This window comes from Sipha flava, unplaced genomic scaffold, assembly GCF_003268045.1.
Source record: "Sipha flava isolate LNK unplaced genomic scaffold, YSA_version1 228_pilon_pilon, whole genome shotgun sequence".
Lineage (NCBI taxonomy): Eukaryota > Metazoa > Arthropoda > Insecta > Hemiptera > Aphididae > Sipha > Sipha flava.
The window spans coordinates 144,971-289,149 of record NW_020272864.1 but is presented as its reverse complement, the minus strand read 5'-3'; the positions used below and the strand labels follow the sequence as shown (position 1 = coordinate 289,149).

The 144,179-nt window shown below is 29.0% G+C and overlaps 10 protein-coding genes and 1 pseudogene across 13 annotated transcripts; 2 read left to right on the top strand and 9 right to left on the bottom strand.

Annotated features, from left to right (window-relative positions):
- Nucleotides 1-14,986: 14,986 nt before the first annotated feature.
- LOC112683503 (S-adenosylmethionine synthase-like) lies at nt 14,987-23,621 on the top strand. 2 transcript variants are annotated; one of them, XM_025554554.1, is made up of 10 exons: nt 14,987-15,165; nt 15,364-15,601; nt 16,216-16,293; nt 16,810-16,932; nt 19,352-19,464; nt 20,775-20,918; nt 21,776-21,994; nt 22,054-22,236; nt 22,297-22,430; nt 23,156-23,621. In XM_025554554.1, the coding sequence occupies exons 2-10, from the start codon at nt 15,469-15,471 to the stop codon at nt 23,256-23,258; spliced, it is 1,230 nt and encodes a 409-aa protein (XP_025410339.1). In that variant the 5' UTR covers nt 14,987-15,165; nt 15,364-15,468; the 3' UTR covers nt 23,259-23,621. The 2 variants fall into 2 exon arrangements, with proteins under 2 accessions (XP_025410339.1, XP_025410338.1); XM_025554553.1 differs by lacking the exon at nt 19,352-19,464 and adding an exon at nt 18,043-18,155 and having other exon boundaries at nt 14,988-15,165.
- Nucleotides 23,622-29,368: 5,747 nt separating this feature from the next.
- On the bottom strand, nt 29,369-50,182 carry LOC112683508. Its single transcript, XM_025554562.1, has 22 exons — nt 49,767-50,182; nt 45,426-45,532; nt 44,573-44,663; nt 44,310-44,498; nt 43,698-43,767; nt 43,081-43,207; nt 42,934-43,003; nt 42,667-42,848; nt 42,443-42,611; nt 41,347-41,526; nt 41,125-41,278; nt 39,793-40,001; nt 37,396-37,502; nt 33,831-33,921; nt 33,557-33,748; nt 32,694-32,763; nt 32,267-32,393; nt 31,420-31,489; nt 31,130-31,311; nt 30,546-30,714; nt 29,671-29,853; nt 29,369-29,567 (listed from the first exon to the last, which is right to left on the bottom strand). Exons 1-22 carry the CDS (start codon nt 49,951-49,953, stop codon nt 29,407-29,409), a joined length of 3,087 nt encoding a protein of 1,028 aa, XP_025410347.1. The 5' UTR covers nt 49,954-50,182; the 3' UTR covers nt 29,369-29,406.
- A 7,578-nt stretch (nt 50,183-57,760) lies between these two features.
- Nucleotides 57,761-71,254, bottom strand: LOC112683496 (cytochrome P450 4V2-like). Its single transcript, XM_025554546.1, has 11 exons — nt 71,068-71,254; nt 63,857-63,963; nt 63,139-63,229; nt 62,876-63,064; nt 60,239-60,308; nt 59,670-59,796; nt 59,286-59,355; nt 59,016-59,197; nt 58,792-58,960; nt 58,201-58,380; nt 57,761-58,128 (listed from the first exon to the last, which is right to left on the bottom strand). The coding sequence occupies exons 1-11, from the start codon at nt 71,252-71,254 to the stop codon at nt 57,971-57,973; spliced, it is 1,530 nt and encodes a 509-aa protein (XP_025410331.1). The 3' UTR covers nt 57,761-57,970.
- Nucleotides 71,255-75,421: 4,167 nt separating this feature from the next.
- LOC112683497 (cytochrome P450 4C1-like) lies at nt 75,422-81,080 on the bottom strand. 2 transcript variants are annotated; one of them, XM_025554547.1, is made up of 11 exons: nt 80,603-81,080; nt 79,623-79,729; nt 79,236-79,326; nt 78,970-79,158; nt 78,786-78,855; nt 78,135-78,261; nt 77,173-77,242; nt 76,903-77,084; nt 76,679-76,847; nt 76,044-76,223; nt 75,422-75,754 (listed from the first exon to the last, which is right to left on the bottom strand). In XM_025554547.1, exons 1-11 carry the CDS (start codon nt 80,787-80,789, stop codon nt 75,597-75,599), a joined length of 1,530 nt encoding a protein of 509 aa, XP_025410332.1. In that variant the 5' UTR covers nt 80,790-81,080; the 3' UTR covers nt 75,422-75,596. The 2 variants fall into 2 exon arrangements, with proteins under 2 accessions (XP_025410332.1, XP_025410333.1); XM_025554548.1 differs by lacking the exon at nt 80,603-81,080 and having other exon boundaries at nt 79,236-79,312; nt 79,623-79,708.
- Nucleotides 81,081-83,706: 2,626 nt separating this feature from the next.
- On the bottom strand, nt 83,707-98,149 carry LOC112683495 (cytochrome P450 4C1-like). 2 transcript variants are annotated; one of them, XM_025554544.1, is made up of 11 exons: nt 97,963-98,149; nt 94,003-94,109; nt 92,895-92,985; nt 92,619-92,807; nt 91,912-91,981; nt 91,603-91,729; nt 86,522-86,594; nt 86,239-86,420; nt 86,015-86,183; nt 84,046-84,225; nt 83,707-83,888 (listed from the first exon to the last, which is right to left on the bottom strand). In XM_025554544.1, the coding sequence occupies exons 1-11, from the start codon at nt 98,147-98,149 to the stop codon at nt 83,731-83,733; spliced, it is 1,533 nt and encodes a 510-aa protein (XP_025410329.1). In that variant the 3' UTR covers nt 83,707-83,730. The 2 variants fall into 2 exon arrangements, with proteins under 2 accessions (XP_025410329.1, XP_025410330.1); XM_025554545.1 differs by lacking the exon at nt 97,963-98,149 and adding an exon at nt 96,101-96,246.
- A 7,608-nt stretch (nt 98,150-105,757) lies between these two features.
- LOC112683499 (cytochrome P450 4V2-like) lies at nt 105,758-111,908 on the bottom strand. Its single transcript, XM_025554549.1, has 11 exons — nt 111,601-111,908; nt 109,481-109,587; nt 109,137-109,227; nt 108,872-109,060; nt 108,597-108,666; nt 108,193-108,319; nt 107,538-107,598; nt 107,273-107,454; nt 107,048-107,216; nt 106,142-106,321; nt 105,758-106,011 (listed from the first exon to the last, which is right to left on the bottom strand). The coding sequence occupies exons 1-11, from the start codon at nt 111,785-111,787 to the stop codon at nt 105,854-105,856; spliced, it is 1,521 nt and encodes a 506-aa protein (XP_025410334.1). The 5' UTR covers nt 111,788-111,908; the 3' UTR covers nt 105,758-105,853.
- Nucleotides 111,909-113,791: 1,883 nt separating this feature from the next.
- On the bottom strand, nt 113,792-116,426 carry LOC112683507 (zinc finger MYM-type protein 1-like). The gene is made up of 4 exons (XM_025554561.1): nt 116,420-116,426; nt 114,744-116,268; nt 114,328-114,638; nt 113,792-113,796 (listed from the first exon to the last, which is right to left on the bottom strand). Exons 1-4 carry the CDS (start codon nt 116,424-116,426, stop codon nt 113,792-113,794), a joined length of 1,848 nt encoding a protein of 615 aa, XP_025410346.1.
- Nucleotides 116,427-116,817: 391 nt separating this feature from the next.
- LOC112683502 lies at nt 116,818-117,861 on the bottom strand. The gene is made up of 3 exons (XM_025554552.1): nt 117,285-117,861; nt 117,129-117,206; nt 116,818-117,043 (listed from the first exon to the last, which is right to left on the bottom strand). The coding sequence occupies exons 1-3, from the start codon at nt 117,544-117,546 to the stop codon at nt 116,868-116,870; spliced, it is 516 nt and encodes a 171-aa protein (XP_025410337.1). The 5' UTR covers nt 117,547-117,861; the 3' UTR covers nt 116,818-116,867.
- A 12-nt stretch (nt 117,862-117,873) lies between these two features.
- Nucleotides 117,874-125,059, bottom strand: LOC112683500 (annotated as a pseudogene).
- On the top strand, nt 123,617-124,749 carry LOC112683501. The gene has a single exon (XM_025554551.1). It carries the CDS (start codon nt 123,634-123,636, stop codon nt 124,249-124,251), a length of 618 nt encoding a protein of 205 aa, XP_025410336.1. The 5' UTR covers nt 123,617-123,633; the 3' UTR covers nt 124,252-124,749.
- Nucleotides 125,060-133,019: 7,960 nt separating the features above from the next.
- On the bottom strand, nt 133,020-139,521 carry LOC112683494 (cytochrome P450 4C1-like). Its single transcript, XM_025554543.1, has 11 exons — nt 138,979-139,521; nt 138,169-138,275; nt 137,956-138,046; nt 137,018-137,209; nt 136,538-136,607; nt 136,315-136,441; nt 136,186-136,246; nt 135,916-136,097; nt 135,255-135,423; nt 134,351-134,530; nt 133,020-134,252 (listed from the first exon to the last, which is right to left on the bottom strand). The coding sequence occupies exons 1-11, from the start codon at nt 139,196-139,198 to the stop codon at nt 134,071-134,073; spliced, it is 1,581 nt and encodes a 526-aa protein (XP_025410328.1). The 5' UTR covers nt 139,199-139,521; the 3' UTR covers nt 133,020-134,070.
- Between the last annotated feature and the right edge of the window lie 4,658 nt (nt 139,522-144,179).

The following is a 144,179-nucleotide window of genomic DNA, read 5'->3' as shown; positions in this document are numbered from 1 at the left end:
TACATCTGAACGGGATAAATCTAGTATAATATTTGAGTCCTAGGTACAAACGGGACATATACTAATTGAGTCCGGGGTCAGAAAACTAATAGTATACGAATTGAGTCGAGGATTATTTTGAGTAAAATATAAAGTCAACCGTTCAGATTCCGGGTACAGCGGAAATTACGCCGCGCGACATTAAAATATGTTATTGTCACACTTATGCTGCACAGCCGTGCTGCGCGTCAAAAATCCCGTCTAGGTGCACTTTAATATACGTATAGGTATGGGGACGTGATATCGTTCATATCATTTTTATGAATTTCGCTAGATAATATAGTAACATATTATATAGGTTGGTCATTTTAGATTTAATTTCTAACGTCGCAATATAAAAAATATTATTTTATCATTACCTATATTTATTTAACTACACACAAATTATTCATATTATATTATATCCCTACATTATTGGATTATAAAATATTAAAAAAAATAATAATATTTTTAACCACAACTGTAAAATTTTTTTGCTACAGGATAGTCAGTAAAAATAGAAAGGAAAATTTTGTTTTTATTTTTTAATTTGACGAAATCCAGTTAGTGTTCGAACGTCGACTCAATTAGTTATATACCTAACATTTCACGAGACTCAATTGGTATATACTCTAAAACAACCAGGGATTAAGTTTGTCATAAAAGGTTATATTGGGACTCAGTTCGTATGCAGCCTTACATACTGGAATTGATAATCCATCGTTTTTTCTTATTTACGCAGTGGTCTATATGAATCTCACAACCCTTGTTCCTTTATACGGCGGTCTAGCCTATTTTTATATTGTACGGGGCATGAACGGTATTTATAGGGTAAAAAAATGAAAAAATGTGTAGATATTTATCGTTAAAATTATAATTTATTTAGAAAATTTAAATAACTAATTTTTAAAAACTATAGACGAAAACTTATAAAGTGACTAAGTCACATAATAACATATGTATATTAACATAATTATGCAGTACGTTTGTAAATTTAACAACTAAAAAAATAGGCTTTCAATCAGATATAGATGCATGTTTTTAAATAATATATTTTTAATAAAAATTATCAAAAAAAAAAAAAAAAAAAGGAACTAATGATAATTATTGTATATCTTCATAAGACTTAGTTTAATTTTGAAATTCCGATTTAGAAAATTTGGACCTAAACTAATGAATAATATGTTTTTATGTTTTTCTTCTTCTATCTAACTAGTGTTAATCATTATTTTTTGACTCTAGTTCAACAAACTTTAAGCTAATTCATGAACGTGAAGTTTGATAAATCAATTGACAAAAAACCGATTACGAATTGATATAATAAAAATAATTGTAATAATGAACTAAATCAGTGCCGTATTTCTCAGTAAACACTACAAGCTAATGCTTGAGGCGGCAATTTCCCAAGGTCGGCAAATAATTTTTAATATTACATTTTTATTATATGTAACTAGAACTAAAATATATGCAACTAATTATAAAATGTTTTATTTTATTAAAGCCGATGGGTAATAGGCACCAACTATTTAATTTTTAATATAATTTAAAATGAACTATTCAAGTATTTTTTACTATCAGGTTTTTTTTTCATTATATTTTAAATCATATTTTTATAATTAAGTTTTTCATATAAATGTATGTATTAATTTTTATAACAGTTGTATATTTTTATTTTACATCATTACAATTTTAAGTAATAAAGAAAAAAACAATAATTGTATCCTTTAATAACTTATTTTAGACTATAAAAATATTTATATTAAAAAGCAGCGATTTGTTTAGTACTGGTTTAGTACTCGTTTAGTACGGCACAGTGATTAAATCCGGCACTGAATCAAATAATGTATCGTTGTATTTGGTAGATAAAAAAATAAATAAAACGTTAAAATATTAGTAAATTGTACATCAATGATTTACATGTGGGTACCACAAAATGTGTAGGTATTCTCGATCTTCTCTCGAAAATCACATTTCGATCCAAGGTCGTTATTCTGAAATTATTAGTGATACCTCTTATCGTGAACACACTGAAATTCTGTATAATGTTTTAACCATAATATTAAAAATTATTTAAATGTATTATTCACGTTGGCTTGAGTAAAAGTGGTTTTTATTTAAAATTTAAATAGTTTGAACGAATACATATATTTTTCGTTTGTAATTTTAATTCAAGTATTCCTTCAATGCGGATCCTTTATCATGTAGTAGATTGTACATTAGAACCACAAATCCACAGTAAAATAATAAAATAATATTATTTTATATGAGTAATACGATCATTATAATTAATAGCGCATTTACACTCAGCTTGCCCCGGAAATAAGAGTGCGCAGTTACTATAGAACTGGTCTATCCCCACCACGTTACATCGAATTGTAGTGGAGTTTCACAGATAGAAAAAAACTATGCATGGGGCATAAGTCTTATATTCTCTAACTCTCGGACCGATTGCCTACGTAGTTGCTTGCCATGGTCGTGCGCATCCTCAGATGAGTTAATGTTAAGCGCAAGTCAGCATAAAGGTACCTAAATAGGTATTTGTATTTTGCAATAAATTAAAAACTGGTTTCCTAAACTTAATGCAACAACAATTTTTAAAATTTGATTTAAATTATAACATGTTTAATAATTTAATTTTAACTTGACTAACATTTAAATGTGTATGTAAATAATGATTTAGGTGATTAATGTTATAATGATTAATACTACAGTTGACTTAAACTGTTTACCAACTAGATACAATCATAGTTTATCCCTTCGGTTCTTCCTAATAATACTTCTGTTCACAACTGAAATTCATTTTTGTCTAATGTAATTGTATACACTATATACACGGTTTACAAAATTATATCTATATTTCTTATATGTCTGTACGTTGTACAAAGTAAAATACACAACGGTGCATAAATGGCCGACTGCTAACAATCATCCTTTTTAAAAAATAACAGGTGTAGTATGTCCTCGTAAGCACGCTCAATTGACTAATGTAAAATAATGTTCGATTGAAACCCCCTTAATACTTGATATAAAACAAAAACAAGAATAAACCTCGGTCTCAAACATTCCGCTCCATTTCTGTACCTAAAATGACTTTTCTATCGATTCAGTAATTCATTATAAATTTAAAAATAATAATGTGATAATGACTATACTATGTACGTGATATAAATATTTTATATTAACAATGAAAAATTAAAAGATTTAAACTAGTCAAAGGGCTTTTACGAAATACAAAGTTTAATACTATAATGTATAATTGTCATTAGACAGGCGCGTTATGAAGGAGGGATTAGGGGTTCAAACCCCTCTCGAAATGCAGAAAAATTATTAAATATATGTTAAATATTTGAAAATGTCACGAAATTTAAAATTGTGAAATATTTCAGTATTATAATAAATTTTTTTTTTAAATAAGTTTTATTATTACGTTTATTTGTCATAACTTACATTCTCAATTTTATAATATTAGGAAAAACAATCACTAACTACTCATTAGTTATGGTTTTCTTTGGTATTATACATTTAAAATTATATTCAACATTTTTTTTTATTAATAAAAAACATAATAATTCAATATTATACATTTATACTGAATTATTACATTAATGTCCTGTAGTATTGTATATTAATATAGCATAATATACTTTTCAATTTATTATTTATTTATTTAAATATATAAATATAAATATAAATGTGATATGCCATATAGCCATATTTTAATAGGAATATAGTTTAGTCAGTTTAGTGTAATACATTTGCTTATAGGTTATATAGCCTGTAAGGAATTGATAAATTATATATAATTAATAAATAAATAATAAGAATAATAGTATAATATATTATATTTTATTTATTAAAAATAAATAAAATATAAATATTATACTTCTATTTCGTCATAATAATAGTACCATCATTTACATACGATAAATTGTCGATGTCATCGACTGTAAGCCATCCTGGGGAAAAAAACCAAGTTTCTCTATTATGATATAAATAGTTGAAAACAAGACCCAATATAATAATTATATGTCAACCCTGATACTCATTCCATCAATATCAATGATTATACCAAGCAAAACTTTTAGATTATGCAATTAATAATTGATAAATAATAATCATTAATATTTGTATTAAAAAAATTTTAACGTTTCATGTTTTTGTGAAATATTTTCTACTTCAAACTCTAAATATATTTTTATATAATTAATGTACAACCTAAAACCCCTCCCAAAATATTTTTTTTTGTGAACGTGCCTGTCACTAGAAGTTATATTGACATGGTGTGCTGTACTCGGATATATTTATAAACTACAGAAGTTGGTGAATATAACTTCAATATATACTATATCTTATTCACTGGAACAATCTGGGTTCTATAACTTTTTAAAAAAAAAAAATCTAATACTATTAAAAAATAATTACCAATTTTCTTAGATTGAAAGAAAAATAGTTTTCAAATTGTAATATATGTAGGTATTTGTTAATCATTTATGTACTCATTAATAAAATATTATTTTTTGTTATGTTACTTAACATAAGTAACTTATCGGATTTGTATGCAAATGCATTTTTTTCTACAATTAATTTAGAATAATTTTGATTACAAATGTCGACGTTTGGCAATGTATAGATTCTTATCGATAATTTGTATGTTTGCATATTTTGCATATTTGAATAATAATGACAATGAATTGTATATTTTTGTATTATTGCATAAAAAGTGCATATTTTATAAATAATAAATAAAAAAAATATTTCAATTGCGTTCTGATTCATATAATTAATTTTTTAAATATTTATATTTTTATTTTTAACAATCTATAAAATTTGCATCCATCATATTATCTCTGGTCTAACTATAATTAAAATTATTTCATGGACTATTTGTCTTTACTGAGGTCCATTGACAGATCTACGTTCAGATAACATGTTATTCGGTGGCGGTGCGGTGTGATTACATAGAACAATAAATTGTACGATGACTGTACTTTCATATTATTAGCGACAGTCATGTTGTACTGTAATATTTTATTCGTAATTTTTCCGTTCCTTATCAAATATGTAGTTTATTTGAAAAAGTAGGAATAAGTATAGAATTTTCTAAACTTAAATTGTCGTAAGTATTTTCCAAAAATTCAGGGTATTCTCAAATCAAAATAATTTGTAAAATATTAAGCAGATAAATAAGTGACGAAAATGAAGGCATTGTAGAGTTTTTACTTGAAGACATGCCTTGTTTTAATTATGTGCTAATATTGTCTTGTGAGAACATTAAAAGCTTTAATTTTAAAAATCTAAAATCATGTTTTGTAATTTCATGTAGGTATTATTTCCAAAATTTATATTTTTTATTGTTAATAATGAATTTAAATAATTTATTAATAAATATTTATTTCGTAATTTGTAAGTAATAGTAAAAACTGTAATAGTTTTTACGATGTAATATATTTGTAGTGATTTTTTTTTAATATTTTTTGTATATTTTTGAATTTTGGTGTGCATAAATATGTACATATTAAACAATTTTTTTTGCATACAAATCTGGGCTTTACACATTATTCTCATCCTTTGTTTCGTTTTGTTATCTAATGATTGAAATGTTTTATTTTGGTAATAAAAACGCAAGTACATTGTAGTTACTTTTTATGTTTTATTACTGAAATCTTAAATTTATAATATTTGACAGTTGGTTATTGAGAAAATATCATAAATTATACATAAGCGCCCTAAGGTAGCTAATCTTCCCCTAACTATCCAATAGTTTCACGAAATCGCATCATTATGTCGTAATTTAATAAGAATTTGTCACTTAAATTATCACATTTAAACCTATTATATAAATATTGTATAAATATTGATTTATAAAGAAAATTATTTGTTTATACTTTTTATTATTATATTTTGATGAGTGTTTTTATAATTACTAAAAAATGCATTATAAACATTACATGAATATATTCAAGATTTCTTTCTACTATACCGTCAACAACAACTTACCTTCAACACTTTCATCTTTGTTTTATTTTTTTGTTCTGAAACGTTGATTTAATATACATAAATATTATATTTATACGTGTCAACGCCCAAGATATTCTTTATATCTTAAGTATCTGGTATTTCTAAAGATTTTTTAAATTTAAAAAACATTTACTTTTCAATTAAATTAATAATATTTACAGATAAAAAATTGGTAATCAGCTTAAAGTTAATGTTTATTTTATTAATTTTTGATTTTTAACATTGTGGAAAGGTTGATTAATTAAATACGCAATACCTTATAGTATGTACTCATTAGTCATTACTACACGTTATCTGTTAAGTACAGTACTCAATTATTATCTGTGTAAGGATGGTAAGATTAATTTTTACCAACTTTTATTGTATCATTAATTAATAGTGAAATAATGATGAGTGAACATTTTAAGTAGGTACCAGCTACATATGTTTATTTTATAATTGCAGTATTTTAAATATTTTAATTAAATATTCAAAAGAAAAAGGTGTATGATGTAGTGTTCAAACCTGTTGATAATATGCTTAGTGCATAGAAGTTGTTGAATATTGTTGAATATAATAATAATAATTAATGAATTATTAATATTAATTTTATTACATAATCACAATCACAATTACGTATCATAATAATATATTTAATTATTGTCTGAGTTTGATAAGATACTGCGATAAAGCTAAGGCTATTTCTGTATTTACTCTAATTATCTCTATAGAGACCAGCTGTAAAATCTGTAAGTTAAATATTGGTAAATTAATGGTTAAACTGAAAAGATATTTTTTATATTTTGTTTTTCAATTACGTTTGATCTGTATTTCTAATTAAATATTTTATAATTTTACGCATTATTTTATATTTTTCGTTTCAATATAAACCTAATTAATAAAACTATTTTACGCTTACATTGAAGACATAAAAAGTAGATGCTTTTAAACAGTCTATAAATATTTCAGTACTTGTATAAATTATGTTTTAAATTCAGTACTACAGGCATTGTACTCGGTCGATCAATGAAATAACTAATAAAAAAATAAAGATTAATTCTTATCAATTTTTCATTATCGTCTACACTCAGCAGTACAATTTTCACAGACCCAAACATTAATGAATGTGCAATTATTTTACTGTGCTCACTCGATATACTTTTATAAACTATTATCAAAATTTAAATATATTTTCTTTAAAAAATATTATATACCGTCTTATTTTGGGGTATTGAACAATTTGGACACGTTGTCATATTTTATTATTAATTATGCATTCCATGTATTCGAAATACATAGTAATTTGTCATGCCTTCAACAACATATAATCATTACCTACTCATTTGTTAATATAATTGCCATTTTACCTCATTATTATTATTATATTTTAATGAGTTATTTGAGATAATGGAAATTTTATAAATATAACTAAAATGTAAGTATTTTTCCGCCAACAGAATTTTTAAAAGTTATTTATAAATTAAAATTAATTTTTTTGGTATATTTTTCATAAAGATATGAATATTAATTCTAAATTATTATCAGAAATAGCCGGATAGATCGTGGTAACAAACTTCAAATTATAAATATGCACACTATTTGAAATTTGCAATCCACTGATAACGTAGGTCCATATCAATTACATACCTAATACACGGCGTTGCCATATATATTATAAATCTTATATTTAGCTACGTAGTTACGACTTTAAAATTTGCATAATATATTCAAATACATAACTGCGTACGGTTTCAAAGTCAAAAGCCTAATCAAATTTTTGTTTTTAAATAAGTTGAATACATAGACGTAAACACATTCTTATCATCTAATACTAGATTATTAGAATAATTATACATTTATATTATGTTAAATAAAAAAATTTAGTAAAAAGTCTCACCTAATGGTGAAGTACTTCGTATAAATTATATACATCCTGCGGGTTATGGTCCGATGTATATAAACAATAAAATTAGAAAAGGTCGGTTTTGTATGAATTTTGTATTGTATGTTTATAATATTTGTATATATAACCAATGGTTTTATGTTAAAACTTATAAATTATAAATGGGTTATAATATAAATAGTATATCTAATGATTGTGCCTTATAATTGTAGGAACTGGACAATTCAAATGATTACAAATTATATAAATATAAACCTATCATTAAGTCAGACCACGAAAAAATTTTTTCTTTTAAATTTAAAATATTTGGATAGTTTATAAATTAAGAATCATTATAATACTTAATGATTTTTGGTTTTGAGCAAAACATACATATCAAATAAATATTGACCTAACATGTCAATTTGGAAAGATCTGTTTGTAATAATGGAGTGATTAATTCCCTCTATTAATTATATTTATATTCCATACCTACCAACTGTTTAAATGTCCATAGGAATGTATAATATTATCTCTACAAATTACCAATATTATTTATGATATTTACTATTTTCGATATTTAAACATTTCATCGACCATGATCCATGAAACCATATTAATATACCATATATGATACATTTGAATATGTGTATATTTTGACGTTTCAAGAACTCTGAATAAATAACTTTTATAGATAACAATTATTTCAGAAGATTACAATTTAATTTGGTTTGATATCAAGGCTTTTTTAAAGTTCATTCCTTTCTTGTATGTTGTAATAACCGATATAAACTTTTGATTTTCAACTGGTAACCTGCACATTTTCAGAGATTAATTGTTATGCTCAAAGTCTTGATATGAATTAATCTAACATCGGACCATTGGTTTATCGATTATCAGTATTAAATTATAATTATTGAAGTTCGAATAAGACTAAATAAGAATGGTACTTAATCTAAAAATAGATAAACATTTTTTACCCTTCTTTATTCCACTAAACATATCTTTTAACTTTAAAAATGATTTTCTATTATAATTAATAAACCAATTGTATGATATGATTTTTTTTCATATTGGATTCTATGTGTAATTGTTTAGATAGTAAGTATATATATATCTTATATCTAATACTAAAATTATCAATAATCATATATATTTATATCACATTTTTCACTTGATAATCTCTTTAAAAATATACATTAATTAAAACATATTTTAATGTATTAAGAAATCAAAAAATAGTATCGATAAACCTATAAGAGGGCAGAGTTAATAAAATTAAAACAGAATGAAGCTTCGTAGATTTTATGGTTAAGATACTTTAATTTTTTTTGTTAATAATAATATGTATAAAAAAATGCGAAAAGTAACTTCTAGGAAAACCTTTTCTAAACGTATCATATTGTGTTATGGATTAACAAAAACATCTTCCAAATGTCTTTGAATTAACATTCTTGGATATCAATTATTTTAAAACAAAAAAGTGATATTTAGCCAGAGACTAAAATATTTAATTTTTCGTACTGCACACTTCAGGATTTTGTCATACTGCCCTTTCAAACGTTAACAGTAATGAATAAAGCCCGGATTTATATACATTTGAATGTTTGTACTAAGTGTATGCACGTCTATGGAGTTTTAAAATGTCCACTGTTCATATCACACCGAATTTTATATTGCATATTTTGCATATTTCGAAAGTTATTGCATATTTGTTCATAAATGTAAATAACATGTATATTTAATGGGTTTTTAATAAATTAACTATTTTAATTTGCGGTGAATTTTGTAATCGCCTCGAATAGAGCACAAATAGATATGGTAGGTATTAATTTTCAAAAATAGTATTTTAAAAGATTTGTATTTTTTTTTTTTAGTTTTCTATTTAGACTGTGTTCCATAGTGCATGAACAATTTAACTCATTACTAATGAGTAACACTATTAAAATAGTTGGTATTTTAGATTTTGCTGATGATACATCTTGGAATTTTAAAAATATATAAAATAATTTAATAAAAAAATGTAAAATTAAAAACAAATACTATAATATAGAGCAGGGATGGGCAATTTAAAGTTACTAGAGGGCCAATTTATAGAAAATTAAAATTCAGCGGGCCAAAGCATAGGAAAAAAAAGTCATTCAAAATATGAATTTTAATTAGCATTTATATACACCGAAATAATAAATTTAACACACATGACAAATTTGACACGAAGAAACTGATTTAGTTAAATAGTTTGGGTACAAACAGCTATATTTAAAAGTTATACGTATACATAAAATGATATTTAGACATTTAACAATGTTTAATACCATATAACAATTTTTATATCGATAAGATAGCGTATAGTTGATACATTTTAAAATTGTATGATATAATTTGAAAATATAGAACGGGTCAAATAAAAAAAGCTTGAGGGCCGCCAATTGCCATTCCTGATATAGAGAATAGAACCCTAACACACTTTTTAATTTCGTTCTACACACTTAACATTTCGTATGACATACAGTGTGTCGTACTGCACACAATTTTAGTTCTTGTATTTAATAAACATATTATTTAATTTTTTAAAAAACCTTTTCATATTGTATTATTAAAATGGCAAAAAGTCAAATAAGGGTGAAAATCCTATGTCAGGCGAGAGTGCACAGTTGGATGAGATACATGGATGGGTGAATGGTATAGCTTTATTAGTCTTTTAAACTTAAAACAATGTATCTTTGCTCTAAGTGAAAGATATTGGGTAGATCAATTAATAATTTTAGAGATATAGTAGAAGTATCAAATATCTTAATTGAACAGATTGAACTTTTTGTGTTCTTTTACACTTTTTTAATTTTTACAAAAAAGGTATCCAAAGTTTGGGAAAATCGAAAAGTTTAAGTGCATATGTGTAGTACAAATTGAATTTAATAATTTTGAAATTATGAAATTTTTTAAACTAAATAACAAATTATTTTGTTTAATGGAAAGTTATTAAAATAGGTATCCGATTTCGTCAAAATTGCATTTCTTTACGGATATGACTCATTATTGCAATTTTCCAGAAAAATGTATTTTCTTTGAAAAATTCTATGAAAAATGTTGTAAACATTTCCAATCCTTCAGTAAAAAATTGATATTTTTACTAGAAAAATGTAAAAATGTAGTAAAAAGTTAAAAACTTACTCAGTATTTAATATTCAAACGCTGGTACACTTTTTTTTTAATATAAGCTTAATTATTTTCATTATCAGTAATAGTCATGTACGTGGGAGTTTGTTTTAAATTTTCTAATCATCAAGTAATCATTCAAAAAATCCTCTATGTTTTGAGTGAAAATGTTCTCACAAAAGATAATTTAAATAAGGAAAAATAACGTCATTGGGTTATTTAAATTTGACATGAAATTTATGTTTCAAAAAACGAATAGTATAGATTTTATGATTTAACATCTCATAGATTTGCCATGATGCTGTATAAATATTTAAATATTAATTTTTAATTGTTTTTATGTGATTTTATTAAGTCGTTCGAACAGATATTAACAATCCTATGAATAGCCTAATAACATTAATCTACTTTGGTTAATAACATCGCTTATTGTAATACACATCGTCAAGATCCATAAGACTCAATAATTACAATTTCATTGTTTATGAATCAGCTGAAGTACAGCCATATAGCTAAGTTATTATTATTGCAAATAATAAAAATTACCATATTGCTATAGAATATAGGCTATAGCTGCTGAGTTAGTGTATAAAGAGTAGATTTTTTTATTAACGTAAAGAAAAAAATCCACACTTAACTGTACTATAACTATAAGATTACGTTTTGTGTGTTTAGTGAATTTAATATATTGATGAATCTCAAAAATATTTTAGACTAAACACCGATACACTTTTCGTAGAAAACACAACGCTTTGTATTTTATTTTATTTTTTTTTTAAATTTTAATGTTAACGTGTTTTAATAATATAAAATGCAAATAAAAAAAAAAGTATACCTACCGCAGCAAGTTATAAATTGTAGCCATTTTTTTTTTTAATCTAAAAAGTATATATATATATATATACTAAATACATAAGTTTTATAAATAATCACTAATAACCATACGGTGTATTGAAATGAGCTGTATGATTTCCGGGTCAATTACCCAAAATATGATGATCTCTGTTAATTTTATATTTATTGTATTATCTTGATATGCAGATGTAAGCATTTGATAATTTAGGTAAAATAATAATATAAGATCTAAAAGCAAGAAAGATATGAGTACATAATGTTATAATGTAATAACCATAAATACTATTATTTGTAATTAATGCAGTAAATTAAAATCTTAAACAGTTTTATATATTATCATTGAATTCAATTTACGACTATGAAGTTCAAAATTACTAACAATATAGTAAGTTGTAAAAATATTTATTTTAATTGGACTGGACAGTTTTTCTTCTTTAAAGTTAAGGAAAACTCATGGAGGTCAGTCATAGTAGTCAATACCTATTCATTTCATAGTGACCTGAAAATGTTTACACTAATGTAGGTATTCTAAAAATATTTTTTATTTATGAAGCACACAACTGGTATAAAATGTAATATGGTCGAATATCCTGGAAATATTTTATCAAGAATTTTTAAATTCTAAAATTCTAAAAAAAATGGACCAGATAATTTAGTTAAAAGTACCCAAACTTTATGTTCGGACTCAAGTTCCTATTTTTCTTAAAATTTATTTTTTTTATTTATATTGGAACACATATTTTCATAACTTTTTATATAGTTTATTATATGAGTTTTTTTTAGGATTTTAAATAGAAAATGCATACACATAAAATAATTACCCAGAGCGTAAGACAATCTCATTCTTATTCATATCATCCTAAAGCTTATCTTGAAGAATATTTTATAATTTTAATATTATTCAAAATAATATACGCTTTGCGCTTAACTTTCAAATCTTCGAAATAAAAATCGCTTATTTTGTAAATTTATTATAAGTCTTTCAATTAATAATTACTTTTATTATAATATATATATTATTATTATATTATATTATTATATATATATAATATATTTTTAGAATTTTTTGTTTGTATATTAAAACCTAAAAAAAAAATCAAATATTTAAAAGAGATTGTTCCTGTAGTTTACAACAGTATATATTAAAAACACTTTTCAGTATTATGTCTGAATCTGAGTGTCTTGGTTTGCAACCGCGATGTAATAACGAAGAACAAGCTTTAAAGTTAACCATATTTTTTTCGTTTCACACTGATATAAGTACCCCTGTTAGGCTGTATATAAATTATTAGATTTTCATTTATTGCACATTTGCATCCAATTCATTGGGCTTTGTAAATTATAAATAATTTTGTATCAGTGAAATTGCTACAAAATAACAATAATTTTTATCATAAAAACCAGTAGGGTCTGAAATTAGTTAGAAAGTTAAGTATTACTTTTTAGTCTAGTCTATAAAATTAAATGCAACTTGATGCTTACATTGTTCGTGGATACTTAATTTTTTATCAATATTTGTTACTATAAGTGAAGGTACAAAATATAAGTGATAACTCATCGGATAACATACAAACATCAGTTATAGGTTCATAGTGTATTAATCAATATGTATGCTATAATCTATATCCATAAATTAATATTGAGATTATTTTTTACCGGAGTTAAATTCTAAACAAAGTGAATATCTTACAAACATCACAACATTAATGTTGAGTTTAGTTATTCGCAATATTCGTAAATTCTGCAACACAGATGAGACATTTTTGTAATTTTATACTTCACCTGAACTCGAATAGAGAGAACGGCTCAATTCATGTACTTTGAACACGTTCTTCGATTAAAAAGTTTGCAATTCAATATGGGATATCGATGCATAACCTAAACTGTCCGTAAATATCGGTATAATAACACGTTTTTATTTTTCACCCGATGAACCCAATAACAATAGTGATAATCGGATGTAGACGATAGGTTCTATCCGTAGAATAATATTCGTATACGTCACGATGATGTATAGGTATATCTTCAACCGTCAAATACGTAATCGTAAATCACTGAAAACGGAAAAATAGTTATAACATTAATAGTAATAATAACGGAAGTAATTTGTACGTGTGTGTGTGTATGAATAACGTATTCGGTTTCTGTGAACCGTGGCGTGAAATGGGTTTGGGCGTGTGTATTAGTATCAAGGGCGTGCCCAAGGGGGGAGGTTTCGGGTCCGGGCCCTCTACCATTGAAATTTCTACATACTCAACGATTTAATAGTAAATAGTATAATAATAGGTATTAATTGGTATATCGGTATATCGGTGTGTATTGCCAGGGCCGTATTCAGGGGGGAGGGCACTGGCTACAACTGCCCCGGGCGCCAGTTTTTTGAGGAGGCCAAAATTTAGTGGTCTGAAATTTTCTTACTTGTGAATTATTGAACTTTTGAAATTATTTTTATTTTTTTTTTTTTTTGTTTTTAATAACAGTATCATAAATTAATGTTAATGTATTTAATTTATTAATATATATTATCAATGTATTTATAGCAATATAGCTATCAGCGATCCAGAATATTATTTATAAACCTAATATTAGTTCCCGAATTCGTTGTGATAATGTCAATAAACATAAGTTGTTTATAATAATATGGCGTATTATGTGATCGCGTGCGGCGGCGTGCCTACTACACAAGAACGGCATTGATTTTAGAACATTAAAAAGGTTGATGAGGATCTATCACTTATACTTTCCGTGGGTAGGCCCCTTAGAGGGGCGTCAATTTTTTTTTCTCATTGCGCCGGGGCGCAAAATGTCTAAATAATGGCACTGTGTATCGCGGTGAATGAAAATAATTCGAAAAAGACGAGAAGCATATTACGCGCGTCACCAGCTCGGCGTCGAGTTGATGCAGTCGTCGGCACGTGTGGCATGCACCGCTACTGTCGGACACACGCGGTCGCGTTGGCGGGGGGCGGCGGCGGTCGTTATACGGTAGCACGTCGAACGGCGGTAACGGTAATTGCGCTCCCCTCTGTTGGCTACACTGTTTTCCGGCGCATTTTGTTCGGTTCCGTATCGGCCATCTCTGGTCGAATCGTTCTTTCCGCTCTTGGCAGCCGTACCAGCCGTTCGAATCCCGTCCGACTTCGGTGCCCGCGCCGTTTCAGCCAGCAGCAATCAGTTCGGCAGGGAAACGTTGCAGCAGCATCCCGGACGCTATCACCACCGCGAACCGTCAACACGCACGACACCCTCCGACGACGGTACGGTTTACGTGCTCCGATCACTAATATTATTATTATTATTATTATTATTATTATTAATAATATTATTGCCGCTGCAGTTCCGTACTGTTTACCAAATATTATCACTCGTTATTGTTGACCGTGCCATGTACACCCGATTTTTTTGTCATTGAAAAAACGTTTTACTTTATTTATCGTTCTGTGTCTCCTCCGTAGACCTTGAACTCGTCGCAGTACCAACGACCGACAGAATCACCGGCACGAGCGTCGGTTTCCCCTAGTTTATTCGCAACCAGCGCAATAGCTCCACCGGTAGAAATTATGCCTGAAGAGACGAAATACGCGTACACCAATGGGTTCGCGAACGGACATGCAAACGGCGGATTGCCGCCAGAAAGCCCGGACGGTGAAATGTTCCTGTTCACTTCCGAGTCCGTCGGCGAAGGACATCCAGATAAGAAAAAGCTTACCGGAGCTATTGCCTAGCATATTTATATTGTTTACCAGGAGACGTGTTATGAGTGTTGTGGTAAACGAAATGTGACGAGATCGATATTTATTTTTTTTTTATATTAACCGTGTTTTAACATTATCCGTCGGTCAATAGTTTTTAATTACTGTATGTGGTAGTAGACCGAGTTGAGAGTAAACACGTGTTTATTTGGCCGTATTCACGTTTCATCCTAATGTTTCTCTTGTAAACGCGACCAGTCTATTGCGTTGTTTGCGGTAAATCGTTTTTCCGTATTAACCCTTCAACGTCGGTTCTTCCATTGAATTTAACGTGTTAATGTAGTTTGGTCAATCCATTTTTTCACCGCTGTCGATTTATCGAATGATACATGTTCCTCTTTTCCGTGATAAGAGGAAAATGCTGAACTTGCTGGCCGCTGGCCAGTACCAGGCCGTCGTCGAAAATACCTGTATGAAATTAATCTGATATGCTGTGGTCACTACCTTGTTAGGAGAATAATATTTCTGAAAGGGTTTTGACTTCCAGAACAATGATCTCGATTTTTAATAAATATTCTTCTTATTATACTGACTTATTTTATTGTTTTCCACCAGATAAAATGTGCGATCAGATTAGTGATGCTATTTTGGATGCACATTTGCAACAAGATCCTGATGCTAAAGTTGCCTGTGGTGAGTTTTATTATTATAAATATTATTACTGATTTTGCTATTATTATTATCACATTTTTACCACATTAATTTTGTATCAATATCAAATATTTACATTGTTGGTCATAAATTTTATCATGATATATATTTTGTATGGTTATTCAGATATAAATGTTACTATAATCAGTTAACACAAATATGTATCCAATAATTAGAATTTTCACCAAGAATTGCTAATTTATCTCATGTTCAGACAAAATTATCAATTTTTTTGTACACAAAATAAATCTCTTAACCATTTATTTAATAAATTAAATTTTAAATTCTAATTCACAATATTTTTTCTTGTCCAAGATTATTTTATCTAATACTGTGATTATCAGTTTTGTTACTAAAATGCATTTTTATTGATTTTAATTTTTTTTTAGTTTTATACTCAAGTATTAAATAATAGTTTGCAATGGACTAATATTTAAATTTTATATCTATTGTAAATTCATAATTATTAAGTCATAATGATATTTTTTTATTTTAAAGAAACTGTAACCAAAACTGGAATGGTATTACTTTGTGGAGAAATAACATCCAAAGCTAATGTGGACTATCAGAAAGTAGTCAGAGACACAGTTAAACATATAGGATATGATGATTCGTCAAAAGGTAATATATTTATATAGTTAAGTATATTTAAAGAAGTTAGGGCATCCAATAATTTTAAAAAGTTTTAACTAAATATAATTTAATAGGAATAAGTATATATATTTTAATGGAACTGATAGGTGCCAAAATAGTATTATGTATCATTAAATGTGACTAATCAATTATAAAGTCAATAGGGCAGGATTACAAATTGTATGATAACTAAACAAGTTGAAGTAAAATTATCCAATTAAATGATAAATGTATTTAAATTTCAACGTAGATATGTGTTGTGATAAATGTTTTTTTTTTTTTTTGAGTAAGCTACTAATTAAATGTTTAACGTGATAAATATTTATGGGGAAATTTAACATGTAGTAATACTATTTTATAATAGTTATAAAATTTTGAATTTCTTAATTTTATTCAGTTATTTATCTATTGATAACATTAAAAATGCTCTATGGACCATTTTAAATATATGTGTATATCTCTTAAATGGCATCCTATATTTAATCACTTTGGAGAAATCAGTTAGAATTTATTAGAAAAATTGATGTACAAATTTTATGTATGTACTAAAACTATAGCTTTTCATTTTATTCTATATTGAACAAATAATCATTTTCATTTAAGCTTTCATTTTTGGATCTATTGTCATTTTACAGTTTGAATTTTGCTACCATTATTGTGTATACATTTTAGCTTGAAACTATTGTTATGTAGATTATAATTATTCCCAAGGACAAATTTATAACTTGACTTGCATCTTTATTTTTTGAAAAAAAAAAGTCCTGTTTATTCTTTTTAAAAAAGTAATGTTTATCCTTATATTGCGCATATAACTTAGCATATTGTTCATATTTATAATGATTCTCATTGTAATCTCTTATTTATTATTATTTTATCTGATTATTTCATAGACCAAATTTATCCATTGTAAATGTATGTATAATTTTTCCGGTTTTATTATCTTTTTCTACACTGTCATATTTTGAACAAGGTGGCTGTTTATCCTTTATATTAAGTATGAATAAATTAAATATCATTATGATGTTTTAAAATTAAATTCAGTTATTCTAAGTCATAAATATAGTCTAAATCATATATATATACATATACCACCAACAGGGTTTGACTACAAGACATGCAATGTTCTCGTCACAGTTGATGAACAGTCATCTAATATTGCGGATGGTGTACACTTAAACAGAATTGAAGATGCAATTGGGGCTGGGGATCAGGTAGGGTATATACAAAACATCGGTTTTGGGGGCTGACTGAGTGCCAAAGATCTTTTGTGATTGTCAAAATTAAAAACTTTAGCTTGTTGTATTCTTGGGATTTCACTGGGTTTTACTTACCTAAAATGATGAATTGAAGGCGTGTTAAGGTTTTCTATCACATTATTGCTTTTTTTATTTTTATTTATACGTGAGGTAAGTGATATATCATTTGTAATGTATTGTAAGTGCTTAGGTATCAACGAATTCATCATGTCATACATAATAAAAAATAATCATCTAATTCATTAAATAATTAAAATCTCATTAAACAGGTTAATATTAATGTGCTTATATTATTCTTATTATTATAAATATTGATATAATTATATCAAACTACTAAAATAAATGCATTTTGTTTTTAATCAATAAATGTTAATATATGTTTCCATATAATAATAGAATGAAAGTATGTTGTTAGTAGATATGAATGCAAAATATTACTTATCTTATAATTTTATTGGATTGCAAAAATTATTAATATAAACTAAATATGTAATCAGTCTTTAACAATATTACATTTATTATTCTTGCATGTTATAATTAAAGAATCAACAAAAAAAATAAAAGAATTATTCTGCTTATTGCATGAGAATAACTAATGTTTTATTTTCTAAATTTATTGATTTATTACCAATCAAAAGAGTTAAATAGTTTACCTATACATTTGTTGAAACAAAATTATATATATTAAGTTTCCACTTCACTATGTGAGTGTTCCGTAAAACCAATATTGTATTGTCAACAACATATAAGAGTGTGTATGTGTAAGGTTGTTGCTGACAAAAAATAAATGCCTATTATTATTTTATAATAGTTTTATAAACAGATTATTATCATATGTTAAATTCATGACAATAATCTGATATATTTAGGTTTATATAGAATTCCTGAACGAAAAAATTTGGTACAAGTAGTATACCAAGATGGTATAGTTATCTCTCGGTACATTTAATATACATTAATTATTTATGATTATTACAATCAGATTTTCTCTAATAGATTTGTAATTGGTATAAGTTTATTCATAAAAGTAAAGGTATTTTTTTTTTAAATTTCGGTAGATTATATACTATTAGATTGAAATATTTTTTAAATGCAATGAAGTTGCTGATTGTTGCTATGTGTTGTGTGTTGTCCCGCTGTTGGGTTGCCAGGTTTTGATTACAAGACATGTTCGGTGATGCTTGCTCTTGATGAACAATCACCAAATATTGCTGCTGGTGTGCATATCAACAGGCCTGCTGAGGAGGTTGGTGCTGGAGATCAGGTATGTTTTTTTAAAACGGAAAAAATGTAGATTTTTAGAAAAACATTTTAAATGTTTGTGTAATATTGTCATGTTTTCAATATACTACTGTACTGTATAGTCTTAGTATATTTGGTCAATTGACTAAAATTAAAAAAATTAAACTATTATTCTGAGGCTTCTGAGGCTAGTGAAAATAAATAATGTGTGTATAACTATATAATGTGTATAATACTTTTAAAGATGATCGTGTAATAAATTTATCTATTTAAAATTGGATAAGGGTTGATGATTTTTAATTTTATTGGTAACTTAATTATTAAGAAAGTAATATTTTAATAAAAATAGAAGAAATATTTTAAATGCATCAACAAAGGTTAAATATTAATTTAACCATTATACAATAGCAATTAATGAATCAAATAATATCTCATTGTTAAAATTTACTAAATTTAATTTTACTACTTTTCATTGCAGCAAATTTGCATGATATTTAATTATGAAGATAATAAATGCATGATAGAATATAATGTTTTGTTTTTAATACTATTTGAATAAACATATTGTTATTGCCATATGTGTTTGAAGAATGTTTATTGTCATACTAACTGATTTTACTATTGAAAAATAATTACTCGATTAACTTATAAATTGAAATAAAGCCTATAACATGTACTCTTTCATTTTAAACCCAAAATCAAGATAATTGGATGAGTAGTTTCTAAAAATGTGCTTAGCAAAGACTTAATTTGTTAACTTAATAAACTATTATATAGTTTGTAGGAATTTATTTAAATTATTACTGAGTTATTATACAACATATAACATGAGAATACTTAAAACGTTTTTTTTTTTTTGGATTCTATCGTATTACTCATTTTTATATTATACATAATAATGTATCCAATATAATTGCCAAAGTTAATTTGCTCTATAATAGAATTAATTTTTAAATAACAATAAATCTATTGTAATTTTTATTAAGTATGACATTTTTTTTTTTTTTACTATTATATTAACTTCATTCTATTTATTTATAATTATTGGTAAACATATTATTTTCATTTATTGTATAACCTTATTTTAAATTATATTAAAATGTTTATTTTTCTAATTTAATTTTAATTATTTCTGAGGAACACCATATTATTTAACTAAGAATTTAATTTCAACATTTTAATTAATTAGTATTTTAGTTTTAAATTAATTAACATAATGCCTGTCTGAGTTCCAAATTTTTGTTGAAAATGTCACGTATTGCATTTGCTTTCATTTTTAATATGTTTTAATCTTTTACTAAATAAATGAACAATATTTTGTGTATATTTTAGGGCCTTATGTTTGGCTATGCTACTGATGAAACTGAAGAATGTATGCCTTTAACTGTTGTATTAGCTCACAAGCTTAATGAGAAAGTAGCTGAACTCCGAAGAAATGGAGTACTTTGGTGGGCACGTCCTGATACAAAAACACAGGTGATTATAAAAATTAAAATAAATAAATTCTATATAATTCTCTAAATTATATAAATAAATTCTAGTTTGTTTGACAATTTTGTCTGTACTCTTAGAAAAATTATAGTTATTATATATAGTTATAGTTATAATTATTTTATTTATATAAATAATTTTAATTTATATGCTTCTAGATTATGCATTTTGATTTATGATATTAAGTTATTCCAAAAACAGATATTATTTTAAATTAATTGAGTTTAAAATTTGAATTTCTTCTATATATCTATCATGTTGAAGAATAATTAATGTATTATATAAATGTAATAGATAAGTGCCAAACATTTTATCTCATATGAAGTAGAATATTAAATTAATCATTAACTATTATTATTATTATTATTATTATTATTTTTTATTATTACTATTACTATTATTATTATTATTATCATTAACTATATTTTAATTAATGTTTCATATTTTATTGATCATTGATATTTGATTTTAAAGATTAAACTTTTTGATTCATTTCAAGCATTTTATATTGAAAATTTTTTTAGATTCGGAGTAAATTTATATTTATATAAATATACACATACATGTAATATTTTGATGTGCTTTATAGAATTTTTAAATCTTGTTTTATTTTGATCTTTGGACTGTAGTTAATACAACATACATTTATGGATACTTTAAAAACAATTTTTTTTGTAAAATGTATTAGATTTTACTAAAGTTAGTATGTGGTAGTTTCCTATCCATATTAATAAATATCTCTAAAAGATATTTGTATTTTCTAGTTATTATTTATATTAATTGATTAATGTATTTTGAAATTAATTAATTAATTATTAATATATAATATTATGTGTCTTAAGGTTACATGTGAATACTGCTTGGTTGGTGGTGCTTGCATTCCGCAAAGAGTTCATACTGTTGTAATATCTGTTCAACATTCTGAAAAAATAACCCTAGAAAACTTAAGACAAGAAGTTATGTCAAAAGTTGTTAAGACAGTGATACCATCCCAGTATCTTGATGAAAGAACAGTTTTCCACATTAATCCATGCGGTAATTTTGTTATGGGTGGTCCTCAAGTATGTATTTTTAACGCAATAATTTGAAAATCTTTATTATTTATAATGTTGTATTTTAGTGTGATGCGGGCTTGACTGGACGAAAAATTATTGTTGACACATATGGTGGCTGGGGAGCTCATGGAGGTGGTGCATTCTCGGGCAAAGATTTTACTAAAGTTGATCGATCAGCTGCATATGCTGCTCGTTGGGTTGCTAAATCTTTAGTTAAATCTGGTCTTTGCAAACGTTGCCTTGTACAAGTATGTTAACAGTATTTTATTTATTAATAGATAATTTAATTTAATTTATTTTGGAATTAGGTTTCTTATGCCATTGGAGTAGCTGAACCAATATCAATTACACTTTTCCATTATGGCACATCTACTAAATCTCAGAAGGAGTTGTTGAAAATCGTTAATAGTAATTTTGATTTAAGACCTGGAAAGATCGTCAGGTTAGTTAAAATATAAGTAGATCCTCTAGAGCAGGGATGGTCAAACCGCGGGCTGCATGCAACTCACCTTGGAAAGAGTGCGGCCTGCAATAGTTATTAAACATTTACAAAAGAAATTTATTTTTGTCCCAATAAGATATTCTGTAATACCTGCACAATGCGAAATTCTTATTATTAACAACGTTATCGCAACAAACTGTTTGATTTATCAACAAAATCTTTGTTCCCAAGTATTGTCGATGAACCATGTTATGCAAGTAGTCATAAAAACTGTGAATTACATTTGATCACATACGCTTCCGCACCAACAATTTAAAGAGTTAGAAAGAATTGGATTCAGAATACGGTGATAAAGTCAATAATAATTAATTCTGTTTATTTTAAATAATTAATACACCAAAACTTATTTTGTAATAATAAATTTATCCTGTTTAAAATGTTTACTCCAAATTTTTTTTGTATTGGGGCAAAATACTAATATTATTTTGTGGCCCGCGGGATTGTAATGTATTTCCAAATTGGCCCCCAAGACCATATGGGTTGGCCACCCCTGTTCTAGAGACTGAATTCTTAATTCTTGTTTTAGTTACTACTGTAGTTTTAATGAGACAATTTTTAGTTCTTTTAAGATATATAAATTATACATTTAAAATTTTTAAATTGTATATATAATGTTTTGAAGTATAAATAATCTTAATAATTAAAATTACTTTTCAATTTTACAGGGACTTGAACTTACGGAATCCAATTTACCAAAAGACAAGCACCTATGGACATTTTGGACGCGACATATTTCCATGGGAGAAACCCAAGATTTTGGTCGACTAATGAAGGCAGACTTCTTACACAGTGTGTATGATTTTAAAAAAAAGCATAGAGTTTAAATTTTTTTAACATTAACGAATCAAATGTTGCCACCTGTTTTGTCGTAGTGTAAGATACTCTATTAAGTATATTAGAATTTTCATAGGTTTCCCATTATTTTTAATCAATTTATAAATTTTTCTTAAAAAATTAGATTTCTTAAAAAAAATCGAAACTTATTGCATATTACTGCAAATATTATTGTAATTAATACGGTAAGTTATGCAATGTAATAAAGAAAACTATGTATCAGACTTAATTTACCTTAGGGTCTGTTAAAATTAAAAATTGAAAATTGAACATAGACACTTCACTTTAATTAATCACTCATTTTGTTAAGTGTAAATCAAAACATCTAATATACCATATTACATTATTATTGTCATCTTATTCCATGTAAACATGTATACATATTTATATGTATGTATGAATATTAAATATGTATTTTTCCTTTTTTTTTATTTAATTTTTTTTTTTTGTGATTTATTATTGTCTGCATCTTATTTTTTTATTGTTTAGTACAATCTTAGACCATTCATATAGTTTTAGCATACAGATTTTTAAACTATTCATGGTCTTGAATTTTTTTTATGTTATTTTTGTGTTCATGTCAATTTTTAATTTAGATATTATTTTTATCAAATCATTAGTTTTTTTTATATACTTTAATTTCTGAATTTTTATCAATATTTTGTGAATTAATTAATTTTGCCATACATTTATCTGCCTTATTTTCTTCTGTTACAATGTAATGATTATTGGCTCATAATAAAATGTGTTGCTGCCCTCCAATTGTTTTTTTTTCACTCTATTATAGTTCATTATTATTTACTTTGTTAAATTGACTTACTTGATTTACTTCAATATAAATAGAGCTGCTTAAAATAATTGCTTATAGAACTTAGAACCTTAGAACTGCTTTAAATAATTTATGATAATATAAATGGAAATCAATACTTCATTAATCATTTTTATTACTCATATTGAAACAAGTCCGCGTGTATTGAAATTGTTAATATCTCATACAAAACGGAATATTTTTTTTCATAAATTCTATTATATATGTGTATTATAGTTATATAGTTAAACTATTGTTGGCATAAAATGAATTATTTTTAATAACAATATTAAGTTAATTTTTCGGAATGGTTGCTGCTGATCACTTGTTCTGGTTTATCTAACATTTAATATTGCTATCCCTCTTTATAACATAACATAGACGGACGTGGCCTAATGAGTTGCGTACCGTGATACTTAGATAGCTCTTGAACCTTTAAGAAATAAAAATTCTGGGATACTGAAATATACATAAAAAATTTTTTCGTTTTATAGATTTTGAAGTGTTAAGATAGCTCTAATGGTAAGTATATTCCAAAATAGTTTGTATCACTCGTTAGTCATAAGCGAAGCATAACCCGTTTGACTTATTTGAAAGCATACTTAGCAACCGATTTTTGTGTGTGTAAATTGGTGTCATGGGATAGAAATTTGTTTCTAATCTGAAAATGAAAAAATCGCATTCCAGTTGTCCAAATCTCGTTGATAACCGCTACGAGAAGCCGTATTGGCTGTTTTCGGGGAGGGAAGAAGAGGATTTATGTGAAAAATATATTATGACAACGAACCTCGTGTGCGTGGATTCTGGAAGATATGCATACAAGGGTGGTTTTTTGGGGATGAATCCACCTTGGCTTTTTTTTTTTTTTAATTTATTTTATTTTCATGTTCTACTGATATTTGATAATGATCAAGCCTCATTATTTCTAACATTGTCAGATATTTTTTTAGAAATGTAGAGGTACCTATCTATGTGAGTTATAAATTTGTTTTGGAAAACTAAGAAGGTTAACACGAAATTGTATGCTGCATATTTTTGCATATTTCGAAGTTTGAGTGCTATTTTTGTATACCATAACCATGGGCGTAATTTGGGGGGAGCAGACTATGGTAAATGCCCCACTCCAAGACATTTTAAAAAGGCAGCAATTCTTTGTCCGATGATCAAATGCTAAAATCAGTAAATAGTAAACTTTTATTACTATTTTGTACTCAGAAATCAGATAATATTCTCTTTTAAATGCACGTTCACGGTTTATTAAAAGTTTGGAAACACTGGCTCCTCACCGGTTTATGACAATTGTTATTACGCAAACCTTATAAACTTTATTTTTGGTGTATTATGTATTTCTATATATGTGATCTTTATAAAACAGTTTTCGTGATATCGATACCATAAAACTTGAGCTCATAATCTATAAAAAAAACCGTTAAAATCGTTCCTATTCACCCCAAACTACGGTACATTATATTTGAGATACAATATTTTTGTTTTTATAAATAAGTTCTGTAAAGTATTAAATATACAAATAATAAAATAATTAGAATTTATATTATTATCCATTAAACCTATTAATAACTTATAGCCTATAGGATAAGTAAATTAATTAATGTTTTACTATCTTTAATGTTATTATTTAATTGAGTAAATTGAAACGTTTCATGTTCTTTATTTATTATCATGACATCATTATTAATTACTAATCCTTACATGTTTTGTTTCGAAAAAATATTTTATGATGGTGTATGGTCCATAAATATTAAATATTTAAATATATAGGTAACCATAATTTTATTATGAAGTCGGCAAATTTCGTTAGTCGCCCCATCCTTTCAAAAGTTGAAATAACGCCCCTGACCATAGCTTATTTTTCTTAACAACAAAAAGGATGTAATCTTATTTTGAATATCATGAAACTTTCGATATCGAGGGTAGATTTGTTGTTAATGTTATTGTTAGTAAACTTGAAGCAGATTTCCGAGTAAGCTGTATTTGGTAAATTCGAGACAACTGGAAAAATCTAATTATTCGATTATTTGCAAACTATTTGACAAATCTATTGTAATTATTGGTGTTGAACACGATGACGGTTTATTGTTCACATCCGATGCCATTTCTTATATGTTAAAAGCTGCTACTTCCTTGAAAGCATTTCGTTCTTAAATGATTCATATTACGTGTACTACTCATGGACTCCACCGAGTAGCAGAGAGGTAAGGGGGAAGTTTAGTAATGTCGACAGTTTTACGTCTAATGTCAGAAAAATATTCCGAAAAGCGCCTAGTCATATTAAATTATTTTAAAATAAAGCTCTTCGTTTAAATTTGCCGCCTGAACATATTACTACACGCTGGAGTACGTGGATCTAAGCTTTAAATTACTATTGTAAAAACATTGAAATCAGACCTAGAGTTATTGATAAATTATACGCTGTAAGTATAAAAAAGGCAAAAAATATACTTCAAAATTTGGTATTGAAAAATAATTGGCTTATATAAAGTCCATTTCTACAATTTTAACCGTTTTCAATTTCTAGTCTACAAAAACAAGGAATACCATTAGCCGAAGCTATACATTTATTTGGGAAAGTAGAAAAAGCATTTGAAACTCCTAATGGATCAACTGGAAAAGCTGTTTTCAATAAACTGAACAACAGCATGCTAAAAAATGTCGTCCTTAAAATGTTAAAAAAATATTTCAAACGTATTATCGGGTAACAATATGGAAACAGCATATAAACTTGAACTTTCTGATAATTTCTCAACAGATGATCTAGTGTACTATGATTTTGCATCAATCACGTTAGTGGACGCCGATAGATCGTTTAAGCAATGTAATAGGAATTCCTATGCACAAAACTATGCACGGTAACAATCACAGATCATTTCACTTTGAAAACTTGTGTAAACATTTATAATTCAATGCCATTGATTGTAAGATTTTCAATGCTAGTATAATTGTAATTGTAATAAAAATACGACTAAAGCATTAAATTTGTATCACATTTTTTTCATTTTACAGAAAAATTGCAGCATAAATGAGTACCGCGGCATGAACTATTATGATGTAGTATGATTCAATTTTTTTTCAAACGTAATATTTTATTTTTATTTGAATATTTTAGCATTTTAGTACATATTCAAGCGCTTATATGAATGGTATGTTTATAAAAACATAGTATCATAATGTTTTTTAGAGCTACAAGTGATGAGCCTTGGTTGTAATGAAATAAATAAATATAATAAATATTTTTTTGACTCCCTGTCATTTTCTACACGTTACGTATAATATGCAATTAATTGTATGTTGTATTTATATGTGAAAGGGGGCGCGGAGGCGTTGCCACCACGGTTCATTTTTTAATACATTTTCATACCCCTCCACATTAAAAAGTCCTAAGAACGCCTCCCTGTGTGTGTTTAAAATGACAAAGGTATTCAACAATAGTTTAAAACGCGCATCGTTATTACATGGGAAAAATTTATTTTGAATTTCAGTCAAGTGTTCCCGGCTCCAGCCAGTGTGCATGTAGCAATTTCCTGTAATTTCAATCGTGTTAAATTTACCTATTCCGACTTGCGCTTAGTCTATAATTTGATTACCCGTTTGATTTATTTACAACAAATTGCTTCGCATATTGTACTCGTGGTTCATGTGCAATTTCAGTGGCGGCTCCAGGATATTTGACCGGGTAGTGGGCCAATGGGAGTGCAACAATTATAAGGACGGGCCACGCAAAAGTGAGATTACATTTAATATTGATTGTAAAAGTAAATAATATAATACGATTCGCGGATTCGGGTTGTGTTATCGTACAACTTAACTACAGTACCTAATAGATCTATAATTATTAATTACGTATTTTCGAGTACATACGGTGAACTATTACCAATATTTTTTTTTCTGATTATTAATAACGACATTATTATTACCTGCGTTTAAGGTCGGAACAATGCTTAGCGCTAGAGATCAACACCACTTTTTTAATAAATTCGAACGCGAAGTCGGAACCAGGGAGAACTGCAATTGGCGTTATGCGTTTTATTAGCGTCTGTAATATAAACGTGACGCACGTAGTTCAAAAAAAAAAAAAAATAAAATTCTATAATCAATCCCCGTACTCCGGTAAATCGATAAATGTGTGAATTGATATTATGTTTAATACGTCAGTTGATCGTCCGGAGCGTTTTTTATTTTTATTTCGCCAAACTTCAGTGCGAGAAGATTAGAATATAAATGAGAGATAATGTTCCGAAATGTTCCCGAGTGGAAATAAATTGTGATTGAAAAGCCTTGGCGTTTTTTGCATGCATATTATCGGTGTTCACGTTTTACATATAAGTATATACAGACTTACAGGCTTTCATGAAATGTAATAAACGAGGGAAAGAACCGGGCGATGTAAGATTGATCGGCTATTGACGACATTATACGCGGCCGGACGCGTGGCACCTGCGGTTACTTTGTCATCATAACAAATCTGTTTACGTCTAATAAACAGTACGCGAGCTGAGCGCGACGTGGGCGAAAAGTTACTTTTGAAATACTTAAATCAACTTAATGGAGACGCATCGAAAGAACGGAAATTATAGGGAAACGGCTCGGCGCAGTGCGGCCGGTAAAAAAGCAACGAGTAATGCCTGTGTTCTTCGTGGAGGCAAGTCGTATCCGATACCTACGTACGATGTTACAGTCAGCGGGCACGGGTAATGGGTGTTAAAGCCATCCGCTCGATTAAACGAAATACTGCAATGGTTCATTTTAATCGTTATGTCGTTCTTGTTCGCACGTTGAAATCAACTTTTTCGTTTAGCCTCCTTATTCTTCTCTTTTTTTTTTCGTTTATAGATCCATCTCGGTCGGATGGGGATTCAAAAAACCTGAGCGGCACACACACATTAATAAAACTAAGTGTATTTCAGTGGCGTCCCTAGATCGTTTTTGTTAGGGAGGGGGCGAACTTCATTCGTGTATTCACATTGATGTAATTCCAAAGGGAAAAAGGTCATGGTGGGACTGTTCCATTCAATTTCCTGAAGATGTTCCTGGTTTGTATAGGTGTATTATGTACCTAGATGGTTGTAGTACAAAGCTGCTACATCGTTGCCCCATCAACTGCCCTAACCCGGGGCTCGTGCGGCAATGCACACTATGCATTGCTTTTACAGCACTGGTTCAGAACCATCAAGGGTAAGGACAAAAAAAAAGAACCCCCGAACGTTACAATGTACGCGATGTGTGTATTATTAACATAAAATATTAACAAATCTAATTTTAAGCGATTTCATAGAACCTAACTTTGGGAAGGGATTCTAATCTAATGACTAATTGCATGCTGATCTGAATGTCTTTTCTGTCTCCTAAAGTCTCGATTCTCGCGTTTCGCAGCACTGTTGACACGACGATTTTCATCTGGTTCATAGCGTACTTTTGTCCTGAAACAATGGTAGATTAACACGCACGTTCCTAAAAGTGATTTTTACATTCTGTTCAGAATATAAACGATCAACGATGTTAACCCCCGTGCATACGATTTACCGATACAGTTTCTCGCGCCAGCGCTGAACGGTATGTACCCGAACACGTGCAGTTTTGATTTGATATCTTCGTCCAAAAACCTTTCTGGAATGAATTCTTCGGGATCCGTGAAAATTTTTTCGTCGCGATGCTGGATAAACGGGAACACGCACACCGTCGTCATCGGAGGAATGTTAAAGTTTTCTACAACATCGTATTTCGTACAGTTAAACAACGCGATAACCGCACCGTACGAACAATAAGCGGTCGCGCAGAAATGGACCACTTCCGATAGCGTTAAAAAATCCATCGATATCTGCTAGCTGCTGTGCATAGGCCCGCGCACCGCAGGCGTTTCATTACAAACTATTGTCGAACGTTTTTCTTCTATACGTGACCGTGCCATGTTTCCCCCCTAGTACACCACATCCGTTTCGCGCTCATCAGCTACCCTCGTGCAAGCCTCAGTCGACCATCCGTAACGGACTCCTTTGTTTTTACATTCCTGTTCGCGACACCTGTCCAGCCTCGTGACCATAATCTCATGACCTGTACTCACAAACGGTGTTACTACTTGTACACTCGTTATTTCATCATTCCGAATCGTCAATAATCGACTGTTTTGATAGTCGACTGTTCAGATAGTTTAAAATAATCGAGTTAATTGGTTAAACAACCGACGGTTTGAACTACCGAATAGTTCGATGGTTTTCACTCGGTAGAGAACATCACTGATTGGCGCGTTACCAACGCACACTGGAATGAACTCATTGCTATAAACGCGAAATAATCCCTCTTTAAAAATGTTTTCACACCTCGAAATAAATGTAGTGTGCTAATTTAGAACTTAGGGATGCTAAACACCCCCTGGCACGCGCGCCAATGGGGTTACTCACTGAGATGCAGCGTGGTCTGCAGTTCCCTCGTAAAGCCGGGCACGCTCGGGTAGAGTCGAAGCGATTCCTTGATCACCGCTTCCGTATACTTCATCGAGTTCAGGTCCTGCATCGTCGCGTCTCTATCCGAGTCACCGAAGATCCCGTACAACTCGTCCCGGGCTCTGTCCTTGGAACGATTTTATCAGTGGATTCGCAAATCGCGCGCGCTCTCGTATGACGTATCATCATAGGCGTAAATTGGGGGGAGGGAAAGGGAGACATTGCCTCCCCTAGAATAAATTAAGAGGGGCAGTGCCCCTCTGATATTTAACATACCTTGTTTTAAAATAAGTACAAACAGCTGGTTATAGCTATAACTATATAACTTTTTTTTTTTTTTAAATCTTAATTTTCAATTTTCGTTGTTCGTCTAACATAATGTCAGAAAATTAATAATTTTATATAATAATATGAAGGTAGTCAAATGACGTTTAGCCGCGGACACCCTTTTTGTTAGATATGTAATTATATATTAGTCCCCTCCCCCTAATAAATTTTCAAGTTAAGCCCATACGTATCATGATGTTACGCATCGTCCTTACTTGAACGTCCTGGTGCATGGCCAACAGCAACAGGGTCAACGTCATCGACACGGATGATGTGTCGTGACCTTCGAATAGAAACGTGTCCACTTCTTCCCGGATGTCCTTGTCGGTCATCTGGTCCGGGTTTTCCTCCAGAAGGTTCAGGAGTATGTCCAAGAACGATTTATTTTCCGTTTTCCCTACAGCACACATTCGTCGAAAATTTAAAAACTTAAAAATTCTCGTAGGTGTGTGCAAACTCTCGCACGGCCGCGGGAAAGACGATGACACAAATCGTATTTACGTACCGTATTTTTTTTCAGGTAGTACGTTTTGATTTTTTGCGTTTTTCAACAATGCCCGTTTATTTTTTATCACCTGATCAAAAATGCACACATGTGAAATATTAACCAAGTGAAGTTACACGTCAAATCATTACAATACTGTTAAAATTAATTTCCGTAAGAACGTTCGACGTGTGGTACGATTTCAAGTGTTTAAGACGAAACTTTTAGATTTTAATAAAATTAACTATGATTCGTTTATGGTTACCGCACTCAAAAGCCATACGGACTCAAGTGTTAAATCCTATGTGGGAAATTTCCAAATAAAATCGGTGCATCATTAGAATCTGAAATATTTTCTGTATTTCATTTGGTTCCTGGGACGTGAACGATTGAAAATCATTTAATATCTGATGGTGCTAATGAATAAATCGAAAATAAGCAACTGTGAATATAGGGTATTGTATATACAGTATACAAGTGTTTATTTCATAATATTGACCGGGGGGGGGAAGGGTACTACCCACCCAGAAAAATAATATATAGCCCCCCCTTAAAAAATATATTTATTTAACATTTACTTCTATGGCATGCCGTATATCACGTATCCCCACCACCGAGATATAAGAATTGCAATTATGAAATAAAAATAACATTTTATTGCAGTAGACTTTGGTTCAACCATTGAACATTGAGTTCTGTTTAAAAGTTCAGTATAATCATTTACCAGAATACATTTTTCTTTCCACTTAAATTCGAAAGTATAAAAATGTGATAAATATATGTTTTATGCTGTGGAATATAGTTGCGTCAGTAAAAAGGCTAAGTGTTGCAGTGTAAAATAATAAATGTTAATAATAGATTATTATACATTATCGGTGAAGTCATGCAGCACTTTGATTGATTTGTAAAACTTCCGACCACTTCCGCTTATTCTGAAAATGAAATCATTCCACAGCCAAAATTTGAAAATTCGATCAGTCACTGATCTGCAAGCACTTGAAAAAAAATTGATTTATTGTAAATCAACCAATTGAAAGACTGAATTTTAAATGTTTCTATAATTTCATTAATTGATTTTTATTCGAATATTTTTGAGATACACAATTATTAAGTTTTAAATGAAATTTTAACGAGTCAATCGTTTTCAAAGGATACAGTTTGATATTGATTTTGTTTGATGTTTTTGAAAATGTGTAATAAACTTTACTTTCTGTATCTTCTGTACGTTTACACTAACGGTATATTGAATACTTACCAACTCTAAAAAATTAAAATTAAAATGCTATTTGAATTACCTTTTAATCGATTGGACATATTGAACCGATTTACCTTCTTGCGCATTTATTTCAGTGCCCATAATGGTTTCTAAAAAAAAAGAAAAAAAAAATTAGTTAATTTGTACAGTTAAAAATCGAAGTACACGTGTTCACAAAAATTAAAATTTAATTCAAAGATACAGATTTCTTGATAAATATAATTGAAATATTTGGAATACGTTCTCGACCGATAAAACGCGAAAACAGTTCGTCTTCAAAATCAAATTGTCTTATTCGTAGAAAACTGATAGTTATAAAACGGGTGTACCCACAACAAATGCCGAAGTTCATGGGAAGGACGTTGTTTTAGAAATGTTTTCGTCGATAAAATGAAAAACAGTTAACTGAATCACAAGAGCGAATCGCACGACGCGTGACGTATGCGTACCCGCCTGCAGGAACGTAGCAAGGGGGGGTTGAGGTGCCTACGTCCCGGACGCAATTCACAGGAGGGCACAAAAATGAAAAATTTGTTACTTATAAGTAAAAGCAATATTATGTATTTATGTAATTACTTATATAACTTATAAATATAATGTTATAGTATAACAGTTATATCTATGAATCCACTTATAATTGTTATGCATATTTATATTTTAATAAGTTATCGATTTAAATAAAATTAATTAATGCTTATACGAGTATAATTATAATGAAAAATCATTATTTATACTACATTTATAAAAAGTATTCAGTTTATTTCGTAAGTTTTTTTTTCTATAAAATAAAATACTTAAGGGCGTTTTTTGAAGTTTCACCCCGGTTGCAATATTTGGTTTCTACGGCCCTGCCCACATGTGTCGCAGTGCACTTTCGACGAGACAATAATGTTAAACAATCACCGCAAATAATGTCCAGAGAACACAGCGTCACGTATTCCGTGATGGATATCTCTTTGTTGCTCGTCGAGGACGCCTCCAACAGCTTTTTCGCCAACACCCGCGAATGTTTGTTTATTGAAGGATTGTACATGTCCAACGTCCTGAAGTGAAACGTGTTGGTAAGGAGCTTCCGTCTGTTTTGCCATTTGGAACCTGCGGAACGATGTAAAATTGTATTCGCACAGCGGCCGCGTGCATTGTTCTTTCTCAATCCCAACTGTGCCTCACAACGTACCCGAGCTCACCAAAAGGCCATCGTTCAGCCAAGGTCTCAGCATTCTGTACTCGGGACCCTTGTTGATGTTTTGCGTGTTCGACAACAGGATCTATACGTCAAACACGACAACACACAATTTACATCGGTCAGATACGCACTAATGCATGTATCACATGGTAATCGCAATCCGATTTGTTTGTTTTTCCTTCGCTCACGTTATACAACCGACAAGTCGTAGAAGAAGTCATGAACATGACTTGGAAACGGTGAAACGCATTTATTTCGTTTGGATCGCGAATATTTTGATCGGACGATGCGCGCGTGACATTTTTGCGTAATCGTATTACATCAAATATCAATTATTGTTGTTTGAAACTCAAGAATCACGTATTTTTTCGAACGTATTTTAACGTACATAAATTCAATCGCGAGTAATAATCGGCTTATTCATCATAGTTAGGGGACGGATGCGCTGTAGTGGTCAATAATTAGTAAAATTAATTGCATCGTTAATAATAAAAAATAAAAATACACCAATAGTTTAGCTTGAAAAATAAAAAATTGTACTCAAAAGTAACTTTTTGTTATAATTTATTAGAATTCGTAAATTTTACAAAATTTTACAAAATGTTTAAACTCTAAAATGTATAAAAAATATATTTCTTAAAAAATCTAATATATTGAAGTATATGATTTTTTTTTTTTTTTAAACAGTGGAAGAACTTGATTTGATTTTTGGCATATTTACAAAAAGTAAAAGTACATGACCACACGAAATTCATGGACTGACTGAAGAACAGATTGTCAAATAATCACGTTTCTTAAATTATATTGAACGTGTTAAACATTATCTTATCTATATAGATTATAAATATAAGAAATCCCATAAACCTAGTCTAAATGACCGATATGGTTTTAAAAATAATCAAACTATCATGGTGACTAAACATAGTTTATTACATATATTCATATTCAATACACAATAAATTATCTAAACTTTATCTTCCAACTTTGTTTATGTCTTGACTACATTCATGACAATTTATCGAATTTTATTTTAATATTCACCGACGGTTCAGTTTCTTCACTCTCGGCTGGCTTTAAATTTTACATTTCCGAGTACCATATCTCTTTCTCTAATAATTTTCCCACTGCTTCCTCTTACACTTGTCGTATATATATTTATATCTCTGGTAGTATACAGCGAAACAGAGTAACACCAAAGTAAATAAAAATATGACAATTTGAAAATTATTTATTAAAATGCATAAGTTAAAAATAGTTTTATATATCAGAGCTTATATCGCAGCAAAGTCGCACTACAAATGTCCCGGTCTCTCATTCGTTTATTCCTTAAATGTAATTTACAATTTGGACTCACTAAATTTGTTATACTGGTTTATATAACATATTACAAATGTTGTTATAAACATTTTGTGACGATTGTTTTTACAATTCGCATCATCACATGTTACATATTACTTACTACACACTTCTGAATGTTTTGTCATTGAATCCCTCTAACTTATACTAACCTTAACTCTTAATAAATTCCAGTTGACAACTTATTTGCTGTCCAGTCTACTATCACTTACTACAAATGTTTTTAAATTAAATTACTCGCCTTTTAGTATCAGGATAAAATATTTACTTTACATTATTACTAATACTGGTATTCAATAGTCGATTTCTGGTTTTCGATTCCTGGTCCCACAGAAATCTTAAGGAATAAGATTGCTGATTCTTTAGCTAAATCAACTTCTACTTCGAATCGTCCACCTATAATGCTATCTCTTGCACTGACTTTTGCCCTACTCTGAAAATGTGCACCTACAAAACTATGGGAAAAACTTCCTTCCTATTTTGCTTCTTGTGATAAGGAAATTGTTACTACTATTTCAATTAACCCGTGGTTTTATTATCTTAACTTACCCAGACAAACTATAGTTTCCAACTATAGACTTCGAATTGACAATAAGTTACTTTCTTGTCACTCCTTTGCACTTAGCATAAATTTCCTTCTATTTGTGACATTCCTCATATTTTCTTTGATTATTAATTTTTATTCAAGAAGTGTACTTGCTTTTTAAATTTGCTTAATTTTAGTAAGATTCCCTTCAATTTGAAGTACATTTTTTCTTCCCAAACACCTACTGTAATCGAGTCTACTATTTCTTTCTTATATCAGCTGGTTTTTAATTCAACGTTTCGTTTAATTGTAACATTCGTGTTTCTAATTTAGTTTTAATAAGAGTTTTTATTTTATTTTTTTTATTATAATGATAATGACTATTAAGATTAATTATTACACAAAATCTGAATAAAAAAAAGAAAAATATTTTTACTATATATAAGTACATCAATTAAATAACTCAATCATATACTTCAGTCTTAAAGCTATTTAATATATTTTTTAAAAACTATATGTAATATAGTTAAAATTGTTTTAAAAATTAGTAAAGTCAACAAAATTGTTGTTAAAATAAAATAATTTCGAAAATCACGAAAAATTCCACTTGACATTTTTTTTTTAGATTTTAGTTCGTATTAACACGTATCGTATTTAAAGCTTACTTATTAATAAATTGAAGCAGTAAAAAAAGTTGCAAATCCAACAACATCCGTGCCCTAATCATAATATTTATTTAATGTATTAGAAGTAGGAAAGATATTTTCTTAACACTTTTTACCGTTACCAGCTTTATCAAACCGAGTTAGAATTATTTCACTGATTGATGTGATCCACCGTAAACAATACGCATCGATCATATTATGTGGTTGATAGCAATTTGTTCGGTATTCTCAAAGTTTTAATTTTTTATTTTGTAAACAATAAACGTGTGATATAATTCTGATGCTAATTATTAAGCCGTAAGCATAGATCAAGCGAATCGAATAATTTAAAATATCGTTAAAAAATTGATAATTTAATATAATAATATTATAACAGTGAAGATAATAGTAAACATAATATTGTAATAGAATGCAAAGGGAAACTGACTGTACGCAGACTATTATGTAATAAAAACACTAAGAGTCACCAGAAACAAAAATAAAAATAATAAACCTGCAGTTAATAATCGCCGTCTAATAATGACTATAATAATAATAATAATAATAATTTTTATGATCTCTCACTGTAAGACATTGGATTCGCGGTAGTTGCTATAAAAACACGTTACCTACATACGTACGTAATGAGCTAAACTCAATTATGGTTATGGACGTTACTCATTCCACGTATACCGACGTTTTATAATAAAAAAACATAAAAAGTATACAATCGTATAACGATTTTGTTATAATATTATTGTGACTTTTTTTTTAATATAAACCTTCTATGGAGGAAGGACAAAAAAAGCTTAGATGGCCGCGGATTGGACCACATTGGTGTAGACCATTGCTGATAAATCCAGGTTTATAATCAATAAGGAAAAACAAGTCAAATCATGCGTAAAAACCAAGAGTAATTAAATAAATTACCATAATACTTATATATCAAGTAAAAAAAAAAAAAAATAAACATTTAGAAATGTGTCCGTCAAATCTGCATTTCTGCATTCGATTCATCTTGTACACTTACTTTTAAGTCATCTGGATCTTTTAGCAAGACGTATGACCGTCCTGCAATGTTGAAATGAACTATCGGACCTTTGTTGTGCATCAATTCCATATACAACGGTAACATTTCTAAGTATTATTAAAACAAAAAACAACGGTCGAGAAAAAAATTTAAAACAAAAACATTTTGCTGTACACGTTTTTGGGATAAACAATAAAATACCTAAAATATATATTATTTTTTTCGTCGACAATTATATCATAGGTTGTCGAGTGATCCTACACTATTACGGGCATCTGTATAATGTGATCTAAAATTGGGTTGGAATCAGGCGCGGATCTAGAGTTCAAATAGGGGGGGGAGTCATTTTTTTTGAAAGGACAAAAAGATAATACACAATTACAAAATAATGAAAAAAAAAATTATCAATTAAAATTAGAACGTTATTAATAAATAAGATTGTTAATTTTTAAAATTAAATTACAAAGTTTAATCTTCTTTGTTTTGTTTTTCCAAATTTAGAAATAATATCATGAATATTTATAGGTATATTCTTGTGAATATTGAGCAATGTGAGACCCGTGAAACGTTTCTCTCCCCATGTTTGGACGAAGGGGTTGGACCGTAGCATGTTTTAAGGAGCAATATTTGGGTGTTTCGTATAGCATTTATGTTTGACCTGTGTCAATGTGTAAGAAATAAATTACGTTGACCCATATGACTCCCCACTCTCTGGATCCGTGCTTAGTTGGTATTTATAACAAATGCAACACGGTAAAAATTGGACTGCAACGAAATATGATAATGTATGGATCAATAAACGGGTGCATTTGTCGTTCGATCACGATTGAATTTAGTACCGAACGATTACATAACATTATGATACCATACATTATTGTAAACATATGATATGCGTTTTTAAGTTTATTAAGCAATTATCATTGAAATCATTAACGTTTATTTTATTCTATGCAGGATTCCGTCTTGCATTGGGTCCTGCATAGAGATGTTTAACTGTATCGTACAGTTGAACTAGTGGCGTCGTGGGAAACGATGAAAAATATAACTGACCGTGGTCTTGGGTTAACTTCTCTACTGTTAATGTCGCACGAAGAACATTTCCGTTTGTTGGGAACGTGCGCTCCACCGTCGACTGGATGTACAATCTAAGAGGAATCTTACGATTTTAAGACGTGATACTGGTAGGCACGTAGCCAGGTGGGGAAGAGGCCGGGTGGGCCGGGTATCCCTTAGATTTACTCTGACCCAGGAACGGACGCGCGAATTCGAATACAATTTTTTTTTACCAAGTATTAAAAACATGCTATGCTTATGCACATTAAACAAATCTAATCTGATAACTGTTCAATAATTTAATTTATTATGATTTTGATTACTAAATAATTTATGTACAGACATATTTTTATTATATTACATTTTATATTCGTAGGAAATGTTATCTTATAAATATAGCTAAACATATTTATAGTAGACATAATCAGTGGCGTATTTAGGAGGGGACTAAGGAGATAAATCTCTTGCCTTGATCTATTTATTTTTTTACATCCGTTGTTTTACTCGTATTTTATTTACTTCATATAAAATTGAAAATATTATATATTTAAATTTATATTATTATAATTAATTTATAGTTATTATTAAAAATTTGTAATATTTACTACCCGTGTATTTGAAGAGGATTGTCATACCCCCCCTCAAATAGATCCTAAATACGCCATTAGACATAATATTAAATGGGAACTAGTGTCAAATAATGCCTTCTACAGGCTCTACAAGTTCTCAATATAAAACAAATCATGGAAAATGATGCAAATGCCCTAGATTGTTAATGTGAAAAATATAATATTTAAATAAATATATAATTACAATAATTTGATAATTATTCGTCATGTCAATGTGATTTCTATTGTTGAATTGCCAACGCATTGATATTTGGTTTATAATTAATTTAATAGAATACACGAGGCACTACATTTATCAGTCGGTCGGTTTATTAAATCAGATTTGACTATTAATATTTAATTATTATTATTAATAATTATACATATACATATACATATATATATATATTACATGTTGTTGTTATAAAATGAATCTATGAAACTAGTGACTTATAAGAATAAATCGAAGAAAAAATTGACAAAATTGCTAATGCTACCGTATCACGTCGTGTTACGTTTAGTATATTATCTACATTCTCAACGAATCTAGAGTTTAATCTTCTGGAAGGTGTCGAAAATTGGGAAAAAGTGAAACTAACATTGGGATGTTGTAATTTATTGTTAAATGTATAAATGTGGAGTAAAAACGTTAATTATTCGCGTAACCGCAAAATTGTTTTGTGTGCCGTCTTGGGCACGCTTGCCATGGATTTAGCATCCCTGGTCTATAGTATACCTTTAGGGTGTTTCGTCGCCACCGTCACCGATAGTTTTACCTCGTCCCAAAAGGATTTCGTTAGCGACGGCACGTGCGACGAGAGCTGCCGGTATTCCAACGGTTTCTGGAGGCGCGAATACACCGCGCGCAGTATTAAAATCAACAGCGGAACCAACGCGACCACGGTGTACACGTTTAATCCGTACATCGTGATTGGTATTTGTTTTAATTAATTTTTTGTTAAAATTTTTTTTTACACCACGTATTTTTATCCGGCGAGCGACTAATAACACGGCACACACTATCGTGCAACAGTCGCCCGTGTCCACGTCGGTGATCCGGAAAAAAAAAATAAAAAAACGAGCGTTCGTCGATCGACTGATGAACGGTTGTTACGATATCGGTCGACGATCATAACGAAGATGTGTCATGCGCGCGTTAATTGCATCCCAATCGTCTCGTAACGGTTTTAAACGAGTTGTTGACGACCGTCGGCGTGGATCCGTCAACACGACGTTTAACTCGTCTGATAAGCTTTTGAATCGCTATCACATATTATAACGGGTGTTCGACTAGTTTCGGTTCATTATCACGGCATTATCGTGATGCAGTCCGCAACGGTCTTGGTCGTTTTACATTCGTTAGGGTCACACGTCGTATAATATGTAATGATAAGTGTTATTTTAATCATAATGTTTCAAAAATGTGTTAAAAAGGACACAAATCGAAATGTTATATTTATCATCTCATTTATCACGATTGTTGTATAATGATGTGTTTATAATAATAATAATAATAATAATAATTTCAGTAATAATAATAATTTATTTTTTAATCGATTAAATTAAGAAATTTAAATGGCGTACTATGTATTAAGTTAAGAAAATTCGTAGTCAGGGCCGTCCCGAAGGGGGGTCTTGGGAGGAGTCTCACCCACCAACGAAAAAATCAGTCGGCAGTTGAACTTGTTTCATTATACCCTAGGAGGACCTAATTTCACTTACGGAAAACAAATATTACATATTTCGTATACGGTGTGTACACGAATAAAATGTATATAATTACTTAATATACAATATAAAATATTATTTATATATAACTAAATTGTCAATTTTAAGAACGTGCGACACTGACACATATATACACGTTAAAAAGTAAAAATACGACTACATATAGTTGATTATACTACTTACATTTAGTAAAAAAATTGTAGTCGGCATTTTTCATATTATTTACCCCCTTTGATTTTCATCTTCGGGACCGCCCTATTCGTAGTCACACTACGATTTATACATAATGTCGTTTTTAATCCAATTAAAACGAAAAAGGTAATCGCATCAATATGGTTACAGTTCATGAAATTTAATTTTTGGAGCTGAATCTAATCTGATCACTACTTGCGCACTGACTTTTATGTCTTCTTTTGTTCCTATAGTTTCGAACTTCAATTTCCGTAGGATAGTTGATATAACTGTTTTTATTTCAGTCATAGCAAACTTTTGTCCTAGAATCAGTCGTGTTATTAATTCCTATGGCACGTATATGAAAATATTATTTGATTATAAATATTACCAATGCAGTTTCTTGGACCAGCACTGAACGGTAAGTACCCGAATATATTTCTTGATTTACTATCTTCATCTAAAAATCGTTCTGGAATAAATTCCTCGGGATTTGGATATAAATCTTCGCTTCGATGTAGAATATAAGGAATTATGAATATTGTTGTCAACGGAGGTATACTATAGTTTTCTGAAAAAAAAAATAATAATTTGCCTTACACAATGAAAATTAATCTAACACGATAAATACAATAAAAATATATATTGAATACAAGGCGATGTAATAGTACTTCGATTTTATAATAAAGTAAATGTCGCTTAATGATATGGATTACGAATCGCAAGCATAAATAACAGTTATACTGTATTTATAACAGTTTGTAGAAATTTTTACAAATTAAAAATACAACCCTACATTTTGAGTACAAGAATATAACATTTAAACGTATACCCATAGTATTGTTATTTATGAGGTGAAATAAATAGGTTAATTTTATGTACCAAGATTTTGAAGTTGTAGCTTTTATAAAATGTTTACGGTTATTGTGTTGTTATTAACGTACAATGAGTAATCAAATAACACGTATATCAGATGCTAGGGTTTGAATAAAAAAGAGAAGACTTACAAATACTCAAGTATAAATTAAGTTTATAAAAGCTCGATAAACTGAAGTTAATCATTATATTGATTTCTTTATTTGATAGAGGAGTACGAACTGTAATACATTTTAATCATACGCTTCGTACTAATAATATGTTTATTCGAACAAATAATGAAAATAAAAAATGAATATAATTAATTTTTTTATTGTTGCTTTATTACTTTTTAATATTCACTTAGTTGCATCGTAGTTAGTTATTATCATTAGAAATAATTCACTAATGAGTAGTGGGATTTTCTCGGACATTACATAACATTAATAACAATAAATTATGATTTGACAATTTGAACGAGGAAAACAATCGCAAAAATATACTGAAGTTATAATTTTTAAAATGTATTGATGATTATTTAATCATTATAATTACAACAAATGTATGTTTAGTTTCATCACTTGTATTTATTGTATAATTAACATAATCTATAAGTAAGTTAAATTACTTACTGATATTTAACGTAGTTTGTATTTCTCTCGTAATGGCTGGTACACTTGGATAAAGTCGAAGTGTTTCTTTGACTATTGCTTCTAAATACTTCATGGAATTGAGGTCATCCATCGTCACGTCTCTGTCCGAGTCACCAAAGATTTCCAGTATTTCATCTCTGGCTCTATCCTTTAATAGATTTCATTTAAGATTTATAACGTACGTATACAATACAAAATCTTACTTGTACATCCTGATTAAGTCCTAAAAATATTAAAGCTATTGTTATTGCTATAGAGGATGTATCGTGACCTTCGAAAAGAAATGTATCCACTTCCTCTCGAATGTCCTTATTAGTCATTTGATCAGGATTTTCTTCCAAAGCATTAAGAAGTGTATCCAAAAATGATTTCGTTTGCATTTTTTTTGAAAATAATTTATATTGTTTCCTCAAAAAAAGAGTTGTACATTATTGAAGATATGACATAAATTAAAAGTTGATTTTACTCACGGGAATTAGTTTCAATCTGCTTATGTTGACTTTTTGAATTGTTTAAGGACTCTTTTTTAATCTTTATTACCTAAATAAATACAAACACTTTATTGGTTTTACATATATTTTGGCCGAATATTGAAAGACACATTTAAGTGAGCTAACATTGTCGGTGAATTCATGTAGCACTTTGAGTGATTTGTAAAAATTTCGACCACTTTCACTTATTTTGAATATGAAATCATTCCATAACCAAAATGTGAAAACTCGATCAACAATTGATCTGCAAACACTTGAAACAACATAAATTAAAATTCATCATATTATTTAGACATTCAAATTCGTTGTTTTTCATATTTTGTAAATTAATTTATTAATTGAGTAATTTATTTAATTTAAAATATATATTAATTACAAACAATACTTCTTAGCAATTTTATACCAGTTGATCAGTTACCGATCGGCAAGTGCTTAATATAATATTGATAATTAGGTAATTAATTGACTGAATTTTAAATTTTTTGTATTTATTTTTTAAATAATATTCAGAAAGTTTGTCGATTTATCAAATGTAGTTATAAATTTAGTATAAAAACTTTAAATCATGTTCAAAATAAGTAATTATACATTGATCTTGTTTTAATATTTATAAAACGTGAAATATAGTAAGCTTCCCCATTTTTGTCTTTATCTTCTGTATATTTACTTCGACAGTCTACTATTATGATATACTTATTATTAGCATAAAAAAAAAAATTTAGTTAAAATCAGTCTTAAATTACCATTTGATTGCTTTCACATATTCAATAGATTTACCTTCTTGAGCATTTACTTCAATCCCCATAATAGTATCTAAAAAAAATAAAAATAAAAATTCACAATCGTAATGTGTTATTAATTTGGTATAACTGTTTATTCGTTAAACTAAAAATCAAAGTTGATAAAATTTATCGAAATAGATTATTCTATAAATATAAGATTATTACTAGAGATTGTATTAATTAAATTGTCACATAACACATAATTGAATAATTCATATGATTATTACGCGTGTAAAGTAGGTACTAAATTCGAATGAATATATTAGTTTTTTTTTTTTTTTTTTTATTTAAAAGAATATATTTACAATCTATTTTTACAATAATCAGTAAGTGTGATAACAAGGTTTTTTTTTAACGTTACAAATATTGGAATAGGAAGACCCTCAGTAGTGCCACCTGACAAGATATTACTTTAAGTTAATTATTTGGTATTTTAGTTTTTTTTTTTTTTTTATATATTAGTTTAAAAAATCATTGCTGTTATTGTATTTGCTTATCTAATTCAAAACGAAATAGCTTTCGGGTCAGTTATTCGTCGGATAATTTCAATAAAACTATCAAATAATTAATTACCACAAATCATGTCTAATGAACACAGCGTTATGTAATTCATAACATCTATTTCTTTGTCACCCGTGGACGCTTCCAACAATTTTCTCGCCAACACCCGCGAATGTTTATTTATGGAAACATTGTACATGTCTAGGGTTTTGAAGTGAAAAGTGCTTGTGAGGAGCTTTCGACGGCTCTGCCATTTTGAACCTACAACACATTGTTTTATTTATAAGTATCGTACGTACGAATCATATCCTCCAGATATATCCAAATGTATCAACCTGAGCTCAATAAAAGGCCTTCGTTCAGCCAAGGTTTCAGAATTTGATAATCTTTGCTTTTGGTTATATTTTTTGTGCTGGATAATAGAATCTATAATAAAGGCATAATGCACTGTTAATTTTTGTTGTTCAAAATGTCTAAATTGCTCTCACCACAAACAAAAAAAAAAAAAAAAAGGACCGCAGAGTTGGCTTGTTTATTAGGTATTATTTATTTTCATCAAGATACAAAACGGTTTACGATCAACGATTAAACGTTGCAAATTATATGGGATAGTTATATTTTTAGTCATAATTTTGTTCTATGAAATCGAATGTTATTTTCATGTAAAAATCATTTATATATTTTAGATAGAAATTGAGTTGTTTTAGGTATTTTTAATGAGTATTTTTCTACTGAAATCCTCCATAGTTGAAGATTTTTATACAATGCTATAGTTAGGTAAATGTGACTAGTTAGATTGAATTGGTAAACAGAATAGTTGTACATTTTAACATTTACTGTCTTTAGTTCAAAATAAGACGTGTTACTACGCGAGTCCCAAAATGATAGAAATAAATTAAACACATATAATAATAGAAGTTGGAAAATATGGAATAATCAAAGTGAGATTACCTTATGTAAATTAAAATATACTCCATTTTTGAAGTTCAAAGTAGAACTATAACACCGTATGCATATGGATTAATTAATATTAATGTTTGTCTGATTTATAAAAAAATCCTATCGATAACGGTGTTCCAAGTTCACTCATATATCATAGTTTCACGTATTGCTTGAAATGTTATCAGGAATAAAGCAGATTATTATCTGTGTTATGGTGTCAATAATAAAATATTATTTTGTACATACTTTTAAGTCATCGGGATCGTTGAGCAAAATGCACGCTTGTCCTGCAAGGTTGAAATGTACTACTAGACCGTTTTGATTCTTCAGCTCCATAAAAAGTGGTAATAAATCTAAAATTTTAAAAATAATTTAGTAATTATGATAATTAAGAAAACAATAATTTAATAACATTTAATAAATCGAAAGCTAGAAATATTGTTGAAGATGTGTGACGGCAACAATTTTTTTAAAAATATTTTTAGATTTCATTTATGTAATCTATCAGCTTGTCGATAAAAAATATATTAATCGAAAACCATTTAATAAAGTCATTCAATGTACTACTCGCTATGTTTTTTCTTTCAAATCGAGTATAAAAATATATTGCAGAATTGTCTTTGTCGTTAAGTAATAAGGTTCTTATGACATAAACAGTTAGGATTATAATAATAGCCTATAGTCATTTACTTGGTTACTGATATTCTCAAATTGTCTCGATTTTCGTATTTTTTATTGATTTGAATACAATAGAAATGGTCCGATTGGAATTCAGTTTCATTATGTGTATTGCTATAGAATGTTTGGCTTAGACGACTTTTGCTTAGTAACCAGTTGGGGAAATTGAGCAACATGTTTTTGGCGAACATCAGTCTATATATAAATGAACAATGACTTGCTATAGTCAATCGTCTTCATGATTTTTTTAGGGAGTTTTATTAATCGTGTATGTGGCCAAAATAAGCGTATTAATAAAAGTATATTGTAAACATAATTATCCACGTCGTGTGTGCGCTATTGGAATCTACTTAGATTATAAATTTCTGTCCCGTCCATAATAGAAAAATATGTATACGAGTATACCACACTTGACGATTTCCGAAATAACGCCAACAGAGTCAATTAAACACGGTACTAATCACACATTATAATTCGTTACACATTGCACATTGTTTTTTTTAAAACACGTTATATTTTGAACATTTTGTCTTATTACTAATTAAGTTATATTATAATAGATACACATTTAAATTAAAACGATGTTAACACAAAGTTAAGTCTCCTTAAAAGGATAATCACTTAATAGTGTATGGCATATAGCGTCTACTGTCTGGTTCTATATTGAGAAGAAAATGTAGACATAAAAACGTTTACAATCGGTATTGGTATTACGCGTAGTATAAGTGCAAAACAGAGTGACATAAATTTATTTTTTAATTTTTTTTTTTTTTTTTTAGTGACACAGTTTATTAATAAATTATGATGCCCTATTTGGGGCTTATTAAAGGTCAATATATGAGGGAGGGGAAATAATTTTGCGTCCCAATGTACATTGATAAATAAATATGTAAGTAAGAATAAAAAAAGAAAAAAAAATCCTCGCTTCGATCGGCCAATTATTTCTTCAACTTCATTGATGTTGGCTTGATGCACAGTTACGAATATATATTTTTGATTAACAATTAAATTATATTATGTTATAATAAAATCAATGTTGATATAACCTACATAAATGTAGTATAATTTATGTTAAATAAATTAATTAAATATAATTGAAATAAAATATTATGTTAAATAAACATAATTAAATATGTTTGGTAATAAAATTTTTATAATATAATTTTTACATTATAATAAATACATTTTTTTATGTATTTTTATGATTTTTAAAACATTTTTGCAATTTTTTTAAAGCAATTTTTGCTATTTTTAGAGCATTAAAATCCCAGCCCTAGTAATAAAAAATACAATTAGGGGGAAATCCACAGTTAGAGAACTGTAGATCAAGCTATTTTTAAGAGGCCATTTATTACTAAAAAAAAAAACACTTTATGATCATATAATATGTGTATTTAAGATAATTTTCAGTGAAATCATTCACATTTATTTTATTTTATGGCTTAGAGATGTTTTACTGTACTATACAATTAAACCAGTGGTGTCATTTGGGAAATGGCAACTGGGGCATTTGTCCCAGTTTAGTATTAATTTCAGCCTATAGTCGGCATATTTAAAAAATATAAGAAGTTTTTAAGAGGCCCTTTTTGTCAACAAATATTAAATGTGGGTCATACTGACCTCCTGAACCCCCATAGATGCGCCCCTGAAAAATTCAAACAACCTACAAAAATATCGGTATGACTTAAAATAGAATATTATTTCTACAATTCTCTTTTTTATCAATTTTAATGAATATCTTATATAATAAAACCGTATTTGCTCAATAATGGGAGATCTATTTTTATTTCCTATATATATTTATGTACATATATATGTAATATGTATAATTAAATGTTTACATATTATGATATATTATATGAAAAACTTTGATTTTTAATATAATCTATTATAGTACATTACTATATAATTATTATAATTTTAATTTTGAGGTTTCCAATATATTTACATGGTACCTTTTAGACTTTGAAGTCTGGATAGAGAGAATATAAAAATGTTTATATTATTTTTCTACAAATAATTTTGTAAAAATATTTATTGGTATAGATTTCTCTACAAATTTACCGCCCCCCAAAAATGTTCACCCGAGGTAAATGTCCCTTTTGTCCCCCCCTTAATGCACCCCTGTGTCCTATGTCTAAGATCACGGTGCATAATTTATCATTTATCGTTTGTCGATATTTAAAGAGCAGAAATGAGATTTTGAGTTATATGGCCTGTTTTGAGCCATCCATTTATAAGAACTTTAAAAAAAGCGATATGAGTAATTTTACAACTAGAATACCGGTGAAATCATAAATTCCAATGATAATCTATATTATTTATTGCGTTATATTTGATTAAAACGTACATTATATATCACTCATAAAACTGATAATACATGTAAACTTGTAATGTAGAAAAGAGCAAAGATTAATGATTTTAAATTTTAAATACTCAAACATTTGCCGATTTATAAATTAATAATCGTTCGTATGTAACGATAGATAGTTGATGATATGTTTTTTTTATCTATTTTGCTTGAGCTTCAGCATAAAAGAAAAGAAACTAAGATTTTTTTATATTAGTGTATATTAGTACTTAAAAGTTAGATAGGCTTAGTTTAGTGCATTAGTAGATTTATTTTTTTAATTATTCCTTATTTTTTTTTTATACAATTTTGAATTTTATAAATAACGAACAATTTACGAAATTTTAATCATAATATTGAATTTAGTTTTTATTGGAAACATGAGCTAGTATTATACCACCTCATTTATTTGTTTCTTTTTTTAAATTAAAAATTTCAAAAATCAATCATTTGAATATTTTTCAATCTCTTAAAACTTAAATTTTTGTAAAATGAATAATTTTTATGAGTGTTTTCTGTCTAATGAAAACGTAAATTTACAATGTATTTATAATTATTAGTTTTAACAATGTAACACAAACATATTTACATGCTGTTATAGTAATAATTCAAAACTCTAAAAGTTTAATTCACCTCTCCTGGAGCAAATGCGTCTTTAATAAAACAAATAAACTACATATTAAGTATTTTAAATAATATAGTCTCAAAATAAATATTTTGCAACAAGATTATAAAATAGGTTATGTAGTACAGAGTTACAGCTCGATGAGCGATGTTATAACATGTTATTTGTATATTATACCAACGACCTTGACACATTATTTAAACCAGTAGAAATAATACAAGTATAAAATACTGTTTATAATTAAATGACCAACATTATATATGTTTTTTATGCTATTGTCGCTATGGTTATAGATTTTATTTTCACCGAGAAATGTTGTGATGGAGGATTAACACTCAACGGCTTCAGGAATCCAACGAATTTTTATATCTAATCGGACAACATTGATTTTTACTTCAACTATTTAGTAGAGTTTAATGTAATTTTTATGTTATGAATAAAATTATGTCCAAGATTAAATTTCACGTTAAAAACGTAAACATTTTGTACACCGATGTCAAAATCAGCTTCAAATGCATATATTCATGTTACAAAAACGTTCACGGGTAGTTTTTTTTTTATATAACTGCATAAAGATATCGATTTTCTGTTTCATCCGAAAAACGTTACATGAGAAACATTAGGATACAATAATTGTATAATAATTATTATTTACTTAGGTAAGGAACCGTGTACTCGTAGTTAGTTGACACGACCAATAACAATGTTTAAAATTTCCTTTTTCCATGAACATCATGTGCCGTTATCGGATAATTATGTTACATTAGTGATTTATAAGCTTAAAATTATGCTCAGTTGGTGATTTACCGTACACATATTTCGCTTATTTATTCGTTCGACGAATTATTGTTCGTGTTCCTTTAAATCGCAATCGATTCGATTTTTTGACGTGTATAAACAATAAGTCTACTGTGCTTATTTTTGCTAAATATACCTTTAGGTTTGGCCATCGCCATGTTCCACGAAAATTTCATTTCACTCCATATAGTTTTCGTGACAGACGGAACGTGCGACGAAAGCTGCCGGTATTCTAGCGGTTTCCGAAGCCGAGAATAAACCACGATCGACACGAGACTCACTATTGAAACCAGTAGAATTTCGTAGAAATGTATCTCGAACATTTTTGCGTATTGTTATTTTTTCGCAGTCGGGCGGTTTGTGAGCGTTTGAAAATGTCAAACGCAAACAACGAGAACGAAAAAATAAAGCGTGAACGGAACGCGGTGGATATATTTCAAAACATCCGTGACGCCGACGACGCGTTACGATCGTGACTGAGGTACACAAAAGTTCGAGTGTAGCGGTAACCGGTTTGCGGTCCCGTCCGCCACCGTGTTTTTTGACATTGACATCGGGGCGTGCAGTTTTATGCGCGCGTTTATTTTTTTCTCTGGTCGTAAACGATAAGCTCTCGCTGTATCGAGTGCCAATAATTTCGTTCGCACACCGACGCGTTTGTTCGATCGTTCTCGTCGGTAATTAAAATATTTCCCCCGTTTGTTTATCGCGTTATATAGCCGTCATTAAATTTTTTCGTATTTGTTTATTAATCTTTATTAATTTTATGTACATAAAAACGACCGTTGTTACGTTGTTATCGCGGGTTCGATGCCGACAAAAAAAGAACGAGATATGACACGGGTAGAATTTGTTCAAATTTCAAAATGGCGCCCACGATAGGTTTCCGTGGCACGAAAAACGAAGATGTACGCGACGTAGGTACGCGAATAATTATTTGTTTTTTTTCTCGAATGGTAAAAATTTCAATTCATGCGCCATGTTCCGCCGACAAAGAGCGTTGCGGAGTCGGTAAAAGACGAACTTGGATTTTAGGGCGACGCACAGTTGTGAGAATGGGTTCGGACATTTTATTTTTCGAGAAGGGTCCAAGGACGTTAAAAATATTACTTTTGTTTTTGATTAAATTTTGAATACTTTTTGGATACATTTATTGTACACTCAAAATGTTGTACGTGCACGAGCGAACTGCATTTTGTTTGAATGGGCAAAAATACTATTGTTTCATGAAATAATTAAAGTTATATACGAAAATATGATACAGAAAAATTAAAACTTTACTTTTTGGTATTGAAGTGTACTAAATAAGGCACGTAAATGTGATCTTGTGGTAGCATATTTTTTTTTATTTAGTCGTCAAGGATCATAAGTTTCCGGAAATGAATGACATTCTAGAATACGGTTATTGCGATTTTTTTTTTCTTGGTTAATAGTGTTTTTAGTTATATTCAAACATTCTACAAAACTATTGTGTACGTCGTAATTAAATATGTGTACTTCAAGGATTTCTTAAATAATTATGTATTTATTACTATTAACCAAAACATTAGGAAAGAATTTCAAATATGGTACCTATATACTTTTTTATTTTATTGTGAAATAGAATATTTATTTGCATTTTTAAACATGCGATTTCGTATTATCTATAAATATAATCTTTTACGTAATTCACTATAACTAGTTTCATTTTCAGAGTCGAATTTATTGAGATTTCAAACGTGGGACTGATAGTTGATTCATCTTAATTCGATGTATTACTATGGTACGCCGTCGCCGATAATGTCAACTGAATATTAACAATTACAGTTGTTATTTAATTGTTATTATAATGAATACGAGTTCGCAGGAACCCAGAAACTTTCCTTTTTGAATTACTTTGGTACCTAGTAGATTAGGTACTACCTACGGTGTTACAATTTGAACTTGTCAAAAATTTGAACGACATAGTTTAACATAAAAAGTACGTCTATAGAACATAACGTTCCATATTTCAAAATGAAGATTTTTTTGTCGTTTAAATAAGCTTCTCAACGGTTTTTCCTTACCAATTCGTGCGTGGGCCGTGGACAATATTCAGTGGGAGTGTTCACATCAGTGCCATATCCATGGGGGGGGGAGGTTGGAGGTCAGAATCCCCCCCATGACCCTGAAATGATAAATTAACTTTTACATGAAAGACGGTTTTTTCTTTAACAATTTTATATTTTAGAATTTTGATTTGGAAATCATATTAATAGTTTGTATATATAAACACTATAAACGTATTATACACACGCTGCGCGCACGCGCGCACAGACACACACGAGTCATAATATTATGATCATATTTAGATACTTTACTACTACTTTAATAATTTTGATTGGGAACATAATATTTAGGTTTTTTACAACGGTTGATTCTGAATCGGTGGTCTGGTCCCGATAACTGAGATAAAAGCGATATCATTGTCTGTATTCAAAGTTTATTTTGGGTATACCCATAGACGGGAATCGAGGGCTTATGGGGACTAAGCCCCCCAAAAATGTAAAGTACAGATTTTAGCCCCCCTAGCCCTAAAAGTTGTTAAGTGACTAAAAATACAATAATTATTATAATTGTAAAAGGCATTTTTAATAACTGAATTAAAAAAAAATATTCTGTGATAAAAATTAAATCAAATTCGTAAAATTTTACAAACTTATTGTCATTACTTGGAACGATCGTAATTAATGTAATATTAATAATATGTAATAATACCTGTATTGGTTGTTTAATTTAATTAATTAATAATTTCTGTTAAGAATAACTAGGTACTCCAAAAATGTTTAAGATAAGGCACCTAATTGAGGTTACCGTTGTTGCGGCATATTATATACTTTTAGGGTATTTCATCGTCAAGTTTTATGAAATTTGAGTTTCACTTCAGAAGTTTTTTTATAGCGGACGGAAAGTGAGATGAGATATACTGGTATTCCAACGGCTTCTGTAGTCGTCACCAGCAAGAGACTGTAAACAATCAATCGATCTTACTTTTTTCGCTTCTTCTCGAAGACCATGCTGCGATATGGATTGAAAACGAAAACGATACAAGTGCACCCACACAATTCGTTAGATCAATTCAATCCGCGTGTAAGTACGTGATACAATGGACTACCGATGCCTAATACGCAATAAAAACGGTTCAGTTTGAGTCTAATCTTATTTTGTGTGTTGCAGTAGATCATTTCAATGCTTTCGGTCTGGATACTTTTCTCCTCATAATTATTGAGGAAACGGGGCATTATGTTTTTGGCAAATTACCATAATCGATATGCAAATGAATCCCAACTTACCACCATCAATTTTTTCTATGATTGTTTTCGGGAGTTTTATTTATTGTGTATGACCAAAACAAGTGTACTTATGAAACTGTATTTAAAACATAACCGTCCAAATTACGTGTGCGCTATTGAATTTATTTTGATTGTAAATAACTGTCTCGTCCGTACTTGAAATATGTGTTTATACCACAGATGATGACTGCGGAAATAACGTCAATATTGACAATGCTCTGCAGGGTCAATTAAACGCAATACTAATCACAAATTAAAATTCGTTATCTGTCGCGTTGAAGAAGACCAAAATCGATTTGTAGGCGTTTTGCTGCACGTGTACGTATTTTTTATTTTTTATTTTGCGGACGACTACCATTATTCATTAGGTCTTTTTAATCACGTATTTTCTGTAAAAATTATGGAGCAAAATACAACAAACCGTTGGATAGTAGTCTTGCTGAAGTCGACGTTTACTATGTACGAGTACATAGCCCTCCGTCTGTGCAGATCTCGTCAATTCCGAAGACGAAACGCGATTTTTTTTTTTTTTTTATATACATTGAGGACCTTTTATTGTTATTGTTGCCGATGGGGCGTGCGAGGAGTTACTGTCCATATTCTAGTGGTTTCAGTAGCCGACAATATATTACAAAAGATATTAAAACTATTAACAGAAACTACGACAGTGAACAGATTGAATCCCAACATTTCATCAAATGTCTTATTACGTTATTACATTACAAATTATAAGATAATAGTATGATGGTAATCACATTATTATGTAAATGTAATTTAGAACTAGGTTAACACGAAGTTAATTATCCGAAATACGTGTAGGGATCGCTGTGTTAACACTGCATACTCACAGTTATTATTAAAACGATGTATCACGTTCTTTGTTAGCTTGAGATGCTTGTGAGGAAGATAGGTATTTAATAAAATAAACAAACACTTGTATTTTAACACTTATAAAAATTACAACTATTTATTAATTACTACAAGAAAAATTTAAAATAGTAGTTGAACATTATATAAGAACAGTTTAATCTGGGTTATGAATTATGTACTTGTGACGATGTGGCTGAAACCGAGTCCACGACGAGCAATAATTTATTTGTAGCGAAAATGACTAGCCTAACACTGTCTAATTCCTAAGTACCTGTCTTCCTACTTTACATTAGCTGTAATTCTTGTATTTATACTAAAACTCCCAATGTCGAATGGAGTATAAATGTAACATTGATCTAGTAATTTGCAATATTCAGCAAAACTAATTTAGATAAAAATAGTACGCCTTATTACGGAAATTACGGTATTTATCAAAAGTGATGAAAACATGTTATTTAATCTTCTTGCATCCTATATACATCATATATTAATTTAATATCTATTTTTATATAATGCAATGAATTTTTCTTTATATTATTTCTATTTTGTCTTATTACATATGGAATTGTTCCTTAATTTTAAATTTCAAAATATTTTTGGTTTCATCCTCTAAATCGGTGTGAGTACATATAAAAATGAACTGCAAGAAATTTTAGTTCAATCAAATAAAGTGAGCTCGTGCCAACTTGAAGTTGAAGTTTGAGCTTAATATATTTTTAATTAATTCTAGACATTTTTGGTATTTTCCTAAATATTTCATAAAAAAAATTGTAATTTTTCAAAATATATTTTTTCAAGTAAATTAAATTTCCAATATATTTTATAATTTAACATTTTTTTAATAAATCTATTTATAAGATTCATAAGCTTTACTGAGTGCCCTCCGTTATCTATGTAATAGTTTCAAACTACTCTGTGATAGAAATGCATCAATATTTTTCTCTGAAAAGATGGTAAATTGATTGTTTATTTTTTTAAATTAATTTTTTAATTTTCTTAAATCTATTCAATAAACTAGATGTTTTACTTACCTAAAAATGTATTATCTATTTAGTTTGATTGAATAATCAATCCTTTTGTCAGGTTTTTGGTTGGTTTTTTTCGCAGATTTTATCATCTGATGCTTTTTCTCAAGTGGTATAAAATCATAAAAAAAAAAAATAATGCAGTAATTTCTTCGGTTAAGTACCATAAATGATAACATTTTTAATTGATATTTTAGATATTTCTTTATCAACTGCTTCAAATGATTTTAAATCTTTTATAAATTGTAAGTTTTAGTTCGGAGCTTTATCTGTCAGACACATTTACATGTTGTTTTACTTATAACGTAAAATTTTAATAGTTTAATTCACTTCTCCTGAAGCAAATAGCTTATACATACTTTTGGCAATATTTTGAATTGTTTTTATTTTTTAATCTGTTTGTTGAAGGGTTTGATGAGAAACATAGAATGGAGTATTTATTATTATTCGGAAAGTTGTTGACTGGAATAACTATATTTTGTTTGTGTTTAATTTTTTGGCTTCACCCCATAGCCGAATACCGTTTGTCTAAATGGTCATTTATAAAGTTTTATAGAGAAGTAATTTTGTTTTTTTAATAAGTTTGTAGTAAGAGTGTTTACCGAGCAAGAATTGTAGCGATTTACGCCTAAAGTTTAACATGTTTATTCTGTTTTTTTTGTGATGTGTCCAGTTTAAGCGTTGATTCAGATACAAGCCCAAATAACGATAGCAAGAGGATTTATTTTGATTGTTTAAACATTTAGTTTGTACTGTTTTACGTCTTAAAGTGAAAGTTAGATAGGTTTTTTAGAATTTATTTTTATTTTTTACTAGTCGTAACAAGAAGACGTTAAGTCTAAATAGCTTTGTAGGTTTATATTTAGAACCTTATACCTTTAGTATTGGGTCATTTAGTGAGGAATATATAAATTTCTTGGTGCTGTTGTGTGTGTTGAATTTATTTTTTCCGTGTATATAGATGCTAATTAAAATTCATATATTGAATTACCTTTTTTCTATGGTATACTCTGGCTCGCTAGATTTGAATTTTCTAAAAATTGGCCCGCTATTAACTTTGAGTTGCCCATCCCTGTTATATATGATTAATAGCGTTACAGCCAGCACGCTCCTCTGAGCTAGACCATTTTTCTGGATTCTCCACCGAATATTTTTATCCTGGAGAGCAAAGGCTTTCTCAGGATTTTTTATTAGGAGGTATATAAAAATGTATTTAAAGGTGAGCCATAGGGGCCAATATCCCATACCCACTTTTAAATATAAAAACAACATACATTAAATGAAAATTAAAAAATATTATACTGTTTATTAAAACATTAAATTTATAAATTTATTAATTTTCTTGATTTTTGAGCCATCATATCAAGAACTTCATTGTCATCAATTGGGATTTTTTTATGGACGGCCAACAATGTAAACCAATTTAGACGAATCTATGAATGATATCAAGTTATGAAAAATATAAAGTTATAGTATTAATTTTGTAATTTTTGAAAAAAAATATAGTATACTTGAATTACTCGTAATTTGCCAATAACTATAAAAATCGTTAAAAAAAAAATTGATAAACACAAATATTCTATCATTTGTATAATCGATGGTATAATCGTGAGACTAATTTATTGTTTACATTTTACATTAATATAATATTAGATTACAGACATCTATCTCTAACCGTGGCCTGTAATCTGTTATTTGTATAAAGTGTTGGGAATAGACAATGCAAAATTTATTTAGATGAAGATGAAAGATAATATGTCCAAATTCATCTAGATAAAGATAATAGATAAAAAAAATTAAAATATCTAGATAAAGATAAAAGATAATTTCATTTTTATCTAGATGAAAAAAAGAGATATTTTTAAATTTTTTTATTTTTTGGTCAATATTTCGTACTTGTAATAATATCCATGAAGACTCAATTATAATCATTATTATCAATAGGTACCTAGGTATTTAATGTTTATTGTAGTAATGTTGTGTACCATTAAGCAGTATTTATATATAATGATAATTAATCACTAAAATGTTACACAAAAAAAAAAAAAAAAAACAATGAAAATTGCTCTGTACGTATCAGGATGAACACAGAATACATAAGAAATTATTTTAAGTTAATAATATTGTTTTCCATATAATTTTAATTTGATGATTTTCTTTATTCTATAAGTAGTTACGACTTAACGGGTTCCAAGAATGAAGTATTTACTGTTCAGCGTAGTTACATGTGTATACTAAAATCAACCTACTATATTTAGAACTTCCATGGAAAAATAAGAAATTAAGTTTAAAAATACCAAAAATATTTTCCCGACATGAAAATACAAACAAAATTTCATACTAAGAAATAATAATTACTAATTAATAATACATGAATTATGGTTATGAATACAAAATTTATACATATATATAAAAGAAAGTTGGGTTAGTTGCAGAATTTATAATTCAAAAACGGCTGGACCGATTTTTATGATCTCTGATTTGTTGGATTCGTCTTCGTACAAGAATAAAAATAACTCTAATCTTGGCAAAAATACAGAGAATTATCTAGATAAGTAAAAATTTTATCTTAGATAAGTAATTAAATAACATATCGTTATTGATCTGAATAAGATAAAAGATGACAAAAAATCTATCTAGATAATGTATCTAGATAAATTTATCTAGGTAAGTTCCAATACTGTTTGTATACCAATTGCATATTCACATGGAAAATTATTATCAAGTCAAAAAAATATTTATTTATTTAATTTTCATTAAAATATTAAATATCAAATAATCATGAAAATCCATCCTACCTAAAAAAAAAAATATATATTCCCCATATTCCCCCGTAAGAACGCCCATGGTCATATAACATATAATGATGCAAGTTATTTAATCATAACGTATTAAGAATATTTTCAAATGGATACATATGGAAATATATTTTTTATCACATTTTACGTTTGTTGTGTAATTATGTGATTCATATAATCATAATAATAATAATAATTTATATTTTAATTAATTACATGAGGAAATTCTAATGGAGTGCTATGTATATAATTAAAAATAATTCTAGACACAATACGATTTTACATAATGTCGTTTTTAACCAAATTAAAACGAAAAGGGTAATCGTATAAATATGGTTACAGTTTATGAAATTTAATTTTTGGAGCTGAATCTAATCTGATCACTATTTGCGCACTGATTTTTATGTCTTCTTTTGTTCCTATAGTTTCGAACTTCAACTTCCGTAGGATAGTTGATATAACTGTTTTCATTTGATTCATAGCATACTTTTGTCCTAAAATCAATAGTCAGGTTATTAATTCGTAGGTCACGTACATGATAAATATCATGTGATTAAAAATATTACCAATGCAGTTTCTTGGACCAGCACTGAACGGTAAATACCCAAATATGTTTCTCGATTTATTATCTTCATTTAAAAATCGTTCTGGATTAAATTCCTCAGGATTTGGATATAAATCGTCGCTTCGATGTAGAATATAAGGAAATACGAATGCTGTTGTCATTGGCGGAATACTATAGTTCTCTGAAAAAAAAGTGATAAAATATCGTACATAGAATATGTACGATTATTACACAGAGACAATAAACCTATTATTTTAAATTAAATAAAAATACATAATGTAAATGTTGATGTAATAATTCGACGATATTATAATAAATTAAATACCGTTTAATAAAATAGAACATGAAATGCAAGATTGAATAACCATTTGTTGAAATATTTATAAATTATAAAAACCACCCTGAAATATTGAGTACGGAAATAAAACATTTAAAAATATACTGAATGCATTTTTGGTAATTAAAAGAAATTGAAATAATTTGTTGATGTATTATAATTATTTATTATGATTAAAACAAATTTATGTTGTAATTCATCACTTGTATAAGTAGTACCAATTCAAGTAAACTATAAGTAAATTAAATAACTTACTGATGTTTAACGTGGTTTGTATTTCTCTCGTATAAATGGGTACACTTGGATAAAGTCGAAGTGTTTCTTTGACGATTGCTTCTAAATACTTCATGGAATTGAGGTCATCCATCGTCACGTCTCTGTCCGAGTCACCAAATATTTCCAATACTTCCTCCCTGGCTTTATCCTTTGATCGATATATTTTAAGAGTTGTAACACATGTAAGGTATACATAATCTTACTTGTATGTCCTGATTAAGCCCTAAAAAAATTAATGTTATTGTTATTGTTATGGAGGCCGTGTCATGACCTTCAAAAAGAAAAGTATCCACTTCTTCTCGAATGTCCTTTTCAGTCATTTGATCAGGATTTTCTTCCAACACGTTAAGAAGTATATCTAAAAATGATTTCTTTTGCATTTTTTCTGAAAAAAAAAAAAATATATTTGGTTGTCAAAACAAGTAATACATTTTTATGGATAAGATGAAAATCAAAAAAAATATTTTACTTACTAGAACTAGTTTCAATCTGCTCATCTTGACTTTTTGAATTGATAAACGACTCTTTTTTCATCTTAATTACCTAAAATTACACAAACACTATATTGGTTTTACATAAATTATGGTGACTGAATGAATGATTGAAAGATTTGAAATAAATAAATTGTGATTTAATCGTACAATTAGATAAATAATATGTTATATTCAAAATTGCGATAATGTAGTATTACTTACTTTGTGAGCTTTATATCATAAGGAGTAGACTTCATAAAGAAAAAGAATAGTTTGATGGTTAAAATGTATTAATTCAATAAAGAAGTTTAGGGAGGAAAAATATTGCTTGTATGATAGTGCTATACAATATAATTATTTCAAAGACATACTAAGTATACTAACGTTATCGGTAAATTCATGAAGCACTTTTAGTGATTTGTAAAAATCTCGACCACTTCCACTTATTTTGAATATGAAATCATTCCATAACCAAAATTTGAAAATTCGATCAATAATTGATCTGCAAGCACTTAAAATAACATAAGTTAAAATGCATAGGAATATTAATAAATTCAAATTCAATATTTTATAAATATTTGATATATGTTAATTATAAACAATAGAGCTTAGTAAAAACAGATCAGTTAATCAGGTACTGATCGGCAAGCATTTTAAACAATATTGATAATATGGTAATTAATAGACTAAATTTCGAATGCTTTGTGTTCATTTTTTAAATAATATACAGAAAGTTTTTCGATCTATCAAATAAAGTTATAAACGTAGTATAAATAATAAGTTCAAAAAAATTAATTGAACATTGATCTTGTTTTAATATTTATAAAACATGAAATATGTTAAGATTCCCAGTTTTTGTTTTATCTTTTGTATATTTATTTCGACAGTCTATTACCATAATATATTATTTATTATTTTTGTAAAAAATTGAATTAAAATCAGTCTTAAATTACCATTTAATTGCTTTGACATATTCAATAGATTTACCTTCTTGAGCATTTACTTCAATACCCATAATAGTATCTTAAACAAAAACAAAAAATAAAAATCATAATCATAATATATTATTAATTAGATATAATTGTTTTTTTGTTAAATTTTAATTTAAATATATATCTGATAATTCGGGTACGGGTTTTAATTATTTTAAATTTGATAAATTTTAAGTTGTCTTTGCGCAACACTGGATACAAAGTACATTTGGAGATTTTCAAGTTTTGTAGTGCGGCATAATTAGAGTATCAAAGACCCAGGTGCAGACAAATGTACATGGGCCCCTCTTTCTCTAGAGTAGTATTTTTTTTCAATATTTAGGTAAACCAGCGGTTCTCAAACTGTGCTCCGCGGAACCCTAGGGCTCCGCGGAAGATGTCTAGGGGCTCCGTGGGCATGTATTGATTATCTAAATTTAAATATTATCGTATTTCTTAGTCGTCGAGGAAAAACGTTGGTACGATTACCTGAATTGCGCAACGAGTAATACGTTTTAGTGACACCAATTCTGTTCACAAGTAAGACTTCCGATAAAATTTGGTTATCATGACTTCATAACTTGGCTGGTATTTTCACAAAATTAAATGGAGTAAATCTATCAACACAACGTAAAACGACCAAAGTTTTCACGGTAAATGACAAAATCCGAAATTTAAAAAAAATGAAATTTTGAACTGTACGTTTTTCTAAGTACGGAATATTAATACTTATCGTTGTCTTGAATGTAAATTCCTGATTTTCGGGGCTCCGTAGATCTTTTTGAAAGCATAAGGGCTCCGCGGACAAAAAAAGTTTGAGAACCACTGAGGTAAACAATTCCAAATAAAACGGACCAGATTTTTACATTTTGTTATATAAAATTAAATACAAGATAATGATACAATAATTATGAATCAAATTAAATCAAATTAAAAAAAAAAAAATTACGATTTGCTATGGGCCCTTTGACTCTGCAGGCCCCAATAGCGCCCATAGGAAAATTCTCAAGGGGGGGACAACATTTTAATTTATTAATCTATTCATAAATATGTATGACCCACGATATAGGAAAGGGTTTACAATTTTACATTGTACTATTACAGTATATATATCAAACTAGAAGACTATAAAATAATAATTATTTAACTAATTTACCATAAAAGCAATTTATTGAAATTTTTATTTAATTAATAATATAAATTGGACACTTAAAATATTAGTTATATTCATTAAAATAATAATTTACAAATATTGTATAAATATTATGGTTGTGTACACACACACATATACATACCATATTTCTGGAAATACACAATATTTTAAGAGTTGATAATTATCCATAGAATAGAAACGAAAAAGCATATTGTTATTTTTAGCTTATAACCTGATTTTTCAAACTAAATAAATAGATTTTTTATAAATAAATTATAGATTTTCTTATATGTATTAAATTAAATTTTTAAATTCTATTTAAATAAATATTTTATGATCATAGTAAACAATTTTCCAAGATTTTTGATATTTTCCAGGAGGGGAAATGTCCCTCCCTTTCCCCCTATATGGGCGCCCTTGCCTGCACCTATAATTTTTACGGCACTGTACGGCGTTTAGGTTTGAAAGTCAATTCATAGTAATTGTAGTGTGCTCATTAAACATCGAATGAGGTTAATAGGACTTATTTCATACCACATATGTCGGATGGTGTTACTTCAATATTATTTGTCTTATTTTTCATTTTAATCATAAGAATATATCTAATGGTTTTACATTTTTTTATACCTACTTTATTACCGAGTACGTAGTTTAATATATTTTAATTATAATTCCAGATTCTCTTTGAACTTCATTTAATTTGATTTCTGAATTTTCCACTATCAGAAGATTTTCAATTATTGTTAGATTTAATGTTTCTAATTTTTTTTATTACTTTAACCAAGGAAAAAAAATTGTGGAAATATATGCTAAATGATTTTTCAAGTAATTATATTTCATAATATCAGAAGCTTTTTTTAATAGCGATTGCAGTATCTTAATCAAGATATGAAATAACTTCTTTAATTTTTCTTTAGTTTAATTCCAATGTAATAATTTTAATATAGATAAAAACTGTTTAGGTATAAAAATGTGAAATATTTACAAGATATGTAAATATTGGTGAAATATTTTAAAATTTGTATTTATATCAAAATATGTAAAATAAAAAATCTGATATTATTCAGAGTTTTATAAAGTGTGCTTATTTTTAATCAGAATTGAGAAACTCAAATTTAATAAAATTATGTATTTACATAAAAATCCGCGTTCTTTTGATAACATTTACCGAAATAGATTCCTCTGTAAGCATTAGTCACCTAAATTTAAATTAGACCATGTTATCGATTTTTAAGATATAAGTAGATTGTTAATAAAGATTGTATTACACGTAATTAACATATTATATAACATATAATTTAATAATTCACAAGTTTATTACGTTATTGAATTATTCAAGTCGAAAGAATTTGCTAGTTTAAAAATTATTGCCGTTAATGTAGTTGCCTATATAACTAAAAATGAAATAACTTTTGTGTCAGTTATGCATTAGATAATTTGAATAATACTTTAAAATTATTAATTACCACAAATCATGTCTAATGAACACAGCGTTATGTAATTCATAATGTCTATTTCTTTGTCGCCCGCGGACGCTTCCAACAATTTTCTCGCCAACACCTGCGAATGTTTATTTATGGAAACATTGTACATGTCTAGGGTTTTGAAGTGAAAAGTATTAGTAAGAAGCTTTCGACGGCTCTGCCATTTTGAACCTACATAACATTGTTTTGTTAATTGATATTGTACGCATAAATCGTATCCTCTAGATATATCCGTATATACTAACCTGAGCTCAATAAAAGTCCTTCGTTTAACCAAGGTTTTAGAAGTTGATAGTCTTTGCTTTTGTTTATATGTTTTGTACTGGATAATAGAATCTGTTGTAAATAAATAATGCACTGTTAATGTTACTAAAATTTTTATTGTTTAAAATGTCTAGCGCTCTCACAAAAAAAAAAAAAAATAAGTTAACGTAAAGTTGCATTTTTTATTAAGTATTATGCATTTTCATCTAGATGCACTACGGTATAAGGTCAACGATTAAATATATTCTAAAATATAAATTTAATATTTTCCTCTTTTTATGGAAAAAAAAACGCGTGACGGCGAGTTTTCCACTATGATAGAAATAAATTAAATGGTATTAATGGTATTTCACCCCAATAGTTGGAAGAAAGGCGAAGAAGAAAAAAAGTATAGAAACAAATTAAATACATCTAATAATGTAAGTTAGAAAAGATGAAATAATGGAATTAATTTATATAAATTATTATGTACCACATTATTGAAGTTCAGATTAGAACTATAACATCGTATGCTTTTGGATGCATAGGGATTAATTAATATTACTGTTTGTCTGCTTTATAAAAAAATACCAATACAACTGATGACGGTGTGCCAAGTAGACTTTTATAGTTTCACATAATATTTGAAATGTATTCAGGTATAATACAGATTATTATTTTTGTTATGGTATTAATGTTAAAATATTATTTTGTACTTACTTTTAAGTCATCAGGATCATTTAGCATAACGCACGCTTCCCCTGCAATGTTGAAATGCACTACTAGACCGTTTTGATTTTTTAGCTCCATAAAAAATGGTAGTAAATCTAAATTTTTAAAATTATTTAGTGATTAGAGTGATTGAGAAAACAATTATTAATCAATCGAAAACAAAAATATTGTTTATGGTGTTTGATGGCAAGAAATCAATGAACAATATATTAATCTAGAACCCTATAGTAAAGTCGTTCAACGCTATTCGCAATGTTTTTTCGTTTCAATCAGGGATAAAGTATATATTAAAGATATAGAAGAATTATCTTTGTAGCTGAGTAGTACGATTCATACGACATAAACACCTATGTTACTGTGAGAATAATAATATCCTAAGGTGAAATTAATTTGCTTGATTATTGCTATTTACATGATTTCTCGGTTTTCGTATTTTTTATTGATTTGAATACAATAGAAACGGTCCGATTTAAGTGTAGTCTTATTATGTGAGTTGAAGTAGATTGTTTCAATTCCATCGGTCTAGATACTTTTCTCCTAGTTACCGGTTGGGGGCTTTGGGCATCATGTTTTCGGCAATAATAATAATAATAATAATAATAATCAATATGCAAATGAACCCTGACTTGCTACCATTAGTATTTTCCTAGAATATTTCTGGGAGTTTTATTTATTGTTTATGACCAAAACAAGTGTAGTTATGAAACTGCATTTAAAAAATTACCATCCAAGTCACGTGTGTATTGTATTATGCGTGTGTAAATTGTATTTATTTTTATTATAAATTACTGTCTCGTCAATATTTGAACAATATGTTTATACCACAAATGATGACTGCGTAAATATTGCCACTGTTGGCAATGTTCTGCATGATCAATTAAACGTGATACTAATCACAAATTAAAATTCGTTATCGTCCATAGTGAAGATGGCCAAAATCGATTTGTAGGCGTTTTACTATACGTGAACATTTTTTTATATCTTGGTACATTTTGCGGACGACTACCACTATTCATTATGTCTTTTTAATCACGTATTTTCCGTACAAATTGTGGAGCAAAATACGACAACCCGTTGGATAGTAGTCGCGCTGAGGTTGATGTTTACTATGCACATTGATCTCCGGACGTGAATTCCGAGGACAGAACGCGGTGGTAATGATTGATTGTTATTACTGTTATTGTTTTTTTACATCGAGAGCTTTTTATTGCCATTGTTGCAGATGGAAAGTGCGAGGAGTACCGTCGATATTCCAGTGGTTTTTGTAACCGTAAATATAACTATTATCGGAAACCATGATATTGAAGAGATTGAATTCCAACATTTTGTAGTAAACCATTGGGTAGCAATCATGTATTGATACTAATGTGGCAAAATCGAAACGGAAACCAATATCAATACCTACTCGTATTGATATGCAGTTCCCACGGAACAGAGCCTATTTTTAATATCACAGAAACAAGCTTCCTTGTTCACATCCGTCATAATCCCCATCGACCTTACTCTTATCCTAAATGGCTGCTTATAAATACGGTATCCATTTACCTATACATTTAGAATAGTAGAATGATTTAAACTAGTGTTAACTAATTACTCCGCTTACTGCACCGTCGTGAAGCCCGCCAGCTCTGAGAGCCAATCTTTATTATTCTCGGGCAGAGCTTAAATACTCTGTCCTCACACTTTCAATTATAAATTACTATCTTATTTGTATTAACCACATATTATATGTATTTTATTTTATTCATTATTATACATATCTGTATAACTTTAAACTATCGTGTTTTGTCGTATAAACACCTTCCAACAACTCTACATCACAGACGTGAACCGTTCAAGTATTTATTCGTCAACGGTGTATTGTGTCGTTCTCTTGCAGACCGGCCCACTACAATTTCGTCAAATGTTGTTACGTTAAATTATAAAATATTAGTATGATGGTAATCACATTATTCTGTTAATTAGTTAATGATGGAAATTTAATTTAGAACTAGATTAACACGAAGTTAAGTCTGTGAAATATGGAATAGTTTACGGCATATTTTGTCTACTGTTTTGGTTTTATATTGAGGAAAAAATGGTAACTCAAAATCGTTGACAATCGGTTTTGATATTTCCACAATTTCAAAGGTGCTAATTAGAGAGATCTGTATATATTTATACATATATATATTTAATTAATAAATTATGATGTCTTATGTCTAAGATCACGTCTTAAAATTTATAACTTGTTTGTTGATATATAAAGAGCAGAAATAAAATTATGAGTTTATGTTCTCTTTTTAAATCTATCATTTATAAGGATATTAAAAAAGCGGTATGCATAATTACAATTATAGTGCTGATAAATTGCAAATTCCAATACTAATCTATATTATTTATTGCGTTATTTTTGATTAAAACGTACATTATTTATTATTTATAAAACGTTTTATACATCTACACTTGTAATGTAAAAAAAAAAAAGCAAAGATCTACGATTTTAAATTTCATATGCACAAACATCTACAGATTTATAATTAACAATCGATCATACGTTATGACAGATAGTCGATGATAAGTTTTTAATCTGTTTCGTCTGAGCCTTGGCGCTAAAGAAAAATGTATAAACTGACCTACAGAGTATCTACATTACATGCAGATACATCGGTACATGTATATGCCTTGTTTCTACTGAATACAGTTGACATAAGAATATCAACGTCGATTGGGTATTAGATACGAGGAGACGAGGATTTCACTGTAGGTAACTCTTTTAAAAAATAAACAATTTTAGTAAATAATATGACAATAGTCTATTCCGAATAAGTCTGGAAAAAATCGCGTATGCAGGTCCGCTGTGGTTGGCTACGGATTCGGCATGCGTCGTGATCGGTCGGCGGCCAGAACTCCTCGCCGTGTATATAGAGTGTTAAAATAATAATGATTCAAGCAGCTGCGGAATAAATTAATTTAAATTATAATTATAATTATAATTTGAATGAAACAAATAAAAACACGCCGAATGCAGGTTAAATTAGTGTATACGCGGAGTACGTGGTCAACTAGTCGTAGGCAAGCGAAATGGTGATGGTTTAGAAAATACAGTCGGGCTGTATACAATTGAATCGTCGACAACAACGCTCGCCACCGTTAGATCACGTGACATACCTGCGCGAAACCGGACGCGTTTTCGTGGTACATTTTTCCAGACTTATTTGGAATAGACTGTACGTGAACGAGAGGCCCACCACTAGCCGGCTCGGGAAGCTAGAACAGTGGAAGGGGCCAAAAAACCCCGGGTTGACCCACCGACGTCAACTAAAAACTTGTAGTCGGTACCACGGGAGGGGGAGCCCCACCGCACGCCGGTCCGGGCTAGCCGCTCCGGATCCGGTGCCCTCAAGGTTGAGGAGCCTACCTCGGCTGAAACGTGGTGGCAGTGGCACAGCGCGAGATAGTAACAAAACCACAACACCCAGTGGAAACCGCGGGTCCCAACGCGGTTCTCGTGTCCGCGGCTTGAAAGGGTACGGGCGAAATATCGGTGCTGGTGGTCCATATGACGACCCGGGCTCCTTGGTCACACCTTGGGGTTCGTTCGACCGCGCCTTTTGAGTAACGCCTCGCGTTAATAGAAGGTGCGCGGGCGATAAGGCCTTGGCCACAAAACCGGATCTCGTGCACGTTAACGAGGAATACCTAATGTTACTACTAATAGGTAACAAGCCGACGCGATTACGCCTCCTATAAAGCCGGTCCCACACGACTCGTGTACTTAGCGAGCGTACACTCGGCGAGTGTACTTGCCAAGTTTGTACGATGCTTGTAATTATGTTGATCCTACACGACTCGTGTGCTCGCCGATTGTTCGTCAATTGCGTACACTTTGCTCGTCATCGCCAATGCTCCCACGCGACTCGTGTTATTAAAGGCTAGTTCAGACTATGCCAGTAATTTAGTCGAGTGGTAAGTGATTTACCAACTACTTAACTACTCGACCGAAAAAATAGAATAGAACGGATTGACTGAACCGAATTGCTTTACTAAACTACTCGACTAAATCGATCTGTTCATACACGATTAGTTACTAGAATACTCGCCACTTGACTAAAAATTACTGGCATAGTCTGAACAAGCCTTAACTCGTGTGATATTAACAATAAATAATAGTCTATTTCGAGGAAAAATCCAATATTAAGTTTCTTATCAGCACGAGTCACTCGTGTTGTGTCGGACACCGAGCGACTCGGCGAGTAAAATTAATCGTCGTGCCTGACGATTAAACACCTACAAAACACTACTCCGTAGAGTCACGATTGACGATCATTCGCCGGTACACAAGTCGTGTGGGACCGACTTAACGTTCGTATAATCGTCAATTTCCGGGAACCGGTCCCCACAGGCCGACGGGCACACACACGCGCACGCATTACATTAAACGCTGATGACGTCATGGTAACATTTTCGGTGTCGTACAAATTAAAGGCCCCCATACACGATCAGTTTGCGCAACCACTATGTTCGCGCAAAAACATGGTTGTGCAAACACACGTACATACACGGTCAAGCGGTTTGTGTGAACCTCAGTCCTCAGTACGTTTTTGTATATTACGTAGACATAATGTCCGACACAGAAATTGCTTGCGCCGCGATAATCATTGCCTGTTTGACCGAAAAGAAAAAAGAAAAACGAAAAAGAAAGCAGAGAATATGGACGAACGAATGGCTAAAGAAGAGGGTAGAATTTGGTCATGACCGTTTAGTATCAGAACTCAAACTAAGTTCAATAGTTGACTACAAAAACTATCTTCGAATGGATGCTGTTACGTTTGGAGAATTACTAGAAATGGCTACACCTTTAATAGAAAAAAACACTACAGTCATGAGGACACCAATATCGGCCGAACAAAGATTGTTGGCCACTTTAAGATATCTTGTAAGCGGTGATTCATTCTACCATTTTATCATATGCTGCATCCTTCTTATTTCTGTTTTTATACACTTCACTTTTTACTTTCCACAATTCTGGTAATTCTTGGTAAAGTAAGAAAAATTCACACCGGAATTCTCTGTCTTCGTCATTTTTAGTTCCCATACTAATAACTGTATTATATATTTATATTATTAAAATAAATAATAATAATAAATATTAAGATTTTAGTTAACACTTAAAAAAGTAAAAACAATAAAAATAAATAAATAAAATTCGGAACTTTAAATTTACTTCGAACAATTTTAAACAACACAATATGATATTTCCACCACTGACGCTTGTCAAACACTGACATACACGTTCAAACCGCTTATCAATCATCGAGCGTTGCACAAAATATTTCGGACTCGACCGAAAACCTCAAACTTGGTTTCAAACAGTTGCGCAACTACTCAATCCATTCCATACACGATCAAAATGCTTGCGCAAACTGATCGTGTATGGGGGCCTTAACAGAATGACCTCCAGCCATAAGACATATATGTGTCAATATGCTTTCTGAATTACGTCGAATGTTGTCGGCGCGGAACCCGTATGAACCTGCCTCATCAAAAACAATTTCGGCGAACACCAATGAAACGTTAGTAATACACCATAAATAAGTTATAAATTGACAATAGTTACATGTTTCAAGTGGTATGTGCATTTTATTATTGTTGTACAACAAATATGATTGCTTCGTTCATAAGTTATGAGTTATGAGAATTACAAAGAAAAATTATCGTTAAAGATAGATAACTAGATAGAAACTAGATAATTTATAAAATAACTAAACCCTGTAGGTAATGTATATAATTTATACTTTAACTAGTTATTTTATACATTCCCTAGCATCACTTCGTTAATGTGTCAAATTAATAGATTCATTATTATTATATTCATTATCATTATATTGTTAAACGCTCAATTGCTTATAACGTTTAAATGTCCCATAATGGTAAACTATATATATATATATATATATATATATATATATATATATATTATTTTGATTTAAGCCCTGCTTTATTGTTTTTATTTTATTTTGAATTTCATAAATAACGAAAAATTTACGTAATTTCAATTATAATAGTGGTTTGAATTTTTATAAGAAATATCAACGTGTACTATACGTCTATAGTTAGAAATAACGTTAATAATAAATGTTTAAAAATATTATAATACTTAAACGTGTATAGGCTCAGTCTAGTAGATTTATTATTATAATAGTTTAATATATAAATAAAATTACAATTTTATTTTATTTTGAATTTCATAAGTAATGATCATTCTATCCAATTTTATTAATAATATTCAATTTAATTTTTATTGGAAATACGAATGAAAACTATACTATCTCATTTACGCACATATTTTTTTAAATTATGATTCTCAAATATCAATCATTTGAATATTTTTCAATAGTTACAATTTAAATCACTGCAAAATTAATTGTTTTTTTGATTATTTTCTTTCTAATGAAAATTTTAGCTAACAAAACAAGTATATTTATAATTATTAGATTTAACAATGCAACACAGACAAATTTACATGCTGTTTTACTTGTAATATAAAACTTTAAATGTTTAGTTAACTTTTCCTGGAGCAAGATCGAAAGTGGTATATTTCTTGAAACGATATTATATTATTTAGTGATGAATTTCACCAGACGAAAAAGGTTAGGTGTAAGATAAAGTGGAGAAAGAGTAGCCAAGAAATTTTCAATGTGCTCTTTAAACACACATTAGTGATAATGTCTTGGTGAGGTTAAAAGACTTACAGCAAATGATTGTGAAAACGTTCAACCTATTCTGCATTAGGTTCACGTCAAGTATTATTTAAACATTTCAATGGGGATTTTGTGGGTTTTTGTTTCAAACGTCTTCGAGTTGCTCGCAAAAGATAACAGTTTTTTGACATAAACAAAGAAACCTAAGAGCTTAAATTATAACTTCTTATTTGTTATAAAGTTCTCTTAAGCGAGGAAGTAAGATTTTTAAATAGTTTTTTCATAAAAAAAATGTTTAAAATTTCCTTTTTCCGAGAACATAATGTGCCGTTATCGGATAATTTACACTAGTGATTTATAAGTTTTAATTTTTCCCATTTGTTTATTTACCGTGCCTATATTATGCTTATTTATATATACGACGAATTATTATTCCGGGTTCCTTTAAATCGCAATCAATTCGATTTTTTGACGTGCATAAAAAAAGTCTACTGTGCTTATTTTTAATAAAAATACCTTTGGGTTTGGTCATCGCTATGTTCCACGAAAATTGCATTTCACTCCATATAGATTTTGTAACAGACGGAACGTGCGACGAGAGCTGCCGGTATTCTAGCGGTTTCCGAAGCCGAGAATAAACAACGAACGATACGAGAGTTATTATTGAAACCAATAGAAGTTCGTAAAAATTTAACTCCAACATTTTTTCGTATTGATTTTTTTTTCACAGGTTTTGTAAAGGTTTTTAAATACGAAACGTTAATAATAAGAACGATAAAACAATGCACAAACGGATCGCAAAGGATATGTATTTCAAAACGTCCGTGTGTCGACAACGACTGTTACTCGATGCGTCGGCGACGCGATGTAATCGCCACTGAAGTTGACCGGAGTTCGGTTGCTGCAATCACATTCGCGTTCCCGTCCGTACCGTGTGTTTCACGATGACATTGGCGGGTGCAGTCCTACGCACGCGTTTAATTTTTTCTCTGGTCGTAAACGATAACCTCTCGGTGTATCAAGCGCCAATAATGTCGATCGCACATAGACACATTTGTTTGATCCGTTCTCGGCGATAATTAAAATATTTCAGCCGATTGTCTATTGCGTTTTACAATGTTCATTAATTTTTCTTGTATTTGTATGTGTATATTTATTTGTATATATTACGGGCAAAGTATACGATTTAGTCATTATATAAAACGCTATATAACGTATGATTGATTAGACTGATATTAGATTAATTTAATACATTATTTTTACACTTCTTATAGAGTGAACATTTTTTTTTTTTTTGTTGCACTAATATCAAAAATAGTCTTCGTAAACGCCGATCGTTTAAATAGGACATTCCGCAGATTTGATTCTCCATGTGATAACCTTTTTCATTTTTTCATAGGAATGCCGTAATGGTTGAGACATTTTCTTAACCACATCGTAACTTTTATGTAGTGTATTGTGTATACGGAGAAGTTTAATGCAGATTTAAAATTTTTGTTAAAAGTAAAAGGTTCAAATATTTCATTTTTTAACTTTGAAAATACAATGATTTTCAGGGAGTTTAGATGATAGAAATTTAAATCCGACGAGTTTTGTGGGAACCATTGTTTGTCACGTTTGATATTAATGCGATGAAATTCGACAACTTTATAGCGGCACTCAAGACCTTCCCGAAGGTCCTCGTCAGGAACACATGGGTCCAGACGTATCACACCGAGGCTATAAATAAGTGAATTTGGAATAGTAGCAATGAAGCCATTATCGGAAAGCCATGGAGAATTTGGACAATTGTTGGCGTTGTGTAGAGAATCGAACATGATTTTTACTCAGTGTGAGCCAATGGGTGAAATATTTGTTACACCTTTAAAATGTTTAATGAAGAGTTAATCAAGTTTGACGGGATGTAGATTACTAGGGAACGGATTTTATTGTAAATACATATTTTTATTGAAATGAGATATTTTTAATCTGATAAATTCTAATTAAAATAAACCCAAATTTATTTTACATATTTTTACATATTTTGGTATAAATACATATTTTTACATATTTGGTAAATAAGTACATATTTTGTACATATTATAGTAATTTTTGATTTTTTCATCGATTTCCGACGACCAAACATTATACGTTATCTAAATGGCATTTACGTACTTATTTACATTTTTTGTCGATCTTGGAAATACCGGACGATGTAAGTATAAAATAAGGAAGTGGTAAAATACGATAAACATTATCTACATTATATAAATGAACTTACGTACTTTATACACCGTGGACAAGTGGGTAGATAACGTGTTTATTCAATGTTACGGTTTCACTCTTCAGTCTTCGGTGTATGTTTAGTTACTGATCTAATGTAATTATTTGTATCGTAGCTGTTTTTTTCTTTGAACCTACATCGAAATTTTGTTGTTTTTTTTTTGTAAAATAGTAAAATTTTGTCCGAAGCCGCTCCGTATATGTGTAAAGCAAGTAATGTTCTGAATGCATTTTTCCCTAAACTAATACATGTCACTTGTTTAGCACATGGTTTTCATCGGGTGGCAGAAACAATAAGATCAAGTTACCCTGACGTAGACCAATTAATAGCAACGGTTAAGAAAATATTTCTTAAAGCACCAAGTCTAGTTTTAAAATTTAAAGAATTGTACCCTGATCTCAATTTAACTCCAGAGCCTATTTTAACGAGATGGGGTACGTAGTTAGAAGCCGCTCTGTATTATTGTGAACATTTTGAAAAAATTAAAAATATAATTTCAAGTCTAAATACTGAAACTGCCACCGCTATCGATAAAGCAATTAATTTGATGGAAAATAATAATTTAAAAAATAATTTAACATACATTTCTGCTAATTTTGGTTTTTTTGATTCATACTATAAAACAACTGGAAACTCGAAATATGCCCTTATCAGAAAGTTTATGCATTGTTGAAGAATCGCAAAAGAAATTAAAAAAAATGTCAAGGTCACATAGAAAATGTAGTTAGAGAAAACTGTAAAAATGTGATAGAAAAAAATTAAGGACTGAAAAATTTAAAAATAATTAGAGATATACTCCAAGGACTAAATCCAACAGAATTATTAGATGTCGAACTCCACCATTCGATATAATTAATATGAAGTATGCTAGCATTACGTCAGTCGATGTGGAACGTTCATTCAGTCAATACAAAAACATTTTACGTCCAAATTGCCGCCATTTTACATTTTTAAATCTTAGAGAATATGTAGTTTCACATTGTTTTAAGAATTAGATAAGAGATAATTTTTTTTTATATATATTGTTTTTTATGTTATTTTTTTTGTTATTAGATATTTTAATTTTTTTTTTACATATTTCATTAAAAATAAGTACATATTTATATACATATTTTGATTTTTTTATTACAATAAAATCCGTTCCCTATAGATTACCAATGTTTTTGTTATCGATGGTTGAGACGATAATATGATGAGGGCCCGAGTAGTTGCTTGAAAACGTTTCGTGCTCGTTGGGTTGCCTTTCACTAACTTCGGGTGAGACGACGGCAAGGATGTATCAAAGATGAAAATCAAGGGGAGGAGGGGTGAATAATATGAAAAATGCCTACTACAATCTTTTTACTCAATGTACTCGTATGTAGTATAATTAACTATATATAGTCGTATTTTTACTTTTTAACATACGTATAATGTTTAATATGTGTCAGTGTCGCACGTTCTTAAAATTGACAGTTTAATTATATATATAATATTTTATATTGTATAATAAGTAGTTGTATACATTTTATTCGTATACACACTGTATTACAAAATATGTAATATTTGTTTTTCATAAGTAAAATTAGGTCCTTCTAGGCTATAATGAAACAAGTTCGACTGCCGACTGGTGTTTTCGTTGGGGGGGGGGGGGGGAACATATTTATATAACATATAACATATAACATATTTACATATATATATATATATATAATAATAATGATGCAGAAATATTAAAACTATATTTGGCTGGTAAATTGTCCGATACTAAAGTGAGTTGTCGTAAGGCAAGTGATTTTATCACACATTTTTCTTACTTTAGTTGTATAGGATTAAAAGTTTTCTCATAATGACTGACAAAGAAGAATACAATTAGAGCGGTTCTTTAATGTTTTTCTTTTAACTTAATGATGTTCCATTGTTGCGTTTTAAGTTAAATACTACTATTTTACAAAAGTATTGTGTACATTGTTTCTGGCTTTATTCCATCATTAGTTTAATTTATCAATTTATAATATGCATGTATATTACAAAACTGGATTCACATAAATGAATAACATGTTGCACTCCTAGGAATACTTAATTTGTAATACGTAATTAATGATGTAAGTCTTTCATTATTGCATTTTTAATTATACACAAATATTTTACAAAAATATTGCGTACTTCGTAATTAAATGTATCTACTTGTTCAAGGATTTCTTGAGTGGTTATATGTTTATCGTTACTATTCAAAACATCATAAATGGTGTTTGCATTTTTTTTTTTTTTTTATATAATTAATTAAAATGTTTTAAATAATATTTTAGAATATTTTAAACATATAATCGAGTCTTCGTAATATGCAATATTAGCTTATATTAGCATATATTCGTATAAAAGCGTTTAGTTCATTACTTCCAAGGCCTTTCGAAAGAACCAAGAGATGCGACGTTTGTTTAAACACGTACTCACCTCGGCTCATTTCGACACGTCAGGAGACTACGCCCATATTTATACTATAAATACTGGTCGTAGAATCTATTATATTTAGATATAATGTACCTTTTTAAATAAGCAGTTAGTGTATATGTGTTCCACTGTTATTTTATGTTTCAGAGAATAAAATATTTTCTTAACACATTTTTTTTTTTCAAAGTTTATATTTTATTTTATTAGATATTTTGACTAGCATATAGTTATTATTTTAAAACAACATCTATTTGAAGCTGAATAACAACAAAGGAGGAACTCGTCGTTAAACTCGTTTTGAGTAGGACTTCTGAGACCGATTAGTGAATTTACTAACATGGTCGTATAAAAGTTAAATTCTAAAGAATTTCATTTTTGGAAGTGATTCTATTCTAATGATTAATTGCGTACTAATCGAAATGTCATCTTTACTTCCCAATGTTTCGAGTTTAGACCTACGTAGAATGGTCGATATGACTGTTTTCATTTGATTCATTGCATACTTTTGTCCTAAAACAAAAATAAATTTTAAATTAACTTATACATACGTACATTAATCAAATATTATGATTTATTTCATCGTACAGATAAGGAATGTTAATCTAAGCTTACACATTATTTAAATTAAATATTTAAAAATAAATAGTGAATAATTTTTTAAACATTAAAATTACCAATGTGTAAAAGTATGAGTTATTAAAAACGTTAGAAACCGTTTTTTTTTTAACAGAAATGCGTGTATATATTTTTGTTGTGTTCAAAATAAGTTCATATCTGTATAGTAATAAAAATAAATTACCAATGCAGTTTCTCACGCCAGCGCTGAAAGGCAAATATCCAAATAAAAATTTTGATTTATTATCTACATCTAAAAATCTTTCAGGAACAAATTCTTCAGGATTTGGATATAATGTTTCGATTCTATGTAGAATATAAGGATAAATTGCAACGGTTGTCATGGGAGGAATACTGTAGTTCTCTAAAAAAATAAAAAATAAATGAAAGATAAAAAAATTACATTTAAACATTTTATATAGAATCATAGACATTGTTATAAATTAATTATTAAATTTATGAATGATTATAATCAAAATTAATATATATTATATTGCTATTTATATATTTAAATGATATAAATTTAAGCGACATTCCGACCGAATTCACCAATATTTTATTGAGTCGTAGTATGTATATCTTTGGAATTTCGACTCAACAATAAAGTAATATTTTCATGATCTAGTTATAATTGATAATTAATTTTTTATGTCTTGCTCGAACGATAAATTTACAGAAATAAACATTTTAAGAATTGTAGAAGTATCAATATTACTTTCTGTTACATCGTATTCAATCATTGTCATTCTTACGAATTGACTCAAACTTTGCCCGAGCCGTGTAAATATAATTTATATAACTTATTCATAAAATACTTACTTAGCTTCAATGTAGTTTGAAGTTCTCTGGTAAATCCTGGCACGCTTGGATACAGTCGAAGCGATTCTTTGATGATTGCCTCTAAGTATTTCATCGAGTTCAAGTCTTCCATCGTTACGTCTCGGTCAGAGTCTTCGAAAATGCTTCGGAGCTCATCCCTGGCTCTGTCCTAGGATCAGTTTCGTATGTAAACAGCGGCGCGTGAATAATACACAATACCTTACCTGTATATCTGGGTGCATTCCTAACAATACCAAAGTCATTGTTATTGAAATAGAAGTCGTGTCGTGGCCTTCGAATAAAAACGTGTCCACTTCTTCTCGTATGTCTTTGTCGGTTAACTGGTCGGGATTATCTTCCATTATGTTTAAAATTAAATCCAGAAATGATTTCTTTTGCATCCTTCCTATAAGGATAAAACGAATATTTATAACATCATTCGATTGTTAGTTCTATACTAGGATCGAAATGTAAATCAATATATTTATACGAACCAACATTTTTGTCGTGCGTTATATTTGAGTTGTTTTCATTTTTTAAAAGTGTTTTTTTATTTTCGATGACCTAGTAAAATATTAATATTGAAGATGACATAAAATATTACATAAAAGTGGCAATACTAATATTTAATTTAGTTGTTTTAACATTTTTTGAGCTATTTACACAGTTCATATTTCAAACTTTAATGATAATTACTTTTTTAATCGAATATAGACTTTTTGATGTAGATGTGATTTACATTGTTATTAGCAATAATTGTAAATGAATTATTAACGTAATTTTTTTAATATTTATGTTTATAAATCAGATAATTTCAAATGAGGCTTTGTTTAAAAAAAACTATTTAATAAATTCCATATTAAATGTTGAGACATGATAATTACTGATTAATTGATAAACTATCTTCAACAGCGACGAAATACAAATGTATGGGAAATTTTAATAAATTAGATACATGTCTATAGAGGCATATTTGGAATAATTTTTTAAGGGGATGGACGGACAACATCTGTACATTGGAATTTAACATATTATCGTCAAAACGTTCACTATTCTAAAAACGTAAAATATTTTAACCAATTCGAAACTCAGATAGAACCAACTATAAACTATAAAGTACAATAAAAATAAGCTATTAGCACAAAATATTTATTGTTGATTATAACTATAGATAATATATTTGTATTTGGTGTATTTGGTGGAAATGCATGATAGTAATAAATAGTCATAATAATAAAATTTAACTTACAATCATAATTTCCGCAAAACATTAAAAATAAAATAAAAGCCTCGGGGGTGTGGGAAATGTCCTTATTGCCTACTTATCTTCCCTCAAATACGCTATTGCATTAAAAAGAAAAAACCTGTTGGTGTAATGAAAGATAAAAAATAAAACTATTTTAAAAATGTCGCTGATTTTTGTCATAGTAAAAAAATTATAAATATGTATACAAACTTTATCGGTAAAGTCATGCAGCACTTTGATTGAACTGTAAAATGTTTGACCACATTTACTGATTTTGAAAACAAAATCATTCCACAGCCAGAATTGAAAAATTCGATCGATCACTGATCTACAAGCACTTAAAAACCATTTAAAATTAGAAATCACCATGATTTGTAGATTATATTTAAATTTTTTTTTCCAATTATATATGAGTCAGATTTTTCGAATTTTTTATGTTGAAAAAATAATTGTTCGCTACCAAAATTATCTATTAAAATACTTTTAAAATTCTTATTTGTGTAGGATAATTATACAAATGAAATATATGAATTTGGTCTTGTATAATTTAAAATTGATAAAAGGAATGCATTAATCTGGTACTATTCAATTTAAAAGGATGATCCTAGTTAAATTATATGGGTTATATCAATCCAATTATTTCTATATAAAGTATATAATATGAAAAACTCTTTTAAATACGCAATGATACATAAATGTTTAGAAATAGATACTAAATTAGAATATAATTGTCAATATAATAGTTTTTATTTTGGAAATTCATTAAAATATAAAATGTAGTTTTGTATGTGTTTGAAATTAAAAAAGTTTGTAGCAATTTACCGAGGACTAAATTCTAAATTCTAAACTATTTGAACTTACCTTTTAATAGAATGAACGTACTGAACAGATTTACCTTCCTGGGCATTCATTTCAGTCCCCATAATTGTTTCTAAAAATAAAAATTTTAAAATACGTTAAAATACACAATTATAAAAATCACGCTTTGTGGTTACTTTAATTATACGACCGCATGATCAATGGATTAGTAACAATCATAAATTACCACAAATCATGTCCAAAGAACATAGTGTTACATATTCCATAACAGAGATTTCTGTATCGTCTGCAGACGCTTCCAACAATTTTTTCACCAAGACCTGGGCGTGCTTATTTAATGATTTGTTGTACATGTCTAGTGTTTTGAAGTAAAAAGTATTTGTGAGGAGTTTTCGGCGCTTTTGCCATTTCGGACCTGAACAAGGGTAATGGTAATGACTATTAGTATCATCTGATGTATGCAATTGTTCAGTTAAACCGTAATTAACTTACCAGAGCTTAATAATAGGCCGTCGTTTAGCCAAGGTCTCAACATGTCATACTCGGGACCTTTGTAAGAATGTTCTGAACTGGATAAGAGAATCTGTTTAATATATATATACTTTTAAGTAAATATAATTTATTATATAGGATGAGTCAACGGGCACTCTCGGATGTACGAGCTCCGGGGCTCTAGCCCTCCCAACCCCACCCTCTCGCCGGTCTTGCCAATTCGGTGAAACTTTTAAGCTATTCCAGTAGATCAACAATGATAATATTAATTGGAATTGTACTTAAAAATTTTCGGTTAATGCATCGTCAATTTATATAAAAAAAATATTCTTACTTCAACCCTTGCTAATTGTATTATTGAATTGCTTTGAAAGTTCAAATACTTACTTTTATATCTTCTGGGTCGGTAAGAAAAACGTATGACCGTCCGGAAAGGTTAAAATGAACTACTGGGCCGTAATCTTTGATTATTTTAGTGAAGGTTGGTAATAGTTCTACATACAAAACAAGATATACCACGATTAAAAAAAACAAATAATGATAAATTAAGAAAACTTTGATTTTATGATATTTTGAACTATACTTAATTATTAAGTCACACAATTTGTTAAAAATAAGTAAATATCACTTTATACCTTTTAGATATACTCGTATATTTTGATATTGATTTGAAAAATGATTATTACGTCAATTATATAAACATTGATTCGTTTTTTTTGGTTTTAAATGTCATTATGAATAAAAGCAATGTTGGAGTTTTCCAAACATTGTTCATAATCAGTAGTAAGTACAATAACATTTTTACATAAATAATTTACTGTATAAGATATTATGCCATCGATAATTTCATGTAATCACTTTTAAAGGCTTGTAGTGATAAACATTTGGTTGAAAATATGTATATATAAATATTTTATAATATATCATTATATTAGAGACATTTTTTTAAAGTTTACAAGAAATATGTTAGCTATAAAGAAATATGTAAATCATGTGTAGAAAAATCTCGAAATATTCAAAATATGAAAAATTAATATCTGTGTTTGCTTATATGTATTTTGAATTCGAAGCTAATTTAGCAAATTTTCGGTTCATCATTCAGCAATAAAATATCGTAAATCGTCTCGATTTTGTAATTATTACTGGCCTAGGTATATTTTATGACAATTGGTATGTTTTTTATTAACTAAAGAGAGAAATATAAATTCGCCGAAAACTTATGTGCTGCAAGACATTGTATTTTACGTGCAATAAAACATTATAATAACATAATCATCGTGTTACGCGCAGTTTCCGTTGTCACCCGAGTCATTTGGAAAAAAAAAAAAATAACGTTGGGATTACCATTTCGGCGTATCGTATCGTACCTTTAGGAGATTTCATCGCCAAGTTCCACGAGAGTTGAACTTCGCTCCAGAAAGTTTTCGTAGCGGACGGGACGTGCGATGAGATCTGCCGGTATTCCAACGGCTTCTGCAGCCGTGAGTACACCAAGTACGAGACAAAAGCCACGCACGGAGCCAACACGAGGCTGTAAATGATCGACTCGATCATTTTTTCCACCCTGTTTTTTTTCGCCTAAAAAAATCACGCCGCGGTACAGATCGAGAACGATGCAAGTGCACTCGCAAAAGTCGACGGATGGAGGTGTTCGAACGTGCAGGTACGTGACAAGTTCAACTGCCGACGTCGAACAGGGAGTCGTTTCGGTTCGCGTCGCCCATGTCGACAACTCGTAGCGGTCGTGAGTGGAAAGAGTGTACACCGCACGTTTCGTCCGAATCCGGTTACCGGCGAAAGTGTTGTGCGATCGAGGCCAGAACCTTCATACGATTTTTGTGTACGCGTACTGTTGCCGTTCGGTTTACAACACTGAATTGGTCACAAAATTGGAACCAGTCTACCCACCCCTGTTATCGGGTAAACGATAACCTGACTCCGAAAACAACCTATTAACAGTTGCAACGCAGTTCAATACCTAGTGTAAAATATAATTATAAATATGTTGGTTTATTGATCTACATAAGATAAATTACATCCTTCCGCCTCCCGCCTGCTCCCACAGCTGAACGTACACAGACATTTAACGAAATGCATTGGGTATGATGCACCAGTTGCATTATTCGTGTTCGTCATCTAATAAGGAAATACAAATTACACAGCTCGGGCTGTGCTCATCGTTTAGTTTCACGGCGATGGCGATACGATAAAATTGTAGTGCATGAATTGGAATCTCAAACAATCGGTGGGACGAGATTTTTAAAGAAAAAAAATTACTTCAATATTTTTAATACATTCGATCTATATGATGATTAGAAATTATTTCCCCTTTCGCCTTGTGTTCTGCGAGCTATATCGGTTTGTTACTTACAAACGTATATTCACGGGGGGACGTGAAAACATAAGGAAAATGGGAATACGATGACAAACATCGGGTTCAATTTAAATGAAAACCATTAAAAGTATACTTGTTGCTTATTATTAAACGAGGAGTGGTAAAGATGAGTTTAAAAATGGACGATGAGATACAGGGATGGGTAAATGATTTTGCTATATTCGATTTTTAAATTTAAAATTAAAGTGTTGTAACGTGGTCAGGAGTGACCAGTTAAATATAAGATATTCAGGGAAGGTTTTCTAGTCCTTTTGAATATATTCTACCGTAGATCTTAATATTACAAATAAAGGGTAGATTGGTTGTAGATTGGTTCTTATAATTATTAAGATTCAATATATAAAATAACTTATGACCATGAATTTTTACATTAAAACATTACGGAGTTCAGCACATCAACGCCGGATGGTCGTCTTGAGCGAATTTACCGTTTTTTTTTTTACATACTCGGCATTAAACGTCGGACATACTATAGTGATATATGATTTATGCTCAAGTTAGAACGCAGTGTCTACTCAGATAATACATATATTATGTGGTAAACCAATAATTATGTAGCAATCGTAACAGTCTATAGATATCTACCGATGTCTGGTCAAACAATAACCCGACTCCATTCGGAAACAACTTACCAACAGTCGAACAACCAAAATATGTTTTAGTAAAATAAATAATATTTTATGCAATTCATGCAATTTCATGCATCAACTATCCATATATTGTACGATAAATAAATATAAATAATTAAAATAATGAACATATTTTGATTGAGTGTTATACTAAAGTTCATACTTTATCTAGCGTAGCATTGATATTTTATAGAAATCCTAGGAATTCTATAGAATCTATACTACCGGGTCACAAAAATATAATACCGGGACACAAAATTCGATAAAATTCTCATATAAAATTTGTTATTTATCATTTCGTTTGATAATTTGAACTTTCTAGTAAAAATTAATTCATTAATATGAATAACTATTTACAAAAATCATAATTATTGAGATTATCAACTAGACCAGCGATTCTTAACCTGTGGTCAGCGATACTCATTTCGGGGGTCCGCGACGACCCTAACACATAAAATACATCAATACGTGATATGAGTGCATTATTATAATATTGTTGGATTATCATTATTATTAATTTATTTTTCATATACTTTTTATTGTACAATAGATAGACCTTATCTTCATACGATTTTCAAAAACTTGTATCTTAAGTATAACACCAACCATCACATTAAATTAATAAAAATTAAATTTTAAGAATATTCAAATAAAAAAAATGAAAACTAAAATAATTTAATTTAAATTAATAGGAAATTAAGTGTAATAAAAATAATAATAATAAATATGTATGTTTTTTTATGCCTACTATAATGCCTACTATGCCTAATATAATTTATTATATAAAATCATTATTATTATTTTGGTTACAAAATATAATAATAACAATAATAATAACATGAGATGTTTTGTAAAAAATAATAATGTATTAGAAAAAAATTGGTATGGGGTCTGCAATTTATAAAAATATTCCATCAAGGGTCCGTGATCTACAAAAGGTTAAGAAACACTGAACTAGACTTCATGAAAAACCTGTATAGTATGGTATTCGTCGTATCTATAAATACATTTTTGAAATTCCTAGTTAAAAATAAACTTCTCACTGATAGTAGTCAACAAATACAATTAGTAACTATATTTTAATTATTACATTGTTATTACAAATTAACGCTTCAATTTTAATTTAAAATTCTTTGTGGACATTATAATGTGTTTTATTTTGCTTTTCTTTACACAATTATAAATGTAAAGTATTTTGGTGGGCCACGAAGGGGAAAAATATTAACTAACGGGTCAGTCTAAACAATAGTTTGGGAAATCTATAGTATATATGCATTCAAATTCAAATGATATTGGTTCTACAACTGGTGATGGGAAAAAGACTGGAAATATTCTCGTTTTACAATGTCATTACAGACGTTGATACAGTAGACAAGATGTATGGAACATAGATTGTAGGAAAGAAATGTAAAAGATAGCCATTGGTAATTTTTTTTAGAATATTAAATATTGCAGGAATAAACTCCAAAGATTATATTTTATAAAATTTTATTTTCGGAAGTGATTCTATTCTAGTTATAACTTGTGCGCTGATTAAAATGTCTTCTTTTTTTCCTAAGGTTTCGATTTTCAGCTTTCGTAGAATCGTTGATATAAGTATTTTCATTTGATGCATAGCAAACTTTTGTCCTGAAACAAATTACAATAGTAAACTGTGTATAATTGATTTAACCTTTTAACTAAAAGTAAGAGTGTCTAAATATGCAAAAAAAATACAAATTATTTGCGATAATATTTTTTTATAGATATGATTTGTTTATTTCTAAATATTATAAAAATGTATTACCAACGCAATTTCTCGGACCAGCACTGAATGGCAAATAACCAAATAAGAATTTTGATTTATTATCTTCGTTTAAAAATCTTTCAGGAATAAACTCTTCAGGATTTGGATATATTTCTTCTGTGCGATGTAGAATATAAGGGTATATTACAATTGTTGTCTTTGGGGGAATAATATAGTTCTCTAAAAAAAAAAAAGAAAATATGAACATTGAATACATTGTGTTATAAAAATACAATTTGATATTTCTGAATAAAAAAAAAATAGTTTAAAACCTAATCGCTGCACAGAAGAGTATTTGTGTATACAACCGATCAAAATAATTAATTGATTTTTTTTTTATTATTAATATTATAGAATAAAACATAACATTTGATACAAATATAATAAAAAACTTTAATCAAACTCATACTCTGCATACTCTTCATCTTCGTTGTTGCCATCTTCTTTATCTTCACTTTCGTTATCTTCTTTTTCATTATTTTCCATATTTTTTTTCACTGTTACCTTCAGTTGGTGGTACTGGTGGTGCGCTTGCGATAATCAAATTGACTGCCTTTTTTGAAAAGGGCTCAGTTTTTTTTTATGCTGCCTTGGTTTGCAGTTACTAATATAAGGATCTGGACGTAGTAGCAATCTTTGCAATATATGTCTATAGTAATCCACTTTTGAAAATTTTTGAGCAAAATGCAATCTAAATTGCCGATAGTGCTTGTTGTGGTCTTCAAATGCCACTTCCAATAACTGGCCAATTGGTAAAATTGCAAGAGTTATCACTGTTTCGTCATGTATAAAAACGTTGTGAACAGTTGGTGTCATAAGATGCCAAACATACAGATCTACATATATTTTTGCAGTTTCGAGTTCAAAGATATCAAATTTAACAGTATCAATACTTTTGCCAAATAAAAAAATACTAAATATTTAAAATTGTACTAACATTTTTTAGTAAAAAAATACTTTATTAAAAATCATAAAACCTTTTTTATGGGAGTATAAAAATTTAGTTGAGCATCTTATTAAAATCATAATAATTTCTTTGTTTTGCTTAGAATCAAAAAGGCGGATGTTGGCGAACAATTTTATGGTAGATTATTAGTCTTAGTTTAATGCTCATAAAAACAATGCTATACTTATAGGCAAAAACGCGATAATTTAATAATTTTTGCTTAAAATTAACACCCATATTAGAATTCAAAAACAAAGTTCGTAAAAGCATAATATAAGCCGTCAATCAATACATAGGTATTCATTATAAATAGAGTACGTACATTTTTTTTTTCAATTTCTAAATGTATTTGTTCCAACTCAACTATGCAAAAGTCAAATATCAAACGAAACAAATAATTGAAATGAAAGTACTAAAACCCAATAATATGTAATTCGGACGATTACTGGATTACGATTGATTATTTGACGAGTGTTAATCAAATTTTACTGATAACTATTTGACGAGAAAGTTAAATAGCTTTAATAATAGCAGTGCTAATGACATTTTTGATTAACTTGCCGATTGGGACTTATGATACGTCGTTGTAGTATACAATTACTCCATGTGCGCTGTTTAGAAAATATGGTTATTTTATAAATATTAGTAATTTATAGTTACTGATCATTATAGCATTCTGCAAAACAGTATTGCGTATGAATTCACATTTTCATTGTACAAAATAAAATTTTATGTAAAAAGTTATTATTAATCATTTGTAATTTTTCGTACGTTTTAAACATTTTGATTTACTCGTATTAAAATATTACCAAACATTTTAATACTTCAATTGAACACCAAGCAATAATCTTTGAAATTTTTGATAAAACATACATTTAGTATATAGAAATACTATTTATGATATTTTCTCAGAAATAATTTATGATTAGACTTATAATTATATCGTCATTAATACGTATAAATAGTATTCAATAAATAGTATCGTGCATATACTCGTATTAATATGTAAATAAAATAACTTACTGATATTTAACGTGGTTTCTAGTTGTCTCGTAAAAACAGGTACACTTGGATAAAGTCGAAGTGTTTCTTTGATTATTGCTTCTAAATATTTCATGGAATTGAGGTCTTCCATCGTCACGTCTCTATCCGAGTCACCGATGATTTCCAGTACTTCTTCCCTGGCTCTATCCTTTAATTGATTTAATTTAATAATTGTAGCACAAGTATATACTAAAAAATCTAACTTGTATGTCCTGATGAATCCCTAGGAGTACTATAGCCATCGTTATCGCTAATGATGACGTGTCGTGACCTTCAAAAAGAAAGGTATCCACTTCTTCTCGAATGCCACTATCGGTCATCTGATTAGGATTTTCTTTTAATACGTTTAGAAGTAGATCCAAGAATGATTTAGTTTGCTTTTTCCCTAGACAATTTAAGCAACAAAAATATTGTATTGTGTTGGTAAATTATGGAATTTATTTTTTTGTTATGGACAACAAGAAATGTTTCAAAGTATGTACGTACCGTGTGGTTTAATTTCAGACAGCATGTTTTGACCGTCCGTGTTATTTAATAATGTTTGTTTATTCTTAATGACCTATTGAAATACATGTGTGCATTTAACGTAAATAAAATATAGGCTTACAGTAATATATCAGATATTGGTGAATGGGTCACTGATGAATTTATTGCGGGTAAAATTAGTCGCCAGGATAATTGATCGTCTAACAAAAACGACCAAAAACTGATACGGATAATGATGCATTAGAATATTGAAAAAGATGACTATAAAATTTATATTATAATATTATATTTATTTTTATTTTTTATTTATTGTAATAATATACGGGTTAGGACCCGTTTACATTAATTCAATTTAAATTTCAATATAACAAAAAAAAAAAAAAAAAAAAAAAAAAATAAAAAAATAAAAGTAAAAATAAAATACAATTAATATTAAGTAAACGTATCAAATTATATGTATTGCTAATTTAGCAGAAACGTGATTTTTATATGAGTAGAAGGAAGTAGAAAAAAACGGATCAATGTTATAATTATTTACAGAGTTTATGATTCTCAAGAGTGATGTGTTAGTTGCATAATTTGTAGTTCGAGATTTTAAATAGAATATCTTAGTTGATTGGGTGTGAGTTGAGGAAACTTTGAATGTCAGACGACTTAAGAGGATAGAACCGTAGGGGGACATTCAGTTGAATTTTTTTTTTTTTTTGGGGGTGGTTATAATAATTCAATGTAAAATAATCTGCAGGGGCTTCGTCCCCACACTCCCTTCTCATGTGCAAGTAAGACTTATTACTGTTAAAAATATAGATGTGTTTAAATTGTATTAAAAAGAAAAAAAAAACACTAAATAACATATATTTAAAAATAAATAATATTTTATTTTAATGCAAATATCTAGTTGTATCAGCAAAGATGTTCAAAATATTATTGCTTTTTATATTTTTCGATACATCTTTTTTCAATATATAGTATTGAAAGATCGCTGAACCTTAGCCAATTTTTATTTTTTTCATTGCACTGAAACTTCTTTCGCAAGTAGCCGAACTAAGTGGTATTGTTAATTCTATAGTAAATAGTTTTTTATTATTTTTTATTTTACGATTTTCAAAACAACCAACAGATAATTATAAAAACAACGAATAATATTTCTAACAAAGTTTCGACTTTGGGTGGGGGGGGGTTGAGCCCCTCCCAAGTTCCCTCTGATTTCCACCTATGGCTAGGACAGTCAATATAGTCAGTGGCGCAACTAGAGGAGGTGTTTGGGGGTTGTGACCCCCCCTGAAATTTTTCTGAGGTTTTTACAAATTCTACATAGAAAAAAAATAGGTTTATCTTGAAGACGCGATTGATATAAAATATGAATATTATTCGTATTATAATTGATAACAATAATAACATAACAATATAGAATGTTTTGTAACGTTCTGTTTAATTTTAAAACATCAATAACCTTTTTACTACAATTTCTCAATAGTCGATTGCATAATACTTTTTTTTGTGATATCATAATATGAAATAAAAGTTTAATAAACAGTTTAATTTGTAATTTAATATTTTACTCATAAACCTAACTCAATCTTACTTCCTTATTCCAACCAAACATCTGCAGAAAATGCTTATTTTTTCCAAATTCACATAATAGAATAAATAATAGAATAAAATAAATTAGTAACATTATTTACAATTAGATTTAAAAATATTTCAGCCCAATTTATTGAGCTTAAGCATTTAATGCTATCAGAGTAATTACACGAGTAAAAATCATAAGTAAATAAATTATAATCAATAGGCATTTAAGTATTATTAAGAATAACTATAAGTAAAGATGGATGGTGAACATCCAACAAGGAACAAGAGGAGCCGTAAATTTAGAAACTGTAATATTATCAATATTAGAAAGAACTAGATCAAGAATGGTATTATTATTTAGAACAGTATTGAATTGGGATCAGTGGCGTAGGAAGACTAGCTAGCGCCCCTGGCGCTTTTTTTGAAAAAAGCGTATTTTAACCAATTAAAATTTGATTTTATGATATTTTTTTTTAACCTTGAATTTTACTATTTTTTTTAAGTATGTATACAATTTATAATTATAAGTTATTACTTATTACTTATATAACTAGTTGTTAATTTTAATCTTTGAAAATTTGCTTTTCTCGTTTTACCTAACCTTACTTCTTAGTAAGTAGACTTTATTCTTTCTTATGAATTTTTTATTTAAATGCCCTTGTGCTATTTTCATAATTATATCATTAAATTCACACGTAGTATGACATCTACGTATTAGAAAAAGTATAACGGAAAAATGTCGATTTGATTGTAGGATAAAAATACGATTTTTGTACATTTTTGCACCCCTTTGCAATTCGTGCCCCTGGCGTAGGCACAGTTCACCAGACCGTTGCTACCCCACTGATTTGGATAAATTTAAAAATTAAATTTTAGATAGAAAGTCTACTGAAAATTGATTTACATTTAAATAGTTTGGTGAATAGAAATAAGTGAATAGCCATTTTATGTTTGGTGTATTATAATTACCTACTAAAATTACATTTTTAACTTAGGGATGAGAAATTAATAGATCATTAATAATATCGAAGTGCTTATTGTATAATGTTATAGGTGAGTAGGAAAATAAGCATTACTTAAAATATAATAATCGAAATTAATTTTGATAATAACAAATAAATGTTCTACGGAATAGGGAGGTAAAGGTAATATACGAGAATAGTATTTATTATTTATTGCAACTAGCACATCACCTTTTGAACAAACTAGTTTGAGAGTTTCCATCGCAGTGATAAGTGTTGTAATTATCAAGCCCAATTCAGCGGTATTAATATTTGGTGGTACCCTGGTTTCCGATAAACTAATAAAATTAAAATCATTTAAACATACATTACGATGAAACATATTTAATTTTGTTTTAAACCATGAACATTTGAATAATATAAGTTTAAATTGAATGAACTGGGCCTGTCCGCATGTTTTTTTGAAATTGTTGGATCTTCTTTCAAGAATTTAATGACCAAATTTGATTCATCAGCGGCTTTTCTTTCCTCTAGCTTTAATTTGATATCCCTCAGTTGATTTCATTGTATTATTGTGCGATCAGGGAACATCTGGATACGTTCAAAATTAGGTAAGCCAACCATGTTTGACTTTGAGTATAAACGAAATCATCCGAGGCTTCAGGCAGAGTTATTTTTATAGGTCGAGGTTTATCAGATATTTTTCCTAAACGAGTAAATGTAGTCGGCTGCAAATTAATTGATAAGGCATCAAATAAAGATTTAATAAAATCCATGTCGTTGGTCGAGTATTATTGGTCTGATCGGCAACGTTAAATACGATTAAATTACGAGAACGAGACTGCCTATCGAGTACCTCATTAATTATAGTTTCATCTGTGTATGACTTAGTCTTTTTCACGTTAGGTAGCCTAATTTCGACAGAATCTAATCTGCATTCAAGTGACGATGTACGATCAACTAAGGAATGTAGTTGTTTGGAGACAGTACTCAATTTTGAATTAACGTCGTGGAGAGCGATCTCATGTTTAGAAACAGAAGATTTTATTTCTTCGACTACAGATAGAATATTATCAATTTTACTTACAAGATGAACTTTTGATGTGATGAGTTGAGTATTTCTATTTGATAATCTTGAACTTTCACATGCATTACACACATCCAAGAATTTTTACATTATACAAGAGCATCAGTTTGAATTCTTTTCAATGGAGAACAATTCAAATGAAAAACTTTTTTTTGCATGTTAAACATTTTAATAATGCTGAATTTTATTAATGCATTTAGATCATTTCATTGTGTAAAAGTTATATTATTAAAATATAGTTTGATATGTAACTAAGAAAAAAAATTAATAATCTGTAACAGATAAAACACACGTCATAATTCGATGAATGCTATGAGAGAAGTGAATATAAGAATATATACGTTTTATGTCGGAAATCACGAGCAATCCATTTTCAAATTTACATTGCTTATATTAAGTTCCGTTACGACGGTTTCGTTCGTACGATTAAAACCCATATGAATTTTACCTGATAATTGTACGATCATTTGGACGTTGTTTTCAAACACGACGGTTTTTTTCCTTTCGAGTCGTTAACGTTTGATTAAATTTTACTTTAAAACTTTTGTACTGTCATATACGATTACGTAGGAGATGACCTAACAATCTTATGTATTGGTTACACCCAACCGACGAATACACACTTCTCCCCGAGCGTTTTTGGTTCCATGTCAATCTTTGCAAAGATCATGAGACTCATTTCATAATATAGGTCTGCATTCTACAGCAGAGATAAACCTTTCTGTGTCAATGTACATGAATTTTTATTACAAACAGCGACGACGACCAACCTTGACAATGGACGATAAACGAATAAAAATCGTCTACTAATTTTACCCGCGTAAATTCACCAGATACTAATAAATTTAAATAAAAACAGAAATATAAAAAAATAGTAAGAGAGATGGTTAACCTTGGTAATTTGCTTAAAAATTAGTAAATTTATACTTCAATCGTAAAAGTAATTTATTTGTTAATTATTATGTATTATATAATTATATACATTGAAAAAAATTATCGGCCGTAAAATTTATCGGTGATTCTAAAAACAAAGTGAGAATATCATTAAAAACGATCTATCCTATGCAAGGCCATACTTAGAAATTTTTTTCAGGAGGGGTTCAAAACATGCATATTGTAATTTTATTGAATTTAGATTTTGACTTTTGATATTTGGTTAAAAATAAGACAGAAAAAGATTTAATCTTCTTTTATTAAAATTATTATCATATTTTCATATGATATTATGATATAAACTTAAAAGCAGTCAATGATTAATTGGAGCTTAAGTCATTTTTGACTGAAAATATTTATGTTGGTATTAATAAAAAATATTTTAAAAATTTGTAAAATATTGAAAACATTTGGGGGGTCCAGACACTCTGGACCCCCCTAGATACGTGATCGATACGTGACGACCTTGATCGTATGGTTAAAATAGTTTCACTATGAAAGAATTATAATATAAGTTGTGTACAAACGTTTTCGGTAAAATCATGTAGCACTCTGATTGATTTGTAGAACGATCGACCACTTCCGGTGAATTTGTAAATTGTATCATTCCATAGCCAAAATTTGAATACTCTATCAATAACTGCTCTACAGGCACTGAAAAATCAATATGAATTAATATTTTTTGTAATACTTATATTTATATATGGACTCAATATCATTGGTTCTCCTTTTTTGTTTTCTTATTTACGTAGTATTAATTTCTAATATGAGTTCGATAGAATTACGTTTTCGAGTTTTTAAGCAGACAATGAACATTAAAATAATCTTAAGCTTACCCTTTAATAGATCGAACGTATTGCATGGATTTACCTTCTTGAGCATTCATTTCAACACCCATGATTGTTTCTAAAAACATATTTTTGAACTACATAAATACATTTAAACTATGCAATTACTGTAACACTTATTTAATACTTTTTGACACTTAAATTAAAAAATACATTAGTCAAATAAAGAAGGAAAATGACGAATAATTTAAATCCCAAAATGTTTATGTAATATCTATTATTTTTGAGCGAACAATATTATATGATAATACAAACAATTCCAGTATTTTAAACATACAACAGTTAAAGATTAGGCCTTATATTTTGAAGGGAGTCAGGATAATATTTAAGGGTATCGAGATAATTTGTATAATTTGTTTATACTTATGAATTGCATTAAATATTACAAAATTAAAATTGATTATTATTACATCTACTAAGATAAAATAATTTTTATATTTCATTTCAAAGTTATAAACAAAATTTTTGATAAGATAAGTAAATGGAATACTTATTATTGTGTATTGAAATCGTTTGTTGAAGATAACAACTGGACAGCTAAAATATTCATATCCCCGAACTAACTTTCCACAAAAATTAAATAAATAAAAAAAACAACCGAAAAAACAATTCTGCATGTATTATGATTTTCTTTGTATCACTAAATAAACATTTATTTGTACGTTACTTAGGATGCTATACAGTTTTATAATTACCACAAATCATGTCTAAAGAACACAACGTTATGTATTCCGTGATAGATATTTCTTCATTGTTTGCGGATGCTTCTGATATTTTTTTCGCTAATATCCGCGAATGTTTATTGAAAGAAATGTTATACATTTCTAATGTTTTTAGGTGAAAAGTGTGACTAAGGAGCTTTCGACGATTATGCCATTTTGAACCTGCGCATAGTTGCATAATAAAATTTAAAAACAATTACTACTTATTTTTTAATACATGTAATTTGCTTTTGGTTTTAATTAATTTACCTGAGCTTAATAAAAGGCCGTCGTTTAGCCAAGGTCTCATCATGTTATATTCATTACCTTTGTAGTTATATTGTGAACTGGACAAAACAATCTATTCAATGTATGTTATTAGTAGATTATTTATATTATTTTGATTTAATTTATGTATGGTAATTTATTGAACTCGTATGAAAATAATTTCGTATAAAACAATTTGTTATCAGTAGAAGTCAATGTCTAAGTATGCAAACAATATATGAGTTGACATAATCACCACACAACAACCAAATCAAAGTTTGTGAAAATTTTACTGTCTAACTTTTCCTCAATAATTTTTCTATCAGTTTGCTTATTATTTGTTCTATAGTTGTAAGGTTTAAAATATTAACCAATCGATGCATTTGAAACCGGTTGATTTCCGTTTGTTATTTATTAATTGTTTGTTATGTACTCATAATTCTCAGCTAAGTTTAGCTTTATAAAGCGAGGAAAAAGTAGAAAGAATTTCGATAATCATGGACGTCCTCAGAATTTTTTTTAAGGGGAGGGGGAAATTAATTTTAAAAATAAATGAAGATTTTTTTTATACATTTTATACTTACATTTTATTTACACTATATTATACAATACAATTAAGTATTATTATTCTACATTTTATTTATAGAACATTATTATGTTTTGTCATTATTACATTAAATAATTATAATTAGGTATTATTATTATAGATATATTTTATTCATAGGTACATTATTGTTTTTCATAAAATATAAGGTTAGATACGATAAGATAAAATATTCCAATTATTATTAAATATAGTTTTCTTCTATGTATAATATATATATATATATATATATATATATATATATATATATATATATATATATATGTTATATTAATGTTTGAAATGATTAAAAAAATTGAAATAAAACTTAATGAAATTATTTGTAATGGGATATCTCATAAGCGTAACAAATCCGCTGTTAAATTTGTAACAAGTTTTTAAATTTTATCATTCCAAAGTCCTAAAAAAGGTAAAAAAATATTAACCAATTAACCCCTGTATATTAGATTAGAATAGATTAGACCAATTTCATATAAAATATAATATAATTTATCTAAATTAGATTACCTTTATATCTTCTGGATCGTTGATTATTACGTATGACCGACCAACAAGATTTAAATGAACTGCTGATCCGTTTTGTTTTAATACCTCCATGAAATACGGCAACAGTTCTAATTAGATAAAATAAATAACATCAATTAATTATTCAATGCAAATATTAAAACGTTCAATAACAACGTAATATGACAGATAAAAATAGATGTTATACATAAATCATTGTATGTATATACATCATGTATTATAATTTTTAATTAAAGTTATTGGGAAATGAGAGTGGACCGTGTTTACGCCTAAATACCGTATTTGCGTCTATATAGAAAAACCATATAAAATTTAATAAAACTTGTATGCGCACATAATACATACATTTGGTAACGTCGCGGTAAAATTTAAATTTGTAGTATTAACTTCTAGTATTATAGTATTAACCAAACTCAAAAACTGTAAATTTGTAGTACATTTAAAAATCACAATATTTTTTTTTATATAATTAATTAAAACATTGATTCGCCTTTAGATGATAAAATATTTTCTGATCGTAAATGTTGTTGGACTTCAACAATATTTTTTGGAATATTTTTTTTGTATATTTCTCCAAAGGCACATTCTATCACGAATTAATTTAACGTCCTTGTAATCTAACATGTCAAAACAATTATTTGCAATTTTAGAACGTATAATTTTAATTGAAGGTTCAGTCATGTCTTTGGCTCTTTTTTTACACGCACTTCGGAATAAGTAGAAGATTTAACTTTTTTTCATTTACGTTCATGGTTTTGAGTTAAATTGCTACTCACAGTTGAATTTACATTTTTAATTAGTCTTGCTAAATAGGATTTAATTGTACAACACTACGTTACATAACTATATTTACTTTCGTAGACTTCTTAAATTTATAACTAAAGACCGGATTTATATTATCTTAAATATGATGCATATATTCTCTAAAAACCCTTCAAATATTCTCATTATATTCTTTTAAAAATCTTAAAAATATGTAAAAATATTTGAAATTATGTAAAAATAATCAACAAACATCAATATATGCTTTAATATGCATTTTAACAATTTTTTTTATCTTTACGACATTCTTTCAATCGTGAGGTATATACGTAGTTGCATATGATGATGGGATACTATTGTAATTCAGTAAAATTGGAATATAGTAAATATATAGCAGTATAGTCTATAGTATTAAAATTTAAAAGCAATATTCCTTTGGTATATTTTAATTAAATGTTGTACAAACACTATAGTCATAGTATGAAAAAAAATAACAAATAATCGTATATATTAAAATATAATAAAACAAAAAAAACGTTTGATATCAGGACTAGTGGTAAAAAACCTTATCCACGTAATAAAAATGATCTATGAGATACAAAGTTAGGTATGAATTTATTATTATAACAGATATGACTAATAAAGAAATAATTTTTTTTACTAAATAGAGCTTTAAAAAATGAAAATAGTTTATTTTGGTCAGCTATTTTTATTTTTGGACCACTACGCTTGTTGCCATATTTGTTGATTAGTAATGTATTATTGGAGGTAATTAGCAGTTATAATATATTTTATTCTGTCTGTTTGAAGTCTGAAAAAGTGGAACTTTACGGACCGGTCCGCAGTTGCCGATTACGAGTAATGGGCGTGCCAACGACGCATATCGCGTGCTTGCGCCGCACGAAAACATCTAACAGCGCGTTCTCTCGGTCATTGTATAAGCTTCACTTTCTGTGTAGCGTCCTCCTAAGCATTAGGATGTTGCCAAATTTATGCAAATAAGTATTATTAAATTTTATTAAGCATAATCAAGGTTTTTCTAGAAAGGCGCAAATAAGGTATTTAGGCGCACAGTCCATCCTTAAATAAGAGGTGTGATTAGTTAATTAGTAAATCTGTCTCCTCTACGATTTATAAAATAAGATTATTTATGTAATATTTTTATTTTTGGACGTGATTATGGAATACAACGTAATTGTTGACTTTTTCATTTTTCGCTAATTGTATGTTTTCGATAAGGTACTTTTCAAAGTTAATATTGCAATAATTGTGAATTAATATTCAATAAGCACGCCAAGAGTAATGTTTATATAATTACCACATTAAACGATTTTAGTGCACCTCATTAAAACATAATTTTCTCGTTTCAAGGACGACGTATATTGTTGACAGTTTTTATTATAAATAACCGATCGGTTAGATTTAAAAATATTTCATTACCAATACTTTATCGTACTTCTATTTGCATCCTATGTATCATAAACCACAAAACAAAGTTTTATAAAATTGCATTATGTACATATAAAATAATAACTTTGTTATATGAAAAAAATTAATTACTGAAAGTTAAATTTACATCAAATCCGTTTAATATACTCTCGCTTAATACGATTTCCTGCGTAATACGCTCATTTTCACGAGTCCCTTGATTTTGAAAGTGGTTAACACGTAAATGACTTCGGATAATACGCTCTTTATTCCCGAATAAGATGCTCTATGTCAATGATGTTGTGATATGTAAAATTAATGATCACAATATCAAATAAATGATGATTTTCAAGATTTAGAAGAGTTTTCTGGGTATGCAGAAATTGATGTTAATATTTCTATGAATAGCCTTAGAAGTATTGATCAGAAAATTACTGATAACATTTCATCTGCTGATGTCAGTAATATTAGAGGAAGAAAGTGAAGAGGAGGAAGAGGATTATACAACACCAATTCTCCCCGTAACAAATGCACTTGATTATATACACGAACTAAGACAATTAATTTCATCTTTTGATAATGCAGATGGAACATTACAAAACCTTAATAAAGTTGAAAACTTCCTCCATTTAGAAATTACTAAAAGTTCAAAACAAACAAAAATTTATGATTCTTATAATGCAAAATAAATGTGATTTATAGGTATGTGTAAATGTAAATTTTTAGATCACATGTAATTTTAAATAATAAAAATAAAATGTAATAATAAGTATATATGTATTAATATACTTGAAATAATAATATAATATAAATGCAATTATAATAAAAAATTCATAATTTAACGTACAATTTTTATTTTAAACTTTTATCAATTTTCAAGTTTTCTCGCATAGTACGATTTCTCGTTTAATACGTTTTTTTTACCTGGTTCCTTGGAAAGCGTCTTAAACGGATTCTACTGTATTTTAATTGATAGGTTTGATTATAAAAGTCTAGTTTTAAGTTCTGTAATGTTGTCATTTTGTGTTGTTGCAATGCACAATATTATTCAAATCGACTGTATAAAATTATGAAAATAAAATGTGTCACTCATAACGATAATGAAATAATAAATTATAAATTATACATTTTTCGAATTAATTAATAATATTTAGAAGCACATTTAATTATTTATTTTATAATTGAATTTAAAAAAAATTGATAAAAATGTTGTTCAAAATTAATTTTATTAACTTCTTATCTTATCTTTTTCTTATCTTAGTTGGAAAGTGATAGGAAAAAATACGGAAGTAGTCCAAATCGTGTTCATGATTACAATGAATTGTTTAAAAATATGTATTTATATATTTATTTTCTAAAAATATTCGTCAATTCGTCGCGTATGTGTTGCAAACGAAGACCGCTTTCATGCATATTGATCTATTTTAAACTTATTGTTTCTATCATAATCTTTCGTTGTATTGCTATACTGCGATTCCACAATCAATTGCCGTCAATATATAATTATTTAAAAATAAAAGTTGAAAAAAAAATTGCTTTATGGTTAATATTCTTGAAATAATAATAAATTATCATTAAATATATGATTAATACTATTTAATAGTTGATATTATCAGAAACATTTAATAATATTCAAAATAAGTTATTTATTTTTATTTTATATTATTTATTGTTAAATAGTATTTAACCTGTTGCACCGGATGTCCGAATTCGTATGTATAAAATAAAATTAACATATTTCAATGCGTTTACCTCTGGGGTGTCTCATCGCCATGGACCACGAAAACAATATTTCGCTCCAAAGGGATTTTGTGAGAGATGGCATGTGCGATGAGAGCGTTCGGTACTCCAATGGTTTTCGCAGTCGCGTGAACACCGCGAACAAAATTAAAATTATAATTAAAATCAATGTAAAACTATAAATATTTAATTCGATCATATTTTGAAATATTTATCGAAAATATTACTTGAGTGACGTTTTACAATAATTATTAATTCAAACCCAAAACGAGAAGATAGTATAAAAAAAAAACACAATATCTTATTGTAGTTATTGTTCGTGTCATTTAGTTATACACACTATCTGGTGAGACCTGGTGGAATATTAAACATCGCGTGTATTAATTGGTCGTTTTCCCGCATCGAATATCACGATCGTTAAGGTCGAAAGGTGTGGTCAAAAATTATTAATACTATGCAATGCACTCTCGATTATCCGCGAATCAGGGTAATATAGCATCCACGGACAAGCGAATTCCAAGGGTAATCCGCTAAATTCAAATTGAAACGAATATTCAATAATGAAACCATTAATTCATGTTTTATTCATTTAATCATTAAATTAATGTTGTATAGTGTTACAGGAAAATTAAATAAGAACACATTTTATTTTTATTTAAAAATGCATAATGCATAATCAGTAATAAGTTGTTGGTTTTTTTTTTTTTTTTTATAGTAATTACTTAATTTTGACTTGCAATTTAAATTTTTTCAACAACTGACCTAACCGTAATGATGTATGTATAATATATATTATTTTTAAAGAACCATTCATTTTTGTACATATGTACAATATGTACTAGTGTTCCTTATTTCACGCGTTCACGTTTTTACGCATGGATGTCCCAAAGGGGGGGTGGCAAGACGGGGCATTGCCCCCTACCTCCCGGAAAAAATGAATCGAACAAGGTTAATAACAAGGTTTGCAATCGAACAACTGCGAAGACTTCAGTTTTTATTTGATAACGATTAAAGTGTGTACAATTCTGACATATTCTATTGTTTGCTAAGAATACATTTTTTTTAATATACTTTTTAGTGTTCGATTTAATTATCCCCCCTCCCCCCCCTCAATAAATTTCCTGCGGTCACCATTACTTTTACGTATTCACGTGATTATGACTTCCATACGTGTTTACGTGTTTTAACATTAATTTACTGACATATATTAATCATAGGTACGTACTTTATTTTATTACAATCGGATATCATGATATTGTGAAATTTATATACTCGCATGTATTAACTTAATAAAATAGGACACCTAATATGTGCATGGCTCCGTCCGCAGCCAACCGTGGATTATCAAGTGTATATTGTAATATATTAATATTTAAACTGTTGGAATTATTTCATTTCACTTTTCATGTTATTTTTTTAAATATAATATAATAAAAAATTGGTAAAATCATTGCTGAAAATCCCAATATATGTATCTTTATTGTATTTTGATGAAAGTTGACAATAGACGATAATTGTACAAGAGCAAAAACTGAGGAAAATATATTGGAAACAAGTGTATACAATTGTGTCGTGGCTCGATTCTATATAAATATCATGGGGATTCATCAACTGACTACTGCAAAGAGCGATAATATGTTTTTGTTTTGATACACATGACATTTAGAAGGTCTTGAGGAATTTATTACTGATTATCATAATTTATTTTAAGGTAACTCTGTGATTGACCTTCATCTTCACTAAAAGGAAACACGTATGCAAATGTTACACCTAATTGAATGGGTCCTGGAGGAGAACGATGCAATGAAACCGGATAATGGTATAAAGGAGAAGTGCGCATTGGCTGCCATAACATTTTTTTTAACTGTGTTTGGAATCGAACTGACATCAACAACCGAACCACCCAACATCGGCCACTAAACAATGATTTAATGAGCGAAATTTAACCGAAAATAAGATGAGAAAAACCACGCCGAATCCTGTATAATATAATATTTTTACATTCATTTAAGGATAAAAAATTCCGAAAAATATTGTAATTTCCTTCTTCTCGTGCTAGTATACATCAGTAACGTTTTATTCAAATTTAATGGTAATTAAAATTAATATTCTTAAAACCAGTTAACTTGAGGTTAAAAAAAATAATAATAATTAATATTGTAAAAAATAACAAGTATGTAGTAATAGGCGGTGCTTGATTATTTTTAGTGTGAAAAAATGTGTGTGTTAAAAATGAGAATGAGATAGGCGAATTTTGAAAAACGGATTCTAACGGACTTACGAGATGTATTATATATCTTGTACTACGTTTTAATACCGATGTCAAGGCAACAATATTCTACTTACAGCGAAGTTGAGGTTGCAGTTTCTATTGAGAATCGAGACAATATAGTAGTTTCATACGTAGCTATTTCGGTATTAATTTTAATACATTTTTTTTTTTAACTTTTCATCTTATTACTAACCTATGCTCACAAATGGGTCGTCTTAGTAAGTTAATAATTTGGTGACAGAATATAGGTAATATTTATAATTATTCCAACTCAGTAATAATATAACATAATGATCTAGCGATAGCGATGAATACAAAATAATGTGAGTGAAAAATCTCAACAATTCTGTATAATATTCATTAACCTGCACATAGTATAGTCATATCATGTCTTTATTGCAATAGTAAATTTATACAGTTGCTTAAAGTTTAATTCATATAAGTATAGTAAGCCCATTGGGTTACATATATACAAACCTAAATCCTTTATATTTATTTTCATATCACGGATGGTAACAGGGCTGGATTTAGAGTATGGTTGAGCGGGTTGCAGCCCAAGGGTACCCACAATTTTATGTTAGTTAAATAAGGATGCAGAAAATGTTTTTTTTTTATGTTTACATATATTTAATTGAACAATATTAAACTTTAATAGGACGTTTAAAGTTTAATTTTTATTTAACTAATCTGTATACATAAAATTACTTGTCCTGGGTGATTCATCATCGCAAGAACCGTTGAAGCTATAAGTATGAAATTTAGACAATAGTTTTGTTTCATGTTGTAGATATCCACTAAGAAAGGATTTTTAAAAATTCAACCCCTACGGAGGTTAAAAGGAGTAAAAGTGATAAAAGGGGTAAAAATGATAAAAATTACCTAGCCGGAATAGCTGGAGCTATGGTTATAAAATTTAGCCAGTAATTTTGTTTCATGATATACTGACTCCCTAAGAATGTATTTCCCAAAATTAAATCCCTAAACGGGTTGAAAGGGGTTTAACATTGGAAATGTATTTTCTTGGCCATATTTTCAGAAAGAGGGTTATATAGAGTGTAAACATTATATTTGGTAGGATTTTTTTGAATCCGAGCCTTTTCCACTGAATCTTTCATTGTTAATACGTCAAGTATGTACTATAGCCTTATAATTTAAAGTTATAATTTAATAGGCTACATTTTATTTCAACATTTCTCTGATTAGAATTTTATTTTACAATTTGTATTCGAAATACTAAAATATACAAAATTTTTGCCAAATTCTGGTTGTTACAATACACGTGCAGTAATAAATATAAATAAAAGTATATATTTATAAGGATAAACTGATGTATCAACGCACAGTCTAAACTGCTTGGTCTAGGCATTTGTAATTTTGCACAGAAGTTCCTAACTACATTGTAGGCGAGCACTCAGAAAGTATTTTTCATCCTAAAGGAGTGAAAAAGTGGTAAAAAGTTTGATATACACACAACTCAAATCGCTAGGACCAGAGAGTATTTTTTAATTATTTTACTATGACACGAATATACTATGTAAATAGTATCATAATTAATATTATAAATGCACTTGCTAAACAATAATGCCAAATAATAAATAACAGATTGTTTATGTGTATTGTGTATGCTTGTGTGTGCATTGTTATTGGCATTTTGCTTTCACAGCAAGTTACACCCAAAAAGAGTTGAACACACAATAATTTTCCAGAGCAACGCCAGGTAATTCAGTTAGTAATATATATGATATATTTATATATATTTGCGTTTATTGACAATGAACGGTGTTTTAGAATCTAGATAAAAGTTTCATGCGTTTAATTTAAATGACTTGATATTATATTATTTATTTCAATATTTAATTCTTACGCTTATATAGTGTAAACGATTCGTACTTTTATAAAGCAAATATAATATTATGATAATATTACTTATACTTCATTTAATTGTTTTTATGATTATTTATCATTAAATAAGTAGTTAATTGTTATTACAACTGAATAAGAAAACTAAAAACTAAGAAACCCACATAATGCATTCCACCCAGTGACCACCATATACTTAATTCCGATCCTGGATGGTCAGTACCTACGGAAAAACACGGGACCTCCACACGTGTAACGCGTTCTTTCCTTATTACCAGGCTGAGCAAGTTATCTAATATTCTTAAATCGATAAGTTGAGTTAATATAAAAAAAAAATAAAATTTAGTTAAAAATTAAATGTTACTTTTATTTTTAATTGACATAAAAATTACAAGTTATTTAGAAAAAAATTAACTTAACTTAGTTAAAAGTTAATTTATTTTTTTTTTTCACATAAAAATAATAATTATACCTTTTGTTAAACTAAACAAATAACAAAATAAACTATAAGTTTTGCTGTAATGTGTGAAAAAAGGCAAATTAAAATAAAAAAATAAAAATAAAAAACTGTAAGTTTTACTATGTAAAAAAAATAAATATCATTTTATTAATTACTGTTGATACTGCAATATCTAAATCAATTAAGAAATCTAACAAAATAGTTAAATGTACTTTTTTACCTCTATACAATAGGTATATACTTGTTCATAAGTCGTTTTACATACATACCTATATTCATATTTTGTAAGTTGTATTAGCCATTAGGGTACTTATATTTATCTATATTGTTTTGATACTTATTGAAATCAAAGAATCGTGAGAAACGGTTCGACGGTATATAATTATTAATTTAGAAGTATAACTTACAATACCTACATAATAATATACAATTAAAAATAATATTTGATATTTCAGATAATTGTTATTTTTCTTACACAAAATTTTATTTTAAATCCATGGATTTAAAATGAAGAAAAAAATAACTTAACGGGACTAAAAAAACAAATGAACTCGTTAAGTAAAAACTTAATTTTTAAAATGGGAAATCGTTGTTAGAAATTATTTAACTAAAAAGTAACTCGTCATGTACCTCAATAAAAAGTAACTAAATTTTTAAATTATTAATGTTCCGTATTGCTTATTGCATAATATTTTTTTGTTTTTCCGTGTTTCCAACCTTTGAATTACACGTAGAACAACTGGTGGAAGAAGCAATCCACCGACGGTACTTCGGAACATTATGGTTACATTTTTATTTTATTTATAAATTTCCGATTGCGTTTAATCTTTAGGGTGAAACACGTAGCATATTATGGGAGGCAAGATTTTTACAAATATATATAGAAAGAGAATTGAAATATTTTGTATAGACCTTTAAATCTTCAATTAGGTATAGTATAAAAATTAAAAAGATTAAAATATTGAGATTCTAAGTATACAACAGTAAAATATTTTAATAGCTTCCTGTTTTATGAATTTACCGTGTTTAATGTATTCGTATGATATAACGTGTATTATGTCGTATTGTTTTTTATACTCAGTTAAATTATTTGTATATTAAATGTTTAAGTACTTAAATATATGTATTGTACTTAGTATGGAACAAATACTTGAATAATTATTGTTTTACTTACCTACCTGCTTTTTTCTGATCAGCTTTAGACATGGTGTCATATGTGGTCAAAACTTTTTTTTTCACATCCTCCCAAGTTTTAAGCCTTAAATCTCGATCTTTTTATTCTTCAACACAAGGGTTCCAAAGATTAGGATGGTTTTGTACCTCAATTATTATTAGTTCTGTGTCCATTGAGTTCATAGTGAATATAATAATATTTTAATAGAACTATATTAAATAGTCTTAAATCAAATGTCGAAGTATAAGTTCTCATTGTGAATGAACTTGTTAAGAGCAGAACTGCACTAGCTTGAGAATTTGTAAAACATAATATGAAAACCATTTTTCAAAATCTGATCAGCGCGCACACGATACGCGCTTATGCGAAACCTGTCTTGCATGTAATAGCTTCGGGGACGAGTTTCGCCCGCGTATCCAAAAACGCATCACGTTTCATACGCGTCTATGTAAAATAGTCAACATAAATATCGTAATTCTGAACGCGATGTATGAAACGCGCGCGTTCGATACGCGTCCATGTGAAACGGGCCTTATCTCTTTTTTATTAATATATTTGACTTCAAACTCTCCCATTATGGTTACCTATCTATAGTGTATTTAATCTATGGCTATACCTACGACCGTTGATTTAACGTGCGAGTGCTTTTAGTTCATTGTTTAATTAAAGTATAATTTAATACGTGTACATTAAAAATTATTATTATAATGAGTGGACCGTAAATAAATGCCCATAGAAAAAAAAAAAAAGCAAAATCATATTACACAAAAAACCAAAAAAACACTCGATGCTTTTTAAACATAGGGTAGAAAATAATGAAAGTACTTAAGTAAATCATGTAATCTCAAGTTCAGCTGTTTGTTCAATTTCTACTTTAAATATTAATATTGGTACGAAAATTGTTCAAGAAATTGAGTTATTAAAAAATTATCCCAGTGAAAACAATGGGAACATTGTTTATGCATTTAATGATGATCCTGCAGATTGGGTAATATCTGATTTATCAATTAATTGTTTATAGTTAAAAGAAATTTATTTTATTTTCTCGGAAAAAATGACATTATTTTTACTCCTTGACTGTTATTTGGAGGATCTATTATTTCTATATATATATAAACTTTCTATAGAAGGTTAAATGGACTGGAGAAATATTAATAATATTTAAAAAAACAAGCACAAAGTTTCTAACAAACATACAAATTGTCAAATACTATTTTTTTTTAGTATAAGAACGAATAATAATAATGGTAGTATTGATAGTGATCTCTGGGCACATATTAATAAAGATCTAGATTATTGGAGATACGTATTGATAAAGATTATTGCTATTACAAAAAAACTAGCAAATTATTGATATCGATGTGTTTGGTAAAAAAAGGTGTAATATCATATTATGATAACGTTAATCAGTTTATACTTATAAAGAAATGTTCAGTAAAAACCTAAGTGAAAATATTCCATATTGAGTTGTTTTTTCCATAATAACAATACAAGTGTCTTAATTTTTTTTTTTTTTTTTTTTCATAAAAACGTGATAGTTCGTTCAGTGCTTTCAGTGGCACAGTAGTTAAATATGCCTTTAGGTAGCTAATCTGCTCTTACGGACGAACATCTGGTTCTTTATCTATAGTTGCTCTAAAGACAAAACTAAACACATAGTATTAACATTATTATTATTCTTATGTCCAGTTTATTGGATAAAGTTATATATTTTATTTAACTTAACTGTCTACAATTATATTTTCAACACCTTCCATTAGTAGACGTAGGTGAAGTTTCCGGCAATAAATAAATCGTACGAGCACAGCTGTGTTAGTTCTGGGCTCACTACGTAGGGTTAATTTTAGGCGCTAAAAAAGTATTATGTTTTGTTTAAATTGTTAAATAACCACCAGCAGCCTCTAGTAGCCAAATTGATTGTGTGTAAAAGTGTTTAATCAATAAATTATAAACATTCAGACAAGTCTATAATATAACATAACAGCTATAGTATAATACTTATATATAAGTAGTTATATATATATATATATTGTTATATACAGTTGTTATATACTATAAATAGTATAATATAAAAGTTATAGTTTTGATTAGTTAAGTACTCTGTGTATAAAATTCATCATGTAAACGTTAGACATAATTAAATCTTATAAAATTTAACTTTCGGAAGTGACTCAATTCTAGTGATCAATTGCATACTGACTTCGATGTCTTCTTTGTTTCCCATTGATTCGATTTTCGTGTTTCGCAATACAGTCGATACAACTGTTTTTATTTGGTTCATGGCATATTTTTGTCCTGTAGCAAAATGTCAAACGATATGTTAAACCCTTCAATGTTTAATCTGTTTTTATCTCGGGTTTATAAGTCAAGAGTACATTATTCACCTAATTTATTTAATTTAAAAATTAAAATCATATGGATTTACCAATACAGTTCCTCGCACCAGCGCTGAACGGAAGATATCCATATAAAAATTTTGATTTATTGTCTTGGTCTAAAAATCTATCGGGAATGAATTTTTCAGGGTTAGGATATATTTCTTCATTCCGATGTAGAATATAAGGATATATCACCATTGCTGTCATTGGAGGAATATTATAGTTCTCTAAAATAAAATTTATATTTCACAAATTATGATATACTTATTTTAAATGTTTAGGGAACTTTGGCAACTAGGGTTAAATTTCGTATGATAGGAGCACAGCAGGATGAACTCGTGTTGGTTGGGATAGTGACTTCCACCACCCCCACTAATGCTTCTTTCCTTCTCTAAAGTCCAGCCCGGAAAGGGATGTCGTTGGTGATCGGGTTCGAACTAGTACTATCATGCGTTAAAGCATAGCCATCTAATCTACTCAATTATCCCCCCCCCCTTATATACTTCTAAAACTTCAAATCGTCCTATTCGAGTAGCATTTGAAAACTATCCGAAATGTACGATTAAAAATATATTTTATCTACTATATATTTTCATATTTTATGCTTTCGACTTATTAAATTATATTTATACTTCTAAATTCAGCTTAGAAATTCTTTTTTATTCATATATCTATTGTTATACATATTTTTATATAATTAATTAATTTAAAATATTTATTTTGTTGTGTCGTAGTTTCCAAACTAAAAGAAAAATTAAAACTTTTAATTGAATACCGCGTAGGAATTGTTTTTCATATGCTCGTCATCCCACTATTTTTTTTTTCTTTTAAATTAAAAACATCTTGTCCAGAAACCAACTCAACTATTATCGATCAAGTGAATGGTGAAAAATGAATCTAGTCACTAGAAATATGCAAACGAAGTTTTTACAAAGCAATTTTCAAATACTTGCTTAGTTTTAACGTGGTTTGCAGTTCTCTCGTAAATGCCGGTACACTGGGATACAGCCGTAGCGATTCTTTAATAACCGCTTCAACATATCGCATGGCGTTCAAGTCTTCCATCGTTACATCTCTGTCGGAGTCACCAAAAATACCGCGAAGCTCCTCTCTGGCTCTGGCCTTGAATGAGCTTATTAATACGAATAGTAACACATTGAGTAATCGCGCATGTATACTTGAATGTCTTGATAGATCCCAAGTAACACTATAGTCATGGTCATTGCGAACGAAGTCGTGTCGTGTCCTTCGAAAAGAAATGTATCCACTTCTTCTTTAATGTCTTTGTCGGTCATTTGCTCCGGGTATTCTTTCAGAACGTTTAAAAGTAAATCCAAGAACGATTTCTTCTGCGTTTTTTCTAAATCATTTACATAACGTGTACGGATGCGGTTAAATCATGTTGAAGATTATAATATGTACAAATTAAAATATACTACCAACCATGTTTGCTTTCTGATCGATTTTCTGTGTTCTTTAACAAAATTCGCTTACTTTTAATCACCTAAAGAAATACAGACATGTACATGGGTTGATTATACACCACCAGCATTATCTTTGTATTTGTTTTTGAGCTTTTTTTTTATTTTTTCATGTTTTAGATCTTATATGTTGAACGAATAAAACTCAATTGTGTGACTCAAACTCAATTTTTACCCAATCCAATTATTGTTCTGGAGGAAAAAATATAATTAAAAGTGTAGAAATAGTTGTTTTGAGATGAAAATATTCATAGTTGAATTTGAACAGTCCAAGTTGAATTTTAATAAAAAACAAATTAAAAATAAGTTCAAGCTTCATGTAATAAAATTGTCCGTCAGTAGATTATGTAAAATTATGATCATTTGTAAATTAAATTAACTAAATTTGCATTTGAAGAAATATTCTGTATAATCTAACTTCTAATTAAGACCGGTTTTATTGTTTTATGTTCTATTTTATTATTAAATATTATGAGAATTGGATACGATGTTATTTATTTAACGTATGATGGAATTGAAATTATTCAGCGATAAAGTTTTATATTATAAATAAAAAAAAAAACTATAAGTCCTTTGAAGTTTGAAAATAACATTTAGGGAGTTACCAGTAAACCTACATTATCGGTATAATCGTGTAGAACTTTGATAGATTTATAGAACGTTTGACCACATTCGCTTATTTTGAAAATCGTATCATTCCATAGCCAAAACCTATAAACTCGGTTAATCACTGATCTGCAAGCACTTTAAAAACAATGCGCATTAGAATTAGTTGTGATTTATAAGCTGAAAAAGTGCATTTTTAATTTAATGTATATTTTATTTAATAAAAATTTTAAAATATAAATAAAAATTAATGTAATTAATATAATTAATAATATATATTATAATTAATAATATATATTAATATAATTAATATAATTATTTATAAATAATATAAATGAATAGCTAAATGACATAAATTCAAATTCAACAACTCTAAAAATATACTATTCAACAATACAGCTATTTTAAAATTTACCTTTTTATAGCATTAACGTATTCAACTGATTTACCTTCTTGAGCTTTCATTTCAGTACCCATGATTGTTTCTAAAACAAATATATAAAGACGATGTAGTTACTGTTAACCGGTGATTTGTAGAGGATATTATTTTAATATTTTTGCTTGTTTAAGTAATTATCGGCGCGATAGAACTGAAATACATTTCTATAACATCATAAACTGATTTTAGCGGGTTTTTTTTTTTTTTTTTAATGTTCGTTGAATTTTCGAATAGTAAAACTCATAGATTACCACACATCATGTCTAAGGAGCACAGTGTTATGTATTCCGCTATGCATATCTCTTCATTAAGTGCAGATGCTTCCAATAGTTTTTTCACTAAAGTCCGTGAATGATTATTAAGTGAAGGATTATACATACTTAACGTTTTGAAGTGAAACGTGTTTGTAAGGAGTTTTCGTCGGTTTTGCCATTTCGAACCTAGAATATACCAATGATAATATAAGTATATTAACGAACGGTTAGCAGTTTATTTATTTCATTTCAATACATTCACCTGTACTTAATAAAAGGCCATCGTTTAACCAAGGTCTTAACATGTCATACTCGGGACCTTTGTTGATATATTGTGCACTGGATAACAGAACCTATTTAATGGTAACCATACATTTTTATTTTAAGACAACTTATTTGATGTTTTATAAGTATATTTACATTTTTTTTACATCTTAATGTGTAATACACGTTTGTGAAACACTAAACTCGTGAAAGATCATAATTCAAAAAAGGATACATGCAAATTAATTAATATGAGTACAACGAAAAGTTAATTTTTTTCTTTTTTCCTTCTAAGAATGAAAAAAAGTGTACAATCATAGTTGTACGTATAAATTTACATACTTTTATATCGTCTGGGTCATTTAGTAAAACGTATGATCGTCCAGCAATATTCATATGAACTATCGGACCGTTGTTTTTGAATATTTCCATGTAAAGTGGTAAAAATTCTGAATAATTAAAATATTTCCATTTATATAAATATATACGAGTACATGAAAAAAAAATATAGTTTTTTGATAGTTAATGATTTCAACTTCACCCCAGGTTGATACAAAAATGCAACTAAATTCGTAAATCAAGTGTAATTATGGCATTTAATTTATTACATTCTGTTTCATATTATTATATTATTATATTGTATTTATAAAAATAGTTACAATGTCAAATAATAAATGAGTTAAAATATTTTCAAACTTATCAAAATACATAAATGGATTTGTATGTACTGATATATCAAATCATCAAATAATTTAATGTCAGGAAACATTAATCTAATTTTTAAATAAAAAATTAGCATTATGAATAAATTTGGTTATATTTGAATACCGAAATGCAACATTAAGTTCATAAAGATCAGCGGTCCCTACTAGGATTTTAGAAAGAGTCAAATAATAACTTTGAAAATTACTTGTGGGTCGCATACATTTTTAACGGTAATAATTAAAAAATATAAAAATGTATAAATTATACATTAATTAATAATAACTTAATAATTTATAATTATAATTTTATAAAAGATTCATAGTTCATGAAAATTATTGAATTTATTACAATAATATATTTGTAATAATATTAAATTCAATAAAAGTAAAAACACGATAAAATTAACAAAAACAATAAGATAAAATAAATAAAAGTTATCACACTTAACATTATATCGAAACCAAACAATAGGTATTTTATTTTGACTTTTATAATATAAATTTATTTGACTATATACTAATTTCGGACGAATTTGCTATGACAAATATTACATTACGAGTTAAATTATCAGTTACGGACAATGGTTTTGTTATAAGAATACTAATTGCGGCTATCAAATTAATAAAAACCATGGGAATTTTAAACACAAATATTTCTAGGACTTAAAAAGCTAAATAAAAAAGAAATTGGTCGGTGGAGTTAAAAATATTTGTCTTGAAAAATAAAAATTGTTATTTTTCAATTAAATTAATTTTTTTCTTTTAAATATAATACATTGTCATCATAGATTTTGTAGTAAGATTTTTTTTTTGAAACAGTCTAAAAAAATGCTACCTGTTTATTTCACTACATGAATAATGCAACATTTACTGTCTCTTTTTCGTCAGTTCTTTTTCTTTTTTTTTTTTGCTCATTTCAAATGCTTACCGTTGAACTTCATTGCGCATTATGCAATGAAAACGGAATTTAAAACCGTCAATCACGCGTAATTTTTTAAGTTTTTCACTGAAAATTTCACTAATATTTACTGAAAACGGGAAATATTTTAAGAGGCACGAGGAAATCGTTAAACTGATTTAAAATAGTTTTTGGCAGTCGTTTCAAATACACCGAGACTATCTTAATGTTGATAATTAATCAACCCGATAATGTCAAATCATTGATGTCAAAAATAATAATCATCAAGTAGTATGTTATAAATATGTTCGCTATAAGCATGTTACCTTTATTGATTGCGTTCGGAACTCCTATAGTTTTTATTACATTGTCAACACCTATTTAGTTTTAGTTTAGGCCATACAAAATATGTTAAAAGGTTGCGTAGTGGGTACCGCTTATATAGATTATAGAAAATTTACAATTAAATAAACTGTGTAATATTATTTATATTTGATTATGTTTTCGAACAATTAAAACCATAAACTAACCATGCAGTGATGCCGAAACTATAGCCCAAGAGAGGCGACTACCACCCCTTTTTATCGGGGGGTACTCAAAAAAACCATTTATGTATTAACTACTGCTTATGATTCCATGATGTCATGGTTGGAGAAACATTTTCCCCAATCCAATTTAATTTTAATTCAGAGCCACCATGTGGATGCCGATAATTTTTCGATGTATTTTGCACAACGTCAATAAACCGTGTGTAACTATTAAGACCACCGTGAGCGACGCTTTGTCAACGCATCGTTTTAGACGGAGAGATTAAGACTGTAGAGTTAAGATTATAAACGTTATGATTCTCCAGTTTTTACCTTTAGGGTGTTTCATCGCTATGTTCCACGAAAACTTTATTTCGCTCCAAAAGGTTTTAGTGACCGAAGGTACCTGCGAAGAAACTTGCCGATATTCCAGCGGTTTCTGGAGCCGTAAGTACACCAAATACAATATTAAACCTGTAAGTGGGTACAACACAAGATTGTAAACATTTAAATCGATCATTTTTCATATATTTTTTAACACGATAGAATTCAGTCAGTGATATAAATAATAGTTATACACGTGTATAGCAAGAGGACACATGAGACGCACCAAACGTTGTCTTTATTTGTCATACATAGACTACAGCATGTAAATTGTAGACTAGTTTGTTAGACTGGTGCTGAATATTAACATTAATTATTCAGACCGGGTCTCATTGTTGTCGTCAAGGTCAAATGTATCGTTTAAAACATATGAATCTTACCAACGCTGTATAAACTCAAACCGAACATTTTAAATTTTCATACCCAAAGTAATGTAACAATCAGTTTTTAGCCTCATTTCTACACATATGTTTTGTTGATAATATATTATATAATCAATATAATGCATTAGTATAATATATAATTTTTTAGTTCTTACATCGTTTACTATAATAGTTTAAAATCAGTGTTTTGTTAAGTGATTTGCTTATAAATGTCAGTGAAATTTAAACCAAGAAAAACATGTTATTATTACTGTTGTAATGAAATTTCGATTCTTTAAGTTTTAAACAAAAACTAGAAACTAGAGTTCGCTCTTTATCGGTGTTAATATTTTTTCTTAATACAATAATTATTTTATGTAATAAATAAAAAATAAAATATCATGAAAATAACTATTTGGTGTTTTAGACATATACTATATTATTATAACTACACTTAAAAATTAAAAAAATAAAAGACCACAAAAATAATATAATTTTACAACTGCAATTATTGATTCGATAATAATTCATATTGAATAATAATAATTATATGTACCTATATTAATTTTTTTAATATTATAAATTGACAACGGTCAGGTGATCTAATCATTATGTATTGTAATTCGTGTACACTGTATATCAGACTTCATTATGATTTTTAACGTAACCAAAATTATTCATAGTTAAGAAACCAAAATACTATTGTTAAACACTAGTTGTAATATACGTTCTATAGTAAATTTGGTCGGTGCCATGTTTTTATTCTTATATTTGAATGTAGTAGTTATAACTTTCAAACATTCACTTGCGTGTCATATACAACTAGATCAAAATAAGTGCATAGAAACATATTAATATGCATAATGTACGGAAATTGTTATACAAACATATAGTAGTCATTACAATAGCAATAATAGAGTAACAGGATTAAGTACCGGATTAAAAACATGGGGCAAGTGGTCAATGAGCAGTTCTCTGGCAGCTTAACTTAAAAATGTACGTTGTACCCTATCTATCTAGTTTCTACTGGTTGCAGAATCAGGGCCCAAATTACGACGACAAACACCATTATAGATCTGTCAAAAGCACAGAATAAAAATAGATGAATACAACGTTTATTTTTAAGAATTTATAATATCGTTGTCTAATTCTGATGTATATACACTATAATATATACGTGATTTTTTTAATTTTTTTTTTTTTTATTGAGTTGTGTATTTTATTGTGGTCCGAAAATGTTCATTTATAGATTTAAATAAACCCATGCGGTGTGTCGGTTGAAATCATAAATTAATACAAATTTAAAATTTTAATTGACGATTCGTCAACCTCTAAAGTAACTTTAACAAGTACGGTATTATAAATATAAAATCACGAAGCTAAACACATTATCGAAAATGCAATGTTTTTCGACTGTCGGAAATGTGGTAACGCCCAAAAAAAAAAAAAAACGTTTAGTATTAGAAAACTGTCTACATGATAGTATTTTTGTATCAAAATGGTCAATTGTTTTTATAGAATAAAGGAAGACAACATTTACGGACATGAGATCGAATTCTGAGTTTTTCTAGGTTACCACGATCGACCAAAAATATATTTTATACACATTCATGTTAAACTTATTTGATTTCTTCTATTTATAATATTAATAAGAAATATTAACTTTAATTATATAATTTTTCATATGTATTTTAGTGCATTTTTCATCAATCTATACAAACGCGAAAAAGAGTTTTGTAATATTTTTCGAAAAAGTTGTTTTGTTATGCACGTATATGTTATTCTAGAATTAATTCAATTTTTTATAAGACGGTGTAATTAAATTTAGTAATCAACGAAATGTTCTTTATTCTAAGTACAATAAAGATTTCATTATTATTCAGGCCCTGATTTAGTGAAATAGGGGCCCTGTGCACTATAAACTTTGGGGGCCTTTTTTAACAAAAAATGTAAAAAATAATAATAGGTACATATTTAACAATAAAAAGTTCAATTCATTTATTTAATTATAATAGACATTTTTTTCTTGTTTTTAATGCAAATTCAGCAATTATGTCTTCAAATGTTAACTGTTTAGTAACATCATGGTTGATTGCCAGTAATGATAAAGAGTCCAGTTTTTCTTGTGTTAAAGTAGAGCGCATTCGATTTTTTATACGTTTGAGTACAGAGAATGAACGTTCACTACTACAATTCGTGCACGGCATTGATAAATATATTTGTAATATAATGTCCAAGTTGGGAAAAGTATGGCGAATATTCATTCTTTGAATATATTTCAAACAATAATGAGGATCTTGAAAAAAATTATTACCGAGAAATGACTTTTTCAACTCTTGAAACTGAATAATTTCACATTCAAAATTATCAGAATCTAAATCATCTGAATATGTATCCAATATATTTTTAGAACATTTTTGTATTTCTGATCTGTCCATATCTTTAAAGAGAAAACCAAATTTTTTTTCTAATTCTTCATAAGCATTGTTTCTTTTTCTCAATTCAGCAATTAATTTGTCACATATTACATAATGAGTGTTGTAAATGAAATTTTCTTCGGCAGATAAACTTATAGCTGGATTATTCGGTTCATCTAAACACTTACTTCTAGTATGTTGTTTTTTTCTTTTTGATGTATAATCAGGCAATACATTTAAATTAATTGATTCCTTTTTATAGTTTTGAAAATTATTTCTTACGTCATTAATAAATGCAATTAATGAAGTATACAATGGAACAATAGAAGATAAATTTGTAGTAGATACTTGAATATCCATGCTAATTTTGTTAATTCTTTGAAGAATTTCATGCCAGATAATGGTCATGATACCAGTTTCCTTTTGTTTAAGCTTTGCGTAAAGTGTTTTGGCTTCATATTGCGTTGTTAAATTTTGATTATCATCACTATAAATGTTTGATAGTGCAGTCAATATTTCGTTATATCCCAACCGTAGAGCTTTAACTGCATTAGCGTCAGCTGACCAACGAGTGTTGGATGTTGATTTCAATGTTAATGGAGTTTTATTACATTTTAACTGCTCTTTTAATAAATCCCATCTGCGAGGAGATGAAGAAAAAAAAACATAAAGCGATTGTATCACTCCAAAATAATTTACAACTTCTAAACAAGACTCAACTGCTGAAATACCAACCAAGTTTAGGGAATGAGCAGCACAGGGAACATATTCTGCTTTAGGAGAGAGTTGTTTAATTCGTGCTTGCAGCCCTGAATATTTTCCCGACATGTTTGACGCGTTGTCATATGATTGCCCAATACAATTGTTGATGCTAATATTCAGTTCTTTTAAAAGAGAAACTATATGGGTTGTTAACGATTCTGCAGTATGGCTATATATATTTTGAAATTTAATAAATCGTTCTAATACTTCACCTTCTTCAGTAACATATCTTAAGATATATGACAGTTGGTCAACATGAGCTATATCAGGCGTAGAGTCAACTATAAGGCCAAAATATTTTACTTTTTTAATTTCTGTCACAATATGGTTTAAAACTTTAGATGCCATTTGATCAACTATTTGTCGTACAGTAAATGAAGATATGTAATTTACATTTCCTGAGCCTTTATTTCCAAACTGAGAAAGATGATTTTCAAGGAAAGGATCAAATTTACTTATCAGTTCTAAAATACCAAGAAAATTGCCATTATGATCAGAATTCAGTTTCTCATCATCACCGAAAAATGGCAATCCTCGAATTGAAATAAATTTGATAGCTTCAATAACTCTTTTTAAAACATTTCTCCAATATTCGACTTTATTGTGTTGTAATACTATTTCCTGATCAATTCGTTTCAAGGTGGATGCACGAATTGATAAAGTACATACAGAATTTCTATGTTCCATAGAGTTTTCGTGTTCAGCAAGACGTTTTGAAATATGCACCCAATCATCTAAACCAGATTGGCAGAGCTGTCTTTTATCATTAGAAATAGAATTAAAAAGTTTACAAACATAACAAAACAATTTTGCACACTCTTCTGAATATACTAGCCATTGTCTATTAATTTTTTGTTGGTTTTTAGTAGTATAATAAAAGTGAGAAGCATTAAGTGATCGCCAATTTCCATATAAAAACTTTTTTGAATTCTCAATTCTATCCATATTTTGCTTTGGAGGATTTAAAATAAAGTATTCTCTAAAACTGTCTTTTAAAATGTTCGGCCAGAGACTAATATTAGTCGAATATAAGCTATAGTCTTCATATTCTACATTAACATTATCAACTTCATCAACTATTAAAATATAAAATAAATAGTAAAATTATAACAAATTTTATTTATAAAATAAAAAACATTTAAAAAAAGAACATAAAAATGTACGTTTAAAACACTAATTGCAAAACAATAAACCATACATGCACTATTCAATAATAATAATACAAACCATACATGCACAATTCAATAACAATTATTATAATGCAAATTAAAGGGAACTTACAATTAATTGAGGCTGTTCTATTCTCATAACATATAATAATTTATACTGAATTTGTATTTTTCAATAAACATATAAGACATATATATATATTCTATATGTCAATAAATTATATACACAAAAAGAAATCTATTAGTATTTAGTACACAACAATAATAATACAACTTCAAATAAACAAATAACATGACAAACATTACACAATAACATACATTTAACCAAATATTATATTAGAATAATTGTGTTAGATTAATTATAAATTGTTAAAACACATTTTTATCATTCATAAGATACAATAACAAATAAAATAAAAACCATTAAAACAATTAAAGTAAAAATAATTAATCACAATACATGTATCTAATAAGATATGACAAGGAACATAAATTTATTAGGTAATTTAATGGTAATTGGTTATGACTAAAGTATAGTATGTATGAGTTTTAGTTAACTTACAACTTGCTAATTTATTTTTATTTTCATTATTTGAATTATTAACAATGCCATCTCCAATCTCGACAGTCTCGACAGTCTCATCAGGTTCACTAATATTTTCAACATTGACATCTATGATACCTATACCCAAAATTAAATAAATTTACTAACATGTAATAGGTAGTTAACATAATAATATAATAGACATATAAAGTAGTACACTCACAGGTATTTTTATTTTTATTTGCATCATCTGTTAGTGCTTCAGCTTCAGGATCATTGATACTGATCGATACATCAAGATCTGCATAAATTATTATTTTTTGTTTATCTGTACACATAAATAGTTTGTTTATGAATCATGAAATATCATTATGATTACCTTCTGGTCCTTCTGTTTTATTTTTGGGCACCACAGTTTCAGAGGAAGAGCAGTTAACAAATTTTGATAGTGAACCGCTTAACTTTTTGTTTTCTTCTTCACGTTTGTTTTTCAACTTTCTTTTTTCATATCCAGAAGCATATTTTCTTTTGGATGACATTATAAATAATAAATAACCACAATAAATCACAGACTTAAAAGTCTTAGTTTTTGGTAAGTGGTTTTTATTGTTTATAAACATTATTACCATTGATAATATCATTGAGTATTATTAGTATTATCACTGACCGATAACTCATCGACTGATATAACTATCGATGGCTTATTAGTGATTAGTGTAAGCCGTATGAAAACTACGCATGCTGCAGCCTCCTTAAATAGGTTATAGTTACTACTTACTAAATCTTATTAAAAATATCTTTTATTTATGGTAGCAAAGTATAGAATTGGAAGGCCAAAGGGGCCCTTCAAATTTGGGGGCCCTGTGCTAGTGCACCGCCTGCACATGCATAAATCAGGGCCTGTTATTATTATAAAGTAAATGTTAAATATAATATATGATAGAATATTCATATAAAAAAAAAAAATAATAATAATAATGATACATTTATAGTGCTAAGTATCGATTTCATTAAACGATAATGGAGAGGTTACGTGTCTTTGTATCACATGTATCACAATGAAAATACAATATTCCTCTGTGTAATTTGCCGTTAAACAATCGTAAAGTTCGTTTATTTTACTGTTATTTGTTTTTCAGCTACGTACATGCAATTTTGTTCATGCAGAAACTTACATACCCGTATATTTTTGTTGATGCAGGAACTTACATATGTAAAGGTTAACCTGCTATGCTTTGTGTAGTTAGGTAACATCTATTCAATAGAGACGCCTAATTAAAATTGTATACTACTGTTGTTGTAGATGGGCGTCACTCTTACGCTGGGCAAGTGATCGGCTCTCATTATCAATTGGGTACTGATGACGATGTCCTCCTGCGTTCCCAACGTCTCAAGACTGATGTACCTTAAAATGGTGGACAGTACGGTTTTCATCTGGTACATAGCGAATTTTTGGCCTGTTTCGAAAGGATGGAAAAAAAAATTAAAAATTAAAACCGCCAGACAGTTGTACGACCAACGTTTGTGACCATAGGGTCGCGGTTCGTACCTATGCAATTCCTGGGCCCGGCGCTGAACGGTATGTACGCGTAAGGATGACGTTCCGCACACCGTTCGGGCAAAAATCTGTCGGGGTCGAACTCTTCCGCGTTGGGATATAGACTCTCTTCATGGTGAAAAAATGAGGAACGATCACTATGTTTGATTTTGCCGGTATCGTGTACTTCTCTAAACATTCGATGCCGTATTATTAGAAAATAAAAATAAAATAAAATCCATAAAGAAACCACCACTGATTTTGTATTCTTCATACACAGTGGATTCTACTTAAAGTGGTAAAGTAATTAACGCTGATAGCCGTACAAACCAATCTTGGTTCAAAAACAACAACATTTTTGATGGCTATAACTCGTTTGCGCAAAAATATACTGCTCGATTGCGCATATATATTTTGGCTATCTGCGATAAAATCCCTAGTCTCGGAACTCGTTGGCTTATTATACTCCTTATGATTATGAGAGTTGGTCACTTTTATTATTTTGTTTGATTCAATAACAATAACACTCGCAGCACATTATTTATTAGTGCATCTAAAATTTGAGCATCCACTTATTAAAACAGGATAATCACTAAATTTAAAATTATCAAAATTAAATCATTGTTTTCCTCGCCGAGATTCAAAAATATTAGAAATTTCTACGTCCCTATGAAAGTTAACGGCGTCAACACACTAGTTACCACTGTACTGTTCATAACCATCCAAATCTACTGAAACTATACTAAAAGTTCTACTCAACAAATCTTTAATAACACTCATTTACAATAAATTATGATAAAACACTATGGTTTAACAGTACGATAAAATAAAAAAATTACCTATATTAACCGGTGCCTACATTGGGTGAAATCTACAATATAAGGTGAAGGTAAGCAACGAAACTTAATCGTAATGCGAATTAAAAGATAAACTCTGACTGTTATACTTACTGAGGTAGAGCGGGTCGTTGAGCGTCCTCGTGACGCCCGACACACTAGGGTAGAGTCGCATTGTCTCTTTTATCACTCTTTCCAAATATGGCATTGCTTTGAGGTCTTCCATCGTTGCATCCCGGGTGCTATCACTGAATATTTTATAAATCTCGAATCTGGCCAAATTCTGTTTAATAACGCAAATTAAATAAAAAACATAATAGTATCGAAAATAATTTAGAGGTGGAGGGGGAAGAAATTGTCTCTCAAAAGTGTCTTGGGTATGCTAAGATTTTTTTAATTCAATCGATTCATGTACAAAAATATTACGGATTTTGAATGGTTGAGAATTTTTTATTCGAATATCATTATTCTATGTTTTTAGGTAAAAAAAAATCGAATACAAAAGCAAACTATACCAATTGGCTGTAAGAGTTTAAATATTAAAATTACATTAGGGAGGGTTAGGCGATTTTATTCATAACATGATGGTTTTAAGACAAATAACTGATTCAAAGACTAACTTGCATCCTTTGATCGAGTCCTAAATGAATGATAGCCATTGTAATAGCGATTGAAGATGTGTCGTGTCCTTCGAAGAGGAACGTATCAACTTCTTCGCGTATATCTCTGTCCGTCATTGTGTCGGGGTTTTCTTTAGATATTCCAATCAGTAGATCCAAAAATGAGTACACTCGTTTTTTTCCCTAGAACAATCAAGTGTTCATACACATTTAGGTTTTAAACATCACACGTTTATTGTAGTCAAATGTAAGATTCTACCCGAGACTTTACCATTTTCATCAACAATCTTTTGCTCAGAGTTTTCTAGTACCGCCCGTCTCTCCTTGATGATCTGTAAAACGCAACGATCATTATACATGAGTGGATATTTTAGTTAGTAATAATAAAACGAATGGTTACTTTATCAGTGAAATCGTGTAATAATTTTAACTCTTTACGGAATTTTTTGCCGGGTGTGCTGTTATAGAAGACAAAATCAATCCAGTAATAAAATGTAAATATACGCTTAATCAATATATTAGTGACACTGAAACATAAAATCAAGACGAGACAACGACTAAAACGATAAATTCAGTAAAAATAATTGGCAAACAATATCACAGAAATTTAAACGTTCTCTTACGTTTTGATTGCATTGACATAATCGATCGATTTACCCTCTTGGCTTCGCAAATGCACACCCATAATCGTTTCTAAATAATAAAAGGGATTAGTACTAGTATATAGTATTATATCATTTATTTTAAATTATAACCACGGATATATTAATAACGATTAAGAAATTACCATTCAATCACTTTTTGTAATAAAAAAAAATAAAATTTTTATTTAATAATTATTTCGACATTTGTATGCATATTTTCATTAGCATTTTGGAGGCTTAAAAATCGTTAGCGGTAGTTTTTTACATACACTGAAAATAAGTTCTGTGCATGCCCATGACACACACGCACGCACACACACCCTTACGTATTTACACATAAATTATTCGTTTATATATTTTGCATATCGTGATTAAAGGTAACACTGAATCTTTCATTTCCAAAGGCAAAAATGGTAGTAGATAATCTAAGCTTTGAACCTGACGATAACACATACGTACCACATACTATGTCCAACGCGCAAAGGGTAACGTGCTCATCGATTTCCGCTAAGGGTTCACCGTTCTCGGATGCTCTGATGAGATTTTTGACTAATGAACGGGAGTGGTCGTTGAGCGACGGCATGTAGTTTTCCAATACTTTAAAGTGGAAAGTGTTTGTCAGCAGCTTTCTCCGGGATTGCCATTTTTGACCTGTTAAAAACGATTTTGGACAACCTCTGTATCTCTATTTTATTTGTATTTATATACAGGTAATCCCTTTGGAAATTCACATGCTAATACAATGTTAAGATATACGGTAAACAAAGTGTACGACAGAAATAGATAGTAATTCTAACGACAATTATATACAATAGTATTAAATAGCGAAATGTTATTATTATTATCATTAGTATGTGTAAAATCGTTAACTACCCGAGCTCGTCAGCAGCCCTTTGTTCAACCACGGTTCGAAATTGCGGTATTCGGGGCCTTTCGTAATATGTTGCGCACTGGACAACACTGCCTGCAACCCATAACCGTATTAAAGCATGATGTACATACGACCGACGGAAACAAAATTTTTTTTTTAACCACCACCAAATAACTTGGTCAACATAATACGTCGTCTGTTCGCGTAAATACGAATAAGATATTATTGTATGAGTGATGCACTGTACCTTCACATCGTCTGGATCGTTTAATATAACATAATTGCGGTTAAAAATTCTTAAATGGACTAATGGTCCAATTGTGTTCACAACTTGCCAAAAATAAGGTAAAATTTCTGAAAAACAGATTACACTTAAAATAATACAGTATTAAATTCGTTTTTATTTTTGATAAACAAATTGGTTTCGTCAGATCGTACAACACGAATAATATGTCGTTCCGTTCATATATTATATTTAATTTTGTGACACCGATTTGAGAACATTAATGTATTACATCACTTGTCCAGGAGGAGGATGGATTTGAGAAAACTGACTATATTAGTGGAAGGAGGCTGAATATCTAATCTGACGTAACTATCATATCTATCAAATTTCGAAAACAGCAAAAGTCGAAATCTTCGGAGACGTGACTTATTATTCTTATTATTCTAATTATTATATTTATTTTGATATCTGAAAAAATTAATTTTATTAATAAGAATAAAGTAATTTAGAAGGTCTATGAAAAACATTGACGTAATATAGAAGGGATCGGGTTGAATTTAAAAAGATAAAAATCTGTTAACGTAATACTTGAATGTTTTATTATAAATAACTGAATAATAATAATACGGTCTAGGACAAGTGGACGCCGACAACTGAGCACCGCCAACTGCACATAGCCAACTTGGCTCGGGAAACTCGGCGCGGGGACAAGTAGACGCGATTATTGTGTTATGTGTAATGTGTTATGTGAATTATTTATTTTGCATGACAACTTTTACAACTATTTGTGCTAGCATACTGGCAAGTTACAATAATATGTTATCCCGTGACAACTGACCGGTTACGTCGTATTATAGGTTTTATTAAGATAAGATAAAATATTACCGAAGAGTATAAGATTAGTAAGAGTATAATCAAATACCGCGGACCCAACACGTGTTTATTTTAAGTGTTCAAATAAATTGGGTCCCAACTCGCGTTTTCTCTGTATTATGTGCGAGTAGGTCAGCCGGTGACAGATATGACCACTGCTCATATCTTGCTGTACGGTGAGGTGTGCATGCGGGGGCAATTCAATAAAATACGATTATATCTAATATATATTAGGTAATAGTATAATATAATATATCTCTATAGCTAATGACGCGGTACGAACAATTACGATAACGAAACAATAAAAATAATATGGGGATGATGATTGTGACTATAGGTAGATCACATTTTGTTTTCGAAGTAGTATTTTTCAGCCTAAACAACGTTCAACATGGAAAACATCATGTCACAGCGAAATCGTGAAAAGTTTTATGAAAATGGATTTTTTTACATATTTGACAAACTGTATGCAGACAACAAAACTGAGTTTTGACGATGCGAACAAAAACGGTAAGCGCGCGTGCATATAGTTAATCACGAAGTCGTAAAATACATGAATATGCATAACCATGAACCATCTGTAGCTAAAGTGGCAGCAGACAAAATCGTTACAAAAATTAAAAAAAGGGCTCTAGAAACACAAAAATCAACGTGCCAAGTAATCAACGAATGTGCCCAAAATACTGATGTCGCTTGTCAAGGAGCTCTTCCCAACCAACAAGCTTTAAAGAAGTTAATCAGAAGGAAACGCAATGAAATTAATCAAGCTCCGTCAAATCCTACAACTCTGGCTGATCTTGAAATTCCAGAATGTTATAAAATGTATGAGTCAGAACCTGAAAACTTTGAAAACTTTCTGCTTGCTGATAGTGGCCCGGGTGCTGAATGAATCCTAATTTTTGGCCGTCAACGGAACCTAGAAATAGCAAGAACCTATGATGATTTTTTTTATGGATGGGACATTTAAAATTGCACCAAATTTATTTAAACAAATTTATGTCATTCTAGCAAAAAAATTTGGTGACGTTCACCTTATTTCTACGCACTTTTTCTTAATAAATGTAGAGAAACTTACGACAAACTATTTTGCATGATAAAAGTGTTATTGCCACCAAACTTCGATGAAAAATCTATCACTTGTGACTATGAAATGGCTGCTTTCAAAAGTGTTTCAGAAATATTTTCTACTGCAGAAATTCGAGGCTGTTTTTTTTCATTTGGTAAAAAATATGAAAAAAAAATTATTGGATGAATTAGGCCTAATAAATCGATATAACAATGAACCCAACTTTTCGTTGTATGCAAAAATGGTTATAGCTTTGGGGTTTATTCCAATTGAAGATATAAATAATGCTTTATTATCATTATCTGATAACCTACCAAATTATTTGCAACCAATTTTAGACTGGTTTGAGGACAACTACGTCGGAAGAATGAACAGGAGAGGTAATGGACGAAGACAGCCTTTGTTTCCTCACGAAATGTGCAATGTCTATAACAGAACGTTAAAACAACAGGACAGAACTAATAACCATGCTGAAGCAGCTCATGGCCGCCTTCAGACGGAATTAGGTATGGATCATCTTACAATCTGGAAGCTTATAGATGGCTTACGAAAAGTGCAAACCAATCGTGACTTTTACTATGAGCACCTTGTTGCTGAATGCAACCCCCCCAGTGAAATTGAAAAAGTACAGGGATGCCGATCAACGTATTTTAACAGTTGTTCGCGATTATAATAACAGAAGCACTATCGAATATTTAAGAGGCATTGCGTATAATTACCAAATGAATTTATAAAACACCTGTAGAAAATAAATATAAGAGAGTATTAATTATTTAGCGCCCAGCTGTCCTGGCGTCCACTTGACTCGCGTCCACTTGATTCCGCGCCCAGTCGGCGGCGCCCAATTGTCCCATTCCGATAATAATAATAACTAAAAATGCATTATAGTTAGTAGTAAGATAACATCAAAGCAACTTGTCGTAAACATGTGCTGAAGTTTTTAATTAATAATGTGTATGCCCGTGTTTAATAAACGATTGTGCTTTAAAATTTAAGAAATTTTTCAAAATAAAAACCAGATTTAAGACTCCATTTTAGTGGAATTTTTTGAAAACGGTTTTAGTGTAGCCTAAATAGTCCGAGATTATTGAAATGGGTTTATTATACGTTCGTTGATGTCTTATTTAGTTTGAACAAAAAAACATAATGAACTCCTAGCCTTTATTGAAATTTAACGTGTTTCATAAAAAAAAATTTGGACTCCTTGTATTTAAATGAAAATATTATATTTGTTTAATGTTAATTGATTTACGAATAATTAAAATAAGTTAATCAGCATAATTATTAGTTTATCGATAGATTACTATGTGTTTCAATTTCTTACAACTTATTTGCACGTCTTAAACTATTATACTGTAAATATTTTACTACTTGAGTTGTCACCAATAAAAAAAAAAAAAAAATGAAAAACACTCACCATTTGGTTTTAAACAAGCGACTTTTAACGGTACACTCAATAAGGTCCAATAAGAGTTCGTGATCGAGGGAAGTCACGTCAATACAAAGAACCAAAAATTATTTGAAACCCACGTAAGGGCTTGCATTATAATAAAGATAATCATTTTAACAACAACGGATTGAACTGTAATGAATTAAAAAAAATTAAATAAATAAAAAAAAAATTGATATCACTAGACGGACTCCTTAGTGTACTTTATATAAACGTTTAGTGCTTGTGATTTTAGTACTGAAAAATGCGAAAACTGAAAATTATTATCCTCGTATACGCCGGCGATTTTAGAACTGTTTTATAAGACGTTGATCAAGTTTAACCGCTTGGATCATTGCCGGAAGTAAAAATGTATTGATATTATTATCAGTTGTATTGTGTGTACTAGAGAAAAATTAAAGAACTCACACGTGTACCCATGTTAACGGGTTTTGTGATATTGACGTATTTGCGATGCGGCTTATACACGTCATTACGAATCGGATCCGAGGTGGGAAAACAATGTACACTGTACGGTAAAAGCTGCAATAGTCAGAAATCAACACTATGATCTAACAGGCGTATTTCGACTCATCTGGCTATTGATTCCGTCGGCTACTGTTTGCAGTATCCACATGTCGATTCCGCAGATACTCTTCATCTCCCCCTTTGCATAAGTAATTTAAAATTGATATGTGAATGTATTGTAAAATATACAGACTAACTTATATAATTCAAAATTAAAGTGTATAACTTTTTTTTGTTAACAGCAGTATTTTTGATATTTCGCTAAACTAATGTTTTGGTTTTGGTTCTAATACCAAAAGTTTTCTAAATACCAGATTTACAAAAGCTTATCCTTACAATTTTATCTTTACCCGTGTTTTAAGTATAAAAATACAAACTGACGGTTATAAATATCGAAAAAATAGCAAAAATAGTGCTTTTAACAAAAAAAATAATATATACAAAATTCATCCAATGATTTAAAGTTTAAATTAAATTTTTTTTTTAATTTTAAATGATAATAAAATTTCTATTAACTCATTTAAAAGATGTCTCCATATATTACCGAAAGTAGTTTAGGTAAATTAACTACCTAATTATTATCTTTTTATACAATTTATATTATAGATATATTTACAATTTATTCACATACACATACTATACAATTTAATATTGAATTTAACAGTTACTAAAATTTTATAAAATGTAGATATGTGATAAAATATAACAAAGGGGGAGGAAACAGCATCCGGCGGAATTGATACGTGAATATTATAAACAGTAATCATAGGAATCAATAATCGAGGGAATCGATATATGCAGTTTTCCTAAATCGGTAGTTTCGGCGGAATCCATAAAATTTCTGTACAGGCGATTTAATTGGAATTCCAACTCGCTGATATCGAAATAGATTGCACTAAATATAAAACATAACGATTCCTTAGACAATAACGGTTGTATTTTTATTGAAAATAACATTTGATCATAATTAGATACCGGATTTATATGCACTTAAAACTTTAGAAATAAGATGTTTCTATGCTCTATAGTTTCATCAAAATATTATTTTATATGCAGAAATATTCTTTTATGAAAAAATATTCTTTTTCATAAAAATGTTTTAAATACTGAAAAAACAAATAATATAGTAGTAGTTTATAAAATGTAGGAGATTTTCGACATTTTAATTTACCAAGACATACACTAAAACTTGATACTTAACACACTAATAGTTGGTAGTAGTATTAATAGTAGACTTAAGACTTAACAATAATTAAAATGATTAATGAATTTGTAAAGATTATTTGTTATCTGTATTCTGTAATCCGTGATATCAGTATATTACAGATAGAGACGTTAGCGTAGTCTACGCACATGCGCAGAAACATAGGACAATAAAGTGTGTGGAACACGATAAGTGCTACCCGCGTAGAACGCGAGAACTATTACCATGGTTCGTCTATAAAAATAAGATAAGAGAATATATAGAGAATAATAATTATTAATTTAATGTCTTATCAATGTTAAGTTTTTATCGATATTCATTTCGTCAAGATAAATAATATATTATAATAAAAAAAATTTGGGATTTTTCTATAAACCATTAAATTTTTTATAAAATATTCAAATTAAACCCCAATATACCAATATATTCCTAAAACATGTTTTTTACACAAAATATTCTTTTTTATGTTCTAAAAACTTTTGTATATCAGTTCATAGGCAAGTGAATCGTCCAGAAAACTTATCCAAACGGAGCTGCATACTCTCAGTAAAAATATGTAAAAATCCGGTCAATAATCATAATCAATTTAAAATGGTTGGAAGAATACGTTATACCACGTGTGTTATGATATTATTTGAATCTTTGTTTTACCTATGTCCTCGTCGCTATTGTTAAATATACTATCTATTTTTTCCATATCATAATATTTAAAGTATTAAATGGGTAATTTAATTAAAATAAAATCGTAATTCGCTCAATTAGGCGAATTCAAAGATACTCGATTACTATCAAGGTTGAAAACGAAATTAAAACATTATTTCATGAATGATACGAATTATTTTTAGTGCTTATTTCAACGATTTTTTTTTTTTTTTATGATAACATTTATATAACTCGAAAATATAAATCAAATAAATTATTAACATAAACTGCAAAATTTCGATAGAATTAAAATGCAATACGTTAATTCAATTAAAAAACGATTTTTAAATCTGATATGGTTTGAATTAAGTCGAAAGACCAATAAAACTCTAGAATTTTTATTAAGCATGGGAATTAAGAATATGGTCAATCATACAAATGTGACGGACAGCGATATATTATAGATAAGACTGCGGTAGTTGCCGAAAGATAGTTGATTGGTTAGTTCTTGGTCATGGTTAACGGCAAGAGAGAATAATTTATATTTTAATACCTTTTTTTATTGAAGAAGTTGTGTCTCTTTATGTCTGTACGTTGTGTTTGAAAGATTTATTATAATAAAAGTACACATATACGACAGATGGTTTAGGTTAATACATTTACATACATTAATCAAGGTCGTTTATGATACTAAAATTATAGCTCAAAGAGTGTACAGCTTTATGGATAGGTAATTGCATAAACGCGTTGTTAAAACAAAGTTTTTGTCACGGCAGGCGAAAAATTAAAATATCATAAATATAGAATTTGATTACGTAAACCAAGGGTTCTCAAACTGTGCTTCGCGGAGAACTAGGGCTCCGTGAGAGAAGTCTAGGGCCTCCATAGACATATCTGATTTAATTAATTATAAATATTAATACATTTCTTAGTTATCGAGGAAAAACACTTGTATGATTACTTGAACTGCGCAATGAGTTGTATGTTTTAATGACACCCATTTAATTTACAACTCAGACTTCTGATAAAATATATTTATTCTGACTTCATTACTTGGCTGGTTAAATGAAATAAATTTATCAAGACGATATAAAATTACCACAGTTTTTACAACGAATTACAAAATCCGAAATTCTTAAAAAAAAAAAAAAATAGAAATACAATTTTGGACTATGTGTTTTTCTCATTATGAATCTTTGATTTTTGGGGCTCTGTAAATTTTTTTGAGAACATAGGAGCTCCGTAAACATAAAAATGTGAGAACCACTGATGTAAACGTACTAAGATATTTTTTGTTATCATATTGTTCTATAAAAATAAACAACATTTTACTAGAAGGTAAATACCAGTGCCGAAGCAAGGTTTTGTGGGGCCCTCATTCGTATCTTATACATTACATTACCATTCTAAACTAATTATAGGTTTAATTCAAAATATAATTTTGTCCATCGATTTTTAAACAAACAATTACTGTACAATTGTTAGGTATTATATTATTTGCATACAAAATAAACTGATCATCTTAATCAGTGCCGGCGAAAGGCATGTGCGACCTGTGCGACCGCACAGGGCGGCAAATTTTTTGGAATTTTAGGGGCGGCATTTTTTATAAATAAAAATATATATTTTTCACTATTACTCATTAAGTACCTACTCATAAATTGGTAGTTATTTTTCAAATTATTTATCTAAAATTAATATAAAGCATATTATAGTATTTTGACTGGTATAGTGTCATATTATCGGCTTACCTTTATAGTATTAAATAAGTAACTATTAATAAACAATATAATACGAACTAGCCGCTAGCATTATTGTTCATTTGTTCATCGTGATTTGCGATTATCTTTAAGGTTTCCAGTAAACCCAATTAAATTATGATGAAATTCCCCAAAAACGTATGTACGATAATTATTAGCAATAAAAACTAGTTTACCCGAGAAGAGTGACAACTATATATAGTTTATTGACTATGAATATCTTATTGCAGTACATTTGTACCTACGTGCAATTTAAAAATTATTTGTCAACGAGTTGTTAATGACATCGAGCGTACTGTGCATATTGTTTAGTCACATTATTATTATAATAATTATGACATTAGTGCAGTTATAAACATTTTAGAAAATTTGTTATCATATTTGAAATAGCAGCGATTCGATAATGAAGATTCGTTTGATCAAATTGTGCTTGAAGCTACAAAATTGGCATCAGAAATTGATGTAGAACCTTTATTTGAGTTCTCAGTTGGGAGAGTTAGAGCTCGCCATGTAAGAAGACATTTTGATTACGAAAATGTAGATGAACCTATCATCGATCCTATAACTCATTTCAAAGCTAACTACTTTTACTATATTTTAGATGTCGCTATAAATAGTAGTAATTTACAACTATTGTTGACTGATGGAGTTTCAGTCGATATTAATGGACTTGAAATGGCTGATGAACTTAAATCTCTAATACCAATGATTGAATCAAACTTAACACCTGTTGAAATTTTAAAATTTGTCATCAATACTGGAGACTTTGCACCAAATGTGTTAGTTGCTCTAAGAATACTTCTTACGTTACCCGTCACAGTGGCAAGTGGTGAATAAAGCTTTTCTAAGCTTAAATTAATACAAACTTACTCACGCACAACAATGACTAATGATCGCCCTAGTGGACTTGCAATGATTGCAATTGAGCACCAGCTAGGTGAAGAAGTAGATACAGAGAACATTGTGAACGATTTTGCCAACGCCAAGGCAAGAAAAAGGTTATAAATTTGATGTAAGATTCAAATATTTTGTAACTCTTTATACTATAATTTTGTTTCATTAGGTACATTATATGTTCATCACATTTTATTCATGTATTAAAACATTATTCATATAAATTATACGCATTATTTTATTCGATTTTGAGAGACTATCTACCCAACACCCTACCGTCCCCCCATAATTAAGGATAATGAACTTTTTTTCACAAAAAAAAAATTATAAAAGGGTGGCTTATTATAATTGGCATAGGACAGCGAAAAACCTAACGCCGGCACTGATCTTAATCATTATTATAAAAACTCAAAATACAAATATTATTAATAATTACTTATAATAAATAAATTTATAATAACTAATAGGTAAGTAATAACTTTAATTTATAAAAAAAGTTTAAAAAAAAAAAAATGTGTACCGAACAATTTATAATATTTTAAATACAGAATACATTGTTAAAATAAAATATTATCAATTATGAATTATAATTCTTTCACTTTTTTTAGCTTTTTTGGATGCAAAGTCACTTATAATATTTTCATAATTTAGTTGTTCTAAAAGTTATTTTTCTATACAAATTGTAGCGAGTCCAGTAAGTCTTTCTTGTGACATGGTACTTCGTAAATATGTTTTAATAAGTTTTAATTTAGAGAATTAGTTCTTTCTGCTCCAGCTGACGTAAAAAAAATTGTTAACATAATTCGAAATGCAATATTCAAGTTGGGAAATGTGTTCATTTTTTTTTATTTCAGATAGTACTTGAAGTGGTGTAGAATTTTTATCAATTAAATGGCAGAAAATTAATATTTCTTCATGTAAATCATAACCATTTATATATTTTTTTGTCATTCTCTGACAAACGCATTTCCAATTCTTTGCAGAAATTTAAAATTTCTAAATCAGGGACATGACAAGGTTTCTCAACATCATACAAAAATCCAAAAACTTCATTAAATGTATTTATTTGATCGAATCAAATTTATTTATATATTTTGTAGAAAGTAGCCAAGTATTAGTATTAATAATATATATATATATATATATATATATATATATATATATATTAGTGGCTACATCAAATGCAAATATGCGATAAACCAATAAAGAAGATAAAAACGTTGAGAATTTTAGTTTTAACAAACATCATATTTTCAACGTATCTAACGAAGATAATCTGGTAGAAATTAAGTAAAATTTTTTGTGATACTTGAGTATTTTGGGTAATATGTTGTGAGTATGTCTTGATTAATTTTTTTTTTTTTGGTTTCATTCAGTAGGGAGCACTATAATGTGGCCCCAAAATCGTGGAGCCCGGGGCACGTGCCCCATTCGTCCCGACACTTGCTCCGGCACTGGTAAATACTGTTGAAAAACATCCGATTTTGAAATTAAATTGAATTACATTTTCTGCTATCAATTTGCTCATAACTGGGTAAATTGTGACACAGAAATGCGCTCACAGAGGTTACACAGTTTTTTTTGCGCTGCGCTGTCCTACGCTATGCTGCGTCACCTGCGTCCTAGTGTGCGCTTGGCCTGAATCTGTGTACTTGTTTCGGTTAAGTAGTTTACCAATGTATATTTTAGTAATAAAGGTTTTATGAAGTTGATATTTATAGTACATAGTCTTCTTCATTAAATTAATTATTCTTAATTATTTCATGTATAATTTTTTTAATTTGAAAAACGTGCAAAATTCCCAAAATTCATTGAAGCGTTAGACGGTTCTAATTATTATAACTACAAAAAAATGTTTTTTCTTAATTAAACGGCCTTATGTGACAAGAACTATTGCTTCTTATGGATTGAATTTAGTGGTTTTTATAATGATAGTGACTCGGGAATTTATAAAGATAAAATAAAAGGTTTCACAACCGATTAAGTGTTCACTTCGTCTATCTAAATTTCGTGTAAACTGTATAGCAGACTTTATTTTGGTTTTGGATATAACCAAAATTATTTATAGTTAAAATACCAAGATACTATTGTTAAACACTCTAATTATAATAAATGTTCTATAGTAAATTTGGTCGGTTCCATGTTTTTCTTCTTATATTTGAATGTAGTTGTTATAACTTAAAAACTTTAATCGCGTGTCATATACAACTAGATCATAATAAGTACATAGGACATATTAATATACAAATGTACTGTCCGTACATTTGTTATACAATCATACAGTAGTCATTAATCAGCAGCAATAATAGAGTACATCATATACACGTTTATAAATTGGTTCTTGTCATCTTAAGTATCGAATCACAATCATGGGGTAAGCGGTCAATGTGTAGCACCCGAGCAGCAAAACTTAGCACAAATTATCGCAAATGTAATGTCTTTCAACTGTCGAAAACGTGGTAGTGCCCAAAAGAAACCACTTGATATTAGAATAACTCTCAACCTGTTTCCATTTTTGTATTAAAATCATCAATTATTTTTATAGAATAAAAAAGGCCAACTTTTATAGACTTGAGGTGGAATACTTCGAGTTTTTTTTGGTTAACACGATTAACCAAAAATAAATTTTATATACATTCATGTTACACTTCTTTTATTTCTTCTATTTATAATATTAATAAGTTTTAGTAACTTTAAATATACAATTTTACATAATATCTATTTTAGTGTATTTTTCATCACTTTATACAAATGCGAAAGATAGCTTTGTCATATTTTTCGAAAAGGTTGTTTTTTTTACATGTAGGTGTTGTTTTTGAATTAATTCCAATTTTTACATGACGGTGAAATTAAATTCAGTGAACATCGAAATTTTAATTATTCTAAGTACAATAGAACTTTCATTATGACTATAAAATAACTGTTAAATATATTATATGTGAAAAGATTCGTATAAAAAAGATAAAAATTAAAAATAAAAAAAATAATACATTGTTAGTGTTATGTATTGGTTTCTTAAACGACAATAGAGAGGATCACGTGCTTTTCTATCACATGAATATGGCGCATGGACTTTAAACACATGGATACCAGGTACATGGACTCTAAATACACGTCTACACGTGTATTTTAACAACAGGAACTTTAACACCGTTTCCAAAGAACACGGAAGTTTGTATTCTTGGACAAACGTGAAATACATGGGCGAATATAAGTTCCCACGCGAGATATAGTAAATAAAAATCACCCTTGAGTTTGTCTACGTAATTTCCTACGCGGAAAAAAATATACCGGTTCATTAGTTCCAATACGAATAAAAATTATTACGAATACAAATTTCCTTTCCACTTTATAGAACTTTTGGACTGACAACGTAGTTGGTGTAAATACAATTTGTTTGCTTTGTGCTTTGCATAAAAATCTAATCCAATTTTTAACTGAATCTTGTCCATGTATAATAATGTATAATCATTCACATATTATTCGTTAATAATATAATTAAAATGTATATAATTAAATATATAAAAAAAAATAATAAAAATATAAATTACATTTTATGTGACAAATTACAAAAGCTCAAATATTTTAAGCTGTACTCTAATATTTTGTTGTATATATAATTTTGTTTATTCTGCTTTTTTTTTAGGTCTATTGGTATCTGATGTACGTATACTAAAACGAGTATAAGTATATGTTTGAAAATATTTTAAAACTTCTATTATTTTGAATATTTTAGGATGATTATAAACATTTTAAGTAAAATTTGGAGTAAAAACTTTTACAAACATTTGTAGTAAAAATTCTTCAAGCACTAACCAAAATACAGGAGAAGAAAGTACAATATTCCTCTATGTAATTTGTTACTAAACAATTGCAAAGTTCGTTTATTTACTATTATTGGGGTTTCAGCCACGATGAAACATGAAAACAGGTGCAGAAACTTACGTACCGGTATATATTTTTTCGTGTAGGAATTTACTTTTACCTACTATGCTTCGTGTAGTTAAGTTACACCTCTCTAATAAAGACGCCTAATTAAAATTGTATACTACTGTTGTTGTAGATGGGCGTCACTCTTACGCTGGGCAAGTGATCGGCTCTCAGTATCAATTGGGCACTGATGACGATGTCCTCCCGCGTTCCCAACGTCTCTAGTCTCGTGTACCTCAAAATGGTGGATAGCACGGTTTTCATTTGGTACATAGCGAATTTTTGGCCTATTTCGAAAGGGGGGATGGAAAAAAAAAAATTAAAAATTAAAACCGCCAGACAGTTTTACGACCAACGTTTGTGACCATAGGGTCGCGGTTCATACCTATGCAATTCCTGGGCCCGGCACTGAACGGTATGTACGCGTAAGGATGACGTTCCGCACACCGTTCGGGCAAAAATCTGTCGGGGTCGAACTCTTCCGCGTTGGGATATAGACTCTCTTCATGGTGCAAAAAATGAGGAACGACCACTACGTTTGATTTTGACGGTATCGTGTACTTCTCTAAACATTCGGTGCCGTATTATTAGAAAATAAAAATAAAATAAAATCCATAAAGAAATCATGACAGGTTTTGTATTCTTCATATAGAGTAGAATCCACTGAAAATAGCTCAGTAATTAACGTTGATGGCCGTACAAAACAATCTTGGTTCAAAAGCAACAATATTTTTGATATTGTAATGTTTTTGTTTTGCTCACGTAAACCATAAAATTGGAACAAATTGTTAATTTAAATAAATTAATAGATATCTAAAGGAAAATACAAAATAATAATGAATAATATAGAATTGGCGAGCATAACTTTTTTAAGTGATTTTACGTTGTTAAGTGCCCGTAATAAAAAACTTCATTTTGTCCAAAATCACGAATTTTCCTTGAGGGAAAATTTTTTTCGATATATGGTCGAAGTCGACTACGATTGCGTTGAAATTTATGGTAAAACTAAATTATTGTCGAGTTTGGGAAAGAATTCTCCAAACTGATAAGGTGATTAAATAAAAATATTGTCCACACAAACCGAATCGAATGCCCATTTTGTTTTTTTTTTTAATTTGTTACGACTATGATACGTTGGCTTTTGGGACCAGACAATTTCACCCGTATTTAGCGGATACTCATAATAACTGGTGTCTACATTGGGCGGATTCCACTGTATAAGGTGTAGGTAAGCGACGAAACTTAATCGTAATGCGAATTAAAAGATAAACTCTGACAATTGTACTTACTGAGGTGGAGCGGGTCGTTGAGCGTCCTCGTGATGCCCGGCACACTAGGGTAGAGTCGCATTGTCTCCTTTATCACTCTTTCCAAATATGACATTGCTTTGAGGTCTTCCATTGTTGCGTCCCGGGTGCTGTCACCGAATATTGTATAAAGCTCGTCTCTGGCCAAAGTCTGTTTAACAATGCAAATCGAATGAAAAACACGACGGTGGATACGCCAGATTTTTTTTATTTATACAATTCATGTACAAAAAAAATATGGATTTCGAACAATTGAGATTTTTTATTCTAACTCTTACAACTTTTATGTTTAACATCCTACATACGCTGTAATGTGTAAAACATATATTTTTTTCTAGTACCAATAATTTTTCCATCATATATTTATTATGTGATTTTGATCAAACTATGATGGTAAATTGGGGATTTTTTTTAATTGATATATTATTCACCTTTTTTTACAAGTATTAGTTTTTTAAGTTTCAACTTTTTTTTTTAACGTTCAATTAGCTGTATGAATTGAAATATTATGGAATAATACATAATATTATAAAATGTATGAACAATATAATAGTTATAATAAATATTATAATATATGAGAGGGTTAGGAGATTTTATTCATAACATGATGGTTTTAAGACAAATAACTGATTCAAAGACTAACTTGCATCCTTTGATCGAGTCCTAAATGAATGATAGCCATTGTAATAGCGATTGAAGATGTGTCGTGTCCTTCGAAGAGGAACGTATCAACTTCTTCGCGTATATCTCTGTCCGTCATTGTGTCGGGGTTTTCTTTAGATATTCCAATCAGTAGATCCAAAAATGAGTACACTCGTTTTTTCCCTAGAACAATCAAGTGTTCATACACATTTAGGTTTTAAACATCACACGTTTATTGTAGTCAAATGTAAGATTCTACCCGAGACTTTACCATTTTCATCAACAATCTTTTGCTCAGAGTTTTCTAGTACCGCCCGTCTCTCCTTGATGATCTGTAAAACGCAACGATCATTATACATGAGTGGATATTTTAGTTAGTAATAATAAAACGAATGGTTACTTTATCAGTGAAATCGTGTAATAATTTTAACTCTTTACGGAATTTTTTGCCGGGTGTGCTGTTATAAAAGACAAAATCAATCCAGTAATAAAATGTAAACATACGCTTAATCAATATATTAGTGACACTGAAACATAAAATCAAGACGAGACAACAACTAAAACGATAAATTCAGTAAAAATAATTGGCAAACAATATCACAGAAATTTAAACGTTCTCTTACGTTTTGATTGCATTGACATAATCGATCGATTTACCCTCTTGGCTTCGCAAATGCACACCCATAATCGTTTCTAAACAATAAAAGGGATTAGTACTAGTATATAGTATTATATCATTTATTTTAAATTATAACCACGGATATATTAATAACGATTAAGAAATTACCATTCAATCACTTTTTGTAATAAAAAAAAAAAAAATTTTTATTTAATAATTATTTCGACATTTGTATGCATATTTTCATTAGCATTTTGGAGGCTTAAAAATCGTTAGCGGTAGTTTTTTACATACACTGAAAATAAGTTCTGTGCATGCCCATGACACACACGTACGCACACACACCCTTACGTATTTACACATAAATTATTCGTTTATATATTTTGCATATCGTGATTAAAGGTAACACTGAATCTTTCATTTCCAAAGGCAAAAATGGTAGTAGATAATCTAAGCTTTGAACCTGACGATAACACATACGTACCACATACTATGTCCAACGCGCAAAGGGTAACGTGCTCATCGATTTCCGCTAAGGGTTCACCGTTCTCGGATGCTCTGATGAGATTTTTGACTAATGAACGGGAGTGATCGTTGAGCGACGGCATGTAGTTTTCCAATACTTTAAAGTGGAAAGTGTTTGTCAGCAGCTTTCTCCGGGATTGCCATTTTTGACCTGTTAAAAATGATTTTAGATAACCTCTGTATCACTATTTTATTTATATTTATTTACAGTTATCTTATTTGGAAATTCACATTCTAATACAATGTTAAGATACACGGTAAACAAAGTGTACGACAGAATAGTTAATTATTATAATATAATACACTTATATACAGGGCCAGCCGAAGCGCAAAAATAGTGCACTAGGCAAAATACAATTTTGCCGCCTCTAAAAAACAAATTGAGCTTTTATTTTAACTGAACACCTCTCCCTATTTTTTATGTGAAATTTATACTAAAAAAATTTTTATGTAAAAATTATGTAAATTTGATATTTATACAATAAAATGTAAATTTATATAAAAAGACTTCAAAATGATTTTTATTACTATTACTCAAAATCCATCAGCGACTATCGGATAAGTGGTTATTTATATTTTTTGAATACTCGAAAACGACCGGGTAAGGCGTAATATAAAGTAATATAATAATTATCGACAATATTATTTTATTATATAGGTAAGTGGTTTTCACGAATTAATTTATTTAAATATTTTTTTTATAAAATACCAATAGAACTAAAAAAATGTTCGAGTTAATTTTAAAAATGCGGCCCTTACTAAAGTGCCGCTTTAAGCAGGTGCCTAGCTTACCTATACCTTGAGTCGGCCTTGCTTATATATATGTACACAATAATATTAAAAAGCGAAATGTCGTTATCATTATCATTAGTATTACTATGTATACTCGTTACCTACCCGTGCTTGTCAGCAGCCCTTTGTTCAACCACGGTTCCAAATTATGATATTCGGGGCCTTTCGTAATATGTTGCGCACTCGACAACACTGCCTGCAACACACAACTGTATCAAAACATGATGCACATACGACCGTCGGAAACAAATTTTTTTTCATAACGACCGTCAAATGATTTGGTTAACATAATACGTATAAGATACTTATATGTCGTACCTTCACGTCTTCTGGATCGTTTATTAGAAAATAATGACGGGTTAAAATTTGTGCATGAACTAATGGTCCAATCGTGTTCACAACTTGCCAGAAATAAGGTAAAATTTCTGAAAAAATAGATTACATTTAAAATAATACAGTGTTATATTCGTTTTGGTTTTCGATGTACAGATTGGTTTCGCCCGATCGTACAACGCAAATAATATATCGTTTCGTTCATAAATTATATCTAATTTTGTGACATCGGGAGCATTAAAGTATTACGTTAGTAGATCAGGAGGGGGATGGATTTGAGAAATCACAAGTAACTCGTCGTAAACATGTGCTGATGTTTTTAAATTAGTAATGTGTAAAACCGTATTTAATAAAAGATTGTACTTTAAATATAAGAAATTTGTCAAAATAAAATCTAAGTTTAACTCTCCGATTTGGTGTATATTTTGTAGAAGATTTCAGTGATAGCTTATACTTAGTCTAGGATTGTTGAAATAGTTTTATTTACATCCATTGATGTATTATTTAGTTAAAGCGAAAAACATCATGCACTCGTAGCTTTTATTGGAATAAAACGCGAGTCTTATAAAAAAAAATGTTGGGCTACTCACATTTAAATTGAAAATATTGTATTTGTTTAATGTTAATTGATTTACAAATAATTATAATTAGTAAATCAGAATAATTATTAGTTTATCGATAGATTACTATGTGTTTCAATTTCTAACAACTAATTTGCACGTCTTAAACTATTATGCTGTAAATATTGTACTACTTGAGTTGTTACAAAAAAAAAAAAAAGTGGAAAACACTCACCATTTGGTTTTAAACAAGCGACTTTTAACGGTACACTCAATAAGGTCCAATAAGAGTTCGTGAGTGAGGGAAGTTGTGAAGTAGATTTAGTTTTTCTTCCAGACGAATTGAACACGAAGAACAAGATGAGTACACCGAAAATCGATAGCCACGTCAATACTAAGAGCCAAAAGTTATTTGAAACCCACGTAAGGGCTTGCATTATAATAAAGATAATCATTTTAACAACAACGGATTGAATTGTAATGAATTAAAAAAAATTAAATAAATAAACAAAAAATAGACGTCGAATTCTTTAGTGTACTTTTTATAATCGTTCACTTCCTGTGGTTTTATGAGTAGTAATAAAATATACGAAAACTGAAAATAATTTTCCTCGTCAACTTAAATCATCGGTACGTGCACAGTGACGCGCCGGTGACTTTAGAACAGTTTTATAAGTCGTGATCAAGTTTACCCACTTGGGTCATTGAAGACACTAAAAATGTATTTATTGTGTATACAAGAGAATAAATAAAAAAAAACTCACACGCGTACACAAGTTAACGGCTTTTGCGGTATTGACGTATTTGCGATGCGATTTATACACGTCATTTCGACTCGAATCCAAAGTGGGAAAACATTGTTTACCATAAAGCGTAAGATGTAATAGCCAGATATCAACACTATGATCCGATAGGTATACGGGATTTAATTGGAATTCCAACTCGTTAATATCGAAATCGATTACGCTAAATGTAAAACAAAACGCGTCCTTAAGACAATAACGGTCATATTTTTATTGAAAATAACATTAGATCATAATACATTTAAGAAGCTTGGAAGAATATGTAATACCACGTGCGTTATGACATTATTTCAGTCTTTGTTTTATCTATGTTCTCTTCGCCATTGTTAAATATTTATTAATTTTATCCAAATCGTGATACTTAAAGTATTAATTTGGTAACGTTATTTAAAATAAAATCGTAATTCGTTCCATAAGGCGATTTCAAATATACTCGATAACTAAGAAGGTGATGGACAAAATCGAAATAAAAACATTTCACGAATGAAACTAAAGACTTTCAGTGCCTATTTAAACGGTTCTTTTTTTCTTTGAATTATATCGAAAGACCAATAATACTCCAAAATATCCTTTAATCGTGGGAATTTATATACGTCTCGCTTTTTTATTTTTATTGGATCGGTTTTCAATGCAAAACAACTGAAACGACAAGATGTATAATATATGATACATATATAATTTATTTGACGTGAGAAAATTAGGAATATGATCAATCATACAAATGTGATGATACAACAATACTTGTAATCAAGACGGTGGTAGTCGCAAAAAAATGAGTGATTGGTTAGTTCTTGGTTATGGTTTACGGTAAGAGAGAAAAATTTATATTTTACTTTTTTATGATTTAATAGATTTTTTATTGAAGAACTTACGTCTCTTTATGTCTGTACTTGTTTGAAAGACTAATTATAATTTAAAGTACATATACGACTGATGGTTTCAGTAAATACATTTACATACTTTAATCAAGGTCGTTTATGATACTAAAATTATAGCTCAAAGACTGGGTACAGCCTTATGGATAGGTAATTGCATAAACGCGTTGTCAAAACAAAGTTTTTGTCACGGCAGGCGAAAAATTATTATATCATAAAAACAGAATTTGATTATGTAAACGTACTCTTATATTTTTTACCATATTATTCTATAAAAATAAACAAAAAATGTTTTCCGAAAAGGTAATTTCTGATAAATTTTAGTAAGCGTAGGTGCAAAGTTATTGGTTATTGTCGATGAAGTTCAAGGTTTAATGCTTTATTGAATTGACGCATATTACGGATGAAGCGGATTTTTCATAGTGAAACATTGATAAATCTGTGTACTTGATCCAGACAAGTAGTTTATCAATTTTTATTTTGGCGATAAAGGTTTTAATAAGTCTGTACATGTAATACTATACTATATATACAGTCTTCTTCTATAAATAATATACATGCCTTTATATGATTTATTTGGAAGTATTTTTTCATTCAGCACGTCACCATAATAACGGGTTAAATATTAAAAGCAAAAAATAATTAAAATTTCCTTCGAGAACTAATTTACTTTGATAATTATTTGAAATTATGCACATCGGTTGAGTTTGACATAAAATTATCACTTAAGTGTAAATCACCTTTAAATTTATGTTTAAAATAAAGAAAATAATTGTAAATATTTTGTCATTTAAAACTGTCCAACCTTAAAATGTTTAGAATTTAAAAATGTAATTTTAAATTCACCTATATAAATATATATTTGTATGTAAGCTTATGCGTTTGTAAATGAAGGCTAGGTTCACGTAGATACGCGTTTAACTTTTTTGATCATTCACATGGATACGAGCGTTAAACGGGAAAAAAGTTGGTTTTTATTTTATATTTAACATACAATTTGTATTATACATTCAACGAAAATGGACGTGCTGAAGCTGTGTTTGTAGGTCACATATCGAAAAATGATAAGACAAAGACATATGGAAGAAAGAAAATATTGGTTCCATCCAATTTGAGGAATAAGACTTTCTTCAAGTCATCGTATTAACTTATATCCGAAGTGTAGGGTTCGTGAAGAAATTTCTTTTAACTATCTTCGAATTTCAATAAAATTATTTGATAACCTATTGAATATAGTTAAAAACTACCTGGAAGTAAATGAACAAGCTGTAAGATATTGTATTTCACCACAAGTAAAACTTATTGTTACTTTCAGGTAAGTCAATTTAAATTATAATTCATACAAATAAAAACAAACATTTCTAAATGATAATATTTTTTATTGAAAATAAACAAAATAAAATATTATATTTTTTTAACTGAAAAATATTTTCTTAAAATAAGTTGTTACATATTTTTAATAAAAACCATTAATAAGTACCTAAACAAATAAAAACCAACAAAATAATTTTTTAATAAAATTTTAACGTAGTAAAAAAAAATTACATCATTCAATTTTTAATTAATCTTCATTCAAATAATTCAAGGTCGGATGAACCTTGAGCATTTTCAATGATGCCAGACAATGGCGATGGAGTTCCTGGAGGATCCATATTTTGTTTCTTTGTTTGTGAACATAATCTTGATGTATTTCGTACGGAATAGTGGTACACTTTGTTGGTACACTATTTTGGTTACTTGGTATCTGATCATGATCCTGTCGCGTACCATATGGGTTGGCTGTATAATTATTTATATAAGGATATTATGTATATAGTGGTTCAGAAAATGGTTAGACGAACGATATGAATAAATGGTTGGATGGAGACGACTATATAAGATTTGGAATTTGTGTTTGTTGTATAGTTTGTTTTTCAAAGTTATATTATAAGTATTTATCTTTTTTTTTAAACGTAAAGCCTCAGGTACTTTTTGAATTTCTTCAAATATGTAGGGCGTCGTACAAATTAATACAGTTAATTTATATATATTATACATAATATATAAATCTATATGCATATAATATAATAATTATAAGAAACATTATTTCGCTAATGATTAGGTACTTATAGGTATAATTAAAAGAAAATAATGTTATCATTACAAGAAATTGTTTTATTTTGTATTTTGTAAGTACTTGTTAACGGGTCGCTCAATATCTGAGTTACATTATAATTATAGAATTAGGATATCTACGATGACTGGAGTAATACGCCTGGTATGTGCTAAGTAATTAATATGAACGAAATTGAAAATATCGTAATGAAGAAACCTAATAATCAGAAGTAGAAAGATATTTCGAATGAATTTGAATACTTGTAAAATTTCCAAACTGTGTTGGAGCGTTATATGGGAAGCATCTAATAATCGAATAATCCAACCTTCAGGTTCCGGTTCTATTTAATATAACTATAAAAATATTGTTTTTTTTCATTTTAAGGATTTTATGTAACTCAAATAACAGTTTTATAGCTTCATATGGATTGATACTGATGGTTTTGGTAAAGATAGTAACATAGGAATTTCCAAAGAATCTACTTTGTGTAAAAAACAGTCAGAAAAAGAATTAGATATTCCTGATCCTAGAACTATAACTGACAATAGAGATATCAGAGTTCTATATGTGATTGTAGCTGGTAATTTGGTATCTTCGAAAATTGTATGAGGCCTTACGGTGGCAAAATATTATTATATGAAAAAAAATAATATTCAACTAGCGTTTAACTTTGGTACGTTGTTGTGCAGAATACACATTCGGAATAATGTGTATTAATAAATTCATCACACACTAGACGAGCTATAAGAGGTGTAGATGTCATTCGAAAAAAATTCGACACTTATTTTGTAAATGAAGGGAAAATAGAATGATAAGACAACACGATTTAAAATGTTCTGTAATTTCTAAATTAGTAAATAAATAAAACCATAAATATATATTTTAAAATGATATAAAACAATATGTATTGCACAACGAACACACTGTTTTGTCGTAAACGCACGTGTCAACTGAATGATCCGTATTGTAACAACAGGTTCTACGACAAAAAAAGCTAACGAAAAAGAGCGAACGCATATGAGCGAACAATAATCAGAGCGAAAACAAAAATAGCGAAAGTATGTGGATTTTAAAAACTATTAGCTGATGAAATGTGCATTGCACTTATATCTCATATTTTCATCGTAATAATTTTATCCGCTTAAATTGTTCACAAGTAATTTTATTAGAAGTTCGTGTGGATTGCAATAACTCGTAATAATTCCAAAAAAACATATTACAATTAGGCAGAAAGATTAAAAATATTGTTATGATGATTATAATAAGGTACCATTTCTTAATTATTTAAGAGATATTACGTATAATTTTTCATTGAAAGTGTGATCACAATTTACGATAGTAAACAATTTTTTACAAAAATAAATAATACAAATTAAAAATAATATATTCTATGTATTTATTTTTATTTAAATATAGTATTAATAAAATATTTTCGCTCGAATTATTATTCGCCCATTTGGTTTTCACTCTTTTGCTTACTCTCATTACCGTTCGCCATTTCGTCGGGATACTTAACAACAGCGTTTCAATTCGCAATGTCAAGCACGTCTACGCGCTTAAATAGAATCTTACGTTGTTACCGCGAACGACGCACGTGTACTAACTAACCTAGCCTATTGATAAAATAAATTGTTCTACAACCGATTAAGTGTTCACTTCATCT

Excerpts from the sequence above, each read along its gene's own strand:
- LOC112683508 (XM_025554562.1), bottom strand. The coding sequence starts at position 49,953 with ATGTTCGAGATACATTTCTACGAAATTCTACTGGTTTCAATAGTGAGT. Across the intron at positions 45,533-49,766 it reads GGCGATGGCCAAACCTAAAG|ATTTATTACCACTTTTTATG; the intron begins GTATATTTAGCA and ends TTAAAATTTTAG. Across the intron at positions 29,568-29,670 it reads TGGCGCGAGAAACTGTATCG|GACAAAAGTACGCTATGAAC; the intron begins GTAAATCGTATG and ends CCATTGTTTCAG.
- LOC112683507 (XM_025554561.1), bottom strand. Across the intron at positions 114,639-114,743 it reads TTATCTTCTATTGTTCCATT|AAAAAAACAACATACTAGAA; the intron begins GTATACTTCATT and ends TACATCAAAAAG.
- LOC112683503 (XM_025554554.1), top strand. The coding sequence starts at position 15,469 with ATGCCTGAAGAGACGAAATACGCGTACACCAATGGGTTCGCGAACGGA. Across the intron at positions 20,919-21,775 it reads GTCCTGATACAAAAACACAG|GTTACATGTGAATACTGCTT; the intron begins GTGATTATAAAA and ends ATGTGTCTTAAG. Across the intron at positions 22,431-23,155 it reads AGACCTGGAAAGATCGTCAG|GGACTTGAACTTACGGAATC; the intron begins GTTAGTTAAAAT and ends TCAATTTTACAG.
- LOC112683497 (XM_025554547.1), bottom strand. The coding sequence starts at position 80,789 with ATGATCGAGTCGATCATTTACAGCCTCGTGTTGGCTCCGTGCGTGGCT. Across the intron at positions 78,856-78,969 it reads TTCTTTGGACATGATTTGTG|AAACAATTATGGGGACTGAA; the intron begins GTAATTTATGAT and ends TTTTATTTTTAG. Across the intron at positions 77,085-77,172 it reads AACGCACGACAAAAATGTTG|GAAGGATGCAAAAGAAATCA; the intron begins GTTCGTATAAAT and ends TTATCCTTATAG.
- LOC112683495 (XM_025554544.1), bottom strand. The coding sequence starts at position 98,149 with ATGATCGAATTAAATATTTATAGTTTTACATTGATTTTAATTATAATT. Across the intron at positions 91,982-92,618 it reads TTCTTTAGACATGATTTGTG|AAACAATCATGGGTGTTGAA; the intron begins GTAATTATAAAA and ends ATATGTTTTTAG. Across the intron at positions 86,184-86,238 it reads GGATTCATCAGGACATACAA|GATAGAGCCAGGGAAGAAGT; the intron begins GTTAGATTTTTT and ends AATCAATTAAAG.
- LOC112683499 (XM_025554549.1), bottom strand. The coding sequence starts at position 111,787 with ATGATCGATTTAAATGTTTACAATCTTGTGTTGTACCCACTTACAGGT. Across the intron at positions 108,320-108,596 it reads TACGTTAATGCTATAAAAAG|TGCTTGCAGATCAGTGATTA; the intron begins GTAAATTTTAAA and ends TTGTTTTTAAAG. Across the intron at positions 107,599-108,192 it reads TACACGATTATACCGATAAT|GTGATTAAAAGTAAGCGAAT; the intron begins GTAGGTTTACTG and ends GTATTTCTTTAG.
- LOC112683502 (XM_025554552.1), bottom strand. The coding sequence starts at position 117,546 with ATGATATTATCAATGGTAATAATGTTTATAAACAATAAAAACCACTTA. Across the intron at positions 117,207-117,284 it reads TAAAACAGAAGGACCAGAAG|ATCTTGATGTATCGATCAGT; the intron begins GTAATCATAATG and ends TAATTTATGCAG. Across the intron at positions 117,044-117,128 it reads AAATAAAAATAAAAATACCT|GTATCATAGATGTCAATGTT; the intron begins GTGAGTGTACTA and ends TTTTGGGTATAG.
- LOC112683501 (XM_025554551.1), top strand. The coding sequence starts at position 123,634 with ATGAAAAATCTATCACTTGTGACTATGAAATGGCTGCTTTCAAAAGTG.
- LOC112683496 (XM_025554546.1), bottom strand. The coding sequence starts at position 71,254 with ATGTTGGAGTTAAATTTTTACGAACTTCTATTGGTTTCAATAATAACT. Across the intron at positions 63,964-71,067 it reads AGCGATGACCAAACCCAAAG|ATTTACTACCATTTTTTATG; the intron begins GTATTTTTATTA and ends TTAAAAATTTAG. Across the intron at positions 63,065-63,138 it reads AGGACTTTTATTGAGCTCAG|GTTCAAAATGGCAGAGCCGT; the intron begins GTTAGTATATAC and ends AATGTTATGTAG.
- LOC112683494 (XM_025554543.1), bottom strand. The coding sequence starts at position 139,198 with ATGATTATCTTTATTATAATGCAAGCCCTTACGTGGGTTTCAAATAAC. Across the intron at positions 136,247-136,314 it reads TACACGATTTCACTGATAAA|ATCATCAAGGAGAGACGGGC; the intron begins GTAACCATTCGT and ends TGCGTTTTACAG. Across the intron at positions 134,531-135,254 it reads CAACGACCCGCTCCACCTCA|AGAAGTACACGATACCGTCA; the intron begins GTAAGTACAATT and ends CCGAATGTTTAG.